The 144,179-nt window shown below is 43.9% G+C and overlaps 1 long non-coding RNA gene across 2 annotated transcripts; it reads right to left on the minus strand.

The window, feature by feature from the left end:
- Positions 1-34,383: 34,383 nt before the first annotated feature.
- On the minus strand, positions 34,384-114,889 carry LOC123851584 (uncharacterized). Of its 2 annotated transcripts, XR_006792648.3 has the most exons (5): positions 114,722-114,889; positions 86,940-87,578; positions 84,148-84,277; positions 38,879-38,983; positions 34,384-37,994 (listed from the first exon to the last, which is right to left on the minus strand). It is a non-coding gene; the product is annotated as an uncharacterized LOC123851584 (long non-coding RNA). The 2 variants fall into 2 exon arrangements; XR_006792647.3 differs by lacking the exon at positions 86,940-87,578.
- Between the last annotated feature and the right edge of the window lie 29,290 nt (positions 114,890-144,179).

The following is a 144,179-nucleotide window of genomic DNA, read 5'->3' on the forward strand; positions in this document are numbered from 1 at the left end:
CTTGAAGGTCCCATCACCCTGCCACTGCACTAACACCAAATAGCTATCTATACAGTATTGTTTAATTCATCAAATAGTTATGGAGCACTCACACCGGATAAAGTGATGTGGTGGGTACTGCATAGCATAGACCCTTCCCCTCGCTCTTTCCTCTCTGCTTCACATTTCATGCTCACATCAACCTTAGTCTGCTATTCTCTTCTCCTTCTTGTCATCCACCTCCTTCCACCCCCATCATTTACAGATGAGGATATTTTTGACCTGGGACATTCCACAATCCAGAAGCAAGGCCACAAGTAGGTAGTAGACTTCTAGGCTGTTACCTGGAATTGTCCTAGTTAGGAGCATCCCTCTGAGCTAAACCAGAGCAACGAGGAAAAGATTCCTTTTCCAACGAGGAAAAGAGTAGCAAAATACTCATGTTCTCCAAAAAGGAATGACCTTTTCCTCTAGCCAACACATGGTAGCACAGGGAAGTAGACTTCGCTAATGGGTTATTCTTATTGCTTTTGAAGTAAAGATTCTTTAAGGGCATGAGACAGCAGACAGATGAATTTCAAAAAGAACAATGAAATAAAACAAAATGATGACATGATCTAAGTGGAAGTAACCACAACTATTCTGAGCCTATAGAAGGTGATCAGTAAAAGTTAACTAAAACCAGTGGTTCACTTTCAGAGTCCAGGCAATGGTCAATGTCCTGGAAGGCAGAGAGCGTGGGTAGTGGGGTAGGCAGGAAAAGTAAGTGACTAGAGGCAATGATACACGGTGGATCGTCTCAGGGATTTGCTTTCTTGCTAGAATGAACTGGACATTTCCCAAGGATGGCAGATGTGAGCATCGCACAGAGGAGTGTGGCGGAACTGGGTGCCCACTCTGGAGAGTGCCAGGACTGCTTCCCCCCTCTTTAGTCTGGACATGTCAGTCTCACTTGGTGGCCACATTGTCCTCGGGTTGCACTGAAGCCTATGTTTGAGGAACTTATGGCCCTGGGAAACAAAGTTTACCCACCATTTCGTGAGGGACAGTCAAGAAGCTACTAAAGAGTATTCTGTCTAGAGGCACCCATAGACCCCACTGTGGTCTCAGTAGGTCTCCTATGTTGGTTGGTAAGAGGCAGCCATCAGGGTCTGATCAGAGAAACAAAGCTGATCCCTTCCCATGCTTGCTCACATGAGGTTGAAGTTGTGAGTCTATTACTTAGACCCCTTTCCAGATGTCTTCCAAGCATCACAGCATCACAGCCCTTCATAGAGAAGAAAAGCAGGATCCACATGAGAACAGAATGAGAAAACCCAACTTCTGGTTCCAGACATTCCGTCATCTGGCTGTGACACATTCTCTAAATGTCAGCATCCTCCTCAACAACAAGGGATGATTGCTATCCCACCCACCTCTCAGGCTTTGGAGGAGGACAAAATGAGACAACTGATATGAAAACACCTGCAAAGGTTAGGCATTTTCCAATTTTTAAAAAAGATTTCATTTATTTATTTGACAGAGAGAGAGAGAGAGCACAAGCAGGGGGAGCGGCAGGCAGAGGGAGAGGGAGAAGTAGGCTCCTTGTGGAGCAGGGAGCCTGATGTGGGGCTCGGTCCCAGGACACTGGGATCATGACCTGAGCTAAAGGCAGACGCTTAACCGACTGAGCCACTCAGGCGCCTCTCCAATTTTTTTTTAAAAGGACAAATTACTTGAACAGACCTTTCACAAAAGAAAATATGAATGCCCATGGGGCGCCTGGGTGGCTCAGTCGGTTAAGCATCTGACTCTTGGTTTTGGCTCAGGTCATGGTATCAGGGTTGTGAGATCCAGCCCCACATCAGGCTCTGTGCTCAGCTCAGAGTCTGCTTAGGATTCTCTCTCTCCCTCTCCCTTTGTCCCTCCTCCTGCTCTCTCTATATCCCCCAAATAAATAAATAAAATCTTCTTAAAAAATAAAATATGAGTCCCCAAAAAGCAAATGCAAAGACGCACAACATAACAAGTTATCAAGAAAATGCAAATTAATGGCAAAAATACCACCTCACTCTCACCAGAATATCTAAAATCAAGAACTGATAATGCCTAGTGTTGGTGAGGATGCAAAGCAGCTAGAACTCTCATCTGTTGCTGGTGGGAACGTTAGATGGTGCAGCCACTTTGGAGATTATCTGCAGTTCCCTAAACAGGTCAGCATACACTTAGGATCCAGGAACTCAATGAAGGAGAAATAAAGGTTGATGTCCACAAAAACACTTGTACAAGAATGCTTGTAGCAGCTTCATTCTCGATAGTCACAAACTGGAAACGACCCAAATGTCCATCAACAAGAGAATTGATAGCCACACTGTGGTCCAATCACCCAGTGGAATATTAGACAGCACTAAAAAATACTGAACTTCTGACACAATCTGGATATATCTCCAAACATTATGCTGAGAAGAAGAACTGATACAACAGAGTATGTACTGTATGATTCTATTTATTTGGAATTCAAGAACATACAAAACCAACGGATGGTGTTAAAAATCACAATAGAGCTGGCTCTGGGGTGAGATAGACTAGAAATGTGCAAAGGGAAATTTTGGGGTAACAGAAGTGTTCTACACCATTAAAAATTTGGGGGGTTTGCTTTTTTTAATTAAGGTGTGCTTGACATATAACATTATATTAGTTTCAGATGTACAGCGTAATAATTCGATATTTTTATATATTATGAAATGATCACCACTATTGGTCTAGTTAATATTCATCACCATAAATAGTTACAAAAAAGCTTTTTATTGTGATGAAAATTTTTAAGATCTACTCTCTTTGCAACTTACAAATATGTAATACTATTAACTAGAGTCACCATGACATTTATTTTATGGAAGTGTCCTACATCTTGATTTGGGTATTGGTTACAGGGGTGTATACATTTGTCAGAACTCATCAAACTGTATACATCTGGCATTTTAAATATGTAAATTATATACTTTAATATTTTTAAGTTTGTGGAGTTGTGTGTGTATGCGTATCATAGAACCAAGGGACATTTTAAATATTCTTAAAGTATAGAAAGAGATGTCATTATATTACAAATGACATTATATTACAGAAATCACAAAGAAGGTAAAACATCTTCCAGAGTCAATGAACGTTCATTGTTTTGATTTATGTCCTTCCAGTATTTTTTCCTTCATGTATATTCTTTGCTTTGCTGAGTCAGACTTCTGGAGGTAACCATGCAATTCTTCCATTTATAGAGGAAGATACTGAAGCCCAGGTGGAAAGAAACAAATCAAGGTAGGTCCTGATCAAACCCAGTGAGACTCAAGTCCAGTTCCCCCAGCACTTTATCTGTGGTATTATAAAGGATGTATCTGGTCTTAAGCTTTAAAAACTCTTGGAATTCCCTGAGAGGAGTTTCTTTGTTATGCTAATGAGACAATCCAGATAGGTGCCTGAGTGGTTTCAGGATGGTTGCTGGTGACCAGAAAGACCGTGATTAGAGGGTTGGGACTTTTCAGTCACTTGACCTCTGGGGAGGGGAAAGCTGCTGGGGATGGAGTTCAGTCACATGGCCAATGGGTTAATCAGTTGTGCCTGTGTAATGAAGCCCTAATAGAATCTCTGGACGCTGAGGCTTGGTGAGGCTTCCTTGTTGGTGAACATGGTGATGGGAGGGTGATGCACCATGACCCCACAAGGGATGGGCACGAAAGCTCTGCATCCAAGACCCTTCCAGACCTTGCCCTATGTGTACTCTTTATAACAAAAGTGCAATAATAAATACAACCCTTTCAGTGAGTTCCCTTCCTATTTCTGGCTTCTCAGTGGACTTGGCGCCCATCCCAATGCCCTTCCCTTGTCTCACCCCCGAAGTGTCCTCTTCTGAGTGTTTGGACCTCTGCTCTCCCCTCTTGATTTATGCCAACGACTTACTAAGCTTTTACTCTGTGCCAGGCCTTTACACATCTCTCCCTTATATGCACGCCACACCACGCAGTAGACATTACCACTATCATCCCCGAGGCTCAGACAAGGAAGCCGGGGCTCAGGGAAGATAAATCACTTGCTCAAGGTCACAGAAGGTACTAAGCGGCCAGGCCTCCCGGCTTCACACCTCTGTCCTTCCACGCACATTACCTTCCAAACAGAAATTCTCTTCCTCCTCAGTCATTCCCTATGACATCGTCCCCTCAGCCCCACACAGGAAACGTATCCTCCCACACTCCACCAGACTTTCAATAAATATTTGTTAATTTTTATTTGATGACAAGTGTATTTAAGAACTGGAGGCCCTGAAGAGCAGAGGCAAAGCTGTGACCAAGAAGAGAAACTTTGTTCCTTTCTCCGGAGACTGGAGAATTTGTTACTTTTTCTACTGACCTCGTTAGCGGAGGTTAAATCTTGTTAGCTTTGAAAATTCCATGCTAGCCCCCAAGGGCCAAGGAGATGACCCCAGGCAGCTGGGAGGAATCAGGTCTAATTCTAAGGCAGGAAAACAGCTCCTCATGCTGATTGCTGGTGGTTGTGCTCTCGGCCATTGTTATTTTAATCAATTTCTCTGTGTTCAGAGTCCAGGATAGCAGTCTTCTGAGCAGCGAGGGAAATTAAACACATAAATCATGTACTTGCCTCCCTCCACCCCCTCAAAACACATATGGCGCTATAGAGAATCACGTCAATAATTAGTCCAAGGGGGGTATAGCTGTCTCCATCCACCTGATTCAAAGGCAAACTTCCTACCACTTGCCTCCCATTTTCTACCTCTATTATCAGCTTCCCAGGGTACATGACTACACTCACGAGATTTCCCATTAAAGGGATTTAAATTGCACACTCCTCATCAGGTTTAATTACATTCTTCCGTCTCCTTATACAAGACTCTGTCGTCTTTAAACAATTCACAGCAAAAGTAGATACCTACCTAAATGTTGGAAACCATGTCTTGGGGCAGAAGAGGGAAAATCTGCTTTCTACAAGAGGCCCTTATAATCCTCATTCCACTTCTCTTGATTCCAGAAGAGCCTATTTGACTCTCTCTGAAGGCAAGTTGAAAATGTATTAAATTGCCTTTTTTTTTTTTTTTACATTCAAGTGCGGATCATTCAATTACGTTTTCATTTTGGTAAAATATATATAACAAAAGTTGCCCTTTTAACTGTTTTTAAGTGTATAATTCAGTGGCGTTAATGACGTTGTCAGTGTTTTTGAGAATCACCATCACCACTATTTCCAAAATTTTTCATCATCCTAAGCAGAAACTATAATCATTAAGCAATAATTTCCCATTTCCCCTCCCCTACCTCATAACCACTACTCTTCTTTCTGTCTCTATAAATTTGTGATTCTAGATATTGCTTGTAAGTGGAATCATACAATACTTTCTTTTGTGTCTGGCTTGTTTCACTTAGTATGTTTTCAGGGTTCATCCATGTTATGGTAGGTATTAGAACTTTGTTCCTTTTTATGGCTGAATAATATTCTATTGCATGGAAAGACCAGTATTTGTTTTGTTTTGTTTTTTATCCTTTCATTTGTTGATGACACTGGAGTTGTTTCTACCTTTTGGCTATTGTAAATAAAGCTATTTGCATACATTTGCATACACATATTTGTTTGAGTCCCCATTTCAGTTCTTTTGGATAATTACCTAGGAGTGGAGTTAATACATCATCTTTTTATAAGAGTGTGGGCTTGCTTGGGCCTGCACTTGCTCGCCTGTAAGAGCTTCATGTTCCTGTCACTGCCAAGCCCTCCTCCCTCCCTTTGGCCCACCCCTCCCTACCTTTCTCTGCAGTTGACGTTATTCCTTTTTGGTCCATGTACCTCCAGACATTTTTCCTATTTATTATCTACATTTGCAAAACTGCTGCCTAGAATTCCATAGCATGGATAGACATGGTTTATTTGGACTTTCCCCTATTGGCAGAAATGTAGTTTGGGTTCATGATTGCAACAGAGTTGTAATAAACATTCTAGTATATGCCTCTTTAGACCTCTTGGATTGGTACCAAGAAGTGGAATTGCTAGGTCACAGGACCACCTTGTTTTGAATTTTAAGATTTACAGCTACAAGATCCTCTGCGCTCCCGTAACCAATTCACTTTTCTACCAGTTGCATACAGGAGAACCCATTTAGCCCATTCTCACCCAATATTCTCTCTCAACTGACGTTGCCTGGTGGCAGAGGTAGGCAGCCATCCACTGGTGAGTCCTGCTCTCATTCTATCCTCCAGAGTTGTTGCCGAGAAGGAGTCACTCAGCCAGCAAAGAACTGCATTTCCTAGCTGCTCTTGCCTTTGCCTTTAGGAGAGGCCATGTCACTGGTTCTGGTCAAAGAAAATTGAGTAGAAGTGATAAGCTGACCTGTAAAAACCTCTGGTACAATCCTTCCTCTGAAGCGAGGCAGAGGATCTCTTGCAGAGCTCCATGGCCCGTAGTGGGAAACACTCACAAAAGGGTAACAGCCTGAATCCATGGATGACTTGCTGGAACAAAGCATCCCTCCCTATCACTGCTGATAGTCTTGTGCTGGAAAAAAAAACCAAAAAAACCTCTATTTTATTAAGTTATTGAGATTTGGGGGTTTATTTATTAACAGCAGCTAGAATTACCTTATGAACATATTATCTCACTTTAGTATTTCCACCAATCTGATGGGTAAAAATTGTTATCTTGTTTTGATTTGCATTTCCCTGCATGCTAGTGAGATGGGGCATGTTTTCATATATTTTTGGTCACAAGCTCTTTTTATACAACCTCCTTCAGTTTACAATAGTCTAATAAATTAGTTATTAAAATAACTATCTGAAGATAAAAAACTATCCTGAGTCCCATTACTAGTAAGTGATGAAGGCAGAATCTAAACCCAGGTTTGTTTGGTTCCAAAGCCATTTGGGGTGGGTGATGGGCAGGGCTTTGGACAAAGCCAACATTATATTCAATAGGGTGTTAGTTTTCTGACTTTTGTTTTTAGTCATTGAATCCTGTTTCCAAAGGAAATTTTATGTGGAGGCCTAAGAGCCCTGGGGGTAATGGTGACAATGACCACAATGATGATGATGGGGATGAAGAAGAAGATGATGAGCATCAGAGCTCAGGTCCTAGGCTGGAGAAAAACCAAGTTGTCTCATAAAGAGGATCCTTATTATATTTTACCTTCACATTCGTTTATTCATTCACTCAAAAAATATTTATTGAGCACGTCTTACGTTCCAGGTACTGTCCTGGGCACTTGGGACACAATGGTGAACAAGACCAAATGTTGACCCCTATGCAGGGCTACTGCATTGCACAATTCCAGGTGGTATAACACTTTGTGTTATACATGAATGGTAGCCCCCGGACTTCCCAATATGGTGGTGCCAACCCATGGACCTTACCCTCTGGTGGAAAATACAGGTAACAAACAGGTAGACCACTCAGTATAGATTAAGTCCAGAATTTCGTATCAGGTACTCTATCAGTGCTATAAAAAGAAAAAAACCAGAGTGGCACAGGATCTTCCTTTTTATCCTGAATATCAAAACCCAGTGAAAGGCAAAGGCATGAAGGACCATGGAAGGTGAGCAAAGGTGGTTTTCTAAGAGAGCCTCCCAACGTTTGCTGGACAAAGGCTCCTTGGGGCTCCCACAGCAGTAATTATAATTAGAGCAATAGTTCTTGGCTGTAACTGGAATCACCTGGGGAGTTTTTAAAAATGCTGATACCTAGGTTTCACCCCAAGGATTCTGATTTAATTGATCTGGGGTGTTGCCCGGGGGCTTTGGGATTTTGTAAAATCTTCCCCTCTCCTCTTCTGAAAGATCTTGGCATTAGTGAAAAGGAGCTGGATGTAGGCTCATCTTTGATTCGGGGCATCCTCTTGGGCTTTCCTGCTCCTCACCTTCAAACATGAGCAGAATCAGGGAACAGTTTGCAGAAAGGTTGATGCGGTGCTGCTGTGACATCTGGTTTTGTGGTGACCCACTGTGTTGGGTCACTAGTCACTTGACAAGCTGCTGTGGGAACAGAAGCCTGTAGAATCTCTGTTTGCAGGTGGCGGTGTCTCCTCTCCCTGTCTAACTAGCATCCCCACCATCTGCTTACATGTAAGATTGACTTGTTTTTCTCTTCTGTGCTGTGACAATGGCTTTTTCCAAATCAGAAAATATTAAAGAGTTGGTTGCAGTCATCCCTTTTTTGAAATCATGTCCTAGCTCTGCCACTTACTAGATGTATGGTCTTGAGAAAGTTATGGAATCCCTCTGCCCTTTACTCCCTCATCCATAAAGTGGGAATAATAATGTCTCCCTGGAATCATACCCACAGGGTTAAACAAAGGATGAAATGTAAAGCATGTAGCAGAGTGCCTGGCACATAGGCTTCACAAACACTAGTCCTCTTTTTGCACACTACCCCTAAAACAACTGCTAGGAGTTGTGCATAGAATTCTCTAAAAATTCCCAATGAGAAAGGCCTGTGACTTTTGTCCCTGCATTTCTAATCCCATTTTGTCCCTGCATTTTCTAATCCCATCCAAAGTCCTCCCACTGAGGACTTTGGATGGGATTTCTACTCTGTTTTCTACTCTGATTTCCCCTCCTAGTTTACCCAGGACTGGCTTGTATAAGCCCCTTAGAACAGGGGCTAGCAGGGTAGTTATTGCTAGAATGTCATCTTGGTGTAGATGGTTTGAAGGTGGTGGGAGCAGTGGGGCAGCCAGGTGAATACACTGAATCTAAGTCTTCACCCACCGAATCTATTCACTTCTCTGCCCAGAGCAAGTTATGTCTGTGTCTGTGTTGGGGTATGGGTGTGGGGTGGTTGGCTCCTCCAAGATTTCAGCCACCATCCCCCAACTTTGATGGGTGGGTGGCTATAGCAAGAAGTCATAGTGGCACAAGGTTGGTGGCTAACAGGTCTTTGTCATGGGCCAGCTCTTTTTACCTCTGTATCTGGACTCTGGTCAGAGATCCAAAGCTGAATCCCGAGCTTCTGTCTTCCTGTCTTCTCTCTAACAGACTCTCCTACACGATGGAAAGGGGGGGTAGGATTTTTTTAAAAAGGAGATAAATATCTAGTTCATCCTTCAGCATCCCCTCCACATCCTTGCTCTTTTGTTTGTACAAGTGGTCCCCAAGCCCATGTAGCAAAGACCATGGGTCCCCAAAGCGAAGCCATTACCGCAGTGCCCACTTTTGCAAGTTGAGTACCACCCACAGGGCCCTGGAGAACCCTCTCCTTTCCCTGTGAATATGTCACCCTTCTCAAGACTCAGGGAATCCTGCTTTCAACTGTAACATCTCTCTTTGATGTGGTCCAGATAGCCCTACATCCGTCAGTTGCCCAGAATCTGTGGAATGGGACTGTGGCTATTCTGTAGTCTCCTTGTATGTGGAATTTCCTTTACTGATTTTGGTTGTTTTTGTTCATTTCAATCGGCTTCAGGAAGTGGAGTTTGGCCAATGTGTACTCACACAGCCACCCTTCCCTAGGCTGCTTTGAAAAAACAAGCAAAGCCCCCAATTTGTACACAAGATTTCATCTCAAACATCATAGATTTTTGATCGTATAATTATATCAGATCTTAATATAATTTTTTTTAAAGATTTTATTTATTTATTTGACAGAGAAAGACACAGCGAGAGAGGGAACACAAGCAGGGGGAGTGGGAGAGGGAGAAGCAGACTCCTGGCTGAGCAGGGAGCCCGATGCGGGGCTCGATCCCAGGACTCTGGGATCATGACCTGAGCCGAAGGCAGATAGTTAACGACTGAGCCACCCAGGCGCCCCTGGATCTTAATATAATTTTATTTCTGTAGTATTTAGGGCTCCTGTGGTTGCAAGTAACAGAAACCCTCTGCATCTAGATAGAGTAGAAACAGGGTTTCAACCTCAGGGCCACACAGGTGTGTAGGGAACCGAAGGGCAGGGGGACAGCTGTGGCTCAGGCAAGGCCATGAGCAGAAGCTGGAATGCTGTGGGGAGCTAGAAAGTCTTTTTACCAGCCTCACATCCCGGCTTCTGACTGTTGTTTCCCTTGACAGGCTGGTTTTCTCTGCCTGGATACAGGGGAGAAAATGGCGGCTGCCAACAGCGCCGAAGTTTACATCTTGGTTTAAGAGAGCAGCTATCCCAAAGTGGAGTCTATTTGGGAATGACTCTCATAGGCCCTACTTGAGTCAATTGTATCGCTCTGGTCCAATCAATTGTAACAATTAGGGTGTGAGCATGGCTGTTCCTATGGTAAGTGTGAGGAAGGGGTTTCAGTTTCCATGAAGGGAGTTGAAAGATTTATTATAATTATGATGGCCTTTCTTCCTTAATACCTGCAAGAAGAAGAATGTTCTCCTCTCAGTCTGACGGCTTGAATTGCTGTGACATGGTTGTAGCAGATTACCTTTTCCAAAGGTGGTCACCGTAATATATCCCATTCCTTATGTACTTCTATGATGTGATATTAAGTGATGGGGGTCCATGTTCTCTTCCCTTGAACCTGAGTGGACTTTTGTGACTACCCAACCAGGACAGCAGAAGTGAAGTTTTATGACTTCAGACGGTAGATCACAAAAACTCTGTGCAGTACTGCCTGTTCTCTCGGGACACTCATACTTGAAACCCAGCCCAAAAATCCCTGTGGAGAGGACACATGTAGGTGTTCTGATCTCCAGGTGAGGTCCCAGCCAACAGCCAATGTCAACTGTTAGATGTGTGGGTGAAATGAGTCTTCAGATGATTATAAGCCCCCAGCTGCTGAGCCATCCCAACCTTCAAGCCACTTCATCAGATGCTGCGTGGAGCAGAGATGAGCCCCATCCAAATTACAGACTAACGAGCAAAATAAAGGATTGTTGTTACTTTAAGGCACTACATTTTGCAGTGAATTATTACCCAACAGCAGATGATGGATGCGACAGTCCTTTCATTATTCCAGTATTTGGTTATCTAAGGACGGAGCCACACTGATGCTGGTTGAATGAGGTTCTGCTTGAAGGGAAGACCTCCACCTGAAATGCAAGTATGTGTCTCAGAAGAGGACTTAAAATCTGGAGTCCGAACTTTAGGGAGGAACATTCAGCGAATATTCGCTGCCTTTCCTGCCCACTGGGGAAGGAGTGTACTTTCCCTGCCCCTCCCTGACTGTGGACCGGCTGGCTATGGATCGATGGCAGACAGATGGAAGTGACACTGTGTCTGTTCTGAGCTTATATTTTAAGCAACGCTGCAAGTTTCCACTTGTCCTCTTTAGCACCCGCCATCCACCATCAGAAGAACTTGGCCCAAGTATTCAGGGCTCCTTAGGCTTCAGAATGCAGACACATAAAGACCTTGATCAGACGTGAAGCCTGAGGCCATCTAAACTCAGCTGAGCCCAAGCAGCCCACAGTCAATCCACACACCCATGAGTGAGAAACCGATGTTGCCGTGAGCCACTGAGATCCCAGTGTTTGCTTTTGCCATGGTGGCTAACTGATTCAGAAGGCCACCAGAGGGAATGCTTATCTCAAAGAGCCCATCATAAGGATGAGCAGTGTTTAATAATCACACTCAACTACTTCGAGTCCTGGGTTTGCTACTAGTCAACTGTGTGACTTCGGGAGATTTACTTAACATCTCTGGGCCTCAATTTTCTCTTCTTAGACCACAGAGGATAAAATTAAGCATTAAGTGAGATGATGTCTACAAGCTAAATACCCAACACATGGCAGGCAAAGATGAAAGATTTATTCCCTCTTCTTCACTTTTTTCCCACTGGGATTCCAATGGGTCTAAAAGTCAAAGAACAATTTCTAGGAAAGGGATTAAAAGATGACATCCATCAAATCCAGGATGTGTGACAGAACCTAAGATTCCCTAAAATCAAGTTAGCTCTGGTGGAATCCCAGCTATTTTTGGAAATTTTCTTGTTTTGATTCTGTGAGTATTCTGCCAATTTCCCTTAGGATTTAGCATTTTTCATGCTTCCGGCTCTCTTAGCTATGAAGAGAGGACTAGGAGGAGGGAGTTTTGTTCCCAAGTGGGCCAGGCTGTGACAGGGGAACATCCCAGGGCTGGGGGCAGCGGGCGGACAGCATGAGAGACTCCAAAGGGAAAACTGAAACTCAATTTTCCCATCAGAAAACTCTCCTCATGTTCTATATGACAAATATACACATACATATGCACACGCACACATATGCACACACATACACACATGCATATACAATACATGTACACATATTACATGTACACATACACTTACACATACATATACACATACATATAATATATGGATATGTGACATCAGTTAGCATCCTGTCAGGGCAGCAGAACCACTATGAGTGTGATGAAATAAGGGATTTTTGTGGGAATCAAACCTACACAAAGGTAGGAAGGACTTGGGAGGTAAAGGTCCAGGAAGGGGACCTGGAAAACAAGAGAGAAGTCTTTCACCAGCCCTCCTGGAGCACTGGAGTGGGAGGACAGGTTGGAGTTTGCAGGGGACGTGGGGAAGCCAGGCAGGCACCCCACCTGCCCTTGTGGGGTTGCAAAGGGGAGGTGGTAAGACTATGCAAAGCTACCACCTCTCACAGCTACCACCTCTGAGATTGTAGCCAAGAGGGGGAATCCAGAGGCGGATCCCAGAGGATGGTCCAGGGCTGCTGTTGGTAACCAGAGGAGGACCAGAGGAGAATTGTGGGATGCTGGGTAGGGGAGACAATGTAGAACCTGCCCCTTCCTTTTTGTCTTCACTATATCCAACCACAGCAGATTTCAGAAAATAAAGGTTGCTGATGTATTTCTTCTTTCCTCATCTCCTGCAAACTTCTCTTTCAGCCAGCTCTAACCCAGAATCACCCAGAATCACCCAGAATCTCACCCAGGTGAGAAGGGGAATCTGGGAAGAAGATCCAGTGTAGACAGGTCCACGTAAGCACAAAACTGCTGTACACGTGTGTGTTTAATTACAAAATTCACATATGTACCTATGCTTGCTGAAGCAAATTCAAATGAAATTATATGATATAAAAGAAAAGAAAAAAGTTATCCTTCCATTTTCATTTTGGGGTAACTACTTATAAGTCTTTGTTTTTTCTGCACATACATACAATATATATATGGGCATTCGTTGTTATACATGTACAAATTATGCATATTTACATACTTTTTATATATTAAAAAAACAATATCAGGCTATGAATATTCTTTTGCAACTTGTCTGTTTGACGAATGTCTCGTGGACTCCTTTCCATGTCATTGTTGTATTGACTACATAGCATGGTATTTGTTTATATGGGTTAGAGAGTGAGTGTTTCCTGTCTCCTTATTGCAAATATGTATGTGTGTGTGTGTGTGTGTGTGTGTTTACACGTTTCTCAGCTTGTGTGCAATTTCTATAAACCATATTTCTGGAGGTAAAATGTCATTTAAAATTTTACACTTTAATGTCTCTAAATAAACTGTTACCCCAAAAGCTTATGCTAATCTACATGCTCATCTGTAGGATATACTTATTTCTGTTAATCTTCCATTCCTTGTAGATTATGTCCATTTTTCTAATGTACTATTTGTCTGTTTATGTTGATTTGTTGACTGTTACATACAGTGTGAATGTATTCTCTAATTCAATTATCTTTTCATTTGTCTGTGGTGTCTTTAGTTCAGAAGTTTTCTGTTTTAAGCAGAACTTCTCCACTCCAAGATGATAAAACTTTCACTTATATTTTATTCTGGTTCTTTAACTTGTTCTGTATTTAGATCTTCAAGCCACCTGCAATTTGTTGTTACATGTATGTGTGTAGTAAAGAATTTAACTTTGCCTCCCAAGGGGTCTGGACTTTAATCTCAGATTCCGGGAACTAACCCCTAAGTCCTTGAAATGTCATGCCTGATAGGAGTGCCTGGGTTTGCCTGGGAGCCTGATGTCAGACTGGATAGTCTAACTGTATGATCTATGGTAGGGGCTGAGCAATCTTAAGAGTAAGGGCTGGCCATGCCAGAAAAACAAACAATATGATTTAGGGTAAGGGCTCTGGGTCATGTGGTATCAATCAATCAATTAATCTTGCCTATGTTATGGCGCCCCAATAAAAATTCTAGCATCAAGGCTTGAGTGACTTCCCTGGTTGGCCATAGTCTGTGCGTATTGTCTACACATCGATACCAGGGAAGTAATGCATCCTGACTCCCAGGGGTGAGACCAAGAGATACTCTGCATTTGCTACACCCCCAGATCCCACCTATGGGCTTCTTCCCATAGCTGATTTTAATCTGTTCCCTTTCCTTGGAATAAACTGTAACCATAGGTATAATAGTTTTCAATGAGTTCTTGGCAAACGATAAAGTGAGGATGATTGGGGGAACCACCCACATCCACGATTGCTGTCAGAAGGGAGGGTGATCTTGTGTAGACTATTCCCCTAATTTTACAATTGGCAAAACTCTGGCAGTGAGATAAGGTAGGAATCCAAAACTTCTCTTTCTCTCTTCTAAATGAACAACCAATGTTAGCAACTCTTCTTCCCTATCACAAACTTAGAAGAAGAGCCCTATCATATACTAAACTCAGGAAGTTGTTTAGAAATAAAATATTGATCTGTTTAAGGAAGTTTGTGACTGGGTTGAGATTGATCGGAGATGGAGTTGGGGTACTTCTTGGGACCATGCTGAAATCAGCGTTGTTCTGAAGGAATGAATAAGGATCCAAGGGACACTGTTTCCATACCTGTGTCTCTCTCAAGCCCTGTTGCCCACGGCTGTAGCCATAGGTCTCATGCACAGCTCCCACTGCCGTCACCAGCTGTCGCACAAATACATCCTCAGCAGGTACTAATTAAACGCCTCTGGATGACACCATGGAACCATCACAACATGGGGGACCCATCTGAGAGTCATTATTTCATTCCATGCGTCAGTTTCTTTTCCTCATCTCCTACTCCTACATGTGTCCCTTCCTGGGGTATTTACTGAGTGATAGGAATTGTTTCCACAGCCCCCCCTCTCCCCCCATCCGATAGGGTCTTTGCATGGGACTTCCGGCCATGTCTTCATTGGAGACATAAGTCCAGGAACCCTAGAATTCACCTCAGGCAGTGACCAAGTTTTTCTGCAATTCCATTGTTTTGTTTTGATACTTAATCAAAAGCACATTATGCATAATTGCACAAGAATCATCTTGAAGCTAGGGGGGTCACTTCTTTTAGAGTAGAAAGTCATGGGAGAGAACAGCGTTTCTGACCCGTCCTGTTTTGATGGGCTTTGTCTAGCTCCTCTGATTGCCCTTGCTCTTCACCTGTCCCTTTCCTCTCCTCTGGCTATAGGGATAACACACTTAGGAACGCCTCCTAACTCCTTATTCAAAAGGCCAACACTTTTTTCTTTCTGTAAAGGACACACGCCAATGAGGACAGACTCCAAAAATCTGGAAATATTTCTTTCAGCTTCTCTCTTCCCTCTGTACCAGGAGTGCAACTACCTTGGCCTACAGGCACCCACATGCGTGGTCCCAGCTTTTCCCGTGCTGAGGTGTAGCCTCTCAGGCTGGCTGCCCCCTAAGAGACTGTTCCATACACCCTGCATTCCTGAGCCCTTACCACAGGGGGAGAGGAACACAGCCAAGCACATCAAGCAGCTTAAGTGGACACGGGAAAACCTGATGAATGAGACAGAACAAAATACAGTTTCGTTGAGAAAGCAAGACTCGGGAACTATGTTGTCCAATGTGGTAGCCACTAGCTAAGCATGGGCATTAAAATGTAAATTAATTGAAACTATATAAAGGTTCATCATTTCGTTTCTCAGCGGCATGGGCCACATTAAAAGTGCTCAATGGCCACACGTGGCTAATAGCTGCCCTCTGTTGAGCAGTGTGGGCAGAGAACACTTCCAGTCACTGCAGAAAGTTCTAGGGAACAGTACTTCTCTACAATAAGCACTTCTTGGTTGGCCTGGAGACCTGTCTCTCACCTCTACAGGTCATCTTGGGGAAACACTGGCTCCTTTTTGTAACTACCACTGTCCCTATGTCCCCAGGGTTTTGTCCTTTCTATGGCTATCCGTGCTGTTTTCTCAGATGTGTTCCAAGTCCTCATTCACAATTCCCAACGGGAATGATTCCCAGTAGATCTGCTGAAATGGGAATGAGTACCATCAGCTGCAAGCATTGACAATCCAGGAGGCTTAAATACACATGAACGTGTGATGGAAGAGTGGAGATAGTCTCCTCCAAGGAACATATTTACTTTCCTATTTGGTAGTTACCATGTGAATAGAGAGGAGGCTTAGAAGATAAATGTTTTAGCGCTAAATCTGTTTATTAGCAGGGGCTGTTGTACATGTCTTTACACTTGCCGTCGGTGCCGGGACAAACATGTGTGGGTGATGACAGCAGGCTGTCACTGTTGCAAGCCTTCCCTAGTGAGTCTCTCATCTGCACTCCCTCACCCTGCCCGTTTTGGTAGGCCATCCATACAGTGGGATGACATTTTTATTTTGCTGCCCAGTGGTTCCCAGATGTTCTTGTTCTTGGGCCTCCTCCCCTGGGGTGTGAGTGGTGTCAGAGCTGAGGCACCCAGAGCCTAGCGTTCCCCCCGCATCCTTCTATCACCAGCGCCAGGCACACTCCTGCTTTTCACTCCTTTGGAGTCTTACTAGCATCTCTTGAAAATGCACCAGAGCAAACCATTGCCCAAGGAGCTGGCATAAGAACAAGTGGAAACAAAAGAAGTGCCTCCTGAAGACAAGCAAGGTCTTTCACCATATGTTTGTTTAACTCCTGAAGCTGTTATCTCAGCCAGTCACCTTCTAGCCATGACCCTGCTGTGTGAGGATCTGCTGTCCAAACCGGTGGAGGAAAGGACGCCATCGCCTCCTGGGAATGGCTCAGCTGGATGCCGTGGACCCCTGCAGGCTGCCCTTGGAATAGGGTGGCCCAGGATGCGTCCGGATCAGCAGGTGCAGCCTGGGGGAGGCAGCTCAGAGGGCAGAAGGAACCCAGGGTGAGGAGCTGGGAGAAGCGGGGGCCACTTCTGGACAGGCTGGGCACAGCCTTACTCTCTCCCAGCCTCGGGAGGAAATGCAGATCACTCTCAGAACCCTGGCACCCTCATGGAATCCCCATGCTGAATTGTGGCGCTCAGAATTGTGCTTCTCAGATCGCAGACGTCTCTTATTGGGTATGTGCTGTGGAGAAACACTACTCTTTCCCCTCCCGTTCCCCGGATGGGTCTGAGGGACACATGGGAACCCCACACCTAGCAGAATGTTCCTCCTACAGTGTCTATTTCACAGTTACCCCAATTAAACCCAGCTCTGCAGTCTCCATGCCCACACAGTATTTTTTTTTAAAGATTTTATTTATTTATTTATTTATTTGAGAGAGAGAGAGAGAGAGAAACAGCATGAGAGGGGGGAGGGTCAGAGGGAGAAGCAGGCTCCCCGCTGAGCTGGGAGCCCGATGCGGGACTCGATCCCAGGACTCCGGGACCATGACCTGAGCTGAAGGCAGTCACTTAACCAACTGAGCCACCCAGGCACCCGCCCACACAGTATTTACACATTAACCATTATCTCTAGTTGTAGACTGAAGGCTCTGTTTAATCTTTAACAATGGGGGGAGGGGTCAGAGTTGGCAAGGGTGGGTGGGCATATTGCCCCTGATAATGTAATTCATTCATGGCTCCAATTCTTTTTTTTTTTTAAAGATTTTATTTATTTATTTGAGACAGAGAGAATGAGAGACAGAGAGCATGAGAGGGAGGAGGGTCAGAGGGAGAAGCAGACTCCCTGCCGAGCAGGGAGCCCGATGCGGGACTCGATCCCGGGACTCCAGGATCATGACCTGAGCCGAAGGCAGTCGCTCAACCAACTGAGCCACCCAGGCGCCCCCACGGCCCCAATTCTTCACCTCTCTCCCATGGCTACGCTTTTTGCCAATAACTTTTCAGTTTCTCTCACTAAACAGGTGGAGTCTATTTCCTCACCATTTGGATATGGACTCAACCACGTGGCTTACCTTGGCCACCGGAGAGTTGCCACAGTGACCGTGTGACCATTTTGAGCCTAGACCTCGAAAAGCCCCGCACGGGGCAGAGATACTGGGCCCAGTCGTCCTAGCCGAGGCCAGCCTTTACCAGCCGACAGTCAGCCAGCCCCAGATCACGAGGGAGGCCTGTCCAGACCAGCAGAGTGCCGAGCTGGCCCCAAACACAGAGGTGGTAAAAGCTTCCTGTGTAATACCACTGACATTGTGTGGCTGTTTTTGTTTTTTTTTTTTAATGCAGCATTATTATGGCAACAGATAACTGATACCCCTGTAAAGTGAAGGATGACCCCTTCTTAATATTGGGGAGAAAGTGAGTCTCTCGGAGGGAAATGGGATTTTCTAGAAAGACACGGAGGCTTTAGAGTTGTAATTTCTTTGTGTCACTCTAAGTTTTTCATTCTCATAGGTGAGCCCATTGACTCAACCTTAGGCCCAGCCTTGCTCAGACCCCCCGGGGCCAGTCCTTTTTCCCATTCTTTTTTTTTTTTTTAAAGATTTTATTTATTTATTTGAGACAGAGAGAATGAGAGAGACAGAGAACACATGAGAGGGGGGAGGGTCAGAGGGAGGAGCAGTCCCGATGCGGGACTCGATCCCGGGACTCCAGGATCATGACCTGAGCCGAAGGCAGTCGCTTAACCAACTGAGCCACCCAGGCGCCCTCCTTTTCCCATTCTAATAGGACTTAGAGAGCCCTACAGAACTAGCTCAGTGATTCAGAAGTTCAACCTCAGGCAATTTCGCTACAGGGTCTATTCTCTTCTCATCTTCTTCCCGTGACTAAGTCCTGTTCTGTTCTCAGATTCACACAGCTGTGACCTTCTGGGTTCTCAGGGTCCACACGTTCTCCACTCCTTTGAGTTACTGGAGCCCTACTGCTGGCGTATGTTTTCCAATTTGGGAGCACCACATACTGCCTATTGCCATAGTTACAGGTCTAGGGTGTAAGTGATAAACAACAGCAATGGACTACCTCTCCTCTATAAATTATTCTCTGCTTTCACAACTGGATTCTGTCTCCTCCAGGCCCTGAAGGCGTCCTCCACTCTGGAGGAGTGCTTTTCCTGTCTTGGGTCTCATCCCACCACCAGCCCAAACCTTTTCAGGACAGAAAATGAAGATATGGGGAGTCTGGCCATGGGAGACAGCTACTGGGACACTAGTGGATGGATTCCAGGGAAAGATGGAGTCCAGGTCCAGGCCACATGGCTCTCCTGATTAATATGAGCTTAGAATAAAAGATTAAGAGACCTCTGGTTTCATCAGCAGCTAGAAACCGCCTTAGCAGCTGGATAGTGATTCAATTTTAACCAAACCTAATTAAAAAGAGAGAAATTAGGGCAGAATTTCCCCAAGTGTAATATTGGGGATATTAGATATTGCAGAAAAAAAGGGGAGTCCATTGCCATAAATTATGAGAAACACTGGCTGACCCTTAAACATACTTCTTGGTTGTAGTTCTTAGAAATTTTTACAAGTGATTATTTATTGTCAGTCTCTAAAAGGGAAGTTTTTAAAATGCATTTACCTCAGATCACAGAGTCTCTCCAGGGACATTGTGGAACACGGATGTAGCGAAGAAGTGTGACATCCAACATCCCAGCAAGGACAAAGAGGGCCCACGTGATGGTCTATGCAGAGCAATCTGAACCCAGCAGAGAACTCAGGCTCTGGAGGTGCCAGGGAAGAGGCGGAGCCCAGCTGACACGCAACTCAGTCTGGAGACACTTGGGAGAATCGGGACACCTCCCTGTAGAGAGAACTGGCAGCATCTTTGTGCTCTAAGGATCTAATCAAAACTGGAAGATGGTTCTAGAAAGGCTAAGACTTTTGCTTGCTGGGGAGTAGATCTGACTCAGATCTCTCTCAAACCAAAAGCTGGAGTGTCAGCATCAGGAACCATCCCAGGAAGGAAGAGGTTGTACCTCCACTCCCTCCTACCACCACCAGGATCTGCCTCAAAAATCCAGTCAGTTTTTGTTAACTGCTAAAAGCCCGGATCAGAAGTCTGTATCCTACTTTGGAATTGTATGGTCCACCAAGTCTTATCACTCTTGCTTTGATCTTTTTGTTTCCTCAACTTAGAAATTTTTATGATGGAGAATTCTTTTATATCTTAATTCTTTTTTTTTTTTTAACTTCCTGGAGGATATTTAGGGATAGGGATATTGGCGATCCTTTATGAAAATTAAGGACATAGATTTCCTTTCCTCTATAGATAGGTCCATATGTAATTTCCTGTTCAAACAAATTTGCTTTGGAGACAAAAAGGCGGCACCGTTCATAACTATCTTGGGAGGAACTGTCCCAGGCAAACTGCAGTGTGTGGTCACCCTGCTCATAGGTGTATAAACATCTGTGCACATGGAATTTTGATAACAGATGTCAGATATTGATAAAGCTTTAGAGATGAGGGGCCAGGGAGAAAAGATGGGTGAGTGGCCCAGAAGGACTATGGGAGTGGCTGGTGCCAGGAATCCAGAGAAAGGAAATGACTCTGGTTATCATGGTGCATGTAGACTATTACAGTCGTGGGCACGTTGACTTTGGAGGACATTGGAGATAATATTAAAATGCAGAGAAAAAACCCGGCTTCTGCAAGTTTGGGAGAAATGTTATGTCTTTGAATTAGGCTCAAGTTGTAGCATAGCCTGTTCTGAGGCTGATAAATCTCCTGATCTTTGTATGTCAGGGGGGCTCTGGCTTCCCTGCATTAGCTTAGCACACTGATGGATCTTTGCCACAAGGGACTACGGGATGCCCAGGGAGTTGACCTTGTAATTCTATGACGCTTTAATACCATTAAAATACATGCTGATTTTCAACCATGGGATATTAGAAACCAAGAGGTATTAGGATTTGTAAATTATATTTCATAGAATCACTATTATTCATAAATCACATCATATAATGACAATTTAAATAAACTGCAGTAGTTATCAATTAGAGGTGTAGTATATGTCCAGGATTAGAAAACAGAAAATTTTCTAAGTGGGAGAAACTTAAGACTAATTTCATTTACATTGGTTTTTTTTTTTTTAAATATATATATATTTAAAGATTTTATTTATTTGAGACAGAATGAGAGAGAGAGAGAGCACACGAGAGGGGGGAGGGTCAGAGGGAGAAGCAGGCTCCCTGCCGAGCAGGGAGCCCAATGCGGGACTCGATCCAGGGACTCCAGGATCATGACCTGAGCCAAAGGCAGTCGCCTAACCAACTGAGCCACCCAGGCGCCCCTATATTGGTTTTTTTTTTTTAATTTTGTGTGTGCATTTCTCCTTTTCCTCCTCTTCCCCCTCCTCCCCATTATTATTATTATTAGTAGTAGTAGTAGTGGTAATATTGTTTGCTAATGTTAATGAACAGAGCTAGGCACTGTGCTGAGTGTTATTGATCCTGATACCATCACTAATGAAGTCCCCATTTTATAGATGAGAAAGCTGAGGTTTAGGGATATTACATGATTTGTCTAAGATCAGAACACTAGTAAATAGGTTTAACATCCAGGTCTATAATCCAAAATCTGTGCCATTATTAGCCTCCTCAACTTATCAGTTAAGCTAACCTGCCTAGGATGATCTGGCACAGAAAATTTGGTCAGCATTTCCCATTTTCTAAGTTTAAAAAATCAGAGCCTGTTTTTTCTTTGATTCTTTGCACTGAGGCATGCTAGTGGCTTTCAGTTTAAATGGTAAAAAAAAACAAGAGGACATGAGTCCCTGACATGGGGGCAGTTATATACACAGAATACTTGACATCCCCAACAGATTATTTTTCAAACCCTCTCCTCTGTGCAACAAAATTATTTTCAATAATAATTAGTACTGATCAGTGATAACCATTATTTTCTTGATCTGCTATTTAGTTTTAAAAAAACAAATCATTAAAAAAAGACTACATTTCAATTTTAAAGACGTTATTGAATTTTGGTAAAATATTTCATGTGTGAACTGAAATTGGCACTTATTAAAAATAGTACACTTCAAAGTTGGCATACTAATTTTACAATTTCAACGCAAATATGACTCCTCATGGTCACATGAAATGACAGAATTGAACTAACTCAAGTTTGTTTGTATTCCCTGTGTGATCATTGTTACTTTGAATCTACTGGTTAAGGGCAAGAATATGGAGAAGCCGGGTGATGGAGACACACAGCACCGGAAGGTTATAAACCAACTTTCAAAATGAATGTAGGAGGCCTTCTGTCAGGGCTAACTACAACTGGGAGAGCTTCAGATTACCTTCTATGTAGAATATAGTGTTTAGGAAGGCTACATAACAAACATGTACTAATATGAAGTTCCATATACATTATCAAAACCCCACAGTACTCATCCTAATTGTTTAGAATGCAGTCTAACAAAAGATTTTTGGGGAAAGAACAATTTTATTACATGGTTTAGAATGGGTGGCTCACATGATAATAAAAAGCAGACCAGGGCGCCTGGATGGCTCAGTTGGTTAAGCGACTGCCTTCAGCTCGGGTCAAGATCCCAGGGTCCTGGGATCGAGTCCCACATTGGGCTCCCGGCTCAGCGGGGAGCCTGCTTCTCCCTCTGACCCTCTCCTCTCTCATGCTGTTTCTCTCTCTCTCGCTCTCTAATAAATAAATAAATAAAATCTTAAAAAAAACAACTTTTACTCATTTTTAATACTCATTTGAAATTCCCAATAGCCCATGCCCCCCTTTACTGCCTATACCCGAGCAGAGCACTCCCACCACCCACCGATGGTATCCCGCTGCTTTGGGGGACCCCAATCCGGTTCAGGGGGCTTGTGCTTCCTGTAGGGAATGCCTCCACTGTTGGGGAGCTTTACGAAGTTCCCACTTCAGTAGAAAAATGACTCTTTGGGGGAGTTCTCAATAATAGAGGGGAGAGGGGGCTCACGTGTTTAGAGAGGGTTGAAGTTGGGAGAACAGGGTTGTGTCCTTGAGTGCCTACCTACCTGAGTCTGAGTGGTTTGGAAGAGCTCATGTTCAGAAATGCGGCTAGGAACCAAGGGCGGCTACCACCAAGGAAATGCCTCTGGTTACTGCGGCACGTCACTTGTCACAGTCGTGGAGAGGCTGATACGGGAGGACACTGAAGACAATATTAAAATGCAGAGAGAGGGCTCTGCTTTTGTATGTTGTGAGGAAGTTTATGTCTCAGAATTAGGCTCAAGTTTACCATCAACCGGAGCTTGCCTTTTATTTTCTAATTCTTTTTATTTTTTAAAGATTTTATTTATTTGAGAGAGAGAGTGCCCGCACAAGTGGGAGAGGAGCAGAGGGAGAGGGAGAGGGACAAGCGACTCCGCACTGTGTGTGGAGCCGGTTGGGAGGCTCGATTCCATGACCTTGAGATCATGACCTGAGCTGAAATCAAGGGTGGGACGCTTAACTGACTGAGCCCCCCAGGAGCCCCAGGAACTTGCCTTTTAAAGCAGGTAGACAGCAGTACGCTGACTGATTCCTAGATGCATGCTAGGGCTCCCCAAGGGCCAGTGGCAGGCGATGAATGATGGGGCTTATCGTCAAACCACCCTTAGCAGCCTGCCAGAGCTGAGGGGGATGGATGCGAATAGAGTGCAGAAGGCAGGTTCTGCCGTCCATAGGCTGGCACATAGTCCTCGGAGCCTGCCAGAGATCTTAGCAGGCAACATTTTTTTTAATCTGAATGAATTATGAAGAAAGACAGCTTGTGAAAACTTATGTGAAATTTGGAAAGACTGGAAGCCTTACTGTTCTCAGCCATAAACTGCGCTCTTAAATTAAAACGCCCAAGTTGCTGGTGCCAAGTAAAGGTCTTGCCAGATGTACTTTAATGAATGAAAAAGAGTAACTTGTGATTATGATGTGTGTGTTGTGTTCAATTAGGTCCTGTGTGGTTTAAAGAGAGTTTTCAGTGACATTTTTTCTGATTATAAAAATAATGAAATCATTGTAGAAATCACAAGAAAATATTAAAAGAGTAGTCACCCACAATTTTAACTCCCAGAGTGTGTATAGATTGTTAAATCTTGTCCTTTTTACTTCAGAGTGCACTGAAACATTTTCCTCTGCAGGTAATCATTCTGTGGCAATACTTTTAATAGATGCATATTACTTCACTGTATGAATATGCTCTAATTTATTCACTCTATCTCCTATCACTGGACTTTAATATTTTTTCTTTTTTTTTCATATAATAAATAACACTGTGATGAACACCCTTGCCAATAAATCTCTGTATATAATTCTGAATGCTTCCTTATCATAGATTCCAAATCATGGAGTTATTAAGGAAAGGGGTAAACATTTTAAGACTCTTGGTGTGTATTGCCAGGTTGCTTCCCTTATAAAGGTTTCTACCAACTTACTATCTCCCACCAGCAGTGTTCTAAATTCTCCCAATTTTAAGGGAACAAAATAACATTATCTCACTCAATTGTTTTAAATGGTGATTGTGGTGTAGTAAAGGATATATCTGGTCTTTATTTCTGATCCCTGGCACAGAAATTCAAAAACCCTTGGGATTTCCTGAGTGATAGGCATGTCTTTGTTAGGTTAATGAGATGACTCAGGAAGGGTCCCTTGATAGCATCAGAATGGGGGCTGGTCACCAGAAAGACCCACCTGTGTAATGAAAGGGTTGGAACTCTGGGTCAGCTGGACCTCTGGGGAGGGATGGGGCTGGAGTTGAATGAAGTAACATTAATTTAATCATCAAAGCCTACCTAGGGAAAGCCCAGTAAAAACTCTGGCATGGGTTAGTGCAGTGCACCCGGTATGGGTGAAACAAATGATTATTCATCGCCTGCCCTTGGCCCTTGGGGAGCCCTAGCATGCATCTAGGAATCAGTCAGCATGCTGCTGTCTACCTGCCTTAAAAGGCAAGTTCCTGGGGCACCTGGGTGGTTCAGTCAGTTAAGCGTCCCACTGTTGATTTCAGCTCAGGTCATGATCTCAGTGTTGTGAGATCGAGCCCTTCCTCAGCCTCCTGAAGGGTATGGAGTCTGCTTAAGTTTCTCTCTCTCCCTCTCTCTGCCCACCCTCTCTCTCAAAAAAAAAAAAAAAGCAAGCTCTTGTTGATGGTAAGCATGACCCTACTTCTAAGACACAAACTTTCTTACAAACTTCAGAAGCACAGCCCTCTCTCTGCATTTTAATATTATCTCTAATGTCTCCATGACTGCCCCAAGTGACCTCGTTAAACTTTTTTCAGGGTTACATTCGACAGATAGTTATTGTACACCCTCTATGTGCCAGGAAAGGTGGTAGATGCTGGGAATTCCATTAGGAACAAAACTGGAAACAATTCCAATCACCCATCATGTAAAATTGTACAATGGGGAGGTGTAGGTGTTATGAGACATGCAATAGGGAGGTTTGACTTAGAGAGGTCAGAGAAAGCTTTCTTGAGCAGGTCAATGAACTGACCTCTGAAGAAAGAGAAAGAATTAACTAGGAGGAGAGGAGTGTGTGGAAGGGAGGAAGCACTCCAGGTGGAGAGTGCAGCCCATGCAGAGGCCAGAGCGTGGGTGTGCAGGGGCTTGGAGAGTGAGGCATAGAGCTGCCAGGCTTGATGTCTAATGCACGATGGCTGTCCGACTTAGGATGACTTCAAGTGCTGGAAGGAACAGTTTCGGGCTAGCTTAAGGAATTAGGAAAACAAAGGAGGCAGTGGTGAGGGAAAGGGTTATAAACTATCCACTGGGGTGGGAAGCACTGGACCAGCTACTCAAAGAGCTGGAGGTGTTCGCGTAGGAGCCTCACAGACCTGGGATGTACTCAGGAGACTACAGGGGGAAGAGAATGGGACAGCTGACATCTAGGAATCCCAAAGATGACAGTGCTGATGAAAAAGAATAAACCTTCAGAGTTAAAGACAGCCAAGGCCACTATTGGGGGTTGGAAATCTATCCTCAGAGTGTATTTGTTGAACAAAATAAGACAATGAATGTGATGAGCATGCGCAACTGTTCTCAAGGCCAAGCCTTGCCCCTGGGACAATGTCCCAGGGTCCACCAGCAGGTCACCCACGTGCCTTTACTTGTGGGGAATTTACCTTCACAGGGCTAGCCTGTGCCCCCTCCTGCGCAAGTCTTGGGAAATGTGCATGCCGGGATTATGATAATTAATTATCAGAAAGGTAGCCACATTTCTCGGTCTCCCATAAAATACTCTGGAAACTTAGAGAATTTTAAAAACTTGACAGCTTTCATTTTAATTTAAAGGAAATCAGTTTTACCAAACGCTCTTACGAAAAGGTAATTTGTTCTGATATTTAAAATTGGAGAAACATCTGACAAGGGAGAATGAAAAGCCCTGTCTGCATTCACACGTGCTCCAGAGAAAACAAGAGCAGCTGTGAGGTCCGTACTCTCAGGATGGCTCAAGAAGGCACCCAGCCCAGGGCCTATGTGGCTCAATGAATAAATAATAACAATTGATTCTGAATGTGAATATAAAAATTAGTTCTTGTTCTATTGAGATTTATACTGAATTTAGAATCCAATTAGGTCAGGGACATGATGTTTACAAAACTGATCTAGGAGGTAGAAATTTCCACCAATATTTTGTAATATAGATTAAATTGGGGAGATAAGAAAGGAAGGATATAACTGTCCCTACTACCCCCAAACCCCTCTCCCCTCACAAAGAAACCTCTGTCGTTTAAAGCAGAGACAGCCTTCCCATGCTAATTAATCACGACACTCCTTCCTGCCCAGGGAAATAGTCTCAATCTTTCTCAACACCATACTCTGGGCAACCATTACCAATTAGTTGAGCAGAGCTGGCATACCTGGTGAAAGGCATTTGCAATCCCTTGCCTCAAGGTATTCAGATCATCCAATTAAAATGGATATTATAAATGAATTGTCAATGAATAAATAATAATTATCTTCATGTGCCAATAAAAAAAAAATCCAGCACTGCACTGTCCCAAGTTACTGGATATCCACACCAACATGCCATCATTAGGAATAGCTATAGTTTTTGTTTCCGTTTTAAGTAGTTAAGAGTTATGGTTGCTAATTGGGTACAAATGAACGGACTCAAAGAGTCTGAATGTGAGTGTTCTATCCACTTTCTCCTAGAGGCACAAGCTCAGGCCCGCAGACACATGTGAACATCAAGGTCAGGGTTGGTGGAGATAATGCAGTGAGGACATGATAGAGATAGAAGGGGGTTCAGGGCCCAGAATTTTCCTAAAGGAAGCTGCAGGGTCATCAATGACCACATGCTTGCCTAAGACTTCAGAAAGAAGGCGGGGCCACAAGACTTATTAGCATTAATAGCCGTCATTTATGGAGCGGTCTGCATGAGTCAGAATCTCACTGTACTATCACGGCTACTATAAAACAAAATTCGATTGAGTACATTTGAAGATCTAATTGGCTTTATTAAGCGATTCATGAACCGGGCAGCATCCCATCTAGCAAGTAGAGAGACAATCCAAGGAGTTGTACGAAATGAAAGTCTTTTGTAAGAAGGAGGGTGGGGCAAGGAAATTAGCAAAAGAAAAGAAAGGATTGTCTCAGACCAGGACATCTCCTTTTGGGGGAAAGGGACCTGCAGGGTTGCTAATCATGCAGATGACCTCAGTAGTGTTGGTCAGGAAATTTCCCATGGACTTAAAATGTCACGTTCCTGAATATGTCGAAACTGTAATTGAGTCTTGGTTTGCTGTTGTGGGCGGGGAGGGGTAAGTGACTCCATTTTAGGATTGTTTTTCTCTCTCTCTCTTTTTTACACAGCCAGTCATCATGTAGGGTACGTTTCCTTCTCCTCCTTTGGCTCATGAACAAGCTAAGGCTCAGGAAACTGAACGATGTGCTCAGGGTCACACAGCCCGTAAGTTTAACACTTGAATTTGATCCAGTGACAGCAGCTCCAAAGAAAGCTCTGTAAATGACCACACGAGGCTCTTCAGATGTGGCAGGCATGTGGCACCGCGTAGATATTGGGAGAGTTACACCCAGGGAAATACATGTCAAGAAAGACCAGAGATTGGGCAATGGGGGCGGCGGGGGGTGGGAACTGTCGGCAGAAAGAGTGAGAGGGGGCGCCTGGGTGGCTCAGTCGGTTAAGCGACTGCCTTCGGCTCAGGTCATGATCCTGGAGTCCCGGGATCGAGTCCCGCATCGGGCTCCCTGCTCGGCAGGGAGTCTGCTTCTCCCTCTGACCTTCCTCCCTCTCATGCTCTCTGTCTCTCATTCTCTCGCAAATAAATAAATAAAATCTTTAAAAAAAAAAAAGAAAGAGTGAGAGGTCCTTAAAAAAGACAGGCAGAGTTGTCTTGATTTGAGCAAAGTTCCCGGCCATCTTGTGAAAGAACGTAAGAACAAACTGCTCCTATCAGGCCAGCAGGTAATCTAATCATATCAGGGACCATAAAACTCCCAGCGCTGATTCAAAATTGAAGACTGACCTGATGCCCATTGAGTTATCTTTATAGGATCTAAACCCCCTTGAATACTGAAACCAGACCAACTGGAGCCAGAGGACTGAAGTGGACCCTTTGCCCCAATTCCATGCCACATTCCCCACTGCACAAGCCCCTTCACAAATACACACGCATCCTTAGCTGAAAACTTGTCCAACACTGCTTTGGGAAAGTTTCCCGGTATTCTTCTTTACTTGTTGCCAGTAAAACCCTCTCTTTTCTTATTCTTTGGCTTGGTTGTGTCTTTTGGCTCGACACCCACCAAGAGGCAAACCCAGTTTCGGGTCACAGGATGAGATGTTGGATAACCCTGCCGCTTCAGGTTTACTTGTTGATTTACCCAATATTATGAAAATAACAGGATGCATTAGTTAACTGCTTCATTTAGAGCTGGCTAGCTATAGGGCTGCAAGACCTAAGAGGGTGTAAAAGAAATAGAGGATCTGAGTATAATTACCGTCCACGTGCCCGGGTGGGGCCCCAGGCTCGCTTCTCCCAGGGTCACCTCTGGACCTGCAGCTGGCCTTGCCTGGGTCCTCATTAGACAGAGAGAGTCTCAGCCGCCACCGTGGACCTACCGAATCAGAATCTGCTTTCTTAAAAGATCCTTAGGTGGTTCCTGTGCACATCGAGGTTGGAGAAGCACTGAGCTAAGGGTACAAACCAGAAGGAAAGAGCAGATGTAAAATATCAAAAGAACCAGCTAGCTATACTCAGAAAAAAAAAAAAGAAAGGCAAAAAAGGTAGTTGTTGATGTTGTTTTCTCAGGAAAAAAAAAATAACTCAATTTCAAGTTTAACTCAGGGAGGTGATTTTTTTTTTCCTGGTAAAATGATAAGCAGGATGGGTTCATGTAAAACAGGATAAAAAAGACTAGCGGCCTAGGACAGCTGCTGTCCATCTGGTGGGCATGAAATCAGAATGGCTGAATAATGTAGTCTTGCTATTCCTTTGTTTATGAGCTAGACCTGGTGTCTTCAGGGTCGTCTTCTTCCTTGGTGACATCCCAAACCCAAGGAGAGGCATGTTGCTAGAAATTATAAAATGCCCATGGTATCTTGCAGAGGGGGTGGGAGAGTTGGAGGGATGGGGCCGGAGGGAAGAGAGACCACTGACCCAGGCCAGAGAAACAGGGAAAACGCTGGAACTGGGGCAGGGCTGCAGAAGCTGCCTCAAGCTGGAGGATCTCAGACTTCTGCTTGGTGATGTGAAATTTCAGCTGTCTCTAGACACAACTCTCAGGAAAATAAAGAATAACTTTGTTGGCCAGGAAACCGACATCTATTTTTTTCCCAAATGGACATAGCTTTATGGTTTTCTTTCCTGATGACAAAATTAATACTTATTGCAAAGCAATTAAGAGTGAAGAAAAAATGTGAAATAGAAAATGAAAATCACTTCAAACCCCAGAGAGAACTATATATTGATGTTATACACACACACACACACACACACGCAGTTTTACACATCTGGTATCACATAAGACATGTTCTCAATGTCAGGCTTGGAGAATGTAGTGCTTTGTGCTCCTAAAAGCCAAAGGATGAATGGTTCAGATGATCCTCTCTAGTTTGAGGGCTAGAAGTAGACACAAATAATTAATATTAATCTTGTAAAAAGTTTTAAGCCATTTTATTAAGTCTGATGCTAAGACAACAGTATTCCTCCTATGAAATTCACATAGAGCAGGGTGAATTTATACGGCTAAAAAAACCCAAAACAACCCAGCAAGTTAACCTACCCTCCTTTAACTAGAATCTATAAGCATCTTTCATTTGCGGTAATCTACAGAGAACAATAGGAAAGGGGGAGGAGGGTTGTGAGAGAGATGGTGTCAGCATGCCTTCAAGGGAAGTTGTTCCCTGTGTGTCCTGGCCAAAGCACTGAGCTGGGGAGGGTGCAAGCCTTTGTTGAACAGACTAGTCCACCTAAACTGACCCTCAGGGGGGCCCCAGGGTCTTCTCAGAAACCCCAGGGTTGAAGCAGCTCCCTCCCAACTCTGGGGCACAGCTGGGTACCCCACCCTGCAGCCTGAAAGCAACCCCTTGAATTACAGATTGAAGGTGAACAAATGCTTGCTTTGAACCCCCAATGCAGGTCACATGTGCCAGAATGGCTTTGGCACTGCTCAGACCCCAGACTTCTCCCCTGGTCTGGCCCCTGTGAGCCTCCCCACTCAGAGCTCCCACCTCTGGGCTTCTCTCTTGTTAACCTTAAGAAGAAAACGGTCAGTTCTTTTACACGCAAAAGATGGAGTTATTTGGGAACAGCAGAGAATTGCAATCTGGGACAAGCAAACTAGAGCAAAACCATAGGTAAGTCTGACGAACAAAGGAGAGGAACATTACTTTATGGAGAAGAAGGATGAAGTTGGGAGGGGGTGTTTTGAACAATGGTCCCTTCGTTGGAGAGAAAGCAAGAGTTTTCACTGGCTGAGTTGCGGGGGTGGTCAGTTTCCTGTAGGGGCTGCACTGCCCATCTTTTCCTGTTGGGGCCTGTCACTGATGATTCCTTCCTGTTGAGAGTCTTCTGTTGGGATCTGTAATTCACAGTTCTTCCTGTAACTGACATTTAGTGCTATAGTTCCCCCTACCTCCCCATCTAGCACCCCGAGTCCACTTTAGTCAGGTTTCCCTTTATTCATTTTCACACTCTCAGCCTCTGGACCCAAACAAAACCAACCACCTTGATCTTGCCTGGTGCTTGCAATCCCTTCCCTCTTCAGGCCTGATACTTGTGCTCCTGACCCTGCTCTGGGCATTTGCTTTGTCACTACACTGCTTTCTTCCCTTGAGATTTGGCATCGGTGCCCTGACCTTGGTCAGTCCCAGGGTCAAGTGTCCTGTGACTGGGAGAGCTTTCAGCTATGGCTCCTCCTTCCCCTACCAACCTTTGCATTTCAGGTTAAGTTTTTGTGGGCCAAGTCCTTGACCACCTCCCCACTCATCCACCCCCTTTTTATTTGTAAAACCCATACATCTGCATCAGGGAAGGTGGTGATTCAAGGGCATAAGAGAAAAGTTAAGGTAGTTTCCATTACACCAAGAGGGGCAGAGAAAGGGGGCAAATTCCTCCACTGGCAATCCCACAACCATGAAAGTAGATGAGGAGGTGGCATTTTTTTATGCCTTGCTCATCAGAGGATAAAATCAGCATCATTTCCCTGTGCTGTGAGAACTAGGTTGGAAGTGCCCCTTTAGGAAAAGGTTGTTGGTTTTTTTTTTAATATAGAGTTCTTGGTCGCTTTCCCAGATTCTTTTTAAAAAACAAACTCTAACCCAAAGGGGCACACACGGAGGCAGGCTAACACACACACACACACACACAGAGGTACACACTCTTAATTTGCATTGATTCTAACCATTCCAGATACTTTGCCCTTGAGGCCAGTGCCCTTGGGGCCAGAATGAGGACCTGGCTTCCACCTGCCTCTTCTTAGGCAAAGGATGATCATGCTGAATATCACAGCTGAGAATTGACAAGTAGGGGCCAAGTCACAGGGCTTACTGGCACAGGAGAGATTCCTTGGCAAACTATGGGTATCAAGAAGGGAAAAGACAATAATTGAGCTCTGGGTATTATTTATAGATGTCTGGGGCTGGTTTGATGTGAACTCCAAACAAGTAGTTGATCTGGTTGGAAACTCAAAGGAGCCATCTTGTGTCATGTTGTTACAAGTACCCTTGGGTATGAGGGAATCTTTACTTCTTCCTTTGGCTGATTTGGTAGGGTTCGTATGGTCACCTTCTTCCTGTTTCTTCTTGTGGATCCTCAGGTCCAAAGGTCAACCTGAATTCACCCTCACCTTCTTCTACTGAGTGATGATGGCTTTAGTAATGCCTTCAATGTAGATTTTGCTTGCTCTTCAGAACGGTGCTTTGAAGAATCCAATTGGGAAGATGGTGACATGGGAAGTGAGGTGAGGTGCCCAAAGCCACCAGGAGGGGTTGAGGAGCTGGAACTGCCCTTCATAGTCATCTGGCCTTGTTGGCCTTGCTATGCAGACTTGCTGTGACTCTATCGTGTGTCCTCCATGATCATGGCCATGCTTGAATAACTGATTGGATATCCTGCCCCAAGCCCTGGTTCTCATGCTATCCAAGCAATCTTGACTATTGATAAATCACCTTAATTTCTTGTGTCATGTGGTTTTGTTCTTAGCATTCCTGGGTTAAGCTTAACTTGTGGGAATTGGGTTTGAACTTGTGCTTTGGAAGAATAATACTGAACATTCATTCATTCATTTGTTCAACAAATACTTACGGAAACTAGTCTGTTGAACTGGGAGATGAGGACTGTGCCAGGCACAGGGATCTAACAGTGTTCAGCATCTCTCTCTCCCAGCTGCCCCAGAGAATACCGACACCTCACAGATAAGTCTGCAATTAGAAACCAAGGTGAACACAGAGAAGGAAAGAAACAGGGTTCTGTGAGGGCACGTGATAGAAGAATCAGGAAGGCTTCCCTGCAGGGTAGCATGTGAGCTGAGGTCTGGAATATGAGAGGGATTAAACAGACCGGGGAGGGGTGGCAGCAAGTGCGCTCTGGGCAAAGGCCCTGTGGCAGAGGGTGCCCGAGGTGCTCACGGAATGGAAAGCAGGCCCCGTGGCAGCAGCTTGGCGAGAGTGTGAACGGCTGGACTGGGTCACCCTGAGATCTCTTCCAGGGCCACAACAAAGGCAGCCCCCCAATATGTCAGGGGCTCAGCTGAGCTGGGGGACAGCAGATTGAGCTGCCAGCTCTCAGAGAAGCCTGTGAAAGCCAAAGCCATAATGAGAGTGAATGCGATGGTGTGAGAGCCTTAAACCCGAGAAAGCTCTGAGTCCCCACGTTCCTTTCCCTCCTGGACTGGATGCTGGTTGAGCGTCAGGTGGATCAGCACAGAGGTGGGGAGAGCCCTGAATAGAAGGCTCCAGCACAAGCTTGTCATGGACCCTGGAGAGGGGAGGAGAAGGGGAGGGAAAGTACTGGGGACTGAGAGTGGGGACCGTGTCTTCAGGGCTTCCCCCCCCTTTCCCTGAGGAGGCTCAGCAAGGCTCCCGAAGAAGGTCTGCCCAAGGCCCAGATAAAGAGACTCAGGAACCAAGGTGCCTGCACTAGGAATACAAGCGTGTGACCGAACACGGCTGACTTGGGGGGTGGGGGTGCCTGAGACCCTGACTACAGCGCTCCTCAGAGACCACCCCCACCTCCAGGCGGGTGCAGGAGGCCAGTCAGGTAAGCCTGGGTAATAGCCTATGGTCAGGTCCGAAAAATCACACCGAGCAGAGATCCGGTAGAGAATAGGAATCAGCCCAGAGAGATCAGAGGGAATGATGTCTCAGCCGAGGAAACAGCAAGTACGGAGACCATGGGGAGGGGTTTGTGCTTCATCCTGACCAAGAGGGGCATATGACCAAATGTGAAAGGCTTGGGGGAGAAGGGGAGGGAGAGGGGAGAGGAAAGGGGATAAGAGGAAAAGGAGTAAGAACAAGACAGGAAGGAATGGATAGCCTCAGGGTAGGGGGGCGCGGACACTGGACATGCAGAGCTTGCTGGAGTTGCCAGCCCCTGATGAGTCAGCTTGTTCATCCTCTGAGCTGGAAGTCATTAGTCCTCACCCAGGGCAGCAAAGTGGGCTCTAGGCAGCTGAAGGTTCAGAGACAGGCAGAGGCCTCATGTCCCTGCCCCCAGGGTGGCCAAGATGGGATGCTCCCCACCCTGTACAAAATCCCACAAATTCCCACCCAGGCCCTGGGTTTGCGGATTGAAGGAGACCCCACTCCTTCAGAGTCTGAGCTCAGAGGCTAGTTAATTGTCACTTAGTATCATTAGCATCATAACTACAGATTTCATCCTACAACAATTATAATCCCTTATTTTACAGTAAGGGATAAGGACTTGCTTAAAAGCTGTTATGAAAAACTATCCAAAACTTGCAAATAAGGCAAAAGAATGTGCACCCTCTCAATGTCCCAGAGGGAGCACTGTCCAGCGGTCCCTCCCAGGACGTGTAAGGTGATGCCCCTTTGCTGGACTTGACTATTGCTCGTGGCCAACCCGGTGAAGGACAGCGCCTGTCCTGGAGTGCGGTTCTCTGTCCTCCCGTCCCACAGTCTAGCATCTCACTGCCACTTATCACCATTAGCTCAGTGAGTTTAACCTTCCACTAAATCTCTCTGAAGAATTTTTGCCCTTTTGTATTAGACCGTATTTCTGTTCAAATGCTTGATGTCAACTTTAATTACCGTTCAGACTAGTTGCTCAGCTAAAAGGATCTGTTTCTTGCCCAAAAGGTAATTATGAGAATAAAATCGGTCCGCCAAGGACATGTATTTACTTGAATTTCTTTATAAGGCCGCCACAGGGATACAAGGACAGGAGGGTAACTCGTTCTGCGGGCACAAGAAAAAGTGGAAAGACACAGGAAACACACATTGCCGAATTCACAGCTCTCCTCAGACTCCGTCTGTCGGGACGGTTCCTTCAAGCAGCCACTGGGGGTGGAGAAGAACAGAAGAGAACAATACTTTCCCCAGGCATGCGCAGGGATGGGAGGTGAAATTTAATTTGAGATAGCTTTACTCTCATCACACTGATTGATTTGAAGAATGAATTGAGCAAATTGGCCTTGGCTTGGGGCTTTTGGAGATAAACCTCATCTTCAGCTATGATTCTGAGACTTCTGGTGGCGCATCAATGTGGTGAACTCTGTCCAAAATCCAGCCAGTCAGCCAGCCAGGATGTTTTGGTGTCATTGTTGCGGTTTGATTAGATCATTGCCTGAATTCAGAGAATCTTTTGGCGTAGCCCACCGATGTTGCTAGTTGAAAATGGCCATTTTTAGCTGCACCCCCCCCCGTAATCGAACCGACAAGATATTTGGGTGTGGTATCAAAACGACAGCCATGGTCATAACCTCTCTCGATCTGGTTGCTTCACTAGTAAACTGGGACTAAAAATACCCTCCTTGCTTCCTGCACGTGGATGTTGACAAATCACCTGAGAAAAGAACAACACTTGACATTACACCTGGTATATGGTGTATCGAACGCCGTTAAGTACAATGAAAGTTCCCAGAAAGGAGGGAAACATCCAGTAGTCGTCAGCCCGTAGTAAGGCTGGGCCTCTGCTAGGCAGACCTTTGTGAAGACTCTGTGCTCTGGAGGTGCTGAGAGCTCCTTAGTTGGCCATTTTTCTCTGAGGCCCCATCTCTGGTGGGCACAGAAGACGCTGCAGCTCTTGGCGGGGAGCATCACTTGCACTGAACTCATCCTACTCTTGCAACTTTGAGGCCTCTGTGTAGATTTCCAATCACAGGCTTGTGGGTCAGGCTCATTGTCTGACAATTCCTTCAAGAGCACGGCAGGCTTCTCTTCAATTTGCTTCTAGGCAGTTGTAGGTGCCAGAAACAACATCTTCTATTATTTTTCCCCAAACATATTCCCCAAGTCTGCTTAATTTCTTTGCTTCCCAACCTATACTTTCCTATTTCTCAAAGTAATGTACCTATATTGAGACCCATGGAATCAATGGGCTTGAGAAGGCAACATTCTCAATGTGACCTTTGCCACAGGTCTAAGCCCCATTGGTTTACTGGAGAGTCCTAATGAGATTGTGCTGTACAGAACGTTTTTTGGTCTTGTCGCTTACTATTTAGGGTCCAGAAGCAGTAGGTCTTTCTAACACCTCAAAGCCCTTCATCTCTGAACTTTATAGCTTTCACTCTCTGCTTGTAAACCAGACACACTTGAGCTCATCTCTCTTTTATAGTACTGTAATACCTTCTAAGCCCTGCAACAGCCAATACACACTGTCACTCTGGATTGTTCTAGTAAGTTCTTTAGAGTCAGAGACTCAGCAAGCGTGTGGTCTGCCTCCACATCACACCCACACGAATCTCCATCTTTCCTCCTGCTACACGTGTTACCCCACCACTGTTGCCTGATTCAGCCAATGCTGCACAATTTTAGTCTTTTTTTTTTTAAAGATTTTATTTATTTATTTGAGAGAGAGAGTGAGAGAGCATAAGAGCAGAATGAGGGGCAGAGGGAGAAGCAAGCTCCTTACCGAGCAGGGAGTCCGATGTGGGGACTCGATCCAGGGAGTCCAGGATTATGACCTGAGCTGAAGGCAGACACTTAACCAACTAAGCCACCCAGGCACCCCCAATTTTAGTCTTTTGAAAATGGCCGCATCCCACTTCACGGTACAAATTTTTGTGCTAGGTTGGCTAGGGTAGACTGTGGGAACAGACTCAAATGGGTAATAGCTTAACACTTGGACATTTATTTCAGATTCACAGAATAGTTCAGGAAGATTCCAGATCAGCAGGGAGATTGTACGTGTGTGTGTTTCTGCTCCACACAAGTCATTTTAGAGACTGGCGTTTCCCATGTGGCTTTGATGGCACCATCCCATCATCCCATCAGCTGGAAGGGAAGAGAGATGTGTGAGGTTTTTATGGGCCAGGACTGGCAGGTGGCTCACGTCACCTCAGCTCATCTTGCATTGACTAGAACTCAGTCACGTGACCACAGCTAACTTCACGAGAGGCTGGCAGATGCAGTCTAGCTGTGTGCCCAAGGAGAAGAAAGGCATCTCTGTAAATAGCACCAGTGTTTGCCATAGTGCTCAGACACCTCATCCAGAACATGTGAAGGAAGGCTGGCCTCCCAGGTCCACGAGGAAGAGAAGGTGAGGGTGTTGTGGGCCAGCACCTTGAAATGCTAAGACATGGGTGAAACATCTTGGGGGTGACTAATAAAACACCAGGTAAAATATAATCAAACAGAGAAACTGTCTCCACATGGACTACATTAGTAATTTTTTCCCTTTACTCTAGACTATTCCTTTATGGAAAAGGATGCCTCTCCATCAACAGAAAGAACCTCCAGTTATATGTTTGTATGCATCCAGGCACCATACATCGAGCACATAATTCTCTGCTGTCTTTCATAAACTGTCATTGAGGAAGAATGTGGCAGTCTTTTACACAAGAGCTTTGACAATAATGTGATGCCTGAGCCATTTCTAGATACTTTGTCTACAGTAAAAAAAAAAAATGAGCTAGACAAACGAACTGTCACTTTTGCATGGCTATGTACACATGCCTCACATCTATGCCAACTTGAGCCATCTCTCTCTCTGTCTCTCTAACTGACGGATAGTTTACATACAGTGTTGCGTTAGTTGTAGGCATACAATCTAGTAGACAGCTCTAAACATTGTACTATGCTCACCACAAGCTTTGTTACTATCTGTCACTATACAAGGCTATTAGAATGCCATTGACCATATTCCCTATGCTGTACCTTTCATCCCTGTGACTTATCCTTTCCACAACTGGAAGCCTGGACCTCCCACTGCCCTTCACCCATTTGGGGCCATGTCTCCTGATAAAGAGCCTGGTGGTGGAACCCAACCCTGTGGGGAAATATTTTCAGAGTGAATACTGGGAAGCATGTGCATCTCAGTGCTCTTTGATCTCACGAAGCGTCCAAGGGGATGCAGAGCTGGAAGGAAGTCTTCTGGTGGCTTCCAGGTTGAGAGAAGGAGGCAACCCTTGTCTCTGGAAATACCGGAGGAGTTAGAAAAGTCTGGTGGTGGTGGAGTGGTTTCTGGGAAGAAAATCCAAGTCATTAAATGGCAGGCAGACAAGCATTTGATTAAGTCTCCGCATTTGAGGGATAAAAAGAGACTTTTGTGACATGCAAGGTCATTGTAAAAGGCAGATCTCATTTTATTCTTTTGATTACAAAACAATGTTTTCACTAAGACCCCTCTTCTGTCTTCTTGGGCCATATTAGCACAAAAATTGAAAGGTCTTGGCTACCTTCCCAGAACAAAATGAGGTATCAGTGTGTGTGTGTGTTTCTAAATCATCTAAAATCCCCATCTTTCTACTCCTCAAGGTCATCTAGGAGTATAAGCAATTAGTGACTGTTTTTTTTTTTTAAGTCAAAGTGGAGTATATAAGTTTAGTCTTATACTACATTTCTTTGTCTAAATATGTGCAAAATGTGTGTGTATAGGAAGTAATTCTCATACAAGAAAATAAAATTAAAAAGTAAATGGATCAGATCAGTATTCAAGGAGATGTGATTGCCTGTGTTAGTATTAGCATTACCAGTGATATTAAGAGTGTTATTATCACTATTTAAAAGTCTTTTTTCTTGAGATATAATTGACATTGCTATTAATTCCTGAAATATAAGTATTAGTGTTAGACAGATGGAGTGAATGATCTCTGAAGAATAGACCAACCCTAAGATTTATGATTTTGTATTATTCATATTGAATTACTACTTAGTATAATATATCACATGCTCAACACACTTTGTTTACATTGATGCCCATTCATTCCCATTTGTACGCATACCCAGAAGGGGAAACAAGCATTTTAGGCAGAAGGAACAGCCTCTGCAAAGGCCTGGAGGTAGAAATGGGTCTGTGATGGCCAGGGGACACCTGTGAGATTTGGTTCCTCCAGGTACTTTCTTACCTTGGTTCCTGGTCAAGACCAGGATGGGGGAGAACAGCCCAGCAGTGCCCTTTGTGGATCTTCTTTGGGGCCTGAGTCTGGAAATGGTTCAGTCAATGTAGGAATCTGCAGGAGAGGGTGGGGTGTCATTGGGGCCAAACCTGAGGCTATGGAGGGTTATGCTCAGAAGCCTGCAGCCCAGGAAAGCTCTAGCACACGAACATCCTTGCCCTCTTTATGAATGACCCCCAAAGCCAGGCTTACCTTGGTGAATGCAGTTAGTGCTGTCAGTCAAACTATGTTTGAGATAGTTTCCTTCCTCCCAACTCAGTCATTCCATGAGCAGCTCAGAACTCCGGCTCAAGAAATGCTAGACAGACAGCTAGGAATGGGTGCCTCACTCTCGGAGTTGAAAGCCTACTTCCAGGTCTCTAAGCCAGTTTCTACACCTGGGCTTCCAGCTGCAGAATCTCATGGACTTGTCCACGTGCACATGTCCCCCCAGGTGAGAGTTCTCAGCTTTAATAAGATTCTCAAAGGGGTCCCTGATCCTAGAAAGTTAAGGAGCATGGGTTTGGTACAGTGGCCGGACATGAACAGTTCAATCTTTGATTATAGCATGCTTGTCCCCGCATAAAAATGGGCCACCCAGCTGCTTCTCGCATGCCCTCCCTATGAGGGCTACAGATCTTGTCTTCCACGCTGGCTAGGATCACACAGCACACTGCTTCCTTCCTTTTCTCCCCACTTCTCCAATCTCAAAAGCCCTCATGCCTGATCTTCGCCTTGATTCACCAGCATGGCTATGGTCACAAAGCTACATTCACAGGGACCAAACCAACCCTTCCCACTGCTTTAGACTGCTCCTCTCTCTATGTTCCTTAAACTGTTTGCTCTGTCAATAATATATTGACATTTCGTGCTATCCTGGAATTTAATAGATACCAAGCCTGGCCCGCTTCTGTGTGCCCCACGGTGGTCTCCCAGTAACACTTTTCCAAATGTCACCATCCTCATTACCATTAACAACCAGCATTCGTAATTATAACCATAATACCATTGCCATAAAATGCAGTTTGGTTTCTATACACTCCCAGATATGCTTTCTCCTGCGAGCCTTACAATATTGTAAGAGGCGAGCAAGAGGGGTGCTCCTCGTTGTTTCAGAGATGAGATAACAGGGTACAGCCTAGAGTTTAGTGACTGGTGCGCAGTCCCCAGTAAGTTAGAGGCATAACAAAGAATGGGACAGAGATCAAAATCCCCCTTCCTGCTTCGGGCCATGCTACACCTTTGTGTACATTTTTCTTTTCTTTTCTTTTCTTTTTTTTTTTTTTTTTGGACAAGGAGTCAGATTTTATTTTAAGCCTCTCTGAGGCCCCTAACTGGCATCTTGTTTTTTTGTTGTTGTTTTTTTTTGTTAATCCCCATACATTACATCATTAGTTTTAGATGAAGTGTTCCATGATTCATTGTTTGTGCATAACACCCAGTGCTCCATGCAGAATGTGTGGCATCTTGTTTTAATTATGCCACTTGCTTACTGAATTTATTATGGTTGCCAGGCGAAGATTTGACCACTTAAGTCACTCTGGAGGAAAGCACTGGAACGGGGCTTTTAATTGGGTTGGCTAAAGATAAATCAAGCATAACCACACGTGAATTTTTAAAATGATTCTATTAGGCAGATAGAGCCAGTTTTTACCCCTGCACATTATAGTTACTAATCATCTCCTTTTCCTGATATTTTTTATATTCTGTCTTTTCCTTTTTGTTTGCCTGCTCTGCTGGAGAAATTCAGTGCTTTGCGGCGTGGAAACGGATTATTGCATTGACCTTATTATGTGAAAATGCTGAATTTACTGCATTTAGTACATAGGAGCAAGGTCTTGGCATCTCTGTATCCTCTCCTCTTTCCTACTCCCTCCACAGTGAACCAAACTGGGACCCTAGGCAAACCTTTAGCCGGTCTGGAATTGGATTAAGAGCGGTGTGCATAGCCCGGCATTCCCAGAGGGAGGATGAGAAATAATCCCCACTGTTCGGAAGTCCAAACTCTGAAATGTCCACAACTCTACAAAGTTCTTGGATTGAGGGAGGTGACAAAGCCCCCTTCTCCATGTAATTATTGGCAAACAATCCTTACCTAATTGACCACCTTCTGCTGCTTATAAGCCTCCCCGGTATAGCATCAAGGAGGGGCTAAATAAGGTAGGTAATTGGGAATAGTGTAGACTGTCCTGTGGATAACTAATACTAATTAACCTTGTGGACAACCAGACCGGGGCTCCTGCATCTCTGATGTCTCTATTAACACCAGCCCCCTTGCGCCAGGGCAAACCAATGGAGCCATGAACTGTGATTTGACTATCCAGATCCTTTGATCCTCTGATATAAGTAGGAAAAATTCCAAGAGTCATAGGTGATCTTTCAGGTACAGTTGAAAAGGAAAGCTCTATGCACGTATGAGTGGGATTATCTCTTGATTACACTCGAAGACCTATTTTGAAATTTCTCATAAACTCAAACAACAAAAAGTATTTTGTCAAGCCAGGGAAGAAGCTCAAGTAGCTAAGCTGAGGCTGCTCGTTTGGGTGTAAGATGCCTCCAAAGCTTTAATGAAATGAGCAAATATGTTCTGCATTCTTTAAGTCAATTCAGGAACTATTAACTCTTTGCTCTGTCCAGAGTGTGGCATTGTGTGAAAAGAATTTCAGCAAAACTCTGTAGTAGGGGATGTAAGGCAGAGCGAGCCCAAATACAGGATTGGTCTCTTCGCATTTGTGGAAGTTTCTTTTTAGCCTGACAAATCAAGGAGAAGTTGGAATTTGACACCTAAAGATGAAAACATGTGGAAACCTACCATGACATTCTCTGCAGCCCTTGTTCCCAAAATTCAGCAGCCATGATGGAACACATTACACTCCAACCCAGCTTCTCCTGGTCCTAAGATACTTCTTAGCTATTACCACATTGGAAAGATGCATTAATTTCTTCAGTAGCCAAAAATCAAGTGCCCCCCCCCACAAAAGACTGCATACTGGTGGTGATTGGGAATGTTCAACGGGGAGGGGCTTAGACAGCAAAGGAATTAAATATTGCAACGTTTTCCATTCAGCAAACAGACAGTGAAGAGACCAAAGATTTGCTTCATGATGGAAAGAGAATTTACCTGCTAGATAATTTCAGCAATATGGAAGCATACCCAGTATTTCTCAGTAGTGATTGCCCCCCCAGACACAAATATAAAGTTGATGAAATTTGCCTTTAGGGACTTCTGCTCTGTCCTCTGCTCCATCCCTTCCTCCCAGATGCCCTGCATTCCAGGCTACAGCATGCTGCCTTTGGATACTTGTCTGTCAAAAGCTGCACTTTAATCTGGAGTGATTCTTTTGCAACCCCCTGCAGCCAGTTTCTCCGATGACTTTTCTCCACCTTCCACTCCAAATCCAATCCAGTGGCTGAATGTTTTCCAGCTTAATTCTCCTCTGCTAAGAGGCTTAGAGAACATTCTTTAAAGATATTGGTACTGTGAATTTTGTTGAAAATTGCTTTACATCCCAACACATAGTCAATTCTGATAAATGTTCTGTGTGCCCTTGAAAAGAAGGTGCATTCTGCCATTGTTGAAAGCAGTATTGTGCTCAAATCTCCACTGTAATTATGAATTAGTCTATTTCTTTTCAGCGCTCTCAGTATTTGCTTTAGTTTTGTTTTTGTTTTTTGGTTTTTGGTTTTTTTGCTTTAGAAACTTTGAAGCTATGTTATTGGGTACATAAAAGTTTAAAGTTGTTTTGGATTCGTGATGATGCATTTGCAATCATTATGCAATATTCCTCTTTATTGCCGGTAATGCTCTTGTCTTAAAGTCTACTTTGTGCAATAATCATACACAGACATCCTCTGTCTTCTGTTTAAGTTATGCCTCATTATAGTTCATTCTCGTTTTACTTTCAAACTTTCTGCATCTTTATACTTAAAAGTGTGTTTCTTGTAAGCAATAAATAGTTTTGTTTTGAAAATCTAATTTCATAATCATTGTCTTTTAGTTGGAAGATTATCTATATATTTATATTTAATGTTGTATTTGAATTTAAGTTGGTTATCCCACAATTTATTTTTTTATTTAGCTCACCTCTATTTGTTTCTTTTTTATCCCTCGCTTGCCTTCTTTTTGACCAATCAAGTATTTTTATTAATCCATTTCTCCATTAGTTATACTATATTCCATTTTTTAGTGTTACCCTCAAAATCACTGCATTTATTCTTTACTTAGAATCTAATATACATTAATATTTTACCACTCCCTGGATGATTCAGAGACCTTAGAACACTTTAACTCCATTTATCGCCTTCTGTGTTCTGTTTTATAAACCAGGTCTTCAAAAATATTTAGACATCTGTTTCTCAGATTTTTATTACTCATCTTTCTATGACATTACATTCTTTTATTGTGATTACATTTGCTTCATCTTTCTGATATTTGGCGTACAATTGAAAGTAATTTTTTAAGGATTTCTGACCAGTGTGTTTTCTGAACCTCTCAAGGTCTACAATTAGCTTTCTCTCTTTTTTCTTTTTTAAGATTTTATTTATTTATATGAGAGAGAGAGTGAGCAAGAGAGAGAGCACAGCTGGGGGAAGAGGCAGAGGGAGAGGGAGAAGCAGACTTCCCACTGAGCAGGGAGCCTAATGTGGGATTCGATCCCAGGACCCTGGGATAATGACCTGAGCCGAAGGCAGACACTTAACGGATTGAGCCACCCAGGTGCCCCTACAATTGGCTTTCTCTTGCTTTCCCACATGAATGACAACTTTTCTGAAAATGTGGCATTTATAAACTTTAACTCTTATTGATAATATGACTTTATTTTTAATCAAGAGACTTAAAGAGGTTCTTCTTTATTATAGTTCAAATATTTGCCAGTTTTTGTCTAGGTGCAGGTCTTTCCCCATTGATTTTACCTGTTACAGTTTTCTATTTATTTGTTTATGCCTTTTAAGAGACAAGCTCTATGCCAATGATACAACACTGAAAGTTAAAATCTCTGCTTTCAAGGAGTATAAAAGAGTGTCCTTGGGGATAGATAAATAAAATACTCATTATAATTTAAAGGATTAAGAACCATGATGTGGGAGGGGCGCCTGGGTGGCTCAGTCATTAAGCGTCTGCCTTCGGCTCAGGTCATGATCCCGGGGTCCTGGGATCGAGCCCCGCATCGGGCTCCCTGCTCCGCGGGAAGCCTGCTTCTCCCTCCCCCACTCCCTCTGCTTGTGTTCCCTCTGTCGCTGTGTCTCTCTCTGTCAAATAAATAAATAAAATCTTTAAAAAAAAAAAAAAGAACCATGATGTGGGAAATATAAGGCAGTGTGGGATCACAGAAGAGGAGCACAAAGCCCAGACGAGGGGAGGGGGGGGGGGGCGCTCAGGTAATGTTTCTTGGAGGAAATCTGAGATCTTTTTCTGAACCACAATAATCTCTGGATGTTATTGTTACTATTATTATTACCTATAAATCTAGACTCCACCTCTCTGATAGAAACCTTGATTGTCATTGTAACAAACACACCTTTGTGCCCATGGCTGGGACTCATGACCAGTTGCCCTGAGGGGGCCTGTCTTCTCAACCAATTAACCCAGGTGGAGGATCTCTAAGTTATACCTGCAGGAGGAGTTATAATTCAATATTATATGTGGCAAATAGTGACTGAAAGATTGTTCATTGGTTTCAGTACATCCAGCTGAGGATAGAGTCAGGGCTTTTGAACTATGCAGTATCCCCTCCATGCTCCAAAGATTTGCTGAAACATGTTTTTCTGGCCTGATCAAGCAGAATGTGATAAACGACTTGTATGACATCTTCAAATACTTCTGGAGGCATACAAGTGTGACTTCTTAGCTTGCACATTTCTCACCTTCCTCCCCCAGCAATGCTTGTTTACAAAGATTGATGAGGCTAAATGAATCATAAAAATTACCGTTTGTCTTAATTTGGGTATTCCCAGAAAAAGACAAGGTTTCAAGTGCAAGTAGCAGACTTGGAATGTGTGGAGAACACCAGCAGGGGAGCAGGGCAGTGATACAGGAAAGGGAAGGCAGCCAATAAGGGGCAGAGGAGCCCCAGGGGAGAAAGCCCTCACATAGAAGGATTCGAGTACTGAGAGCTGACAGTGGGCTGGGGTTCTCTGAGGTGGGGAGCCCGAGGGATGGCGACGCAGTCAGTGTTGCTCCTGGTACTTCGTGCTCTTTACCCAACATACACCAGTCCTCACAGAATAGTTTCTTAAAAATGAAAACCCATCCAGCCTTTTAGATCCTTGAGGAATAAAGACCATGTTTGAAGAGCTCAAGCTACACCATCTCTTCCTGAACTACACAGCAACTCATGAGGAGTTCACGATGGTCCCTGGGGCCATCCTTATTTACCCAGTCTGCCTCTCACCCCTGAGCTAACTTTACTGCCTTTGACATGGCCCATTTTCAACCTAACAGTCTGGGGGGAAAATCTATTCTTTCATGGAGGAAACAAATTTGAGCAGTTCCTCTATGCCAGGCACTAAATAGAGCTCCCAACAGGGCAGTCAAACCCAGCACATTCCACTGCTTTGTGTTCCTTCACCATTCACAAGTGGCCTCCTCTCTCCTGCAGGTTCCTACTGCAGCAGATCCATGGCCACAGGCACTCAACCCCCTACTGGTATGCCTAACGGTGGATCCTTACCCCAGGATTTCCCAAAAGCAATTCTTCAAACTGTCATATATGCGCCATAAAATATGACATTATAGCACAAATGATTGGAACAATATAATTAGTAAGGTAGAATTCATGACCATTTCAAGTTTTGTCTTACAAAGTTATCATTTCTTTTATAAAATATATTGTATAGGTATTGTAAAATGTGCCTTCTTCCTAAATGCCCTCAGAATTTTTTTTTAATTTAAAAATCTACAGTAGTCAGTCCCAAGAAACTAACAAAGGCATAAGTTAGAAAGATGAATATATGCAAACCATGTTCTCAAAAGTAGAGCAGAACTAGAAACAAATAATAAAAGGTAAGACAAGTTTTATGCATGCTCTTTTAAATAGTTATTGGATTAAGGAGGAAATCAAAGGAATGAAGACAGCTAATTGAAGAATAATGAGAATCAGGATAATTCATATTAAAAATTATGGGATATGCGTAAAGTTGTTCTCAAGCAATCTGTAGTAATAAATATATTTTTAAAAGCAAAAGCAAGAAAGCACATTGTTTCAACTTCAAAAAATGAATAAAAGATAAAAGTAGCCAAGGAAGCAAAAAGAAAGAAATTAAAGTCATAAAACCAAAAATAAATAAATAAACCAGGAGAGAAAAATGATGATATGAATAGATAATGAATCTCAATTAAATGTCTTTGAAAAGAATCAGTAAAACGGACCAGATGCTGGAAAATCTAATTTAAAGAAAATCTTATATTCAAAATGAAAAAAGAAAAAAAGGATAAAATTTATATAGAAATTTGGGCGCTTGGGTGGCTCAGATGGTTAAGCGTCTGCCTTCGGCTCAGGTCATGATCCCGGGGTCCTGGGATCGAGTCCCACATCGGGCTCCCGGCTCAGCGGGGAGCCTGCTTCTCCCTCTGACCCTCTCCCCTCTCATGCTGTTTCTCTCTCGCTCGCTCTCTAAAAAATAAATAAAATCTTTAAAAAAAAATTTATATAGAAATTTAAAACTTTTTGGTATAACAAAATGCATACTTGATTTCTAATAAATTTGAAAGTCATTGAAATGGAATTTTTATTAAGATGGCTAGAATTAATGAACTCAGTAGGAATCATCTGGTTAAATCATTTAAGGAAGACATGAAGAAAATTGTTAAAGAATTATCCTCTAGGGGCACCTGAGTGGCTCAGTCATTAAGCATCTGCCTTCGGCTCAGGTCATGATCCCAGGGTCCTGGGATCGAGCCCCGCATCGGGCTCCCTGCTCCGCGGGAAGCCAGCTTCTCCCTCTCCCACTCCCCCTGCTTGTGTTCCCTCTCTCGCTGTCTCTCTCTCTCTGTCAAATAAATAAATAAAATCTTAAAAAAAAAAAAAAAAGAATTATCCTATGAACCCGACAAGCTAACTATATATCAAACCATTACAAAGCAATAGTAAACACAACAGTCTGGTCCTGGGGAAGGAATAGACATTGTGTCAGCTTTGACAGCAAATAACAGGAAAACCTGCTTCAAATGGACCAAAATATTAAGGAAATTTATTGCTTCTTATAACCAGAAGTCCACAAGCAGTAGCTTCAAAGAGAACATAATCAGTGCTTCATGTCATCAAGGAGTCAGTTTTTTTGTGTTTTTTTTTTAAGATTTTATTTATTTATTTGAGAGAGAGGAAGAGAGAGAGAGCATGCACGAGCACTGGGAGGGGACAGAGGCAGAGGGAGAAGCAGTCTCTCCTCTGAGCGGGGAGCCCGACTCGGGACTTGATCCCAGACTCTGGGATCATGATCTGAGCTGAAGGCAGAGGCTTAATCAACTGAGCCACCCCGGCATCTCTAGGAGCCAGTTCTTACCAGATCTTACCCAGGCATCCTGGTTGTCCTGGCTTTGCACTTAGCCTGGCTCTGGTATGGTTGCAAAGTAACGTCAGCAATTTCAAGCATCCTATCCAGACATGACAAAATCTAGAGAAAGGAAGAGACTGCGTCTTCCCTAGATTTTTTTTTTAAAGATTCAGATACTTTTGCCCATTCCAGCAGATACTGTCTAACGTCTCAATGGCCAGCATTGGGTCACACTCCATTCCAAAAATGGCCAGCAAGGGAGTGTGTTGACCATAATTAGACATCATAGACAGCAGGTAGTCAATTATTCAAACTAGTAGTTTCTTAGAATAGAGAACCCATGTCTATTTGTGGCATTTCAAGGAGGATTTTAAACTTGTCCTCGTAGGAGTTTTACATATTTTTTGTTAAATTTATATTGAGATATTTATATTTTCTCTTTCTACCATAAGCAAAATCATCTGTCATTACATTGTTTAACTTACTGGTGTTATATATGAAAGCTGTGGATTTCTACATACTAATTTTCATAGCTTATTTATTTACTGTATTCTCTTTCTTGTTCAAAGAAGTTTTCGGTTGATTCTCCTGGATTTTCCAGGTAAAAGTCATACCATCTACAAAGAGTGATAATTTAACCTTTTCTTTTCCAATGTTTCCACCTGAAGTACTTTTCTTCCATCCAGTCGGAGAGGATCTTACACAACGTTAAAAGGAAGTGGGCATCCTAATTGTGTTCCTAATTTTAGTGTTTATTAATTTCCTTTTTGAAAGTCTTTTTAATAGAGTAAAAGTCTTTTAAATTTAAGAATGGGTCAAATGCCATTTCAGCATCAATATGTTAAAAAAATGTTCTCCTAAAATTTATTGATATATTTTTTTAAAGATTTTATTTATTGGGGCACCTGGGTGGCTCAGTCATTAAGCGTCTGCCTTCGGCTCAGGTCACGATCCCAGGGTCCTGGGATCAAGCCCCATATCGGGCTCCCTGCTCCACGGGAAGCCTGCTTCTCCCTCTCCCACTCCCCCTGTTTGTGTTCCCTCTCTCTCTCTTTCTCTGGCAAATAAATAAAAAAAATTTTTTTAAAGAGACTCACTAGAGTTCTTTAGAGATTCACTAGAATTCTTATGTGAAATTATCTGGGCCTGCATGTATGTTCTTTGAGCTCATGGGAGGCTTATTCTTTTTTTTAAGATTTTTTTTTTATTTGACAGAGAGAGAGACAGTGAGAGAGGGAACACAAGCAGGGGGAGTGGGAGAGGGAGAAGCAGGCTCCCCGCCGAGCAGGGAGCCCAATGCGGGGCTCAATCCCAGGACCCCGGGATCATGACCTGAGCCTAAGGCAGACGCTTAACGACTGAGCCACTCAGGTGCCCCATGGAGGCTTATTCTTTAAAAACTTTATCTATTTCTTTTCTCTCTCTCTCTCTCTTTCTTTTTTTTTACAGATTTATTTATTTATTTGAGAGAGATAGTGCACTCGTTTGTGTGAGCCGGGGGAGGGGCAGATGGGGAGAAAAAGAATCTCAAGCAGACTCCCCACTGAGCCCAGAACTGCCACAGGTTCACAACCCTGAGATCATGACCTGAGTAGAAATCAAGAGTCCGACACTCAACCAACTAAGCCACCCAGTGCCTCCTCCCCTCTAACTTTCTGAGTTGGATATGTGATGCATTGATTTTCTTTGTTTTACTTTTCTCAATATAAATATTTAAGGCTAAAATCTTTCTCTGAGCTCTGCTCTGTTTTTGACCCATAGTTCTGGCATTTCTTTTAATGATCATTGTTTTCTGGAAACAATGGATGCCTTAGCTCAGTTGCCATAACAAAATATAAATTGAGTGGCTTGTCCACCACAAAAATGTATTTTTCACTTTTCTGGAGGGAAGAAGTCTGAGATCATGGTGCCGGCATAGTGGGGTTAGTGAGAGCCCTCTTCCGGTTTGCAGATGGCTGACTTCTTGTATCCTCACGTGGCAGAAAGAGGATGAGTTAGCTCTCTGGCCTCTTCTTAGGGCACTAATCCCATTCATGAGGGTTCCACCCTCAGGAACTAATTAACTCTCAAAGGCTCCACATCCGAATACCATCACTCTGGGGATTAGATTTTAACATGAATTTTGAGGGGACACAAATTTTGAGGGGACACAGTCCATAGCAATAGATAAACATGAATGTACTTGCAGATCCCTTAGGTATTTTGTAAAATGCAGATGCTGACTTAGTAGGTCTGGGATTCTGCATTTCTAACAAGCCCAGAGGAATGCAGATACTTCTGTCTACAGACTACGATTTGAGTAGCAAGAATTCAAAATAAGGTTATTGTTCTTTTTTAAAATTTTCTGATTAGTTTTTTCTGATGTTATTATTTTCTAGTTTTATTGTAATGTGATCAGAGAATGTTATCTGTATTATTTCTGCTTTTGGGAATTTATTGAGCTTTTCTTGGGGGCTAATATGAGGTCGGTTATCATGAATGATCACATGCACTTGTCAAGAAGATGTACACACTCTTTCTTTTTTTTTTAAGATTTTATTTATCTGATGGAGAGAGAGAGAAAGCACAAGCAGGCAGAGCAGTAGGCAGAGGGAGAGGGAGAAGCAGACTCCCCACTGAGCAGAGAGCTTATGTGGGGCTCGATCCCAGGACCCTGGGATCATGACCTGAGCCAAAGGTGGATGTCTAACCCACTAAGCCACCCAGGCACCCTAAGATGTACTCACTCTTAATAGGGTATAGAGTTTCAGCTACATCTGCCTTATTGGTTATCTTGTTATGTTTTTATATCCTTAGTTAATTTTTGTCCACTTAATCATTCTTGGACCAAGAACACTGAATTAATCTCCTATTGTTAGTGTATTTCTCTTAATATAATATTAGTACTTGGGTCTAAATAATATTCTGTGTTCACATTGTTATGCTTATATAAACATAGCTGAGCACTGTAGCATTCTACAATGACATCTCTTTTCTTACTTTTTGCTTTTCCTGAAGTTAATAATTGCCTTGCTTTTAACTTGCTTAGACTCCTTTTTATCTTTTCGTAACTCTCTCCACATTTTCTAATAGTTTCTCGGTATGATTTTTTTTTAAGATTTTATTTTATTTTATTTATTTATTTGACAGAGAGAGACACAGCAAGAGAGGGAACACAAGCAGGGGGAGTGGGAGAAGGAGAAGCAGGCTTCCCATGGAGCAGGGAGCCCGATGTGGGGCTCGATTCCAGGACCCTGGGATCATGACCTGAGCCGAAGGCAGACGCTTAACAACTGAGCCACCCAGGCGCCCGTCAGTATGATTTTCTAAAAGATCAATCACATCAAGCAATCTATAGTTTCTATTTTTTTTTCTTGGATACATGCCCTCTGGGAACCTCTATTCTCCTTCTCTCTGAATTAGTAATACATTAGGCCTGATGATATTGAGACTTCTCTTTATTGTCATTTTGAAATTCCCTTTGTATATCTCCTGGGTCTCAGATCTCATCTCTTCCTCTGTTTTGGTTTATTCTTTCAATTTGTTAGAGCACAAGGTGGGAGCTTGAAGAGGAAGGCAAGCATAGACTCTGAGTTCTAGTACTTGGAACTTGGCCTGGGAGCTCTGTACAAATAAAATCATATCATTTTACCACATAATAAAAGATTTGTCTACAAGAGGGAGAGAGTATAATATGAGTAGAATATTTGGATCAGGTTATACAAAAAAACAAAAACATTTGGAAAAATATGTTGTCCTTGAAGATGTCTTTCATCTAAGGCTTTGTCACCTCCAGAGTCACCTCTGTCTGTCAACTTTTGGTGTGTTTAGTCCAAGCACTAGCCATCTGGTAGCCACAGTCGAACTGCTTGGCTTGTGTGCTAGCTTGTCAGATCGCTGTGCTGTAAAGGCTCTTGCAGAATCCATGACTGCTTGATTAGGATGATTCCTGAGTAGAGATAGCCTTGCTCTCCTGTTAAATTCCTCAATTGTCTCTGAGTGCACCTGCAGGTAGGCAGACAGCCTTATTCTCTTTGGAAACTGCCACAAGGCATGAATGCTCTCATCAGATGACACCAAAATTCCACACCCTTTCCCCAAGCAAACAATCCTGGGTGATTGTTTAGACATTTAGTTTGAGCTTCCAATATTGTCCCCAGAGTTAAAAGAAATGGAGTCATCATCCTTAGAAAGCTGATTCATTCCCTGTATCTGACTTGGACAAACTGGGCCCCCAGAAAGGAAGTATCAATATCAGTGAAATGAAGAAAGTGTCAGAACAGGGGAAGCACTCTACCAGTGTGGAACAAGAGATGAAGATGATGAGAAAACACAACAATTCCATGAAATATCAAGGAGTTGCTTAATAAGTCAAAGTCAGATATTTTTGCAATAAATACTCATGTTGAAATAAAGTGTGGGCTGGTCCTGCTTTCTGAAGTGCCCTTGGAATGTGGGGTGGCTTGATCCTGCTAAAAGAATTCACCTACAGGCATTTGGAATGTGACCCATGGCCTCTGTTCTAGAAGCACTCGCTGGAGGATCAGGGACCAAAGGGTATAGTTCCTCCCCTTAAAGCCTTAGAAAGCCAGGAAGAAAAACAGATGAGTCAGCAAGTAAGACTGATCAAAACCAGTGCTACAAGAAAAGAACAACAAGAAATTTCTTTTAACTGGGAGATCTGGGGAAGGCTTCACAGCAGAGGTTGCACCTAAACAGAGCCTTGAGGACAGACTAGAATTAGTGGGAAAATGTGTCAAGAGGCATTCACAGCTGAAGAAAACATTTGCCCAATAACTGAAGCGTGTAAGAGTCTATCCCATTTGGTGAATGGGCTAATGGCCTGATGTACCTGGAGTTGGGAGGGTGGGAAGGGCTGAGAAAAAAGTTTGGGACAAGGTAAAGAGGACCATCCTCAGAAAACCCTGAATTCCCTTTTCTGGACCTTAGATTTTAGTATAGAGGACATGTGGAGTCTCTGATTGTTTATGGAGGAGGTTGCCACATGATTAGATTTGTGTTTTGGAAAAAGCCTTCTGTTGGAAGTTTAAAGAAGGGAAATTAGGATGCAAGAAGGCCACCTAGGAAGGCAAGGCCGTGGAAGAGGTATGTTCCCAACAAGCTCCCAAGAGATGTTGAGGCCTTTGGTCTTTGGACTGTACTGGGTGGGGTAATGAGCTATGGATTGTAACCAAATAACCAAGGATCACTGAAAAGGTGCCTCAGGGGAAAGGTAGAGGGGCAAGTCGCTGTGCAATTTTATGCTAAATTAGAATGCCATTCCCAAAGAAACATAAGAAAGGCAAAGGCCTAGGATAGGGGTTCTCAAATTTGGCTACACAAATTTGGAATTATTTGGGAAGCTCTAACAACTAATGGTAACTGGGCCCCATCCCAAGAGATTCTGGTGTAACAAGTCTTGGGTGCCACTAGGAAGTGTACAAGCTCTCAGGATGATTCTAATACACAGCCAGGGGTTGAGAACCATGGGTTAGTTGTTACCAGGTGTGAATTACTGATGCAGAAACACAGGGCTCGAAGATCATTATAGTGCCAGGTATCCACAAGCTACTAGGGCAAATTTTAACTTTCACCAGTGTTTTGGAAGATAAGACATCATTTAAAAATTTTTACTAATTGTTAGTGTTTTGGAATAATTGTTTAAATTATATTTTCCCAACAACTCTGAGTCAAGAATATCAATTGGCAACTTTTTATTCTCTCAACCTTAGATCAAACCTTCATTTTCTTTTTTCTCCCTTTTCTTTGTTAATGTAATCTGGGATTTTATATCTAAACTATAGTTACTATACTATTTTTAACATTAGAACACTTTCATTTCAAGCATATTTTTGGCTTTTCCCTTCAATTCTAGAAACAGATGTACAGTTTTCAGGCTTTTACTTTAACTGGTTTCTGTGTCTTTTTACCATGGTTTTCTCAACTTTATGTTTTGTATTTGGAAGATACCTTCAAGACATTTGTTTTAAAGAAGGCTGACATATTTTGCAAATCCTTGTATGATGGTTAATCTACATGTCAACTTGACTAGGCTATAATGCCCAGTTGTTTGGTCAAATACTAATCTAGATGTTGTTGTGAAGGTATTTTGTAGATGTGGTTAATATTTGCAATCAGCTGATGTTAAGCAAGGCAGATTATCCTCCATAATGTGGGTGGGCCTCATCTAATCAGTTGAAGGCCTGAAGAGCAAAAACTGAAGTTTCTTCAAGAGGAAGGAATTCTGCCTTAAAACTATAACATACAAATCTTACGTGAGTTTCCAGCATGCCAGCCTGCCAAGCCCCCCAATTGTATGGGGGCAATTTCTTAAAATAAATCTCTCTCTTTTTTTCTATGTCCTATCAGTTCTGTTTCACTAAAGAACCCTGACTGATACACCTTGAATATCCCAGCAATATCTTTTTATAGCTATTAAATATGGACAACTTGGCTGAATAAAAAAATCCTAGGCCACAACTTTCAACCTCTGTGAGCTTCCAATCTTTGTTGTTCAAGAGCAGGATTAAAGCAGCCCAGCATTTGCTCTTTTGTAGGTAATCTGATATTTAGGCTTGGAAGCTTATAGGATTTTTTCTCTAAGAGTTTTTGCCAAGAAGTTTTTAATTTGGGGTATTTTCCATTCATATTCCTTGGAACTCAAGTAAGCCTTTTCCATCTGCATTACTTGGATCTTTCTTTAGCTAAGGACATTCTTTTTTCATTAGCACAGTTTTTTGATTCTAAGATGACATCAGTTGAAAAGGTACTATTGACGACTTTGGGGGAGTGGAAATGGCAGGTAAATGATAAGATATAAGATGCATCTTAATTTCAGAAAGATCAAAATGGGGAGGGAGTATAACTGAGGAAATGTAAAGGATTGATTTTACTCTACTGGTTTTGGCCTTTCCTGGGATTTCTCACGTTTGGATTTTCTGTTCTCCATCCCGTTTCTATTGTATTCCCTCTGGCTGTTTCCCCCTGTCTTTTCTGTATTCTCAGATTTGCTCAGTGTGTCACTTACTCTGTCGCAGCATCATTGGGTAAGCTCTTTACTACCTTCAAATGTGATTTTAAGTTCAGCATTTGTAGTTACTTAAATCCTTTAAAGAATTTAAATCCTTCCTGATCTTGTACTTTCTGCTGTTCTCATCCAGGTGGCTTTGCATAATCACCTGTAATCTCCTCATGATTCTTGTCCCCCGACACTGGGAAGCCCTGTCTTTATGCATGCTTCTGAGAATACCATGCAGTTTCTGGAAATTTTCTTCAGGATACTGCCGGTGATCATTTTCAGAGCCATGCTTATCCCCTGGATATGCTGCTCCCTTTGCTTAGTTCTGCTCAACTTTTTCCATACGTCCTCTCTTTCCCCCTTTCCCGGCTGGCTGGATTCCGTCACTTCCACAGGCAAGTCTGCATGTGTCTACCTCCTCATTTCTTTGGTGGCTAAGACCTCTCTCAGAATCACAGCCAGAGGTAAGGGTGCTATGGGGGCACCTGGTCAAAGTCCCATCCCCAGTAGCCTCTCACCACCCTCTCCACAGCTGCTCACCCTCCAGCTTCCACCTTCTGGTCTCTGGATCTCTGAGGCAATACCTACATGCAGCCCACAGGCCCCAGAACGCACTGTTCTCAGGGCACCTCCTCATTTTGTCAGGAGGGCCCCCCTCTATCGTCTCCAAGTGATTCTCCATAAAGTAAAAAATGGCCCTGACAGCTGGTAGCTAGCAGCTAACAGCTAGGCTGAAGCAAAGTGTTCCCAAATGAACATAAACAATTTTCACAGAACATAAACACTAATCAGGCAAGGCCACTCTGAATCCGGGCCTGAAACAAGGCAGAGACCGGGCCATACCACAACCACAAAAATAAACATTTTTCTTGTCTTTACTTGCTGATAGGAGTGACTACGGCGTCTTTACCAGGGACCACTTGCTAGCACTGCTTCAATCCTCCCACCTACTGGATCAAAATTATTATACACCCAGTCACCAGATTGCTGGCACTTTCTACCCACCCCCACCCCCAGCTTTATTGAGATATAATGGACATATAACATTGTGTCAGTTAAGGTGTTGAGCTGATACACATGTATTGCAAAAGGATTACCGCCCTAGCATTAGCTGTTGTCATTCTGCTACAGAATTACCATGTTTTTGTGGTGGGAACATTTGAGATCTACTCTCTCAGCAATTTTCTGACAGAAGTGGCCCCCCAGAGCGGGCTGCCACTTCCTGACATACCCCATCCAAACCCAACTCCTAACTTCCCTCAGCCCTCCTAAGAATCACTCAGCACAAGCCCAAAACCTATCAAAAAAACCTCTTAAAGCCATCCCTTGGGTCCCGCCATGTGCTCTCTCCCGTGCTACAGTGAGCTAAATAAACCCAACTTTGTTTGACCACAGGTACAGTCCTGGTGGTCTTTGGCTGGTGAGGTTCCATATCCTGAAAGACAAGTCTTCTGTTATCACAAGCAGCCAAGGTGCACAGTTTCAAATATTTCAATGTAGGGCCCCTGGGTGGCTCAGTTGGTTAAGCGACTGCCTTCGGCTCAGGTCATGATCCTGACATCCCGGGATCGAGTCCCGCATCAGGCTCCCTGCTCAGCGGGGAGTCTGCTTCTCCCTCTGACCCTCCTCCCTCTCACGTGCTCTCTCTCATTCTCTCTCTCTCAAATAAATAAATAAAATCTTAAAAAAAAAAAACAAAAACAAATATTTCAATGTATTCATAAGGGATAATTGCCTATAATCAACCTACTAGTAATTTGGCATGTGACAAGAGTGTCCTGAGGACGGGGAGGTGATGTTCTCTGAGGTTCTCTGAAATATGGCTCAGACACAGGTAATTGCAGAGTTCTGCCCTGTGTGCATCAGAAGCCGTCTTGGTCATCTGCATATCATCGGTGATGGAAGTGACTCAGCTAGGTGGCTCTGCGTCACAGTTGGCTGGGCTGCCTGCTGGCTGGGGAGGCCGCAGCTCTCCTGTAGCTCCTTCACCCACCAGTTGGTTAGCCCAGACTTTTTCTCGCCTCCTCTCTTGCCTATTGGCCAAAGCAATTCACAGGACTAGCCCTGTATCCACAATGGGTGGAGAAAACAAAGTCACAGGGTGAAGGGTAGCCATTAATTAAAGCCATCAATTAAAGCAGGGTGGCCATTAATTAAAGCCATCAATTAAAGCAGGGTGGCCATTAATTAAAGCCATCAATACTATTATTTAACCTCTACAGCTGTGTCTTGTCTGTAAAATGGAGAAAATAAAACATCACAGAGTTTTACTGTGAAATATATATATAAATATATAATATATTGGCACCCCGTGGGCATTATATGAACATTTTCTTATTACTGTGTTGAGTTGATTATAGTTTCATATTAAGGGCTTCATGCTTTGCAGTTACACATTTTCCTTGGTTGTATTGAATCATCTATTTGTTTTTGTGGTTGCCTGGTTAACAGTTGACAGTGGTGCATATTTTCATCAATAGAATTGTTGGCTGTTTCTATAATCAGAGCTTAAGACATATAGGCATTTGGGCTTGTATAAAACCACCCATTTTCTTATTGCTAAAGAATATATTGTAAAGATATTGTATTGATATTATATAGCCTATGTTGTAAAGATAGATTGTAATTTCCTTTAAATTGTCTTGCTCAGTGTCACTTTATTAGATGTGCTTCCCGTGAACTTGTATTATTTGAATAACTTCCAATAATATCTCAAGGTATGTGTAATAAAATCATTGGGTTATTTTTAAGTGCCTAGAGCATAGTTTCATAACATAAAATCTGATCTAAGCTTCACTTGCAAATTTGAGGGTTTTTTCCCTTCCAATGCTTGGTAGAGTTCTCTTCTCCACTGGCAAGTGGGATGGGAGGGATAGATTGTCCAAGAGGTCTGTGAAAGGCATCCCTTGGAATTGTCATAGTCCTCAACCTGTCTGACCATACACAACTGCTCTGGGACTGTCACTCAATGGAAATGAGCTTGGGTCAAAAAATTTGAAGAACCACCCATCAAGAGCAACCCTTAATGTAATTCTCACTGTGCTATTTTCCCAAGTTCATTTTATTGGTTTGTCTCTGTTGTTTGTCAAAAATCCAGGCAAATACTGCCAACACAGACTTTTAGGGTAAGCCAGCATCATATAGAGACTGAAGCGCACCTTTTATTTATTTTTTTAAGATTTATTTATTTATTTGACAGAGAGAGAGAGAGAGCACAAGCGGGGGGAGCAGCAGAGGGAGAGGGAGAAGTAGGCTCTCTGCTGAGCAGGGAGCCCAATGCGGGGCTCAATCCCAGGATCCTGGGATCATGACCTGAGCTGAAGGCAGACACTTAACCAACTGATCCACCCAGGCACCCCCAAAGGTTCTTTCTAAAGACAGAAGAACTGTTTGGGGATGGGTGGGATGCAAATATTAAACCTCCCAAAACAAACCACTCAGAGTTACTGTCTTGTAAGAAGAAGGCTTCTAAATTGGTTTTCAAATAGAATGTTTTCATTCATCCTTTATAACTGTGAAAATGACTGAACACTTTGGACTACACATTTTTTTTAATCTTTCCCAAATGAAATCACCTTTGGTAGCGAACCAAGCATGGAAAATTTCAGCTAAAAAAAATGACTCTGTAAAATCATGGAGCAATTTAGAAAAAGTGATGGAAAGAAAACTTGTGTTTAGCCAGAGGTAGTAATGCTGGTTGGTCCAAAGTGGTTGAGAATAGATGGTTTTGAATAAATAAATTTCTATATAACTGAAGCACAACCTGTTATTGTTTTGCATGGAAATCCATTGGTGCTTCTCACTGTTAACTGTTTAAAATAATGCAGTGCCAATATTTTTAAAAGAATCGTTAAACGAATTGTGAAACCACAATTCACATTTAAGATCTTTGTCATACAAAAGGAAAAGAGGGGCACCAGGGTGGCTCAGTCGGTTAGGTGTCCTACTAAGGATCTCAACACAGGTCATGATCTCAGGGTTGTGGGACCAAGCCCCAGGTTGGGCTCCACGGGGAGTCTGCTGAGATTCTCTCTCTCCCTCTGCCCCTCCCTCCGGCACTCCCCCTACCCCTCAAATAAATAAATAAATAAATCCTTTTTAAAAAATTGAAAAGAAATATGGGTGGTAGAATTCCAGAGATTTGGAATGTTTTTTAAAAAATCTTTCAATAAATATGGACAAAAAAGTTTAGGTCTACTTTATACTTCCTAAAATAACTAGCCGAAGTTTTGAAAATAGGGTTTCTTCTCAGAAAAAAATAAAAAATACTGAAAAAAAAAGAGAAAATAAAAGCCACCTATGGCCAACGACCAGAGATAGCCAGTATTACCATTTGTTTTTATCTTTAGCATTTCTGTGTGTGTGTGTACAAATTTAACTTTAGCTATTCTTACAAAAATGGGATTATGCCCCACAAATTATTTCATAACTTTCTTTGCACTTAATAACATACTGTGTAATGTAAGACTTTGGCATTGTTTCCAAATGAATCCAGTCCCCAAACCATGTATTTTTCTCCATAACTGTAGATATCACTTTTTATGCTCTTTGATGAGCTCATTTGATCATTTTGTTTTGCTACATTGACTGTTTATCATCCCACCAGGAGCAAAGCATTTAAATTACTAAATTTTTATGTTATTTTAATTTTTAAGATATATGAAATTCTCATAAGTCTTATTGTTTTGGCTATTCTTTTTCCTTTTAGAGAGAGAGAGAGCGTGCACAAGCTGGGGGAAGGGCAGAGGGAGAGAGAGAATCTTAAGCAGGTTCCACGCCCAGCACAGAGACAGACTCCCGGCTCTATCCCACCACCCTGAGATCATGACCTGAGCCAAAATCAAGAGTCGGTCACTTAACCAACTGAGCCACTCAGGCACTCCTTGGCTCTTCTTTTCTAATGTACTTTTTAAAGGACTTCTAGATAATTTTGTTGAGATCTAACGAAAATTTTGTTGATTGGAGAAATGTTAAATTTATAGGTTAATTTGGGGGAGAATCCTTACAACATTATCTGCCCATTTCAGAATATTATACTTAGAGATTCCATCCTTTATTAAGTTCTTTTTTTTTTTATACTTTGGTAAAATTTTGTAGATATATTTATGTGTTGATGCTGCCTATTTGTGGTGCATTTGCTCTGGAGTATTTACCATTTTGCTTCTTTTAAAAATGGAATGTGTTTACTATATTTTCTTTGATTTTTTTAAAAGATTTTATTTTTTTATTTGACAGGGAGAACAAGCACAAGCAGAGGGAGGGGCAGAGGGAGAAGCAGACTCCCCAGTGAGCAGGGAGTCCAACACGGGGGCTTGATCCCAGTACCCTGGGATCATGACCTGAACCAAGGCACACGCTTAACTGACTGAGCCATCCGGGCGCCTCTATTTTCTTTGATTTTAAAGTGACACATGCACATATTTTTAGAGGAATATAGGAGAGCTTAGTTGTTTCACCTCACCTTCAGTCCCACTCCCAAGGAGCAAAAACTTTTAAGTTTGTTTGCCATTTTCATGGTGCTAAATTCTATAAATCAAAATAATAAATTCTTGATATACTAACTTTGAACTATGTTTATTAATCGACACTGCCATCTTCATACCCTTAGCTCTTTTATCCACTCAACATTTGATATATTACTTTAGTTTATGGGCCATGTTAGTTTCCTCTTCTGTGAAATGCCCTTTATTGCTTCTTGCCCAGCCCTGCTTTTCTTATTGAGCTGTACGTTACATTCTTATTGATGGCAGGAATTCTGTATACATTCTAGATACTAATCCTTTGTTACAAATGAGTTACAACATCTTATCCCAGCTTGGGGCTGCTTTATCACTCTATAGTGCTTCTTAATGGAAAGAAGTTCTTAGTTTTAACATAGATGAATTCATCTTTCATGTTATTTAGTGTTTGCTTTCTGTGATTTCTATTTAAGAAATTCTTTTCCACTCCCAGATCATAGTTTTTTTTTCCTATATTGTTTATAAAACTTGTATAGCTTACCACTCACATTTAAGGTTTATTCTACTTGAGACTGATCTTTGTGCATGGTGTGGGAGTGGAAATCCAGTTTCACATTTTCCACATGGAAAGGCCAAGGAATACTCAGGAATTCCAGCTTTCCCCACATCTCTGCCGTGCTCACTGTGGCGTGAATGGGACTTCGTGGGACCACAGGTCTGCATCTCAGTTCTTTGTTCTGAACTTCTGATCAACTTGTCCATCCCCAAGCTGACATCAGCCTGCCTTTATTACTACCACACTGGAATAAATCTTTTTTTTTTTTTTTAATAAGTCTTGATACCTAGACTGTGTTCTTCTTCAGGAGAATATAGGCTATTTCTTGCCCTTTGTTTTTGCACATAAATTTTAGAATGGTCTTTTCAAATTCCATGAATTAAAATTGCATCGAATCTATAGAAGAATTTGGGGAGAATTTTGGTCTTCGTGACATTAAGTCCTTTCATCTGTAAACACGACATACTCTCCATTTATTTAGGTTAATGTCCTAATATCTTTCTATTAACTCTTATACTTCCCCATGCTTTTGCACATTGTTTGTTAGATCTATTTCAAATTGGTGTTGCTTTCAAATTGGCCTCTTTGGTATTTTGACTTCATATTCAGAACCTTTCCAAATACTCTCACTATTTCTAATAATCTGTTATCTGAAGACTCTTTTACTTTTTCATCATAGACGATGTTTAATACAATATTTTGGGCTTTTCCATTCCAGTTATTATGCATTTTATTTCTTTTTCTTGAGTTACTTCACTGCCTAAGATTTCCAGTATAGTATTGAACAGAAGGGGAGAGACAAGACATCCTCACTTTTCCATTTTATAGATGCTTTTTATCAGTTTATAGTAGTTCCTTCTGTTCTTAATTTAGCTAGAGCTTTTAACATTGAATAGATTTATAGTTCTACCAATTGCCTTTCCTGCATCTATTGAGGTGATCCCATGGTCTTTATCCTTTAATTTGTTAAGGGCTTTTCCTATGTTAAACTTCCTTGTATTTCTGGAACAAAACCAACTTTTTTATGATGATATTTCTCTGAATTTGACTTGATAATTTTTTGTTTAAGATTTTACGAATAAATTCATGGGTGAGATTAGTCAATCATTTTCCTTTCTTTAGCTGTCTTTGCCTGGTTTTGGTATCAAAATTATAGTAGCATCATGAAAGTAACTGGGAAGTCTTCTCTCTTTTTCTGTTATCTGAGTTTGCATAGATTGGAATTATCTATCACTTGAATGCTTGATAAAACTTAACTTTAAAATCATCAGAGTCTCGTACATTCTTGAAGGAAAATTTAAACTACTAGTTCAATTTCTTCAAAGGTTAGTTATAAAATACCAGTGTTTATTTCCTCTCTAGTCTCTAGTTTTGTTAAGGGGTATTTTTAAAGGAATTTATCCATTTCATATGTGTTTCTAATTTATTGTTTAATAAATTACTCTTAAATAACACTTCCTATGTTTTTAATTTTTCTCTATCTGTAGTTTTGCCTCTTTTTCTCATATTTATTATTTTTAAGATTTTATTTATTTGACAGAGAGAGAGCACAAGCAGGGGGAGCAGCAAGGCAGAAGGAGAGAGAGAGAAGTAGGCTCCCCGCTGAGCAGGGAGCCCAATGCGGGGCTTGATCCCAGGACCCCGGGATCATGACCTGAGCCGAGGGCAGACAGTTAGCAAACTGAGCCACCTAGGTGCCCCTTCTTCTCTAATATTTAATTTTGCTTTTTGCCTTTTTTATTGATTAATCTCACCAGAGGTGTGACTACTAATATATTCAAAGAACCAATGTTTAGCTTTGTTAATGCTCTCAATTGTATATTTCCTAGATAATGAATTTCTGCTTTTATCTTATTTCCTTCTTTCTTCTTCTTAGGATTTATTTTACCGGTCTTTTTATAGCTTCTTAAGTTACGCGCTAAGTAAGTGAGTTCTAGCTTTCTCCTTTTCTAATATAAGCATTTAAAATATTAACTTTCATTAAGTGTACCTCTTTAACTACAAGTATAACCACAAGTGTTAGTATGTGATTTGTTTTTGTTTTAGTTCCATTTTAAAAAAACTCTTCTAATTGCCATTATGGTTTTTTCTTTGCTCTATGAATTGTTTAGAATATTTCATTTAAAAGCATATTTTAAAATATGCAAACTCAGGGGAATAAAACAGAGAGGCAGATACAGTTCCAAGATCTAGGCGTGTTTCCTTTGTCAGAACAACAGACATGGGGGCGCCTGGGTGGCTCAGTCAGTTAAGTGTCCGACTCTTGGTTTTGGCTCAGGTCATGATCTCAGGGTCTTGGGATTGAGCCCTGTGTTGGTCTGCATGCTCAGTGGGGAGTCTGCTTGAGATTCTTTCCCTCTCTCTCTGCCCCTCCCCCTGCTCTCTCTCTCTCTTTCTCAAATAAATAAATAAAATCTTAAAAAAAAAAAAAGAACAATATACATGGCATGATGCTGCCAGCAAGTGCCTAGACTGAGGAACATAGAGGCCCTGAGGGAGGAGGAAGGACAGAAACAGAAGATTGAGGTTTAAAATATGACAATTAAGTTTGATGCCAATTCTGCCAGTGAATAGCTGAGCCCTATCCCCTTACTTATAAAGGAAAATAATGATGACAGTTGCCAAATGCTTTTCAAATGTATCCCTTCAGTGACCACGATGTCCCTGAGCAGTGGGAATTTGTACTCTCTTTTTTACAGGTGAGGAAAAACTATGCTTTAAGACATATTGTTGTGTGCAATAAACAATTTAACCTTGCTCAAAGAGAGGTCTAGACTTCGCTACACGTTGGAGCAAAGATGGTCTTTTCAACAAATGGCGCTGGAACGACTGGACATCCGTACACAAAAAAGGAATCTAGGCACAGACCTTATACCCTTCACAAAATAGCCCCAAGGACATCACAGACCAAAATGGAAACTGCAAAATATACAACTCCTAGAAAATAATATGGGAGAAAATCTGGATGACCTTGGATTTGGTGATGACTTGTTTTTTTAGATTTTTCAAATTTATTTATTTTCCAGAGAGAAGGAGAGAGAGAGAGCACGAGCAGGAGGAGGGGCAGAGGGAGAAGGAGACTCCCTGCCAAGCAGAGAGCTGGATGAGGGACTCGATCCCAGGACCCTGGGTTCATGACCTGAGCTAAAGGCTGACACTTAACCAACTGAGCCACCCAGGCGCCCTGGTGATGACTTTTTAGATACAACCCCAAAGACATGATCCATGAAAGAAAGCATTGATAAACTGAATTGTGTTGAATTAAAATTGTGTTAAAATTAAAAACTTCTGTTCAGCAAAAGACATGGTTGAGAGAATGAGAAGATAAGCCACAGGCTAGGAGAAAGTATTTGCAAACAAAGATCTGATAAAAGATTTTTACCCAAAATATACAAAGAACTTTTAAAACTCAACGATATGAAAACAAGCAACGTGATTTAAAAATGGGCTGGGCCTAAGACATTAACAGACACTTCACCTTAGGGCTCCTGGCTGGCTCAGCAGGTGGAGCATGTGGCTCTGGATCTCAGGGTTGTGAGTTTGAGCCCCACATTGGGTGTAGAGATTACTTTAAAATCTTAAAAAAACAAAACAAAAATAGACACTTCACCTAAGAAGATATACAGATGGTAAGTAAGCATATGAAAAGATGCTCCGTATCACGGGTCATCAGGGAAATGCAAATGAAAACAATGAGACACTACTACACCCCTATCAGAGGGGCCCAAATCCAAAAACAACACCAGTTCCTGGTGAGGATATGGAGCAACAAGAACGCTTATTCACTACTGGTGTGAATGCAAAATGGTACAGCCACTTTGGAAGACTGTTTGTCAGTTTCTTACAAAATTAAATATCCTTCCCATATGATCTAGCAATTGTGTTCTTTGGTATTTACCCAAAGAAGGTAAAGAAAATGTAAGTCCACACAAAAACCTGCACACAGATGTTTATAACAGCCTTATTCATAATTGCCCAAACTTGGAAGCAACCAAGATGTCCTTCAGTAGGTAAATGGATAAATAAACTGGTACATCCAAACAATGGAATATTATTCAGCGCTGAAAAGCAATGAGCTATCAAGCCATGAAAAGACATGGAGGAAACTTCAACACATATTACTGAGGGATAGAAGCCTATCTGAAAAGACCACATACTATATAATTCCAACTATATGATTTTCTGGGAAAAGCAAAACTATGGAGACAGTAAAAGGATCAGTGGTTGCAAGGGATTGTGGGGGGTGGGGGAGAGGGAAGAATAGCAGAGCACAGAGGATTTTTAAGGCAGTGAAACTACTCTATGCTGCCCTGATGGTAGATGCATGTCATTATACCTTTGTCAAGACTCATAGAACGTGCAATACCAAGGGTAAATTCTAATGTAAACTAAGGACATTGAGTGACAATGACGTATCCATGTAGGTTCATCATCAATGTAGGTAATATGAAGGCACGTTTCTGGTACAGGATTTTCATGGTGGGTGGAGGCTGTCTGTGGGGGAAGGAGGTATATGGGAAATCTCTGTACTTTCTACTCGATTGTGCTGTGAAGCTAAAACTGCTCTAAAAAAATCAAGCCTCTTTAAAAACAAAACAGAAGACTACTGGACAGAGTCCTGTTGAAGTCTGCCTCCCAGAGGCCATCTTACCTGACACCCCACAAGAGGCAATCCTTAAACCTAAGCAAAGAAGTCTGGGTCCCTCTGGCTGGATCCCTGCGGACAACAGCACAAAATTCTTTCCCTGCCCCTTCGATGATCACCAAACCCCTGCAAGTGATAGTATCTCCTACACTACAGAAGTTCTGCTGAGATGCAGAGACCCCTCTGGGTGAAGGAGTTTGTCAGAGTCTCTTCTGAGAGCAGGGAGCAGAGAGACACACACAAAACACCCTGATAGGGGTTTCAGACCCTCAGTAGACAGGACACAGTGCGGTCAACCTGTGACTCATCAAGACCAGTTTTCTAGATCTGGGCTCACCACTGCTCCCCAATAAAGCACTAAACTCCAGATTTCCGACCTGCACGTTTACACTGGCTTTCTGAGGAAATGCTTCATTCGGGGGGGGGGGGGGGGGGGGGGCGGGGTGGATTGCAGGCAGCACGCCAATCGGAACAAGGCCAAGTTTGGGGGAATGCACAGCCTTTCTTGTGATTTTAAGAGAGACCAGGGGTTGCCATTAGCAGTGAGAGGGATGGGAAAAGTTATCAAAGCCATTGGAGGTAAGAAGGGGTCGGGAGTAAGGGAGAAAAAAGACAAATAAGAAAGGAAGTCGGTCTTCCCTGCTGTAAGTCCCCCTGGAAAAGATGTGAGGACCAAATCCAGAATCCCATGGAGCTCACTCCCAAGTGCATTTCGGTGGGACCAGCTGCCATCCCCAGCCCTCCACCTGAGTTGGCCTTGCACTTGTTTGTTCTGGCCCAGAACCCTCAGCCCATTTTGTCAGCTGCCCCCAAGTCTGAACTTGCAGAGGAGAGCGTGGGCACGAGTTCTATCTTTGGAAGTTCTTCCTCTCTCTCACCACTAAAAATAAACCATCCCAGCTGTCCAATGTGGTTTGCAACAGACCCTCCCAGTGACCCCACTCCTAACAACCAAGGAAAACAGAGATGATGTATTGAGTGTGACATGGCCTCCCCAGTCACTGCCTCATTCTCTCCTCCCTTCAGCCTGCTTCTCTCCATCCAAGACTTCTTGGAAACACTTGATCCAGGAAAAAATCATAAGGTTATTAAACCATGTGCAGTGTGAAATGAGAAAGATGGCCCTTGGTGCAACCTAGGATTTGGGGTTCAAAAATATAAGGGACCGGGGGTGGGAATACAAAGCTAGAATCGGTGGGAAATACCAGTGTAGTGTTTTCTGTAGGAACAAGAAACGGAGCTATTATGACTGGGATAGAAACAAACAAACAAAAAATCGTGAATTGTAACCTTGAATTGTGCTCATTTCTTTCGGTGGTCAACTTTTCTAAGCAAGAACTACATGAGTGCGTGTGATTCATTTTTGCAAATTTGTTCAAACCTGAGCTTTTAATTTTAGACCAGGGATCCAAGTTAAATATTTCATGTGAATAGACCAAGAATAGAAGATGAGAAAAAAAAGAAAGGAAGAAAGAAAACCCTTCATTAGACAAATTGCAATGCATATTCAATCAACATCCGTGGAGTGTCAATGATAAATCGGGCACTATGCTCCAGATACTTCCACATCCACTAAGAGCCCTCACCTCATCATGCTATTTAAACTCATGCCATCTGGGGTTCCATTTCCTCCTCAAGGAGACTACTTGTCCAATTATTCATGCAAAGTTGTCCTGAGTGGAGTTAGTTCCCCTAAAAGGTCTTTTGGTCCTGCCACACTTAACTCCAAAGGGAAGAATTTCTCCAAGTGAAAAAGCCCTGTTTGGGCTGGGTAGGAGAGGTATCTGGGATAACCATCTACTTGTGGCTATCTGAAAGTCCTCCTGAGGAACAGCTGGGTGGCCTATTTCAGCCCATTTCACGGCGGGGGGGGGGGGGGGGGGGCGCGGAGGTGGGGACGCTTGTCTAAGATCTTATCTCCCAGGATCTGATAGTATTCTCTTCTTCTGTCTTGTCTACTACAGACAAGGCAGTAAGGGGGCTCTCAGTTCTGAACCATCATCTCTTCTTATCCCACTCCTGACTCTCAGAGCAGCCCAAGGTGTGGTTTGGGAAGCTGTGGACACCCATGGAGTAGGCATGGACCCCATATTGCCCTTTTCCAAACCTCCTGTTTCCAGGATCTCCCTGGGGGAGTGACAACTCCCCCCTATTTCTCCATGTTGCGGAGAGAAAGACCTGGAATCTGGCTTCCTAGAGTCTGCTTCCAGCACCAGAGCCCTGTCCCTAAACTGCTGATACTTGATAAATGAGCTCTATTTTTCTTCTCATAAGACTTTCTACCATTTTACATCATGGACTTAAAATTTCACTCTTCATTCAGCCTCATTGGATCTCAGTGAGCTTTCAGCGTTGGGCATTGTGTTGGGCCAACAGCCTCCATGGAAGGAAAACCCCTCACTTCTCCTTTGTCTGCCCAGGGACAAGAAGACCAAGTGCTGGAAAATACCATTCCAACCCCTGGCACCAGATTACTTCCTATCCTAAAAGGCTCCACTGGAATCAGCCCCAGGGCATTGCTGGAGCTAGGCCCCTGCAAATTGATGAATGTTTCCTAGGCCAGACAGGTTGCTTTGCAACTATTTTTACCTGCTCACTCACTCAGGGTTTTAGACAAATCCCATGCTCAGGCCAATCCTTTTGCAGCCTACCACCTGCAGCCTATAAATCCCACCACGGAGGGGTGCCTGGGTGGCTCAGATGGTTAAGCGTCTGCCTTCGGCTCGGGTCATGATCCCAGGGTCCTGGGATCGAGCCCCGCATCGGGCTCCCTGCTCCTTGGGAGCCTGCTTCTCCCTCTGCCTCTCTCTCTCTCTCTGTCTCTCATGAATAAATAAATAAAATCTTAAAAAAAAAAAAAAAAAATCCCACCACGGAAATTCAGGTTTTATTTATACTGTGAGCTCAATTCTGTAAAGTGCAATTGCTCATTAAAGCCACATGGATCTCCCCATGCCTGAGTGAGGCCAGTGAGCCTGACACACCAAGGGCAGAAATAGTTTGGTTGGAAGGCATCGACTGCAGACTCTTCCTCCCTTCCTTCTGGGTGGGCAGACACGGGAACTGAGACCTTTTGGCAATAAGCCAGGGAAACATTCAGGTGGCTGCTCAGGGACTCATGGGCAAGTTTAGCAAGGAAAGGGCACAAGGGAAGAGACTCACTATGTGCTAGGAATTATACATGCATTATGCTATCTCGGAAAACAGCCCCATTTTATATATATGAGAAAAGTCAGTCTGAAAGTGCCAAGAATTTGCCCATGGATCCAGACGGTGAAGCCAGGTTTAAGGACAAGTCAGACCCCACCCGGGGGGTTGTTCCGTGTGCTGTGTTGGGATGTCTAGGATGAGTGAGCTCATGGTGAAGTCTCAGCAAAGTTGTGGGCACACCCAGCTTTGTCTCCAAGGCTCCAGACTTCTCTTTCCTTCATCTTGGGCATTAACTAGGCATCGAAATTACACAGACTCGTGGGCATTATCCCTGAATGGTTCGAGCCACCAGGGTACTATGAACATCACAACACTGTGAGAGGAAACACGTGGGAGAACATTTTGAACCCATGACAAGGGAGGAAAGTCAGAGCCTCCATGATCTCTCTGCACATTGGGAACCCCACCACTGCTCTGAGCATGTGGGGAGGCCCTTGCCCCTTCTGAGGCTAAACCACCTGTTGTCAGGGCCTTTAGGGACAACTAGAACTGAAATGGCTTGTGCCTCAGGCAATGCTTTTGAGGGTCTTCCAATCAGGTCTCTCATCTCCATAAAGCTTGGAGTCCTTAAAAGGCAATTGTCTCCCTGACCCAGTCTGGGCTCCTTCATTCTCTCTGAACTTTCTTGATCCTCCTGAATCCCCCCATCCCAACCCTCCATACGGCCTCTCTGGAACTTTCCTTCCATTGTAAGCAGGCTCCCATAGGTCCTAAACCACTTGCAGGGACCCTTCCTGGGGACCCCAATTCCTCCCCAGTCCCCTTCAGTGACAGCTTCTTTTTTTCCTACACCCACACATCACTGGATCATTCTTCAGACCTCCTCCCCTGATATTTCCACCCCCCTGTGGCTCATCCCTGAGCCCTTAATATTCCCAACTCTATACATTTAGTCTCTGACCCCAGTCTATCCATTTGACTTCCTCAAATCCCTTCTACTAAACAGTAGCATGAAGGCACTTAAACATTTATGGGATTTTCAAGTACAGCACAGTTATCTCTCTAGTAAACTAAATGAGTCCCATATCCCCAACCAGAAAGAGTGCAAAATAATGCTTTTCAAGATGAAATTAATATGGTTTCTTTCTAAATGTAGAGAAAAGTTCACACCGATAGAGACAATATTCAAAATTGCATCCTTGATACAAAAAAAGGTCACACAATTACCAAGAAGCTGATAAAACCAGCTGCAAGGTTATTCACAAAGACGATGCTCAGAAAGGGAGTAGAATGAAGTTTTACCAAGTGTCACTTTGAGTATCACTTTGGGATATAATGTGAAAGGTGAGTTCCTCTCATCTGTGTGTGTGCTAGCTGACATTTTCTGTTGGGACATAACCAACTGACGGTGCACACACAGAGCATGAATGTTCTCAAAAGGCACGTGACATCTATATATGAGGGAGATGGTTTAAGTAACATTGCATTCTCTGAATAAACCCAAGAAAACTCAGGCTATAAGAGAAGAGATTTTGCATATAGTAAATGATTATTTGAAAGCCACGACATAGACTAGAAGCAGTCAAGTGTTCAGGAAGAAAGGGTGTGGCCACACAAAGAATGTCCTTGGATGGTTGGCCTTGACTGAGTATTGGGTTAGGGTCTCTTGTCTGTACCCTCCATGAGCCCTGTGCATATCTCCATCACTGCCCTCATTGCGCCAAATTAGAATTCTGTGTGGCTGTTCCTTTATTAGATGGTGAGCTCTTGGAAGTTAGTTCATTGACTGGCACATAGTAGGTGCTCAGTAATGATTGCTGAATGAATGAACAAGGAAGTCAATCAGGATTCAGGGAATTGAAAGTGAGGTGGGTTATTTCTTCATAAACTGAAAACTAGAGGCATTTTTCACCCTTCCCTGGGCATGCCATGTCCTTAGGCTTCCAAAGAGGATTTAAATCACAAGACGCTGGGGAAGAAAGCTGATGATCAAAGTGGGTGGACCCTGGTCTGGATGCAAATAATTCACAAGAGGCAGAACTCTGGCAGGCAGCTCCCATCCTGAATAAGGCAGGAGTGAAAAGTGCAGGCAGGTCCTTGAGGAAGTTTCTCTCCCTCAGCTCCTGAACCTGCTTCTGAGCAGAGTTCTAGATCAAAAGAGAGATGAATGCCGTCCACGTTCTATGTTATTACCAGCATTACACCAAACACTGCAAGTTCCACCCATGCCTCTGAAGCCACCTCTTCAGGAAGTGATTTTCCTTACCTCCCCTCTCCCTACTCACTCTTCTTTCCCATTACATTAAGGGTGCTCTGTGCATGCCCCATCACAGGCGTTCAGTAATACAGATGGGGTGTACCCGGGCCACAAGATTTACCACTTGTTTCTGTCTAAGAAATATTTTTCATAATAAGGTCTTGTGTGTGGGTCCTCCCTCTAAGGATAGTTGCACTGAAGAAAGGGGTTTTCTTTTCTTCCCATTGTGTCTAGCATGGAGCAGGTAGCCTAGCATGGGATTGAGTTCTCCAGAAGTGTTTTCCTACGACGGCAATATGTGAGCAAGCATCTTATTAAGGAAGCAGTCCCTGGAGAGACCAGTAAGATAATGGGGGAAGCAGAAAAGGGAAGGTGAAGAAGCCAAGTATGTGCTCTTGACCTTGGCCTGATCTGGGCTGCAAATCATACCTGAGTTGGTCCTACCTCAAGGCAAAGGGTTTTCAGATTCCTGCCCCTGCAGTCTTTGGCTACAGGCACTTTAGGCTCTCACCAATTCTGGGCAAAGTGGTTCTGGGGTTGAAGGATGTTGTGAGTTCAGTCCATTGGGAATGAGGCATATGCGACCTGGGGGATGGTGCACAAACCTGTAACACAATCCACTGAGGGGATTCAATTAGAGCAACAATAGCGTCTACAACAGTGGACACATACAGTGCCTAGGCTGCATGTTATACCACTGATTTTAATATTTTTTTAATTTTTAATCTATTTTTTATTTTATTTAAATTCAATTAGTCAACATATAGTAAGTACATCATTAGTTTCAGATGTAGTGTTCAATGATTCATCAGTTGAGTATAACACCCAGTGCTCATCACATCACATGCCCTCCTTAATGTCCATCACCCAGTTACCCCATCTCCCTGCCCACCTCCATTCCAGCAACCCTCAGTTTTTTTCCTGTAGTTAAGAGTCTCATGGTTTGTCCCCTCTCAGTTTTCCCCTCCCTTCTCCTATAATCCTTTGCACTATTTCTTATATCCCATGTATGAGTGAAGCCATATAATTGTCTTTCTCTGACTGACTTATTTCACTTAGCATAATACCCTCCAGTTCCATTCATGTTGATGTAAATCGTAGGTATTCATCCTTTTTGCTGGCTGAGTAATATTCCATTGTACATATAAACCACATCTTCTTTATCTATTCATCTGTTGAAGGGCATCTTGGCTCCTTCCACAGTTTGGCTATTGTGAACATTGTTGCTATGAACACTGGGATGCAGGTGTCCCTTTGTTTCACTACATCTGTATCTTTAGGGTAAATACCCAGTAGTGCAATTGCTGGGTCATAGGGTAGCTCTATTTTTAACTTCTTGAGGCCTCCATACTGTTTTCCAGAGTGGCTGCACCAGCTTGCATTCCCACCAACAGTGTAGGAGGGTTCCCCTTTCTCCGCATCCTCGCCAACATTCGTTGGTTCCTGTCTTGTTAATTTTAGCCATTCTAACTGGTGTAAGGTGGTTTAAATTTCTGGATGGTTATATAAACTTTAGCTTTTTGAAATGGTTTGGCATTTTGTAGTCAGTGTCTGAGTCCTGGAGGCCTTATGAGGATTGAGTATCAGCAAAAGCAGGTCTCAGGGAGATGGACCCACCTTCTTTTGGTTTTAAGGAGTAAAGTCAATATCTGTCTCTGAGCTCTCCCCTTGTTTCCCGGTAAGCTCTGACCCATGTCACCAGTGGGGGTTACCTGGAGGCATCCAGGCTCCATCACCCCAGCTCCTATGCTAGGTTCGGGTAGGATTTCAGCCAGCTTATTGCCAATTGGAAACTAGCCTGAAATAAGTGGGCAGGAAGTGCAAAGAGTGATAAGAGGTAAACACCTACCCTCTCTTCTCCCTAGGGTCATTGGGACTTCTGATTCTGAGGGAAATTTCTCACTGGATCAGGAGAAACACAGCATATGAGGACTGAAGGCAGAAGCGTCCCCCAACTTTCATGCAGGGTTAGTCTACACATGAGAGATGGCCTGGTCCCCCAAGAATAACCCCCCCTCCACTGATGACCACCATCACTGCCCACAGCCAGGACCCTTGGGCTAAGTGATGACTCAACATCGTTTCCTTGCCAACACAACAGATTTTATTCTCTTAGGAGTTATATCTCTTCCCATAATCAGATGCGAGGGTTCCAGAAGAGAAGGTGATTGTGGTCTGAGAAGAACGTGAAACTAACTGAACTCAAAAACATGTCAAACTCACCCCTGACCACACAGAATTTTTCTTTTCTTTTCTTTTTTTTCAAATGATGAGTTTGGAAAAAACCCTGCTTGCATTTTGCCCCAGCCTCTGGCTTGTTTGTTTTAGAAAGTCCATGAGGCTTTGAAGGGAAATATAATCCATATGTTTGAATTCCTGTTAATTTAACTCATCTTCAGCTTCTTTATGGGAGAGATTTATTGTCTATGAAAATTTTATAGATCTCTTAGATAAAATTCTCTCCCTCATATACAGACCTGATGTGCTTTTCAAGGAGCAGATTTATGCTCTGTGTATACACTGTTGGTTTCATCCCAACAGAAAAAGAGAATGTCAGCTCGTGCACCCACACGTGAGAGAAATTCACCTTGCACATCGCATCCCAAAGTGATACCCAAGGTGGTACTTGCTCTACTCCATTTAAGAGTATCATCTTTGTGAATAACTTTGCAGCTGGTTTCCTCAACTTCTTGGTACATAGGAGCAGTACATATCCTGCAAGAATACATTTACTCAAAACATACACACCTAGCACAACAGAAAGGATATATGTGGTGTGGACAAAGGCCTGAGGAGGGGACAGAAAAGGGAGTGTGCTCATAGAAAGTAAATAATGGAACAAGATGTCAGGTTTTAAAAAGGAAGGTAAAATCCCTACGAATCAATTTGTCTCTCATTTTACAGATGAGGAATCTCATTTTATAGATGAGGATGCTGAGGCCTGAAGTCACACAGTGACAGATCCCACGTCAGAACTTGGCTCTAGGAACTGCCATGTTAGTGCTCTTCACAGAATCCCAGGCTTTCTCAGGAGGGTTCATTTTCCTTGATGTTCTCACTGGGTCACCCGAGCTAGACCCCAAGGCTGCTCAGGGGCTGAGCTGCACCTTCTCCCTTTGAGCCCTGTCTTTGAGTCACTGCCCCACCCTGAGTAGCCTTGTAATCTGAATAGACCTACGGTCTCTCAAAGCCCACACAGTCTCAGACTAGAGTTTGCTCATTTGCTTCTAGAGCATGTGCCTGGGAGTCATCACTTCCTCTATCAACTGATATTTAGAGCCAGAAAGAGCCCAGGAGATCACACTGTGGACCTGCCCCTTCATTTTATGAGTAATGAACATTTGGATAAGGTCACTTCCACACTCGGACATTTTGATGTGGTTTAGAGTGAACCATCAAACTCCCATCTTAAGAAAAATCTGCCCATTCTCACAAACCACCACAGATACCCTCATGAACCCCTAGAGCAAGTCAAGGACAGGAGGAGACGGACTCAAGGAAAAGGGACAAGGTTCAGGGAGGTCTTCAGTGACCGTGCACAGAAGTTTTCCACATTGATGGGTCATTTTCTTTAAGAAGCTTCTTAGCTTTAGCTTTTACATTTTTGATCTATGATTCATCTTGTATTAACTGTTATATATGGTGGAGGTAGGAGTTAATGTTTTGTGGGGGTTTTTTCCATACACCTATCCCACCGTTCCAGGACTATTTCTTGAAGACTTTCCATTTTCCATTGGATTGTTTTCATGTCTTTGTTGAAAATTAAATGACTATAGGGGCACCTGGTTAGCTCAGTCAGTTAAGCGTCTGACTCTCGATTTCAGCTCAGGTCATGACCTCAGGGTCACGAGGTCAAGCCCTGTGTCGGACTCTCTGCTAGGTGTGGAGCCTGTTTGAGATTCTCTCTCTCCCCTCCTCCACTCACGCTCACTCTCTTCCTCTAAAAAAAAAAGAAAGAAAGAAAATTAAATGACTATATAAGTGAGGGTCTATTTCTGAGCCCTTTCTTCTCTTTCATAGATCTCTCAATTGATTCTTACGCTGGTTGATTATTGTAGCTTCATAGCTAGTCTTGAAGTCACGTAGTGTTAAGTCCTCCACTTTGTTCTTTCCCTTTCAAGACTGTTTTAATATTCTAGGTTCTTTGCACCTCCATATACATTTCAGAATCAGCTTGTGAATTTCTGGAAGGGAAAAAAAAACCCCTACTGAAATTATGACCAAATTTATGCAGCATTTTTGTGAGCATGTCAAAACTCCTGCTTCAAATACCATATGATTTCACTTATATGTAGAATCTAAAAAAACAAAACAAACAAACAAACAAAAAACAGAAACAGACCCATACATACAGAGAACAAACTGATGGTTGCCAGAGGGGATTGGGTGGGGGGATGGACAAAATGGGTGAAGGGGAGTGGGAGATACAGGCTTAAAGTTCTGGAATGAGTAAGTCATGCGGATAAGAGATAAAGCACAGGGAATATAGTCGATGGACTGTAGTAGCCTTGTGTGGTGACTGATGGCAGCTACACTTGGGGTGAGCACAGCAGAACAGACTGACTCGTCGAATCACTGTGTTGTACGCCTGAAACTTGCATAACATTGTGTGTCAATTATATTTCAATTAAAACAAAAACCCCTCCTGCTCTAAATTTTCAGCTGTGCATTTAATTAATGGTGAAACTGAGACCTAAAGGCAATCATGAGACTTGCCTGAGGTCACGACTTATATGGGGCCCACAGCAATTCCGGGTCTTTCAACCCCCAGCCTGTTTACTTGATTCCTCATAGCACTGTGTCCAAAATACACTCAGCATCATCCTACACGTGGGTCAACACCCACAGGGATAAAGGACTATAGCTGACAAAAGCCTCAGTCACGGCCACCTTCTTTAGCCACTGAATGGTTTTCCCATAGGGAAAAAAAAATGCCATTAGTTTTCAAAGTGACAAAGTCTTATCTTGTCACCATGGCAACCCAACTTCTTCCAGCATCCTGACTGGCCTCTTTCTTGAAATAGCTTTTCTTTCAAGCTTCCCAGGCCTAAAAAGCAGAGCCTGACCACTCATTCTGATGTCCACTGGAGGAGGCCAGCACAGGATAGAACAAGCAGGGATGTCTTAAGACTTCACCCACACGGGGACCTATCTGGGAGAGGAGAGTGTCTTGGATCCTGCAAGGAAGCTGTGGACAGCAGGGGCCAACTTCTCAGAATTTTGAATGAGGGCTGGATGCTGATGTGCTTTGGCTCAAAACCATAATTCTTGGCTTCAAGGACATTTTGTCTACTTGAATAATCAGGACAAAAGCAAAGCAAGCCAACTTTTCAAATGGAGACATGTCCCTTCCTAGAGGAAATCTCAGAGACTTTGATAGGTAACTCTACCTGTGGCTTCCGAGAAGGAACACAGCATGTAGAATTTTCCAATTCATCATGTGGTTATAATTTATTATTTGACCATATAGCTGATCTAACAGAATGTCATCACTCTTATTATTCTCTCTCCAGAGAAACCCCTAATGTCAAATAGCCATCCCCTTTGATAAATTCCATAGGCTGAACACTTGCTTATTCATGAAATACTCTTTATTAATACTTCCTGTAAGAACAGGTCACAATATTACTTTCCTTAGTGCTACCTCAAAGGCCCACAATGACCCTTAAATGGTATGGATTTTGGTGATATGGTCTTACAGGCCCACATTCCCTAAAATCAAACATTTATTTGAACTCATACAATAAAAGCATATCAAAGATGTCCTAGGTGCTTAGACTTATGCCTTATATCCTGGCTAGAACTAGTCTAGGCTAGAACAGAAACTGGAATGTGAAGGATGAGAGAAGCCCCTGCCAAAGGTCCCATGTGGTAGTGTTTTTGGAGGGATGCGTGGGCATCCGTTGAGGGACATCTAAGTTAGAGTGACATCAAAGCTGAGCCGGGAGAAAATTTCCTATATCATGTGGTCTAGCAGCTAGAAGGAGGGTCCCTTTCTTAAACTTGTCCTGGGTCTTGAGTGTCCCCACCATTGGATTTTGAAGAAAGTGCTGTTGGGTCCCCATTTAGGTCAAGAGGTAGAAAATCTTAACCTGACAAGAACAATTGATCCACTTAGAATGTTAACTGAAGCCTAAAAGGAACCAAAAGCAAACTTGTTGGGTTAGAAACACCTGCAGAGGACGTTGAATTTCCCTGAATCCACACATGTCCACCCCAGCAGCCTTGCTGGTAACTGTCTACCAATCTGCTCTCCTGGCCCTGCTCTGGCCCCTGGGCCATCCCTCTGGTGCCAGAACATTCCTTATATGTAGTAGTTCTAGAGGAGAGAGCAAGTCGAACCCAAACTCTCTAATTCCATTGATAACCAGTCAGGATATTCAGGTCTTTATTTGGACACTGCCCCTGGCCCAAAAAGGTGCCATGATCTTTTAACTCTTCCTGGGGCCAGGATACCCAGTCTGGGCTCTGTACCTGAGAAACCCGAACAACAGGAAAGAAGCTGGGTTATACACTAGGCACTTGCATTAGAGGCACATACATTCTATTATAGTCACTCAGCCAACGTGACTTCCATCTGAAGAGAATAGTTTTGCGTGTCTGAGTGGCTAGCCCAGAGACTGAGAACTCCCTTTGCTGAGGACACCCCCTCCAGAGAGCCCTCCCTGATTATCCCTGCCCACAGCATTCCCATCTCAAAACCCCTGCAAAATGTACCAGGCCCAGTTGTGTCTTGGCCTTAGACCTTTACCCCAACTCTTCACCCTTAGCATGGACAGGTAAGGAGGAGAATCAATTCACTCTAGAGTAGGAATGACATATATATGGCACTGTTACCCCCCTCCCATCCTTGCCTGTGACAGACACTATTAATCAATCACTTGTTCTTTTCTTCTGAGCCCAGATGTGTCCTCAAAATCTTTCTGCACAGTAATTGATAGGAGCTAGAATCTAAGATGAAGCACATTTTTCATTCCTGTTCTAGAGATTATAGTGTGCTGGGGCACCTGGGTGACTCAGTAGGTTGAGCACCTGACTCTTGGTTTCAGCTCAGGTCATGACCTCATGGGTAGTGGGATCAAGCCTGCATCGGGCTCCGTGCTCAGCTGGAAGTCTGCTTGAAGATTCCTTCCCTCTGCCCCTCCCCCCATTCTTGCATGCACTTGCTCTCTCTCTCTCTCTCTCTCTCTCTCTAATAAATAAATAAATCTTTGGAGATTATAGTGTGCTATTAAGAATAGCACAAAAGAGGTACAGGTTACAATAGTTCTGAGGAAGGAAAGATTGTTTCATTCATTTATTTATCAGATATTTATTGAGCATTTACTCTATGCCAGGCTCTGTGCTCAGCAGAGAAATGTCGAAAATGCCATCAAAGTACAGAATAGGGGTAATCAACTGACAGCGGCAGCGGGCCGGGGCGGGGGGGTCAGAGGAGGCTTCATAGGAATGGAAATTTGTAAGGAAGTAAAGAAACCAGATAAATTTGGAAGCAGGGTAAGGGAAAGGATAGCAGACGGTAAGAACAATTTTTATCAAGACACAGGTGCACAACAGCTGCGGAGAAGTTTTGATGACTAAAGTAAAGGATATCAACTAGAAATGACAGGAAATGAGTTTTTATGTGTATTTCTCAGAACCGTGCAACAGAGAGTGTGGCTTGTGGACCAGCAGCATCAGCATCACCTGGGAGCTTGTTAAAAATGCAGGTTTTCAGGCCCCATCCCAGACCCACTGAATCAGACACTCTAAGGAAGAAGCCAAGGGATATAGGATTTAATATACCTTCCAGGGGATTCTGATGGACGCGGAAGATCCAGAAGCACTGCTCCAAAATAGAGATCGATGCTACTACAAATCATTGAGTTCACCTCTGTGTCCGTGGGGACAGTCACCATCCCCACGGGGCCCAGCATTTCCCCCATGGCACTCAGCATCACTTCCTCCCACTTTACCCGACTCCATGGAAGCTGGTGCCACCTGGGGTTTCAGACTCTACATTTCAGTATGACTTCGATCCCCTCCCCCACACCATCTGACACATCCCATCTGCCCTCATGTCCTGGAAGCTTGTTAGTCTGACTAATAACCTGAATCCACTCAATATGGATAAAACGAGACGAGATGACAGTGGGCACTGTGAAGGAGGTCATGTCAATCTCTTCAACCAGATGGACCTTTTTTCCTCAACCCCCCACTGGGCAAGGATGGAGGGCCTGGGCTCTAAGCTGGCCTGCCCAGGCTCACATGCTGACTTCTCCCTTCTCTTTCTTGCTGTGTGACTTTGAGTGGGCTGTTTAAGATCTCTGTGCCTCAGTTCCCTCAGCTGTAAAATAGAGATAATAATGGTATTTATCTCATAGGACTGTTGTGGGGATGAATGAGTTTATACAGGTAAAGTACTTTCAACAGGGCCTAACTCAATTTTATAATAATAATTATTATTAAATTATTAAAATTATAATAAAAATTATTAAATCGTCTAAAATTATTAAAAGGAATAATAAAAGTTAATAAAATTAAAGATTGTTTTAAAATATTATTTAAAATTAAAATCATTGAAATAATATTTTTAAATATGAAAAGTATTATTAGTAGTAGTAGTATAGACATTACATTATTCACCTATTGCCACAGTCTCCCGTCCTCTAGTCTCGCTTCCCTGCTCTTGGTCTTGCAACCTGGCCCACTGGACATGGTGAACTGGCAGCCTTGTTTTGAACAGGTCATTCCCTTCCTCAAAAGTCTGCAGAGGCTCCCCTTGCCCATTATCATCAATGATTTTGATATCTTCCCCTTTTATGGTAAACTAATGGAACCCTTTGCTTCTAATGGACTCTTACAGATAATAGTGGACCTGCTTTAATTGAAGTCAGGGGGTTGGAATGTCCTTCCAGCTTCTCCCTTTGTCCTTCGTTGCCCCCCCAGGAGACATCCTCATGGAACTCTGGGATTCGAGGAGGGCAGCACAGAAACATTTGGCTTATGAAATGCAGGCAACAATCAGGTGGTCCATTTGCTTCAGAATGACAGTCTCCTTCCCAGAAAGGCAAACCACCAACATGTACAATGGCACCTTGCAGCTTTGCTCCAGCTGTCCACCTGGTCAACCCATCAGGACCATCAGGCCTAGATTCCCCGCCTAAGTCTGGTCTCACTCAGCTGTGTGTCTTCCCAGTCAACCCAGTCCCCAAGGGACTGATTCTTCCTCTTGACCCTGGTCTCCCTTGTGCTTGTCAGACACCCTCCGCAGGCAGGGAACAACAGACCCTGGGGAGCTCTGAGAACAGAGGCGCCTAGGAGGAGCTATTTCCAACCCAGAATGTTCTGGCCAGCTGCCCAGGCTTTGTTCCGATTTCTGATGTTCTTTAGAATCTTCTCATTACATCACTGAGAGAAGCACAACTAAGTGGTACTCTCTTTCTTTTTAATAACTTTTATGGTGTTTTCTGATTATAAATGTAACATATGGCCAATATGTTGGAAGAAATTGGTAAAATACAAAAAAAAATTTTAACGAAAAGAAAGATAAAATTTAATAGGTAGTTTTGAGAAGCAGTTTTTTTTTTTAGGAAGAATTACTGCATGTTGGGGAGAGGAGGGATGGTAGGTGGAATGATGAGCCCGAGAAGATTCCATACCCTAATCCCTGGGGCTGTGAATATACTGAGATCCCACGCTAGTGACTACGTTACCCTACATGCGTGGCCAAAGGGATTTGGCAGATGTCATTATAATTGTATTCACTTCCTAGGGCCATGTAACAAAGTATCACAAATTGGGTCACATAAGACAACAGAAAAGACCTAAATTAAGGTGTTGGCAGGGCCGTGCACTCTCTCTCTTAGCTGCCGGTTGTTACCAGCGGTTCTTGGCATCCCTTGGCTCGAAGTTCCATCACTCCTGTCTCTGCCTCTGTCATCACCTGGCTGTATTTCCTCTGTGTTCACACGGCATTCTCCTCTCTAGGTTTCATTGTCCCTGTCTCTTTTTATTAGGACACCAGTCATATTGGATTAAGGGTCCACCCTACTCCTCATCTGACCTCATCTTCAGTACACCTGCCAAGACCCTACTTCCAAGTAAGGTCATATTCACAGGTACCCAGGGTTAGAGCTTTAACACATCTTTGGGGGAGATACAGTTCAACCCACAACAGCATTACTGGTGAGTTGATCTTAAAATAGGGAGATCGTTCTGGATTATCCCAATACAATCACATGCACCCTTATAGGCAGAGAACTTTCTCGTGCCAGAATCAGCGAGCTGCAGCACCAGGGGAAGACAGAAAGATCCCAAGCTTGAGAAGGGTTCCCCATGCCATCGCTTGTTCTGAGATTTAGGGAGCCACGTGCAAGGAGCAAAGAGAGGCCTCCAGGAGCTGAGGATGGTGCCTGGCTGACATCAGAGAGGAAATGGGTACCTCGTTCCTACAACCACGAGAAACTGGACTCATGCAACAACCTAAGTGGGCTTGGAAGTATATGGTCTCCCAGAGCCTCCAGAAGGGAACTGCCAACACCTTGACTTCAGCCTTGGGAGACCTGGAGCAGAGGAATCAGCTGAGCTCTACTGTGCCTAGTTTATGATCCATGGAAACTGAGAGATGATAAATGGGGTTAAGACTAAATTTATGGTAATTTGTTAAGCAGCAATAAGAAAGGAGAATATAAAGAATAACTAGGTTTCTGTCTTGAGCACTTGGTGGGTGCAATGGTCTTTACCTTGGTGAGGAAAATCTGAGAGAAGCAGGTGAGGTGGGGCAGAGCGCCAAGGACGGCAATATTTGCGAGACCTAGGAGAAAGCTCTGTGAGGACAGCAGGTTCACAGCTGGACTCATGAGCCCGGGGTTTAGCCCAGGTTGGGGGTAGTTACAAAGGTGGGAGCCATGGCCCAGAGACAGTGTTCTCAGTGTTCACTGTGATCACCCAGAAGGGAAGACAGCCCAGACTGAGCCTGGAAAACTTCCCACCCTGGCTGAGGGGAGGGGCGAGGGGAAGAAGGGAAACCAATAAGGAAACTGGATGACATGGCCTCGCAGAAAGGAGAGGTCGATGTGGTACCCGCTGTGAGACGTCTAGTAAAATGCGGCCTCAGAAAAACCCATTTCAGTTTCTTATACAATAAACATACACCCACCATACGACCCAGCAACCCCATTCTACCCAGAGAAATGAAAACCTATGTTCATTGAGACACGTGTCTACAAATGTTTACAGTGACTTTCTTTGTAATCACCCAAACCTGGAAACAACCCAAATGTCTTTCAATGGGTGAATGAAAAAACCATGGTCCATCCATACAATGGAACACTACTCAGTCCTAAAGAGGAATGGGCTGTGGATACACACAATAGCCTGGATCCAAAGGCTGTATGCTGTAGGATTCCATTTATGTGACATCCTCAAAAAGACAAACTGCAGGTGCAGAAAGCAGATCAGTTGTCACCAGGGGCCGAGAAAAAGAATGATTACAAAGGCGTACCATGAAGGAATTGTGGGGGGTGGTGGTGGATCCGCATTTTATATCTTGATTGTTGCGGTGATGGTTACAGGACTCCACACATGTGTCCAAACTGAGCTGAACATGTCAAAGTGTGAATTAATTTAACCTTAATTTTTTGGGTGAAGGGAAATATTAGTTAAAAAATACCCTATGAATCTAGCCATGTGGAAGTCAGCAGTGGCTTTCAGAAGAGCTGTTTGGGGAGACAACAGGCCTAGAAAGCAGCCAGAGGAGGCCCATGAGGGCCTTGTGGGGAGGGGAGTGAAGAAGCAGAGACACAGAGCACAGACACCCGTTTATCAAAGGGAGGAAAGGCAGAAGATGGCAGGAGACCAAGGCTGAGGGTTGAGTTGACCATAGCCCTCGGTTCATGACCCACTTCCATCTTCAGTTTGTGCCAGGCCCGTCCCTGTCATTTCCCTTTAGTCCCTGACGCCCACAGGCTCCCATGCTAATGTGTCTGATTCATGCTTGAATATGTATGTATGCATCTGTAAAATATGAAATATTCCCCCACTCGCATTTGTGCTTTTCATTTACATAAATGGCGTTATGCAACTGGCCTCATTCTCTTTCTCCTCTTTCACTCATCACATTTTTTTAAAAGATCTGTTCTTTCTCATGGTTCTGCAGCACTGGCTCATTGCTCTGGGAGGTAGGTAGTATTGGCTCATTGCTCTGGGAGGTAGGTAGTATTGGCTCATTGCTCTGGGAGGTAGGTAGTATTCCTCAGTGAATGTCCACTGCACTGTGCCCTCCATTCTCCCAGTGATGGACTTGAGGTTGCCTCCAGCTGCTCTCATGGACATCTCTGTGCACGTCCCCATGGCACCATGGGATAATTTATTTGTAGTACGTCCCCAAGAGTGAGATGGCTGGGTCAGAGTGTACTAAGCCTCAGTCCTAACTACCAGACTCCTTCCCTGATGATTCCGCCCATCTACATGGCCACCAACAGTGGAGGGACACAAGACAGGGACCAGGTTTTCCACACGGGATCGTGGGTAGATGGAATCATTTCTTCCTCAACTCCTCAAGTTCCCACAGAGAGGCAATTTCTACTCCTCTCCCCACGAGAGAAATGCACTTACGACTGCTTCTCCTCGCTCTGCCTTCCATTCCCAGGAAGAGTGGCTTGTGGGGTTGTGAGCATACAGAGCATCTGTGTGAGGCCTGCAGGTCCTGAGTGTTTTCTCTTTGGGGTCCCCACCCAGGAGATGGGTCTCTGGGACCCCTCTCCTCCACATGGTTTACTTACAAGAGTCAGCTCCGCCCCAGGCAGTGGGAGGCCTACAGCTCTGCTATCAAGGGAATGAAGTATTAGAAAGCCCAGTGGAGGCCTGCAGGTCCTGAGTGTTTTCTTTTTGGGGTCCCCACCCAGGAGATGGGTCTCTGGGAACCCTCTCCTCCACATGGTTTACTTACAAGAGTCAGCTCCGCCCCAGGCAGTGGGAGGCCTACAGCTCTGCTATCAAGGGAATGAAGTATTAGAAAGCCCAGTGGAGGCCTGCAGGTCCTGAGTGTTTTCTTTTTGGGGTCCCCACCCAGGAGATGGGTCTCTGGGACTCCTCTCCTCCACATGGTTTACTTACAAGAGTCAGCTCCGCCCCAGGCAGTGGGAGGCCTACAGCTCTGCTATCAAGGGAATGAAGTATTAGAAAGCCCAGTGGGTCAAATTTTCATCCTCAAGTGTAACTGCAATAATTAAGCAGATATTTTGATTTCTCTTCGTTTGAATCCTGCAGCCATCTCCCAATCGGTATCAAACTCAGGGATATATGGTGGAAAGGTTATGATTTCCTATTACCTTAAATCCCTAACCCATTGAGAAATGGGTGCAGGGTCAAGCATTTGGGGCTTCAGTGATTGAGGCTCAGGCTCATCATAAGACAAGGTCTCATAATCCTTAAACTCTAGCAGACATAGTAAAAAATATGGGATAGATATATCCCATAACTATGGCATTCATTACTGACTCTGCTCTCCTCTCCCACTCTGGGGGACTCGGCCTGACAGAATCAACACAAGTATTAGGTAAACCTGAGTCTGAAAAAGACAGGAGCAGGGGGGGAATTGAGGAAGAAGGCACTCATGTCCACCAAACACTGCTCACCCTATATATGGAGTAGAAGGACAGGGATCCAGTTAAGAAACAGGTCAAAATGCGAAAACTTACCGAAGACCGTCTGACAAAAGGCAGAGGGAGACGAATCCTGGAGAGTCACGTGAATGCTGCAGCATGGTGGAGAGCCAAGTGGCAGGAGAGAGATTTGTAGCTGCCACCCACGTGGCACACATTCAAGGCTCTGGGGAAAATCAGACAACAGCGTTGGTCCCTACAATGTCCCTGGTAGCTCAGGACTCAAAGTACCTCCTGCAGCTCCAGGTATGGAATCTCAGAGAGAGCTACTCCAGCTGAGGCACACATGGGGACAAGGGGGCATCCATCCCTTGAGATGGATTTCATGGGCTTGAGACATTTAATATGGCTGCTCACGAGAGGTGGTGGAGGCTCTGTCTCTGAACAGAGTCCTTACTGAGTTCATCTTTAAATGTCAGGATTAGAAAATTAGGAGGGGATGTAGAAACAAAGACATCCTCTACCTACAAAATGTTAAAAAGAGGAATACCTCAAATGACACCAGGTGACAGGCTATGTCCATTCCATATATTTAAAACTTTTGCTGAAAAATCAAAGCAACTGAGAAGCCTCCCCATGATGTAGAAGAGAGTCCATACAATGGACTTTTCCCCACCGATCTGAGGTTGGGGGACCCAGAAGCAGAGCCTGAGGCAAGGATTTTTGTGAGGGTAGTTTGTTTGGAAGATGATCCCAGGAAACACCAGTGGGAGATGAAAAAGTGGAGTGGGGAAGGGAAGAAAGTCAACAGAGGGGCACTGCTATGGGCACCTGAGACTCAGTCCCACTGGGAACCCTCTGAGGGACTGGTCGTGTCCACTTGGGCAGTGAGGAAGCTGCAGTACTTACCCACCAACCCCTCCTGCACATCATCTCATTAAGGGCACTACTTCTGGGGGTTCAGCTCACTAGCACTTCTGGACAGCCTCACACATGGTCCAAGCACACTCCCACAACCAGAGACAGCCCTTGGCCGTGGAGTTGCAGGGCCTTGCAAGAGGAAGCCAGCCACATGACAGGCACCGTGAGTGTGAGGAGGATGCAGAAGGGGCACCAATTACATCTGGAAAACAGTGTGCTCCAGTCAGCCTCTAGAAGTTAGACAATTTCTCCCAGCAGAGTGTCATTCTCACGACACCAGACAACGTGTAGCCGGAGGCTGGCATCACGATGAAGAGTTTTTTCCCTCTACCCTCCCTCAGACACTGCTGAATCGATGCTCTTTCAGTAGGTGGTCATGTGTATTTGGATTCATGGAAATAATGGGCTCTGCTTGTGATAACTGCATTTGGGGCTTTTCCCCTTCGTGTTTCTGAATCTTATGCCTGTGAGTCCATGCTGTGATGGTCCCGTGTGTCCTCTTCAGTCTCTTTGCCATAAAATGTGAACGCTAGACTTTAGGTTGCATGAATCAAGCTTGGGTGTCCTGAAGGAATCTCAGTGAAAGACACCCAAACGATGGCAGGAGCGGGACTTAGACTCCATCCAGGCGCGTGACTGAGACCTTCCAGTTAAGGCCACGGAGTTGACATTGACAAGGGTGATTTGGGATATAAATTTTTGTGAAGTTTTTAACAAGTTTTATTTCCAGTATCTTAGGTTTCTATTTACAAGCAGGTGTTGGAGTACTGGAAGTTTGAATTGAATGCTATTATTCAAGTTTAGGAGAGTTCTCTATCACGGCCATTATAATAACAGAGCTTTTAAAATCTATCATTTGAGCTCATTTCCTGACCTCGGCTGAGCCCTTGGTACAATAGGCATCACCTGAGCTGGGAACACAGAGGGAGCGGACTGTCAGCAGAGGATGTAGGTCTCAGAGTTGATTTGGTTAATGTACAGTGCTGACGCATTTCAGAGCCTTTAGGGAAAGAGCTAAATTGCCCACCCTTGTGTTCTAGAAGATTTAAGGATTCTTTTGATGTCAGGACACAACACAATGACACTCAGAGGGATGAAAGGCAGAAGTCTTTGTCGCTTACAGCTCTGAATGAAAGAAGGCTGCCAAGGAGAGCCACACACACAGAAGCTTCCCCCAAGCTGAGGTAACAACCCACTTGAGCGGAGGGGGCAGCTTGTGTCCCGCAAGCAGTGGGGGGTTAGCTCCGTTACTGGGGCTCTGGTGGATTGGCGAATGTGAATAATGTCCTATAGGCACCGTTGTCGCTCCTGGTCTGGGACCTGGCCCCAGGGCACTTGGGGCTGGTACATCTGGCCTAGAGCATGAAAGCCTGCTCAAGGAAGAGGTTGGGAGTGTGGGCTTAACCCGCTGCTCAAAACAGGGGAACAGACCAGTCTCCAGCCAGGGCTTCAAGACTGGGTCAGAACAGCATACACAAACAAACAAACAATCTCTATTACTCTTGGTCTCAGGATGATGAAAAAAATAGTGGTTGGTGCTGGGGAGTGGCCACAGGACTGTGGCATCAGTGCGCCCGGATAGACTGCCCATCTCCTCCCGAGGAGAGACCACACCCCTGGGGAGACCGTAAGTTTAGACCCAGGGTCAGTGGACAAAACTTGGGTATGTCAGAGAGCACCATTCTCCCCCTGCTTTTCTGCCTTTACACCAGGACCGGTCCTCAAGCCTGTGAAGAGACCAGCACATTCTTGCGAAGGGTGAGGGCTAGGGTTACAGATAGGATGGAGCCCTCATGATGGGAATAGTGCCCTTAGAGGAAAAGAAAGGAAAGAGCTTTCTCCCTCTGTCTCTGTCTCTCTATCTCTCTGTATCTCTGTCTCTGTCTCGTCTTTCTCTCTCTTTCTTTCTCTCTCTCTCTCATGTAACAAAAAGCCAGCTATCAGCAAGCCAGGAAGTGGGCTCTCACCTGACACTGGATCTGTTAGCTCCTTGATCATGGACTTCTCAGCTTCCAGAACTGGAGACGTAAATGTTCGTTGGTTAAGCCGCTCAGTCTCTGGCATTTTCATTATAGCAGGGCTGAAGTGCCAATGGGTGGCACCATGAAATTCCCTTTGAATGCTCACTCCATCTCAACCACATCGGTTTCTTTGAAGCGGTTCATTCTCCAGCCCTGCTCATGCCCCCGCCCTCACCGCAGCACTAGAAGCTCCGTCCTCAGTGCTCTGACTGCTAACCGCACTGTGCATGTCTGTCCATCTCAATACCTCATCGATCTTCAGGGAGAGAATGTTGTCTGTATTCTCCTTGGATCTCCAGGGCCTGGCATTGTGAGTGACTCCTATTAGGTGGTCAGTAAATGAGGGAGCGGATACTCTGCCAGCGAGAGGAAGCCAAGGGTGAACTTGACTCGCAGGTGTTGGAAGAGATGCATTTACTTGGCGTGCCCAATGTAATTACAGGTCTCAGGTGATTTAAAGGCTGTTTCTGCAGGAGCCAATAAATCTTTTAGGGCTTGTTGTCCAGCATAATCGCCCAGCTTGTCTTTGGCTTTTTAAATGCAGCAGGTTATACATCTGAGACTCTGGGAGTCCAACCAGTGAACCTGCACAGCAGAGAACAGTCGGGCATGAGGTTAGAGGGGACAAGAGCCACTGTGGCGCCTTGGCAAAGGCTCTCATGGGAGAGAGGGTCCACGTGGCTGAGGAAAACTCAGGGACCAGAGAGTGGGGAGTGTGGCAAATTGCATTACTTGCCCCAATTCTTACCCTTCCCTGTGTCCACATCATTTACCATGTGACTTCGTGTATTTTCCCCCTCTAGATTTTGTATTTGGCCAGGGGACCTTCCTTGGCCAGTAGAAAGATGAATGAGTAGAGTCTAGTCCTCCAGCGGCCTTACCTATTTCTTTTTGTTCTCTGGTACCTTTGCCATCACCGGGAGAATGAGATTCCCAGGCTGGACCCCTGCTCCCAGGAAGAAGATGAGGAGATGCATGAGTACTTCCTGTGGAATGTCACTGAGGTTTTGTGATTTGGTGGCTCTGGCTTAGGCCATTACCCAGAGCCGCCAGAAGCACAATGGGGACAGAGGGCAAAGGCAGAAGGATGTCAAAGAGGGTTGACAAGTGCTGTCATTGAGAAGCCACGTGCATGCTCAGACCAGGTGCACTGGGGGTGGAGAAGCCAGGGGAGAGGGCATGCACCAGTGGAGCACCCTCCAGGGCAGGAGACAGGAGCAGAAGTCTGAGGAATTTTCCCTTGAGCAGCTCGTGCTGTCTGTCTGGAGCTTGTTCTGATCAGTGCCTGAAAGTAGAAGGCTGGGCATCATCCATCCACACTCCCATCAGGTACAACATTCAGGCTCTGGTAGCTGCTTGCTAGGGGGCGGGAGAGCTGGGTCCTAGCTGCAGATTTGCGGCAAGGCCTCTGGGTGCTCCAAGGCAGTCACTGCTCCTGTCTAAACTTCCGTGTCCCCAACAACAAGCAGGGCATTGAGGTTTATTCATGTTGTCCTCACTGAGGACCGAGGGTGACAGAGCAGTCACTGAGGCAGAGGAAAAAGGACAGGTAAGGCACACACTGGTTCTTATAGTCTGTGCCTGGAAGGGACAAGCTTCCACTGACTTTTCATGGGCCAAGGCATGTCCATGACCAATTTAATTTCAACGGGCAGGGAAATGCAATTTTACCCTGTATCTGGAGGGAAAAAGACACGGAACAATTGCAAACAGCCCTGATGATTACTATGCTTCCCATATAGCTGGATACTTTTAATGTTTTAAAATATTAAACGTATCCTTCTTCTAGCCACAATCATCATTATTGTCCCTTCGTCTACTTCTCCTATAATATAGTTTCTCAATTATGTGTTTATAATCCAGATATCGACTAGGGTCACCTGTCTTTGAGATTTAAATTAAACTGGCTGGGGGCGCCTGGGTGGCTCAGTCGGGTAAGCCTCCAACTCTTGATTTCGGCTCAGGTCATGATCTCAGGGTTGTGGGGTCGAGCACGGCATCTGGCTCCGTGCTCAGCAGGGAGACTGCTTGTCCCTCTCCCTCTCCCTGCTTGCTCACTCTCTCTGTCTTTCTCTCTTTCTCATTCTCAAATAAATAAATAAATAAAATCTTTTTAAAAAATGTAACTGGCTGAATCCCCATCTCTCTTCCTTTGGGAAGTCCAATGTTGTGTTCCAAGCATCCTGTGAATTCCTGGGGTCATCACCAGGGCCACCTCCAGCAAGTCTTGTCCCCACTTGTCTGTCACCTGCAGTAGCTTTTTTCTCCTCCCTGGTCCATTCTGACATGAAAAAAAATTAAAAAGCCCCCTTTTCCTTGATTTCTCTTGAATTTATTCACACAAAGCGTCTTTGTGCAGAGCAGACTTTGCTGAAGGTTTGCACAGGGAGAAAGATTACATCTCAGACATATACAACCTAAAACTGAATATCAGGCATTCCTGTTCTCCTGAGTCTTTGGGTCACCTGGCCACTGGGAGGTTCTCTCTGTCCTTTGCTCTGCAGGTGAAACTTTGCCATTGGGTATACCTGCCTCTCTTGCTAGCTTCTACCACTCTTTATTATGGACAGTAATATAGTTCGCTATTTGGCCTCTACTTGGCCCCAGGGATATGTTACATACAGACACTCAGTGTCTGCTAAACAAAGTACATCTACTGTGGGTCCTGGGCAGCTCAGAAGCCTGGCAGAGGCTCTGAAATTCCAGTCCCCACCCGCACCCCTGGTCCCCTCCATAAGTAGAAGGGAGCAGTATAGAGATTTATGTGCCCATAGACACAGGCTTTGCTGCTTCCCCTCGCTCCATCCCTTAAAAGGCAGAAGTTGCTAAAGTCAGTTTTGGTTTTAAATAACTCTCTCTCTCTCTCTCTCTGTTAAATCTAGTCTCGCTTGTCTTTGTGAAGCAGTCGTATGTGAATGCCAGGTCATGCACCCCGCCACCCGCCCACGGGGATGGTACTAGGCTTCTCTTCATTTTACAGATGAGAAAACTGAGACTCAGGAGGACCAGCCGTTGCCCAGGTCTCCCACTGGAATGCAAACCCGGACTGTAGAACAAATCTCCCTTTCTGCTCAGTCAAACTGCCATCTCTCTTGACCTCACACCCTTTACAAGAAAGGTCTCTGCTTAAAAGAATTCAAGAGAAGCCATAAAAATTACCTGAAGGAGTGTTTCCTGCCATCGTTTGACTTTTATCTTCATCTTGAAATGCACTTTTAAGCCAACAAGGGGGATGGACGCCCCCAAGTCTGCACCGGGGTTGGGGGGAGCAGAGAAATGGAAAAGGGCTTGTATCTGAGCCTGCGGAGGGTACCGCTGTGCCCGGAGAAGCAGGGCTTCTGGACGCCCATGGGCCCGTGGAGGCCCCCCGGGGCCCCCTGGGACCCCTGGGGAGTGTCAGGGGAGAGGTGAGTGGGGGCTGAGGGCGGGGTGTGCAGTGAATTATTCATAGTCGCTTCAAGGAGAGCTTATCAAGTTTCAGCCATCCCTACCGGGCAGTTCATAAACATTCCCTTACATTTCCCTCTCGTTCCCCAAGAGACTTCTGCCACATCCTACTGCAAAGTGTGATGGCTTCTCAGTTCAGGCGTGTGAGGGGCAATTCAATGGCCTGACTGTGTAGTAGGGATGATCCCTTCCACTGGACTTTACACCTTGAGAAATGCTCAAATATCCCCATTTCACAGATGGGGAAATGGAATCCCCAGGAAGTAAAGAACTCACCTAGGATCTTGCAACTCCTTGGTAACAATGGTGAGACTGGGCCCCACATCACCTGCCCTCCAGTCCTGAAACACTCTGGGACCCCAAGCCTGCCAGGATGTGGCAGCCAACAGCAACTCCAGGAGACATCACTGTCAGAACCAGGCACCTGGTGGCCCGATGCCTTCGACAGGGTCTCATTAACGTGGGTAGGACTGTGTTTCCCTCTAGGGGTATCTGGGACTGGCAACAATTTTACCACAAAATGATGTTACTCTCTACTTCTTTGGGAGGGCATAACCCTTCATACGGTGAACCTGTGGTGTGGTTGTTTCCGAAGAATTGCTTTGCAGATAATTTATATAGGGAAAATTCCTGGTCTGGGGTTGTATCCACGCTACAAGGACGCCCTAATAAATTACATTGGATCTGAAAATACCGTGTGTTTTCCTTACCACATTTACTTTCCAAGTTCTGCATTTTCTTTTTCTTTTTTTTAAGATTTTATTTATTTGACAGAGAGAGACACAGCGAGAGAGGGAACACAAGCAGGGGGAGTGGGAGAGGGAGAAGCAGGCTCCCCGCCGAGCAGGGAGCCCGATACGGGGCTTGATCCCAGGACCCCAGGACCATGACCCGAGCCGAAGGCAGACGCTCAACGACTGAGCCACCCAGGCGCCCCCCAAGTTCTGCATTTTTTAAGAACATAAAAGAATGTACTTCTGAAAAAGCTGGATACTAAAGAAAGGGAAAATGCTCCAAGATGATAACACTCCTGCAGTTTCAAAGGGGCTGGTGCTAGTGGTGACCACTGAGAAGTGGCTTTAAACACTCTTGTTTTCAAAGTATCTCCTTCCCGGTCAGCTCTCGTCCAGCCTCCCTGCTGTGCGGGAAGCAGAAAGTTCAAGATTTCCAACTGTGCTGTGAATGGGAAAGCAAATCCACGGTGGTGGGTGGTGCAGCAACTCACTGCGGGGGTTCTGCTTCCCAGGCTTTTCGAGGTCACCACAAGAGAGCTCTAGCCAACCCTCCTCCCTCTGTTTTCCTTGCCACAGGCATTACCAGGCTGCAGTATAATGGGAAAGGCTCTGAAGATCTGGGTTCAAATCTTGCCTCTCTCACCAACTGCTGAGGTATCTGGGGCACTTTGCTCACCTTTGAGGCTCAACTTCCTCATCTATACAATGAAGACAATGGAACCAAGGCCAGGAATAGAGGAGAAAAATATGGGTCCATCTTCATAATGAGAACATTTAATCATCTGTGAACTACTTCTGAAGGATTTGTCTCTAAAGGTGGAGTCAGGGCTGCCATTTTGCCTGCCCCAAGTCCACCCAAAGGAAGGGTGGGAGGCAGCCCTACTTCCTGCTGTGGAAATTGGGGAAATGTTTCTTTTTCCATGTCTCCTGACAGCTAAATATGGGTTCAAGGCCTAAACATGACCAATCAGGTCTTCAAGCCCAGGATTTTGAATCTGAAGAGAATGACACAAAAGGGTAGGGTCTGTTGGAGGTTTTTCCATGTGACTGGGTGGAAGAGAGAGGATGCCAGACATGGTAACATGTGGGCTGTGGTGGGGGTGCCCGCTGGGGCAGGGATCGAGTGTCTAGCAACTGGGGTCTCATGGGCAGACTCTTCCTGTTGGCTCTTTGTCTTCCCACATCTTCTGTGAGCTGCCCAAAGCCCTTCTGATAAACTCAATTCAGGCATAAATTAAGGGGAAGCAGTTTCTGTTGCTTCTAGCCAATAGTTCGGACTCACAGATTCTCTCAAATGCTACAGTCAGAGAATGGAACAAACCTGATCCTTAAAACGTGAATTGTTTCTCAGTTGTAGGAAATGGACAGTTTGGTTCTTCAGAGGCTGACTTTGCCATGATTCCTAGGTCTGTTTTTTCCAAGAGTCTCACTCAGAAGAGTTTTTCCTGGTTATTTGCCACCGAGTGGTTAGCATTCATTACTAATCAATTCCCATTCGTCGAGCCCTACTGTGTGCAAGAGATTCAGATCTGAATTAAGACTCAAGGAGTACCCAGGTAAAGTCATTCTTTCTTTCATTCACTGGAGCTTTCCGGTTACCTCCCAAGTTCAGCTCCTAATGGAAAGGCAGGATAACTGCTGACTTCTTCCCCGTTAATTACCAATTTTCAAAACAGCTATTTCAAATGGTGATGAATTCGGGATTTTTTTGTTTTTCCTGTTCTCTTTTTTTGAAGATAAACCAGCTTTCAGTGACACAATTGGGTCATTTGGGAAAGTTTGAATATGGTCTGGATATCGATGATACAAAAATGTACTAGAATAGAAAGTGCAGATGGTAACCTGAAAAAAGGACATTAACAAAACACCGTGATTTCATTTATTACATATATGTGTAACACATACACAAGGAAAGATCTGGAAGGGTATGCACCTGTGTGCTGCAATGGAACCGTTGGTGGTGAAGAATGTCTTAATTTTTAAATGCTTGCTTATCCGTACTTTCTGATTTTGTATAATTTACCTGTACTGCTTTGGTACTAACAAAAGGCTATTTTTAAAAAGAAAAGAAAAGTGAAATAAACCATCTAGCACAATACCCAGCAAAAGCTGGGTGCTCCAGAAATAGAAGCTATTAAGAAAGTTCTCTTCACTAAGACAACTACATATAAATATTTGGTAGTTACCAATTACTTAGAAAAAGATGATACACTATCTAGAGCAAATCTGGAGACAATAAATATTTGGATACAACCAGATAGCTTAACTGTCCCAACCACCACGTAGTCTAACTTTGTTTTGCTGCCTGTGATTTATAACCAGTTACTTTTTCTTCACAGTATTTTCTGGCTGTCTTTCAATAAATAGAAATATACAGCCTCATACTTAATAGATAAAAAGTTTTTCATTCCATGAATGTGCCATCATTTATGTCAAGGTTTCTCAGCCTCAAAACTATTGATACTTGGGGTGGAGAGTTGTCTGTAGTCCTGGCATTCTGGAATGTTCAGCAGCATCCCTGACCTCTATCCCTACAGTGCCAATAGCACTCCTTTCTCCCCCAGGGTATCAATCAAAAATGTCTCCAGACATTGCCAAACATCCCTTGGTGGGAAAAACCACATACACATCCATGCTTGACAAACACCACTTTAACCATTTCCCTACTGATGGATACATAGGTTGTTACACATTTTCCCTACCACAAATAACATAATGCTAAACCTACCTTGTATAGATACATCTTTGTCCATTTGTCTGATTATTTTCTTAGGCTATGTTTCTAGAAATCAGTCATCTGGATGAAATATACTGACACAATCAGCCCTCCCTGTGGGTTGAATAGATACTCCCACCTATAGGCCTATAGGCACCACGCCCATGCCACCTTTGAGTATTTTATTCTTGCCAGTATTTGCCAACCCAAACGTTTAATAATAGTCTATAGATATTATTTTCCATACAAAGCATAGCATTTTTGTGTTATTAGTTATCTATATGTCTTCTTTGCTCAATTGTTTATGGTTTTTACCCATTTTTCTCATAAAGCACTCATCTAGATATTTAAATATTAGTGATGCTAATTAACCCTTTGTTTATTACCCACACTGCAAGAGCATTTCTTTTTTTGAGAGAGAGCACCGTGCACACACGCACGAGTTGCGGGGGAGGGACAGAGGAAGAAGGAGAGGGAGAATCCCAAGCAGACTCTCCACTGAGCGGGGAGCCCAATGCAGGGCTCGTGAGATCATGACCTGAGCCGAAATCAAGAGGCAGACGCTTAATCGACTGAGCCACCCAGGTGCCCCTGCAGGAACATTCCTAGTTTACTAATTATATTTTAAGTCTATGATTTTTGTCACTCTACTGGAAATGTTATTTTTAATTCATCAAATCTTACCAGTTTTCCACTTTGGGTTTCTGGATGTGGTATCTGCTTAGAAGAGCTCTTTCCTACCCAAAGATTATTAAATAGTCAGCCATTTGTGTCTACACAATATTTTGTCTAATGATTTAAAATACCAACATTTATTATATACTAAATTCTGTGTCTGGATGTCCTAATCTATTTCATTGATCTATCTATTTTGTCCTACCACATTCTTATCAATAACCTGGCTTTAAAATATCTTTTAATATCTGACAGGGCAAGTCTTTTTATATCAATTTACTCTTAAAAATTGGATGTTCTCAGGGCGCCTGGGCGGCTCAGTCAGTTAAGCGTCTGACTCCTGATCTCAGCTCAGGTCTTCATCTCAGGGTCGTGAGGTCAAACCCTGTGCAAAAGCCTACTTAAAAAAAAAAAAAATGGATGTTCTCGTATAGTGGTTATCATGAACACTTTTTCAGAATAATATTTTACCGGTATTTTTCCCTTTAAAAAAATGGTACATGTTTTTTAAGGTTTCAATAATAGCGAAAATATTCAGGGGATAACAGCTTGAGAACTTGTGCTAGCCTCACCTTTCTTTGCAAAATCTTTAGAAATGAGAGAAAAGATATTTTTGAAAGAATAAATCCATGGAAATACCAGGGAACAAGAAGTGCCAGGTGGACCAGAAATTATGAGGCATACCTGAATGATATAAAAGACAGATGGAATTGGATTGAAAGAGGAAGCCACAGTCCAAAGTGTGTTCAGAGAAACTTGCTCCAAAAGGTAGGAGTACCCTAGAGATACGCCAAGCTAAGAGTCAATACATGAAATGAGCAGATCGAAGACACATCAAAAGGAAAATTCTATTGGGATCACCTCCATATTCTTCCTGTCCCTCTCCCTCTCCATGGTATTGTGGTACTGAGTACCCAGTGCTTTGATCTGCAAAGTTGGTGATTCCCAAAAGGAGCCGGGAGCCACCAAGCCCAGGGAATAGCTCATCACGACTAGTAGCATATCCATCCCTGCTCCCACTGGAAGCAAGCCACAGATGATAAATGTACCCTTTACAAAAACAATAAATTGGATAATAGAAAGGTCATAGCCAAAGAGCACATTAGTGAACTGGGAGAAAGAGCCAATGTACCTTCTAGTAAAGATGTCAGACTACAAGCAAGAATCACCTGTCCTACTTGAATACACAGACATGCTATGGACGAAGTGTGATGTTTAAACACATATCACTGATCTCAAAGGTTAAAATGGGAAAATGTCCAGGTATCAAAAATGAAGAGAGAACCTATGGTGACAGCAATGAGTGAAATTTGATCCACGCTCTCCATCGAATTGAGGAGAGGGAATAAGATGGGGATTTTGATCACATGGGTTTGGGATTTGAGCCTGAGGTCCTGTGCATCACACAGAGCCAGGAAAATGATGATCTGTTCCATGAATGAGGACAGAAAATCCTTGCCTGTTTATCATTCCCAAGCCATATAATGAAATAGAAATAGTTACTAGTGAGTGACCAGAACATGGATTTGTGCCAAGTTTGGGCATAAGCTTGATTCCCATGCTCCTGGCCATACAGGGAAGCATTTTTATGATGGCAAATACCAGACGATTCTAAGCATCTGTAACATTTCAGGGTTGGGATCTGTCAATTGACTTTTCTCATTCAGTTTGAGATATTCTCAGTTCCTAATATGATACACATTATTTTTTATTGATCCTGGACATTTTGGGTACTATTTTTTGAGACTAGATCTTATTTAAATCTCATGTTTTAGCAGGTCGCTGATGACGCAGCTCTGGTGGGTGAATGGGGTGCCATCTCCTTACTTCCAGTTGGGTTTAGAAATCCAGACTCTCCAGTCATCCTCCAGTGACACCCAGGTGGGAAGACATGCCTCATTAATACATGGTGAGGGTGGTAGTCTAGGCTGTCCAAATGGTCCCCGCAGACTTTGGTGGAGGGAGAGGGATCTTCATTACTGCTGAGCAGTGGTGAAAGTCTGGACTTCCTACTATATCTCCCTTGACACCTCACTAGTGGGGAGGGACATGGGTGCCTCAATATTGCCAGGTACAGAGGGTCCCCACATGATATTGATTGGCAATGTGAAGGGCAGGGGTTGCTAAACTAAAGTCTAGGTTCCCTATTTGACCTTCTCCAAAACTACATGGTAATCAAAACAGCTAGAGCATCTCATAACAACCTTCCAAGGGTACAAGTGTAGGGACTTTTCTGGCAATGGTGGAGATGGGGATATAGTTTTTTCTGTGGGGTTTGGCAGGAGTAAGGTTGTCATTGTCTAAAAGTTTTCTGTTGGGCGCCTGGGTGGCTCAGTCGTTAAGCGTCTGCCTTTGGCTCAGGTCATGATCCCGGGGTCCTGGGATCAAGCCCCGCATCGGGCTCCCTGCTCAGCGGGAAGCCTGCTTCTCCCTCTCCCACTCCCCCTGCTTGTATTCCCTCTCTTGCTATCTCTCCCTCTCACTATCAAAAAATAAATAAAATATTTTTAAAAAATAAAAAAATAAAAGTTTTCTGTCTTCCTAGACTGCCTCTTTGGCTAGAGAAAGCAAGCTTTTCTTGGGGCTTCATTGGTCCCCATTGGTGTTTCCAGGTACCAGCTTCTCCATTATCCAGTCTGGGATACACTTAGGCAAAATGAAAACATGGAGAACTCAACACCAGGTCATCCCCTGGGTCCTCCAGTCCCTACTTGGTCTGCCTTCTTAGTCTTATGTTTGTTTCATACATAATGTTCAGGGATTTTAGTTGTACTTAGGGGTAGAGAATGGGGAAAAATATATCTATTCCATCTTCCCAGAAGTACAAGTCTCTAGGTTAAATTTTAGCAAGCAAAATCTTGTTACATGCTATCTAAAAGATATACCCAAAACAAAAAGTCACTTAAAGGTTAAACATAAAGAGATTTAGAAATGTATAGTAGTTACTCAAAACAAAAAGTTACCTAAAGGTTAAACATAAAGAGATTTAGAAATGTATAGTAGTAGCCAAAATAATCAATATCAAATAAAATACAATTTATAGTGGAAATCATTAATAGATACAGATAATGTTATATAATGATAACAAGGGAAATTCCATCTAAAAAGTACAATAATAATGGGACACCTGGGTGACTCAGAAGGTTAAGCATCCAACTCTTTATTTCGGCTCAGGTTATGATCCCAGGGTCATGGCATCGAGCCCTGTGTCGGGCTCTGCACTCAGCTTGGGGTCTGCTTGTCCCTCTCCCACGAGCATGCTCCTCCCCTGCATGCACTCTTCCTCTCTCTCTCAAATAAAAATAAATAATAAATAAATAAATAAATAAAATCTTTAAAGAAGTATAATAACTGCAAATATTTAATGATATCGACTAGAAAAACAGAAAAGTTGACAGAATTTCACAACAAAAACTGAAAATCCACATTCAGAGATGCCACTAATAAACACTTTGTTCTCAAAAACTGATAGATGGAGCTTGACAAAAAAAATTTAGAATAATTAGTCGACACAATGAAAACACTTGATGGGTATTTAGAATGCTGCATCCAAATTTAGTGCTTTCCCTTCCTTTTAATCACACATGGAACATGTGCTTAGGAAGCAATCATTGCCCACGTGACCAGGAATCTCAGCCAGTTTTAAAGAGTGGGTAGTAGACATCAATTTATCTGATCAAAATACAATGAAAATAGCAATCAGCAACCAAAACACCCTTCAAAAAAAAGAAAAGAAATCCTTTATATTTAGACACTAGAAGGCACAGTTCTTTTTTTTTTTTTTACATGTTTAAATCACCTTTATCTACTCTTCCCTCTCTCTTTTTTATTAACACATAATGTATTATTTGTTTCAGGGGTATAGGTCTGTGATTCATCAGTCTTACACAATTCACAGCGCTCACCACAACACATACCCTCCCCAATGTCCATCACCCAGCCACCCCATCCCTCCCACCCGCCTCCACTCCAGCAACCCTCAGTTTGTTTCCTGAGATTAAGGGTCTCTTATGGTTTGTCTCCCCTCTGTTTTCATCTTGTTTCATTTTTCCCTCCCTTCCCCTATGATCCTCTGTCTTGTTTCTCAAATTCCTCATATCAGTGAGATCATATGATAATTGTCTTTCTCTGATTGACTTATTTCGCTTAGCATAATACCCTCTAGTTCCATCCACATCATTGTAAATGGCAAGATTTAAATTTTTTGATGGCTGGTTTGTATTCCATTGTATATCTATATACCACATATTCTTTATCCATTCATCTGGTGATGAGTATCTAGGCTCTTTCCATAGTTTGGCTATTGTGGACATTGTTGCTATAAATATTGGGATGCACATGCCCCTTCAGATCACTACTTTTGTATCTTTGGGGTAAATACCCAGTAGTGCAATTACTGGGTCAAAAGGTAGCTCTATTTTCAACTTTTTGAGGAACCTCCATACTGTTTTCCAGAGTGGCTGCACCAGCTTGCATTCCCACCAACAGTGTAGGAGGGTTCCCCTTTCTCCGCATCCTCGCCAACATCTGTCGTTTCCTGACTTGTTAATTTTAGCCATTCTGACTGGTGTGAGGTGGTATCTCACTGAGGTTTTGATTTGGATTTCCCTGATGCCGAGCGATGTTGAGCACTTTTTCATGTGTCTGTTGGCCATTTGGATGTCTTCTTTGGAAAAATGTCTGTTCATGTCTTCTGCCCATTTCTTGATTGGATTTTTTGTTCTTTGGGTGTTGAGTTTGATGAGTTCTTTATAGATTTTGGATACTAGCCCGTTATCTGACATGTCATTTGCAAATATCTTCTCCCATTCTGTCAGTTGTCTTTTGGTTTTGTTGACTGTTTCCTTTGCTGTGCAAAAGCTTTTTTTTTTTTAGTCATGAAATGTTTATTTGTATGAACAAAATAGAATTTATTTATTTATTTTTTATTCTTATGTTAATCCCCATACATTACATCATTAGTTTTAGATGAAGTGTTCCATGATTCATTGTTTGTGCACAACACCCAGTGCTCCATGCAGAATGTACCCTCCTCAATACCCACCACCAGGCTAACCCATCCTCCCACCCCCCTCCCCTCTAGAACCCTGTTTGTTTTTCAGAGTCCATCGTCTCTCATGGTCCATCTACCCCTCTGATTTCCCCCGCTTCATTCTTCCCCTCCCACTACCTTCTTCTTCTTCTTCTTCTTCTTTTTTTTCTTAACATATATTGCATTATTTGTTTCAGAGGTACAGATCTGAGATTCAACAGTCTTGCACAATTCACAGCGCTTACCAGAGCACATACCCTCCCCAGTGTCTATCACCCAGTCACCCCATCCCTCCCACCCCACCCCCCACTCCAACAACACTCAGTTTGTTTCCTGCGATTAAGAATGCCTCATATCAGTGAGATCATATGATACATGTCTTTCTCTTTTTGACTTATTTCACTCAACATGATACCCTCCAGTTCCATCCACGTCGTTGCAAATGGCAAGATCTCATTCCTTTTGATGGCTGCATAATATTCCATTGTATATATATACCACATCTTCTTTATCCATTCATCTGTCGATGGACATCTTGGCTCTTTCCACAGTTTGGCTATTGTGGACATTGCTGCTATAAACATCGGGGTGCACATAGCCCTTCGGATCCCTACATTTGTATCTTTGGGGTAAATACCCAGTAGTGCAATTGCTGGATCATATGGTAGCTCTATTTTCAACTTTTTTTTTTTTTAAAGATTTTATTTATTTATTTATTTGAGAGAGAGAATGAGAGAGAGCACATGAGAGGGGGGAGGGTCAGAGGGAGAAGCAGACTCCCTGCCGAGCAGGGAGCCCGATGCGGGACTCGATCCCGGGACTCCAGGATCATGACCTGAGCTGAAGGCAGTCGCTTAACCAACTGAGCCACCCAGGCGCCCTCTATTTTCAACTTTTTGAGGAACCTCCATACAGTTTTCCAGAGTGGCTGCACCCCCAATTGCATTCCCACCAATAGTGTAGCTTGCCTTCCCACCAATAGTGTAGCTTGCCTTCCCACCCCTTTCTCCGCATCCCCGCCAACATCTGTCGTTTCCTGACTTGTTAATATTAGCCATTCTGACTGGTGTGAGGTGGTATCTCATTGAGGTTTTGATTTGGATTTCCCTGATGCTGAGCGATATTGAGCACTTTTTCATGTGTCTGTTGGCCATTTGGATGTCTTCTTTGGAAAAATATCTGTTCATGTCTTCTTTGCTGTGCAAAAGCTTTTTATCTTGATGAAGTCCCAACAGTTCATTTTTGCCCTTGCTTGCCTTGCCTTTGGCGATGTTTCTAGGAAGAAGTTGCTGCAGCTGAGGTCGAAGAGGTTGCTGCCTGTGTTCCCCTCAAGGATTTTGATGGATTCCTGTCTCACATTTAGGTCTTTCATCCATTTTTAGTCTATTTTTGTGTATGGTGTATGGAAATGGTCGTTTCATTCTTCTGCATGTGGCTGTCCAATTTTCCCAACACCATTTGTTGAAGAGACTGTCTTTTTTCCGTTGGATATTCCTGCTTTGTCGAAGATTAGTTGACCATAGAGTTGAGGATCCATTTCTGGGCTTTCTATTCTGTTCCATTGATCGATGTGTCTGTTTTTGTGCCAGTACCATACTGTCTTGATGATGACAGCTTTATAATAGAGCTTGAAGTCTGGAATTGTGATGCCACCAGCTTTGCTTTTCTTTTTCAACATTCCTCTGGCTATTCGGGATCTTTTCTGGTTCCATACAAATTTTAGGATTATTTGTTCCATTTCTTTGAAAAAAGTTGATGGTATTTTGATAGGGATTGCTTTAAATGTGTAGATTGCTCTAGGTAGCATTGACATCTTCACAATATTTGTTCTTCTAATCCATGAGCATGGAATGTTTTTCCATTTTTTTGTGTCTTCCTGAATTTCTTTCATGAGTATTCTATAGTTTTCTGAGTACAGATTCTTTGTCTCTTTGGTTAGATTTATTCCTAGGTATCTTATGGTTTTGGGTGCAATTGTAAGTGGGATCGACTCCTTAATTTCTCTTTCTTCTCTCTTGTTGTTGGTGTATAGAAATGCAACTGATTTCTGTGCATTGATTTTATATCCTGCCACTTTACTGAATTCTTGAATGGGTTTTAGCAGTTTTGGGGTGGAGTCTTTTGGGTTTTCCACATAAAGTATTATATCATCTAGAAGGCACAGTTCTAAATGACTCATTGCTTAAGAGAAAAGCACCATGACAATCATACAATATTTAGGAGTGAATGACAGAGGAAGAAAGCAAATCTGTGGGGAGGAGCAATGGAACTCCTGGTTTAATTCTCTGTGGTGCTTAACTGTTCTTTTTATCAGAGGGTGAGGCAATATGTCTTCTGTCTCTCTATTCTGGGAAATTTCCAGACATGATCTTCAAGTTTCAACTATTACATTTTTTTGTTTGTATTTTACCAATCACAAATTTAACTTCCAGAAATCCTTTTGTTGTTGTTGTTCCCTAATTGTTCCATTTATTTTTTTTTTAAGATTTTATTTTATTTATTTGACAGAGAGAGAGAGCGAGAGCAGGAACACAAGCAGGGGGAGTGGGAGAGGGAGAAGCAGGCCTCCCGCCGAGCAGGGAGCCCGATGCGGGACTCGATCCCAGGACCCTGGGATCATGACCTGAGCCGAAGGCAGACGCTTAACGACTGAGCCACCCAGGCGCCCTAATTGTTCCATTTAAATAGCAGCTTGTTCTCATTTTATAGCTGCAACATCTTGTTAAATGAATCTGTTAATATAAATTTAAGTGTTGTGGGGGTCATGGTGTTTTACATTGTTTCATTTGCTGAATTACTTGTTTCCCCAGGAGTCTGTTATGTTTGCTTTCCTGGGTTTCTGCTTTCATACTGTTAGTTTTCTTCATATGTGTCTTAGCGATCTCTAAAAGCAGATCTTGAGACAAGGACTGAGTGCAAGTAGTCCATTTGTTAACTGAGCTGATTCCAGTTTTTAGCTATCACAAATAAAGCTGTGACAAACATGTGTATAGAGGATTTTGTGAGAATATAAATTTTCATTCTTAGGGATACATTCCCGAGTGCAATTGCTGAGTTATATAGTAATTGTATGTTTAATTCTATAAAGAACTGTCACATGGTTTTGGAAGTGGCTAAACCATTTTATAGTCCCGCCAACAATGCATGAGCAATCCAATTTTTTGCATCCTCACCAGCATTTGGTGTTGGCACTTTTTTTTATTTTAGCCACTCTGATAGATATGTACTGACAGCAGTGCTGGTTTTAACTTGCATTTCCCTGACAGGTAATGATGTTGAACATCTTTTCATGTGCTTGTTTCCATCCATACATCCTCTTTAGAGAATTTGTTTTTTGTGTTTGCTGTCCATTTTCTAATTGAACTGTTTGCTTTTTACTCTTAAGTTGTGCTAGTTTTTCTCCCCATATATTCTGCATAGCTCTTCCTGGGTCTTGAGACTTAGCCTCCATAATTGTCTGATCTGATGCCTATAAATAAACATGTAAATGTGTACGTATATAATTTATATGTATATATAATGATCTATATGTGTATATATTTATTATAAAGAATACACTTGATGTATTATCAAGAATCATATGATTATAGTGGCTGAGAAGTTTCAAGATCTGCAGTCAGAGAACCAAGAGAGCTGATGGTGTAACTTCCAGTCTGAAATATACAGAGATATATAGATATCCTCTTGGTTCTGCTTCTCTGAAAAACCCTGGCTAATATACCATCTGAAGCCATCTCACTCAATTTGGAACATTCTAAGTGCTCCAGAGAAACAGGGCACAATAACCCTGTGGTCCTCCTGCCTTTCCCTAGCAGGCCTGGGAACTGAGAATGAGGGGACAAGGATGATATTCCACTTAAAAGGCTACCAGGAAGATCTTTAGGGCTCCCCTACTCCCCAACAGCCCATGAGGTCTGTGAGGCTAGGGTCCTGTCTGCATGATGCAGGGTGCTCAGGAATATCTCCCAGAGGGAGCTGGAGGCCTCTAACAAGCAGGATATTTGGAACTCATTGCTCCATTGAGTGAAGGCTGTTTCAGTGACTGCCTCCAAATCACCAGCGATAAGAACATAAGCTTCTGGGGCCCCTGGGGGGCTCAGTCGGTCAAGCGCCTAACTCTTGATTTCAGCTCAGGTCATGATCTCGGTGTCGTGAGAGTGCCCTGTGTCGGGCTCCACGTGGAGCCTGCTTAGGATTCTCTTTCTCCTCTCTCTGCCCCTCTACCTCCCCCATGTGCACCACGTGCTCTCTCTCACATAAATAAATAAATCTTTTTTTTAAAAAAAAGCACATAAGCTTCCTTCCATCATGACTTGATGTAAATACACATCCATAAGTGGAGATACACTTCGGTCTACCTCCTCTTCCCACCTAGGTTGAGTTAAGACAGCCTCTGGCAAACCTCCAGCATCCTGCCTTTTACAGATTACTTCCTATATTATTTGTTTAGAAACTGTTTTCTCAAATAACTCAAATCCTTTTGCCCCATAATAGTCTATAGCACCATTTAGATTAAGTTTTCAGAGAGTTAAAGTGGTCTCATAGCAACATTACAAAATTATCTCTCAGACTGTCTGATAATTGTCATTTTGGTCCAAGGGAAACCAGGGACATTGCCCAGAGACATGGAGGGTAGGGTGGCAAGAAGAGAATCTTCAAGGCCTAATTCCTGGCTCACAGTTCTGAATTTGAAACACCTGACCTGGCTACATTATTTCAGACAAGCTTAGTTCACACTTTCTCGAATGGCTTTTGCATCCCTTGGTTTAAAAACAAAACAAACAAAAAAAAAACTAACATTCTTCAGAAGGAGCCCTTGAAACACAAAGCTTCTCAATTCTCCCTTGGTGGGCAGTTATTTTTCCTATTCAGTTTGTGCTATGTGAGGAAAAATCATCACAATTCCAGAAATTACCATTTTTAAGAGCCAGTACCATGCTGGGTATTAACTGAGGCCCTCTGGACAATGGTAACACCTGGATGATGGTGGGCGAGGCAAGGACAGCAGTTCTCATAGTCCTGCTCTCAGGCCCCACTCTGCTGGAAAGAGCATGTCCAAGGAGCTTGGCACTAGGAGGCTATGGGGAATGTGTTCCCAACCTCCCTCAATTTTTTATGTTAAAACCATTAGGTACACAAGACTCTGCATGCTCTCAAAACACTTAGGGAAACCTAAGTATAAATTAGTGTCTTTCCTTTTACTTCACAGATGATACAACAAACTTCTAAAAGCTAATTTTCTTACTATTAAGAAAATAGACTTACACGGAACACAGAGTCATTGACTCCAGTGACCTTGGGGTCTAGAGAAATGCTATAACGATACGACCAGGTGTCAGATAGTGGGTCAGTCCTTAGATGTGTGACCAATAAGCTCAGGTCAGTTGTCACCTATGACCAGTACCTTGAGATTTGAACATCTTGAGTTTAAAGTAGCTTGCACCACCATCATGATTACCAACCACCCCAGTTTCTAGAATCCCTGCCATTTACATTATGTCTGAACATTCTCTTCCAAAGCTTTTCCTTGAGGAGGGAAAAGGGGAAACAAAAGGTAGAAGTAGATGGTGTGTTGAAAGGGGTAAGAAAGGTGCATTTTCACAGAGACCGACTGGCAGCCCACACTTTGGCTCTAATGGAGGGATTTTAGGCACGGGTAGTAGATGCTGTGGGAAGTAGATGACTTCTGCATAGACGGGAGAGTGGAGGGGAGCGTATTTAGCTGCTCCCTAAATTCTCTGAATGATCGCCAGTTGCCCACTCTGCTTACGCTAGCTCCAAAGTGTGGTTGGGAGGAAAGAGGTTTTACAGTTTTTCTCAAACATAAGCATGCACAGAAATCAGTAGGAGGGCTTGTGAAAACATAGATTCCTGGTCTTCACCTGCAAGAGTCTGTGATTCAGCAGGACTGGGGAGGGATCTATGATTTGAAGTTCTACTGGGTTCACTGATGATGCTGGTTCATAGACTGCCCTCTGAGGAGCCCCGGAATAGGGGACGTGGGCCATTGCTTACCACTAAATAACTGAGGGCCATCTCTTTAGCGGACTTATCATGTTCTCCCTCTTTCCTCCTTCTTCTGCCCTCCCCTGGCTAGAATCTCATATATTTGACTCTAGGCAATTGGAGAAGAGAGAGGAAGGGAGGGTAGGAGGAGGGGGGGCCGGAAGGCAGGGAGGGAGAAGACACCACCACACTCCATTCTGGAATGCTGCAACTCATTAGCAGCTTTCACTTCAGGGAGGAGATGGCCAGCTGAGGCCTCTCTACAAAACAACTGAGGTCAGGGGTCATTTCTTTATGGGAAGCTTGTTACTACCAGTGACTTCCTCCAGAAAGATTAGGTTCTTCGTGTTCAAAAATATTTTAAGCCCTCTTTTTTAAAAAATCAGAACTGTTGGCAAGACAGAGAAAAGGCAGGGTGTTGTCTTGTTTTTAAGAAGTTACCATGTTTTCATATTGACTAGAAAGCTGGAAAAGAGGAAACATCCTTCTAGGAAAGTCCTGCAAACAACCAAATAACAAATTGTAGTGTCCCAGGCCTGGGCTGTGAGGAGACTCAGGTCCTGCCCCAGAGAGTGGGTATCAGTAAGGAGAGAGAATGACCGCCCAATGAAGAGTGAGTGACTGCAAGATGCACAGGGCCTGAGTCAGCCATAAGGAGGTGCAGCAGAGTTGGGACGTGTTGTCCAGAGACACTTGCTCCCTCAGCTGCCAAGAATGTTGACTCTCTCTCCTCCGTGGGATGGGGCTACCTCCCCAAAGGTTACATCCCTTCTTGGGGGCAGCCATTTCTATGGACTGACCAATGCGGGGCCTCAAAGACTGGATCCCTGTGGTAGTAAATTTTATGTGTCGAATTGGCTGGGCCATGATGCCCAGATATTGGGTCAAACATTAATCTGAATGTTTCTGTGAAGGTGGAGTTTTTTGGGGGGGTGGGCGGAAGGGGGATGAGATTAACATTTAAATTGGTGGACTCCCAATTTGAGTAAAGCACATTGCCCTCCATAATGTGGGTGGGCCTCATCTAATCAGTTGAAAGCTTACTAGAACAATGACTGACTTTCCCCAAGCAAGAAGGAATTCTGCCAGCAGATTACCTTTAGACTCGAACTGCAACAATTTCCTGAGCCTCCAACCTGCTGGCCTACCCCATCTGATTTTGGACATGCCAGTTTCCATAATGGGGCAAGTCAATTCCTTAAAATCAATCTCCTTCCCTCTCATATGTATATATATTTATATTTATATTTATATTTATATTTATATTTATATTTATATTTATATTTATATTTATATTTATATTTATATTTATCTCCAGCCTGAGGGACATATTCCACGCCCTATTCTGGGATTCTGAAGTTAGAGTGATGCCCAAGGGGCCACACCCCTGGTAGGAGTCACTTCATGCTAAAGCTACATTCCTTCTTCCTGCTGGCAAAGAAAGCTCCAGGTGATCTTTCCACCTCCTCACAGTGCATCTCAGAGATCGCAGAGACCCTTTGTCTCTCACAACCCACATCAACCCCAGCAAGGATCCCTGATTGGCTGGGTTATATGAACAGTGTTCTGATTGGCCAGCTTCAGTATGTGTTCCCACCCCTTGGCTGGCAAGGCTCTCCAGAAGCATCTGGCAAGGAGGAGGGGCAGTTTCCCAAAGAGAGGACCTGGAGACAGAATAAGAATATATAAGCCTTTGTGACCAAAGAAACTGGCCTGTTTTGGAGCAACGGAGCAATTATTTTCTGCCTAATTAGCTCTAGAGTGTGGGATATGGAAGGCTACGCTGGCCCGTCTCCCACAGTTGTTCTTTCTCTAGTTTTCTGGCAACAGGTCTGAGGCTGGCTGGGTGAGAGAGCTAAGGACTTTTTGGGCACAGGTCCCAAGGTCTAGATTTGGAGAAAAGAGTGGGAAGGTCCTACTTTGGCTTCAAATCTCATCCAGCTTCTCCAATCTGTCTGATACCAGAGAGTTCTGAATTTGGTGGACTATCCGGTATTTCCCAGCCATTGATGACATCTTGGTTTTCATGTGTCTCATGACCCTCTATCATCAGAACCCAGAATGGAGAGGGGGTGATTCTTGGGCCCACACCCCCAAATGTTATTAGCTGTTATCATCTGTCTTTACCACTTCCCTCAGAACAGGGCCATCTGACTTAGCTACCACTCTACCCCCAGCATCTAGAACAGAGGAGGTGCTCAATATATACAGGTTACCTAATGAATAAGTTTGGCCAGAAATGCGTCCTTCGATTTTGTTTCCCTTCTTAATGGTGACACGTTGACAAACATTGGAAGCAAAGCATTTAGCCCACTGGAAATAAAAGGCATACCTTGCTGCTGCCAGAAATTCTTTGCAAAGTTTCCCTTGCCAGAGAGCCCTGTGTGGGAGTTTTCTGCAAAGCAATAAATAATAACTTACATCCACCCTCCACAGGCACATTTCATTTTATTGGCTAAATATAAACGGGTAACTGCAGGCCTCTTCAGGGAGGCCCACGCTGTATGTCTCCACCTTCCCTAGATGGGGCTGTGTCCCTAGGCCACCTGCCTCCTCCCTCCCCAGAAACAGCCCCCATGGGACCAACCCCCAGACTCCTGGGGCCGAAGGAGGACTGGTACTCTCAACTGCCAACATGCTGTCCCTTTATCTCATCCTGTAGATAACATCATTCCTTAACACAGAAGAAGGGCTTCATCTCACAAGATCCTTCAGGGATGACTCAAATTCCAAGTCCCCAGAAATGAGGCAGAGCCAAAAATGAGCATTTCCCATAGAGACAGCACTGCTCCTCAATGAAGGGAAAATTCCTCTGGCTTTGGTGGCCACTCTTCTATCACATCCCGAAAAGCACCTCTTTCATCTCTTTAGCTTCAGCTTTCCATATTTATTCTAGGGGATGTTCCCTGTCACCACCCCTTTCCTCCTGTGGAATAGCTCCTGGGTGCCCGTAGGCTCATGACTTTGGCACATGATCCTTGGAATTGGTGGAACGTGTGATTCCCCCACCAGACTTTGAGAACATCGTGAATAGAAACCATGTCATGTTTATCTTTAAATCCCCGGAGCCTAAAACATAGCAGACCCTCCATAAACATGCTCTAAATGAATGGCGGATGCATACATGCGTGCGTGCCTAAATGAATGAATACTCTGCCTAATGTTCTTTATATCCATTATATTGTGGACTCATCATATCAAGTCCACAATAGGAATGCTTATCCGTGTCCTGTCCCCATGATTTAGAAGGAAGAATTGAGATCAAAGATAATTAAACTACTTGTGTAAGTTCACCTAGTGAGTGAATGGCAGAATCAGGATTTGAACCCTGGGGAGTCTGGTTTCAAAACCGATCCCTCTTCCCATCCCTCAAGACATCTTCTAGCCAATTGAAAGTTTTATGGCCCCAAATCCTACCCAGAGTATTGTCTTTCTACAGGCTCCCCTCAACATCTGCGGGCAAGACTTGAAAGAAGGGAGAAGTGAAGACGATGGGGAGGGGTAACGGATGGGTGAGAAGCGGACTAAGTCCTCTCAGCTCTTGTCAGCCTGCTTTAAAATGCAAATCTTGAATGAAGCTGAAGAGAGGTGATTATTGAACCACATGCAGCCACTATTACCAGTTCTTTCATTCCCTTCAGTAGTCAGGAGAGAGGCCAGTCTTCTAGAGAAGTGAAAACACTGATGGAGGAATGTGGGAATGAAACAGATGCCAAACACTCTCTTTGATCCAAAAGGCACATGCTATAAGAGAAAGAGGATGGAGTAAGAAGCAAAGATGTCTCCATTTTAAAACCACTTAGCTTGGACCCTGCTCACTCTTTAGTCTACACCACTGCCACCTCCATTTAAAAAAAAAAAAGTTTTTAATTGACATTCGAGACTTTTTTAAAGTATATTTTACTCTACTTGACAGATTAGCTAATCTTTTCAACATAAAATTAATCGTTTGGGGGTTCCTTTGCATTCTTTGCAAATTAAAATCTCAAGAGCATGAGCCAAAATTTGGAAGATTCACAAAACTAGTGTAGACAGAACAGGTTTAACACTCTACTTCCACTTCTTCCTCCTATACGCACGGTACACATCTCTAACCGATCACAGCACTGAACTCACATGAGGCCCCAGAACAATGCTTCACACGTTGCTGTAGGAGGACTCTAATAATCTGCTAGAACATCACACGGACAATCATCCTGCCATTCCTGGCAGTGGGACACATGTCGACTTAGGAACTAGGGTGCCCGTATTCTAGCTGCAACTTTCATCTAATGGTTATAGGACTAGAAACGCGTAATTGACCCTATTGGCATCATTGTTTTCATACATAAAATAGAGTTCATAAAAGCTGTACCAAAATTGGTTTAGGGAAATAGATGGCCCCAAACTGCAAGAATGACAGAAGTTTATATTCAATGTGGGAATGAGTCTATCACATCCTGGAAAATGAGCCTGAGGTCACTTGATTAAAAATATTGACTAGAAAGTTGATGGTAGCGAATCTGTGAAGGAAAGAAGATTGTAAGCAACATCAAATAAAAACACAGGCAGAGAATAAACTCCAGGGAAAGGTAAGTGTTAGAGAGCTCAGAGCGAAAAATTAATCGGCCCAAAGAATGAGCTGGGGTTCTCAAGTGTTTGCCAGTGTGATTATTTGGGGAAGAGGGTGTTTTAGCTTCCTAGGGCTTCCGTTACGTACAACAAATTAGATGACTTAAGCCACAGAAATTTTTTTTGCCTCACGGATCTGGAGGCTAGAAGTTCAAGATCAAAGTATCAGCAAGGTTGGTTCCTTCTGAGATCTGTGAGGTAGAATCTATTCCATGCCTCTGCCCCAGCTTCTGGTAGTTGACTGGCAATCTTGTCCATTGACTTGCAGAAATATCACCCTGATCTCTGCCTATGTTCTCCCTGTGTGCAAGTGTGTGTCCAAACTTCCCCTTTTTATAAGGACACTAGTCCTATTGGATTAGGGCCCACCCTAACGACCTTGTTGTAACTAATTACATCTGCAATGACCCTATTTCCAAGTAAGGTCACATCCTGAGGTACTGGAGGTTTGAGCTCCAACATATTAATTCTGGATGGACACAATTCAACCCGTAACAGGGAAATGTCATCAGGGCCACTCAGTAACTCCCACCCCCCCCACCCCCCCGCCCCCGGTCTGCGGAATGTAGCAACAGCCAGGCACCTATTCCTGCACCAGATCAGGACACAGGACAGCCAGCAGCCAGAGGAAGCACAGAGTCACAGGTGGTTACTTACCCCTCAGACAGAGGGGGGAACCCCCCGCCCACGAAACAATCTTTTAGCAGAACCCACCCAGGAGTGAGTCCTGTCTTCCCTTTTACACAATCACCAGTGGAAGCCTATTAATCACAGGAAGAATTTTAGAAAATAAAAACCAGCCATCTAATTATAACAGTAATAAGGGACGGAGACAAGCAGGGTTTATTCCAAGCATGCAATGATGTTTCAACAATTTGACATTTACTAACATAAGTACATAACATCCAAGGGTGGGAGACAGAGTCTATAAATATCTCAATAGATGCATGTAATCAATTGTGTTCCTCTTCCCAGTTTTCTATCCTTTCCTGTATCCACACTTTCTGCCATGTGACTTTGAGTTCCTTCGTCCAGAGGCAGAGCATACCTCCCCCACCTTCACACTGTTGTTGGGCTTTGCCATGTGACTTGGTTTCACCAATGAGAATGGGGTGGAAGTGGGTGTGTCTCAAGCCTAGCTCTTTTGTGGTATCCTTTGTTTCTGCTCATCTCCTCTTCTACTTCTGCATCGTCATAGAACCTTCCCTGGTGGATCACTAGTCCAAGAAGGATAAGAGATGTTTGTAACAGCCAATCCTAGTCAACCCACAAATGTGTAAGTACTAATTATTGTACTAATCTACTGCGTATGGGGTGATTGTTACATAATTGTTATTGTGGCAATCGTGGACTGATACAATGCAGAAAGGCCGTTAGTAAAATTCAACACTGGTCTCTGATCTAAAACAAACTCCCACACACATAATCACACAACTGTTTGCAAACTGCATTCAGCTAATAGTAGGAAAAAAATTTTTTTAAGAAAATTTTTTAAAATTTTTTCTGCAGAAAACTTGAAACAAGCTGAATGGTAAAACATTAGAAATAGTCACATGAAAGTCAGGAACAATACAGAGATGCTAGCCTTCAGGGATGTTTTGCAATAATAGGTCCTAGACAAAGAATAAAACAAGAAAAAAAATTAGACGTATAACTATTGGAAGAAAAGTGAGAAATATGTCCTTATTTACAATAATACAGCTGTTCATCTAACAAATATAAATCCACCAAAACCTTTTAGAACTAACACCAGAGTTCAGTAAATAATCAGACACAAGATCAGTAGATGACATTCAAAAGTTTTCTTCTATACGAACAAAAACCAAATAGAAAATTAGAAAAAATAATGGTAAAAAAAAAATCTCATGTATGACAGTAACCAAAAAGAAAAAAAAAAAGCAGTGGTTACTTTTTTCCACAGGGTTCATAGATGTGTAAAGACTCAGTATTGATGGCAATGCCTTCCCAGATTGATCACTACATTGGGTTTACTCCCAACCATGGCCCCAGTATATTTCCTTTTTAGAGGACCTGACAAGCCGATTCCAAAACAATTAAAAACAACTTGTATGCAAAATGCCAAAGTAATGAATATACTGAGGAGGGGGGAAAAGGAATCATAGATATTCCAAAACATATTTAAGAAAAAAATTTTTTAAAGATTTATTTTATTTATTTTAGAGAGAAATAGAGAGAGAACACAAGCAGGAGGGGCAGAGGGAGAGGGAGAGAGAATCTCAAGCCGACTCCATGCTGAGCACGGGGTCTGATGCAGGACTCGATCTCACAACCTGAGCTGAAACCAAGAGTTGGATGCTTAACTGACTACAATACCCAGGTGCCCCTAAGATAATTTTTAATTATATTGCTACAATAAAAAAAAATGAAGGCAAAATTAAAATATTCAGGTAAAAATAAGCTTAGAGCATGTACTACATACAGATCCTTCTTAAAGGAAGTTCTCAAGGACATGCTTCCAGTAGAAAGACCATGATCCCTGGAGGAAGGTCTGAGATGCAAGAAGGAATGGAGCACAAGTAAAGCAAGAAAAATATGTGAGCAAATCTAAGCAGAAACTGATTCAGAAAACAATAATCATATTAATGCCTGAGTTGTGTGCCAAAGTACTAAATACAGAACTAAAATCTGGATATAAATTACAAGTAAGTAGAGAGGTAGGTATCAAAATTAAAGTGCTCAAAGATTACCATAGGGCCCAGAAGGAGGGTAAAATTCTTGATTGGGAAGTCATTGAGTTAAATGTGCATGTTAAAATTTCAGTAACAAAGATAAAATAATGGAATAAAGCATATAACTTCAAAACCAAGATGCAAAAATTTCAATAAGGAGAAATAAAAACCTCTCCCAACCCAAAAGTTGACAAGGAAGAGAAAAAACAAAAAACAAACAAAAAAACAAAAACAAAAACAAAACAGAAAAAGTGGAATAAATAAAATGTCCAAAATAAAATGGTCGAAAAACGCAGTTATACCAAGAATAACAATAAAAGAATATAAAGTAAAAATCTCTTATTAAAAAACAAAGCTGGATTCTTTTCCACTCCAACTACATTTTATTTACACTCAATGTATGAGGCACAGAAAGACTGGAAGGAAAGGGATAGAAGTAGATACCAGGCAAACAGCAACTAAAGAAAGTTAGTGTTGCTTTATTAATACCAAACACAATAGAGTTCAATACAGATAATCTTCCTGGAAATATACAGGCTTAGGGTGTATTAATGCAAGAAGAGAAAAATATTCTAAATTTGTATGCCTCTACACCAAAGCTTCAAAATGGGCGTGCTGGTGGTGCATTTTTATGCCATTAACCGAAAGAGCAACCTTAATAACACAACTCAGTGGGACTTTTCCTCCTTAACACCCCCCTTCCCCCACCCTTCTCCCCAAGTCCGGCTTCCGAGGAACATCTCCAAAATAAGCCACCTGCACCAGCGTATTCAGGTTCTGCTGCAGGGAAGCAGGGCAGGCAGAATCAGCATGGGTGAGTGTTTCAGGAAATGTTCCTGAGGAGGTAGGACACAGCCCAGAGAAGTTTGGACAGGGTCTGGGAAGGGGAACGAAGAGGATCAGAGCAGGCACCAGAGCCTCAGCCCTGGGAACAGGCCTCAGGCAGCTGGGGAAACAGAGGTGGAGGATGTTTGGGGAAAAGGCAGGGGTGGGGGCTGCCCAGAAAAGGAGAAGGGCCACAGAGACTGCCCTTGGCATTCTCCCCTCCTGTCAACTCTGGTCTCCCTGAGGCCCTGGCAGAAATTGCACCCTGCTCTCTCTCTCTGGCTCCCACCCCCAATCTCACATTTCAGCAAAAGCTCGGTCTGGTGCAGAAATGCAACCCTCGCTTTTGGGCCCAGGTATCGCAAAATCAGAGACCTCTTCCAAAAACCTGCCATTGTGTTTCAATTTGTTGACAAAGATCACTGGAGTCCCTGAGCGGCCAACACACACGAACAGCAAGCTGTCCCAGGCGGAAGCCCCAGCCCCCAGTCTCTGTGGTTCTCAAGCAGCCTCCGAGTGAGGAAGGTCTTGGGCCCAGGGGCGTGGGTTCCGGGCCCAGCTGCAGATGACCTCCTGGCTTGGCGACCTCGGGATTGTCACTGACCCCCTCTTGGCCACGATTTCCCAGCTGTGTACTGGGACTAGGAGGACTCAGTCCTCTCCCTATGCCACAGGGTTTGCTTGTGTGAAAGCAGGCGAGGCTGGCGTTTGAAGTGAAAGCAAAATGCTCTGTCGGGAACCTCAATTTGTATCCTGAGGTTCCTTTTTCCCTTCAAAAACCATTGATAGATGCTCACTTGATGTCTCATTGTATGCTCGGCATGGTGGGAAATTCCAAATGCCACGGCCACCCAGCCAAGAGCCTGTAGATGCCCCTCTTGTCACCTTAACAATTAGCTGGATGCTTGCCCCACGTCTTCCTTCCATCCTTTCCTCAAGCTCTCATGTGAAACCTTGACTCCACCGTGCCCCTCCCCCAGGATGTGACTTACCTTTCTTCCTGTCAGGGTCTCCATCTGTACTGCCTCTTCCCTCTCCTTCCCTCCATGCCCTCCTGTTTTTCTTATTCTAAAGAAATGTCTGTCTTTACTGTTTCTTTGTCACATCTGTCCGCAGCATTGTCAACCAAGCTATACTCTCAGCCCTCAGCTCAGTCCAGACTGGGAGACTGCAAGCTCATTCTGCCAAGGGTCAGAGAGTAAATATTTTAGGCTTTGCAAGCCATGTGGTCTCTGTCACAACTACCCAACTCTGGCATTGTCACGCACAGGCGGCCATGGACGATAACATCAACATGGAGGCATGTCTGTGTCCCAATAAAACTTTGTTTATAAAGACAGGTTGGACTTGGCCCCCAGGCTGTAGTTTGTGGACTCCTGATCTTCTTAGCTGTTAATGTTCACATGAATCACCTGGGCATCTTGTTAAAATGCAGCCTCGGATTCAGGAGGTGGCGGGGGGGGGGGGGGAGGGCGGGCGGTCTGCATTTCTTGCGAGCTCCCAGGTGAGGCTGATGAAGTTGGTCTCAGGAGCAAGGCTCTTGATGACTTCTGTGACAGGTACAGCTGACCAGCTGCCATCCCAAGCCCCTTCTCCCTTGTTGCCTTCCAAGAGAGGGGATGGAAAAGCCAAATAAGCATTTTCATCTTCCCTTGCAGCCGGGGTGTCCATGTGGACCAGCTCTGACCAACATGAGGAGAGCAAAAATGTGGAGGTCTTCCAAGAGGCTCATGAATCACACCCTTCTCCCTGTCCTGAGTTCTCAATAACTTGAGAATTAGGACAAAGGGTGGCATGTGAAGGCTTGAACTATCACCCTTATTACTTAGAAAGGCTGTTATTGTGGAAAGCACGGTTTACTGTAAAATGGGCCTGATATCTGAATTGCAGAAAAAAGCAGACTTACCTAGCCCGCATGGACTGGGACCGACCTCCCCATCTGGGTGGAAGGATGGGGGTAAGACTTATGGCCCAAAGGAGCAGAAGAGAACTGGTACCTGCAGACAGGCTCCCTCCCTAGCAGAACACTGGAGTTTACTCTTCCCAAATTTAGCCACCAGCCACATTCCACTTCCCCTGGGATAGGGTAAATAAAGGGCAGAGGGAACCTGGAAGCCGATCACAAGGAATGAAACCATTTCAAGTGAAACAACCCCACCACTCCCTCTCCAGTGATTGTGACCCTTTTGTTCTGTTAAGATATTGGGCTTAACTATTAAATGTTTAGTCAGGAGGAGGTGCGTAGTCTAATAGGGAAACCCCACACCCACCTTTGCAAGACTGTACCAACCTCTTTTCGCATGAGACTATAACAACCACTTCTCTGCCTTGGTATTTTCTTGTGAACACCAGTGGGGAATTTCCATTTTCCCCCACAAGGGTCTGAAATGTGTCAGCAGACTACATTAATTAAACTCTAAGTTTATTCTGGACACAGGGCCCCAAATTCATCCTGATTTCTATTTATTGCCCTAATTGTATCCAGTCATGTTGTCCACATAACTAATCAGAGTTCGTGAATTCATTCATCCAATAAATATTTAATGAGCACTTTGTTCTAGGCTGTGTTCTAAGTGCTAAAGATGCAACAGTGAACAAAGAGGAACATGCCTGTCCTCATGCAGCTCAGGTTCCGGCAAGGGGTATAGACAAGAAATAATCAGCATGTAAATAAGTTTTATTACATGTTTGATGGTGGAAAGCATCATGGAAAAAAGAAAAAGCAGAGCAGGGAAGGGGGACCAGGAAAGCTGGGAATGCTATAGTATGAAAGATAGGGTATATACTGGAATTAAAATTAAATTAAATTAAAAAAATTTTTAAAGGTAGCCAGCATGGGTCTCCTCAGGAAGATTACATTGAGCAATTACTTGGCGTGAGGAATTAATAATGTAGATAATTAGAGAAATGCATCCTGTACAGAGGGACAGTCGTCGCAAAGGCCCTGGGGTACAAGTAGGTTTGGCCTGTTCAGCGAGGAGCAGATTGGCTGGGGTGGAGTGACCAGAAGAAAGAGGAGATGAGAGAGATAATACAGGGTCACATCATTGGGAAATAACCCCACAGAGGAGGCTCTTGTAGGATGAGAGAAGATGATGGCTTGGACCAGGATGATAGCAGTCAAGGAGGGGAGAAGAGGTTGAATCCTGGATAAATTTTTAAGGTAGAACCAGTAGGATTTCTTGGCAGGCTGGGTATGTGAAAGAAGAAGCAAGAACTCCATGGTCATTCTTGCACTGAGATTAGATGATAATATTAAGATACATCAGAAATAGCAGAGTGAGGAGCCTGGCCGACTCTCTTCACAGAAAAACAATGATTTGAGTGGCAAAAAAATATTTAAAAAAAAATATTTCCAGTCTTTAGAATCATCTTAAAGGCATAAAGCAAGTGGAGAAACATTCATTGAAGAATATCTATGAAATCTCAGAAGGACAGCAAGAGTCTGTGGTATTTGAGCCATGACCTGCTCCCTCTTCCTCCCCCAGTTCTGTGTGATGGAAACTCTCCCACAGGTGAGTATGGCCAAGGAGACAGGGTCTCCCTTTTCCCTCAGTTCCCAGCCTCGGGCTACAGTTTCACTCTGAGAAGGGCAAGGCTCCCGTATTCCTCCAGCCCCCTGTTGCAGAACCTCTAATCTGGGTGGGTGTAGATGAAGGAGCTGAGGCCCCCTTTCCCCCCACCCAGTCTGTTTGTGTGGTGGAAGCTCTTTTCCAAGTAGGGCAGGCTGAACATCGGGAGGCCCCAACCGTCCCTGCCCCAGCTAGTTCACCGGGAGGTTCCATGCTGATCGGGGAAAGGTAAGAAGAGAGAAGCTACCACCCCTCCCCTGGTCAGCTTGCAGAGCAAGAGTGTCACTCCTGGGGAAGCGAGCCATTGTCTTCCCTGGGGAAGAGACAGGCCGGAAGGAGGAAGAGCTCCAGGATACTGCCTGGAGGGGGCTGACTTTATTTGGAAGAGAATGTGGAGAATTCCTTGCTTACGGCTGTTGTTGAAAACCAGGAGATCTTGGTGAAGGGAGATTGAGCTCCATAATACTGGTAGCAGTGAAGTGGCAGAGGGACTGAAAGTTGAACAAAAAGAAACAGGGTAAAAGCTAAGAAGAACACTCCTGGGGTCACAGCTGACCCGGGAGTCTGCACATACCTGGGAGCATTGGAAGCTGGGCATGGGGTCAGATGTGCAAGCGTGCCCCACGTCACACACAGATTAATCAACAAGGGGCCGAAGCCTCCCGGCACAGGAGTTCAAGCACAGCCTCTGATGAAACACTGGGGAAACAATGAGCTCCTTGAACCCTGGGGAACTCTCCGGAAGCCAGGAGTAAAAAGAAAGCCATACGCATCCCTGGAAGTCTTGATAAATGCGTGCAGGGCACGGGAGTGGTGGAGGAGGACTTCCAAGTTAGCCCCTGGCTGAAGGTGGGCCCAAAACATAAAGTCCCTGAGCTGGGATGGCTAAGTGCGGGCGCGCGCGCACACACACACACACACACACACACAATCTAACTGGCTAAGGAAGCCTGAGCCCAACCTTTGACCACTGAGTAGCTTCTGTGGATTCAAGGATGACCCCTAGGTAGCCAGAAGAACAAATCTGAGCAGGGACATCCGAGGCTGCCCAATGCCAGGGAAATAGACTTCACAGAATTAGTTCAGCCAAGTCACTAAACAAATAAACAAACATCAAGCAAACAAGAGTAATAACCACAGAGGAGGGGGGGGGGGCGGGTAGTCAGTAGCCAGAATTGCTACAATGTTATTACCTAAAATGTACTGAAGCAAGTGACACTAAATCGTAATTCAAATCCATACTGAAAAATAAAAAGTACCAGTAAAAATAATTGTGGAGATAAACTATAAAAGATGGCATAATGACATATTTCTTCTCCTGTCTTTAGCGGATATAAAGAGTGATTGTATAAAACAATATGTATACAATTATGTTATCGGAACTGTGAAGTATAGAATGTAATGTATTTGAGGGGCGCCTGGGTGGCTCAGTCTGTTAAGCATCTGCCTTCAGCTCAGGTCATGATCCCGGGGTCCTGGGATGGAGCCCCACATCGGGCTCCCTGCTCAGCGGGGAGCATGCTTCCCCCTCCCCCTCCTCTCCCTCTGCCCCACCCCACTCCTGCATTCTCTCTTTCTCTCTCTCTCAAATAAACAAAAAGTCTTAAAAAACAAAAAACAGAAATGTAATGTATTTGACAGTAACAGCAAAAAGAAGGCAGATGGGAGCAAAGACACACTGAAGTAAAGAAATTAATCAAACCAGATGGTAACTGGCATCCATAGGAATGAATGAAGAAAACTGGAAACGGAAAATAAGATTAATTTAATAAACTTAGCTTCTATAAAAGACATGCAGTTTTGTAAATTAATAATTATAGCAATGTGTTTTGGGTTTGTAACATATATAGGTGTAATATTTGTAGCAATAATAGAATAAAAGGGGGAAGGGTATGGAGTTATACAGGAGAAAAGTTTTGGAATTCATTGGAATTATGCTGGTAAAATCTGAAGTAAAGCTGATAAGGAAGCTGTATATTGTAAGCCTTAGAGTCATCACTGTGATAATAACTTTAAAAATAGAACATGGGGCACCTGGGTGACTCTGTCAGTTAAGCATATGACTCTTGATTTTGGCTCAGGTCATGATCAGGTCATGAGATTGAGCCCTGTGATGGTCAAGCTCCATGCTGGGCATAGAGAATGCTTGAGATTCTCTCTCTCCCTCTCCTTCTGTCCCTTCCTGCCCCCCCACCCCATTCCCCCACTTGCATACTCCCTTTCTGAAAGAAAGAAAGAAAGAAAGAAAGAAAGAAAGAAAGAAAGAAAGAAAGAAAATAGAGTTAAAGAGTCATTAAAAGAATTAAAATACTTTTCTAGAAAATATCCACTTAATACAGAAGAAGACAGTAAAGGAGGAACAGAAGGGGACAAAAGAGAATGAGGCATAGAAAACAAAAGCTAAGTTGCAGTTGTAAATATAAGCTTGTCAGTAAGAGCACCAAATATAAGTGAATTAAACTATCCAATCAAAAGGAAGAGATTGTGGAAAAAAGCCAGATCCAACTATGTACTGACTCCAAGAGACACACTTTATTTTTTTAACTGCCTTTGTTTACATTTTATACACATAACAAAATGTTATCATTTTAATGACTTTGAGGTGTACAATTCAGTGGCATTAAATATATTTATATTATTGGGCAGTCATCCATCTCCAAAATACTCTCATCATTTCAAACACAAACTCTAAACCTATTAAATAATAACTCTCCATTCCTCCCTCTCCCCAACCCCTGGCAACCACCACTCTACTTTCTGTCTCTGTGGATTTGACTCCTCTAGGTCCCTCATATAAGGGAAATCATACAGTATTTGTCCTTTGGTCTGGCTTATTTCACTAAGCATAATATTTTCAAGGTTCATCCATGTTGTAGCAAATATCAGCATTGCACTCCATTTTACAGCTAAATAATATTCCATTCCTTGGGGGGAGAGTGGTACTTAGCTGTTGATTTACTTATCCCACTTTATTGAGGTACAATGGACAAATAAAATGGTATATATCTAAAATGCACAACATGACAATTTGAATTATGTATACTTTATGAAATTATTACCATAATCTTGTTAATTAACACATCCATTACCAACTAAAACATTCTTATGCTTTGTTTTTGTTTTTGTTTTGTGTATATGTTGGTGAGAATCCTTAAGGTCTTCTCTCAGCAAATTTCAAGCACACAACACAGTGTTATTAACCATAGTCATCATGTTGTACATTAGATCCCCAGAGCTTATTCCTCTTATAACAGAAAGCTTATTCCTTTTAGCCAGCATCTCCCCATCTCCCCCATCCCCTAGCCCCTGGTAACCACCTTTCTACTTTCTGTTTCTGATTTCAACCTTTTTTTTTTTTTTTTTTGAGATTTTACGTATAAATGAGATCATACAGTATTTGTCTTTGTCAGGGTACTTTCACCATGGGGAAAGAATAGGCCTTTTAACAAATGGTACTGAGATCATTAGAATCCACATGGAGAAAAATGTATTACACAAAAATTAACTTGAATCTAAGTGGTCGTAGCCCTACATGTAAGAGCTGAAGTTGTAAAAATCTTAGAAGAAATCATAGTTGTAAACCTCATGATCTCAGGCTATGATTTTGTAGATATGATGCCAAAAACACAAGTAATGACAAAAAAAATACCTAAATTGGACTACATCAATTTTGTGCTGCAAATAGATACTGCTGCCAAATAAGTGAAAAGATAACCCATAGGATGGGGAAAAATATTAGCAAATCATATATCTCAAAAGAAATATATCGAGAATATATAAGAAAACAACTCAATACCAAAAAGACAACCCAATTTAAAAATGGGTGGAGGGGGCGCCTGGGTGGCTCAGATGGTTAAGCATCTGCCTTCAGCTCAGGTCATGATCCCAGGGTCCTGGGATCGAGTCCCGCATCGGGCTCCTTGCACAGCAGGGAGTCTACTTCTCCCTCTCCCTCTGCCTCTCCCCCTGCTTGTTCTCTGTCTCTCTCGCAAATGAATAAATAAAATCTTTAAAAAAAATAAAAATAAAAAATAAAATTAAAATAAAAATGGGTGGAGGATTTGAAGATCTATGTCTCCAAAGAAGATATACAAAAGGCCAATAAGCGCTTGAAAAGATGTTCATTAGTCGTTAGAGAAATGCAAATCAAAACTACAGTGAGACACCACTTCATACCCACCAAGGTGGCTACAATCAAAAAGACAGGCAATAACAAGTGTTCGCAAAGATGTGGAGAATTTGGAACCCTTGTGCCTCGTTGATGGGAATTCTAAATGGGTCAGTCAATTTGGAAACAGTTTGTCCCTCAAAATGTTGAACAGAGAGTTATCATATCCCCCAGTAATTCCACTCCAGGTTTATAATCAAGAGAAATGAAAACATACATCCACACAAAAACTTGTACGTGAATGTTCACAGCAGCATTATTCAGAATAGTCAAAAAGTGGAAACAACCCAGGGCGCCTGGGTGGCTCAGTCATTAAGCGTCTGCCTTCAGCTCAGGTCATGATTCCAGGGTCCTGGGATCGAGCCCCACATCAGGCTCTCTGCTCGGTGGAAAACCTGCTTCTCCCTCTCCCACTCCCCCTGCTTGTATCCCTCTCTCGCTGTGTCTCTGTCTCTGACAAATAAATAAATAAAATCTTCAAAAAAAAGATTTAAAAAAGTGGAAACAACCCAACAACCAATGAATAGGAAAACAAAATATAGTATATCCAAACAATGGAATGTTATTCAGCAATTAAAAGAAATTAAATATGATATATATTACAAAAATGGATGAACTTTGAAAACACGCTAAGTGAAAGAAGCCAGTCACAAAATACCACCTATTACATGATTCTATTTATTTAAAATGCCCAGAATAGGAAAATCTATAGAACCAGAAGATAAATTAGTGGTTGCCTTGGGCTGGGAGGAGGGTGTGGGGAATTGGGGAGTGACTGCTAACGGGCATGGAGTGTCTTTCCGAGGTGATGAATACGATCTAAACTGACATTGTATTCGTGATTACACAACCCTGTGAATAAACTAAAATTCATTGAACTGTACACTTTAAGTGGGTGATATCTGTAGTACATGTATTTATATCTCATTAAAGATGTTTTTAAATATTCATATGAAGATGCTCCAATAATTAAATGCATAGACATTCCAATTGTAAAATGCTAACATACAGTGATGCTCTGTATTTGAGAATATTTCTTCAAATACTCATTATATCCAGCCCTGCACCTTACCTGAATTCCAGTCCACATTTCCAACTGCCTGCAGCTCCCGCCTGGATTTCCTCTTGGGCCCTCATGCTCACAAGTTCCCCTCAAATCTAGTCCTCCTCCCAGGCACCCCTCACTGACGAGAGCATTGCCATTTCTGCAGGCTTCTAGACTGAAAACCTCAGTACCACCTTTGACTCCTGCAGCTCCCTCGTTCGTAAGTCCGGGTGATTTCACTTCTGCCCATGTTAACCCATTCCCTGACGCCCCCCATACCAACTGGTGCTGCCTTAGTTCAGGCCCTCAGTTTTGTTCCTGCATTAGTGATGACCTCTAGCTTCTCCCGCCAGCAGGCACCAATGCCTGGTTAACAGTAGCAGGAAGAATCTTTGCTGAACTCCAAAGCTCAGCAGCTCCCAGTGGCTCCCTGTGCTTAGTGAATCAAGCCCAAACTCCTTCTTCTGGAAATTCAGGATTCTCTAGGTGCTTTTTACCCCAAACTGTCTTCATCTGTCCCTGGTGATTCCCTTCACAAATACTCTATATTAAAAACCATCTGCTATCCCCTTTGAGAGTCACTAAACTTCTCCCTCTTCCTTGCCTTTGCCCATGCTGTTCCCCTGCACCTTACACATCACTTCTCCTTGTCTGTGAATGTCCAGATGCCCGGTCAGACTCCTCCAAGAAGCCCCTCCCAAGCTGGTGGCAGGATCCCCTTCTTTTAAAAGGTCCTCACATTCTATCACACGCCAGTCATGCTGCAGTTAACTGTCTATCAGATCCTGTAACTCTCTAGGTGCTTTACCTCTTGCATCGCCATCTCTAACCTTGTTCTTTACCTCCTCTCTTCTCTTCCTTCAATATTGCAACCAGTCTTTGCATAGGATCCTTAAGGGTCATGCTCGACTTACAATTCTCAGAGCTTCTAGCACAGGGCCGGGCACTTAGCAGGGACTCAGTAAGCATCCATGGATGCAAAGCAGGCAGAAAACACAGAAAGTGTACTTCCTGGCTTTGTGGAACTTACGATCTCGCGTGGAAGCTAGACATAAATTATTTTGATGCAAGACAGGATGAGGGAAGTCTATGATCAATGTGTCCCCAAGTGCTGTGGAGCACAAAGGTGACATTTAACACAGAGGAATGAGAAGAGGCTACTGATTGGAGTGAGTGAGATTCTAATAGATGGATTTGGGATGGAGAGCATTAGAGATTAAGGGAAGAGCAGCAACAGATACCCAAGTAGAAAAGTGTAAACACATTTGCAAGAGGTGAACTGGGGAATATGATTGATGAGTAGGCTGCATGTCCAGTTGAAAGGGGAAAGGGTGCTATAGCTGAAGATGAGCCTTGAAAATTACGTTGGAGACAGATCGTAGAGAGTGATGGACTCCAGACTAGAGAGTTTGGACTTTATTCCGCCAGCAGTGAGCAGCCCTGAAGATATTTCATTGAGCAATGAAAGAGCTTGGGGGCTAAAGGGGGCTGAAAGGCCACTTCCTATAAAGCCGACTGTGTCTCAATGAATAATCAGCGGTTGATTTACCTGATCTGTAAATCTGACTGTTCAGCTACGACGCCTTGAAAAAATAGGAGCAGATGGTGATTAATGTTTAAAGGGACAACAAAGAGTTTAGCTCACTTTTTTCTAAAATTTAAAAAAAAAATTGTTAAAACCTCTATTTTCTTAAAGTATATGTAAGTTAACAAAAGACTCCAGGATAAGTTTCTGTTTGGATAATGTTTATTTTGGTACCTTGAAAGCTTGGCAATTGTTTAGAAATTCAATTACAACTCGCCTTTAAACAAAACCACCCTTGGGAACAGTGGGTTTGAGCCGATCTCAATATATTAAGTTGACATTATGAGGCAGTTACTTTGCAGGTTCAGAGGTTGATTAAATCTCAAAATGAGCGCAGAACAGGCGCCGAGAGCACACGCTTTGTTTAATTGGCTCTTTCAATAGGCGAGACAAACGGGAAAAGAAACAGCAATATAAATGGAGGCTATTTTTATTATAGTTTAAAAGGAGACCTCCTCTGTGTCAGATGGGAAATCTAGCATCAGCTCCCATGGCTCCTCTTCAAGACTGAGGACACCAAAATAAAGTACAAATTGACAGGCAGGGCTAGGAGGAAACTGAGGCTCCAAGCTACATGCAAGCCAGCTGGGAGGAGGAAAGGAATTGTAAATACCGACCAAGTGTTCAATCAAAACTCCCATTTGCTCTAGCAATTAATCATTGTGTATGCATATACTCAAATATGTTTTTATACACTTGATCTTAGCCAAAGGCCAAGAAGAAATACATATATATATATTTTTTAACTGAATTCAACAGTTTTAACTCATGGCAGAGATATCTACATATTTATTGTTCACCGATAATATTATCCAATATCTGCTCCTCATCTCCCAGCCTCCCTGTTAGTTATGTGGAGGCCAGGTGACAAGTTCTGGCAAAGGCACTGAGAGCAGAAATGGGTTCTGTCACTAGTGAACTGAGGCATTTAGGAGCCAGTGTCCCCCCTCCATGACTTCTCTTCCCTTGTTACAGTTGACCTGGGTTCTGGGTGAATCAGCTGAGTGATGGTAGAGTGTCTGTTAACCTAGATTCTTGAGCGAGAAGTAAAGCTTAGTTATGTCAAGCCATCGAGGTATTAGGGTTTATTTGAACCACGGCATCGCATAGCCTATTCTGACTAACCCATCCCCAGTATCCATTGTGTCAGATCCCCTAATTTTTTTAGCTGGACACGTGGCTACCCAAAACGAAGACTATATTTCTCGACCTCCCTAGTGGCTAAGAGGAGCGATATGTTTAAAATCCAGCCAATGGAATGCAACCGGCCATATTGTCTCTTCCTTAAGCAGCAGTACTATCCCCTTTTCTCTTCTTCTTTGGCCTGTTCTTTCTCCTGCTACCTGAATGTAGATGCTGCCATCTTGGACAAGATGCTACCATCAAGGGATGCCTGGGTGGCTCAGTCGGTTAAGCGTCTGCCTTCAGCTCAGGTCATGATCCCCGGGTCCTGGGATCGGGTCCCACATCGGGCTCCTTGCTGAGCAAGGAGCCTGCTTCTCCCTCTGCCTGCCTCTGTCTCTCTCTCTCTGATAAATAAATAAAATCTTAAAAAGTATATATATATATATATATATATATATATAAAAAAAAAAAAAGAAGCTGCCATCAAGATCCCAAGTGGAGCATCAACAGTAGAGGAAGCCAGAGTCCCTGAGAGCATGGAGCACCATACCAACTGTGGACAGCCTGCCCACATTTTCATGTGAGTGAGAAATAAATTTAGACCTTCTTCAAGCCATTGCTGTTTCCAGAATCTTCCATATATTTAGATATTTGACTATGTCACCAAATTATCTTTTTCACTTCTGCAAACGTCTTGGAAATAAGGGGCAAAGAAGGCCAGAACCAGCACCAGGACTGCCCAATGCCGTGGATATTTTAGACAGATCACTTAGATTGCCTAGGAGAGCTTGACAACTCTTCAAGCAAAAAGATCTTGGAAGAAGCAGAGGATAATGTGACAATGTATGTATGGTTAGCAACAGAGTCTCCGATTTCCTTACCTAGGAGGTTGAGGCCATAACTGTTAATAACAACTTAGAGTCCATTTCTCTTCCTCTTCTTGACCCTGAGGTAAACTCCTGGCAAGAAAAAAGCCACTTCCTCCCTCTGATTTGACTTTATTTTTATATTCTTAGGTTTCCCACTTGGGAGATGGAATTCTTCCCCCATTTTGAATGAAACTCATTGCTACTTAATTCCCAAGATTTCATCCATTCCTTACTTTGTCCCTTCATAGTATGGTTCTTTCCACATACTGAAGTCTCAACGGGTGTGAACTTTCCTTATTCTTTCTATTTCCCTCCCATAATCTATGGTTTGATACTGAGAGCCCTGTTCTGTTGGAATGGAATAATTCCTCTATCCAGTAAGCATCCACTAGAAGGAAAGTTCCGTGAAGGCAGGGATTTTTATCTGTGTATCTCTAGTACCTAGAAAAGTACCTTGCATATAGTAGGAATTCTATAAATATTTGCTGAATTTAATATCTAATAGTCTACTGTATTTACCTCACTACCACGCCACTATTTGCCTCTGAGTTACATCAGCACATGTGTATTCAATGCACAAAAATATCCTGAGTGACCAACTGCCAGAGTCTAGAAAAATAAATAAATACCAAACTTAAATAAACTAATAGGCATCTTTTTTAGAGGAAATTTTGTATATAGTATTTAAAGCCATGGATAGATTAAAATGTGAGTTTTTGTTTTGTTTTGTTTTGTTTTGTTTTTTTAATTTTTATTTATTTATTTGACAGAGAGAGAGACAGCGAGAGCAGGAACACAAGCAGGGGGAGTGGGAGAGGGAGAAGCAGGCCTCCCGCCGAGCAGGGAGCCCGATGCGGGACTCGATCCCAGGACCCCGGGATCACGACCCGAGCCGAACGAAGGCAGACGCTCAACGACTGAGCCACCCAGGCGCCCTAAAATGTGAGTTTATTGTAAACCATAAAGCCTTGAGAATACATTTCTAGGTATGTAGAAATACATACCTAGAAATTCTACCTAGAATCATGCAGCAATAAAAACCATCTCCCAAATTCAGCGGCATACAGCAAAAAGCACTGAATTCTCATTCCCCCACAGCTGCAAGTCGGCTGATGTAAGGCAGGCTCAGCTGGGCTTGGTTCCAAGCTACAGGCCAGGTCCAGATATGCTCTATGTGTCTCCATATTTTCCATGTCCAGGGAATCCAGGGAATATCCAGGGAATGCTCTTCCCATGACCAAAGGCATGGAGCACAGAAGGCAAGGCCAACTGCTCAGGCGCTCTGCTTGTGCCCTATCTGCTAACATCCCATTGGCCAAAACAAGTCACGTGATCCAGTGGTCAGGGAGTAACTCTGACCACCCTGAAGTGCTAGCAAGGGGGTGAATGCATAAAACAGGAAGTGAAGAATTGAGATCGATGATTCACTCTACCACACTAGGTTTGATAAATATCAAACATGAAATCTGGATATTTCTGATATAAGTACAACTCTGTTAAACACTATAAACTGTCACAAGAAGGGACAGTGGAGCATGAAATCCCCAGAACTTGAAAGTCCCTAAAGCTGACTTGAACTTTTCTGAATGTTTCTGAATGAACAACACATGCTGAGTAAAGGTGGTGAAGATGTACTTTGGGTTCACACCCTCTCCCAAGCTTACCATGTTTCAGATCTCAGTCCTAACTCCATCCTTGTCCAAAGCTTTTAACTCTTCCACTTGGGAAACCCTCCCAGTGGAAGAGTTCTTCAGGCCAATAATAGTAGTAAATGGCAGAAGAAGTTAAATCAAGAAATGTTATTTACTACCTTCTTCCTCATTGGGATGATGGTTCCATGTCCCGTTAAAAACAAAGTACCTTGAATGCCAGGAAGAAGGATTATAGAGCTATGGAGGTAGGAAATATCAGAGACTCACCAGACTCCCATCTATAGTATGGGTCCTTTGACGTCTGACCCAACAAGTGTTCCCCAGCCTTGTTGACTGCTGACTCCAGACTGTGGTCACCATAGGGATCCTTAACCTGGGGTCCTCAGACTGAATGTGGACAGAATTTTGGGGATCCCTGAACTTGGGTGGGAAAAAAGCTAACTGATGTTTAACTAAACTAATATTTAATTAATACAATAATAACATTTAGCACTTCCTTCAGTTATGAATGTAGGTCACAAACCACAGTAGTATTAGCAATACCTGTGTGTTTGTCCCCAAATCACACATTTTTTCTTATCACATGATGCTTGTACATATCTTTTGTAGGTATCTTTAAATAAAGATATTTATGTTTAGCGCTACTTCAAAAATGCAAGAGTTATTAAATCCACTGCTAGATATGGTTCTTTAATGTGTCATACTGTATCACAAATTTGTTTTTCTAATATTTTGATGACTGTGTTTATAATCTGAGTATTTTGTTTCATGAATGTAAAAACCCATTAGCTTCACCAGACTACCACTGAACAAATAAGATTAAGAACTTCTCCCTAAGGTTTCCTTCCAAAGCTGATGTCTTTAGACCCTCAGGAGATGCATCGTGGGTTCACCAGGTGCTTATATGCAACAGCAGGTGCTGTGCCCCAAAATATCTTGAATGTACGGGTTCAGTTCATTCCCTTTTATCCGTATTTCAAACTCTTCCTCTTTTGATCCCTGTGACTGTCCTCTGCAGAAACTCTCCCAACCCCACTCGAGTTGCTTCTTATAGTTTCCAGAAAAATCTGTAAAAATCTCTTCTTTATCATTCTTTTATCATATCTTTAGTCCCCAACTACAAGGCGAGGTCAAGGTGAGTTTAACTTAGCAATATCTCTGTATTTAATTTTTAAATTTTCCTCCTGATCGTGTTACATCTCTTAAGTTGTCAGCAGGGAAGTGAAGTCCACCCCACCCCCTTGTCTAGCAAATCTTACTTTAGAAACTATTGCCTGATACTGATACAAAGTCTTCCTTCCCTTAAGATTGGTTCTGCCTTCTTCCCCAGATCCACTAGGAGACAGTTTCCATGACCCCTCCAGAAAGTCTTTTCTCCTCTATTCCAAGCAGCCATTGACTCCTCAGCCATAGCAAAGAGCTGCTTGGTCTCCAGACTTTTCCTCATCCTTGTCCCTTCTACAGGCCACTGTTGGTGTATGGGGCCCAGATGGGAGAGTGATCCATCAGGCATCTGCCACTTGCCACCCAAGTCAAGCCTTTGCTCATTTCACTGTGGATATGTCATGTGTGTCTGGGCAGTCAAAGATGAGTTTGTTTCATAGATGCTTCACTGATGACCAGTAGGGATGATCCAGTCAACTAACCATTTATTGATTCACTTTACCTTCAGGATCTTGTACAGAATGTCCCTATCTAGCCACATTTTTTTTTATCACTACTTGCTATGGTCTGAATGTTTGTGTAGCCCCCTCCCCAAATTGTATATGTTCAATTCTTAACCCCAAGGTGATGGCTATTAGAGCTGGGGCCCTTGGAAGGTGATTAGGTTCTAAAAGTGGAGTCCAAATGAATAGGATTAGTGCCCTTATAAAAGAGGCCCCAGAAAGATCTCTCACTCCCTTCCACCATGTGAGGACACAATGGGAAATCAGCAGTCACAACCCATAAGAGGGCCTTCACCAGAGCCCTACCATGTTAGCACCCTGATCTTGGACTTCCAGCCTCCAGAACCATGAGAAACAAATTTCTGTTGTTTATAAGCTTCCCAGGCTGTGATAATTTGTTAGAGCAGCCTGAACAAACTAAGATACTACCTGTAATGGACATTACAATGTAACACCAGATTCCCCATCAGAACTTGTTGTCCCAGCTGCTGAGAGCGCTTCTGGCTGATTGCCCTGACCTGTTTTCTCTCCCTGGAAACTACCCTTAGCTGGAGACGGCTACCTCACCCAAGAGGACAGTCACAACCAATGACTGGTCACTGGGAAGCCATAGAGGCTCAGAACTCTCCTTGTGACATTAGACAACTGTGAAGGGCCATTCCAGCTTCAGAGCTCTGCATAGGTCACCTGAGGCCTTTGTTGAGACTGCATTGCAGCTCAGCTTCTCCCAGTACCTGATCCTGCTTCCTTCCTTTTCACAGAGTTTGATCCCCAGAACTCCAATAGATCCATATGCTAACACCTCATCTCAGAGTCTGCTTCTGGGGACCCCAACCTGCAGCACTCCTCCACCCCATTCTAGGGCCCTAACTCCACCAGACCTTCAATATACCACTTTGATCTCCTATTTACTGCCATATCCTCAGTACCCTCTACAGGGCTTGGCACAGAGAAGGAATTTAATAAATGTTTAATAAATTGAATTTAATCTGCTAATTTGACCAGCTTGCCAGCAGTACCCTCCTCCAAGTCTCTAGTAAGAATTTTGGCAGTCAATAAGCTATTTGCCAATGGATCAGACTAAACAACTTGCTACCTAAAGAGCCATCTAGCGATGCTCTCTGAGGGAGTCCTGGCAGCTGTCTCGGGCCACACAGCCAACCACCAGAAGGCCAATGTCAAGAGCCTACTTCCCTGGGGTCCCTGTCACCGCAGATCCCAGGACTCAGTGAGACCAGCTTAGAATAGACAAGTGGGCACCCAGCCCAAAGCACTGCTCTTGTCCTTCACAGAGGGATTTCTCTCTGAGGCTGATTCTTAACCTCTGATTTTGTTTTGCTTTATCATTAAATCTTCTGGGTTTTAACCACATTATTTTTGAGCCATATGAATTTGTTATTGTTGTAAGTTCCACATGATCAAATATTGGTATTTCATATACTCAACCTGAGTATTATCTCAGCCTAATTTTTAATTACAAACATTTATTCTTATTGTATCTAATTTGTCATAAAATTTGCTTTTTTGCATATTAATTTATACCTCTTTTTTACCATTTTACCATTTTGTTCTTTTATTCTTTTTATTTTAGCTCAATTTGCCATTTTATTGATTATCATATCCTTTTAAATTGGCTTCAGATGACAAGGCCATTTTCTGTCACCACCACAAAGAGCTGAGTTCCTACACGATTTTCCTTAGGACCCTTGAAGACTGCTGGGAATGTGACAATTGCCCTCTCCTTTAGGAAAAGATTGTCTCTTCCTCCCGCTTACCCGTGTCAAGTATTGCAATAAGAAAAAATAAAATATTAATCCATGTGCTTGATGCTCTACTTTAGAGCCCTGGTTCTCAACCTTAGCTATACATTAGAACAACGTGAATTTTTTTTTTAATTCCAGTGTACTTAATATACAGTGTTATATTTTTCAGGTGTACAATCTAGTGATTCAACAATTCCGTATATTACTCAGTGTTCATCAAGGTAAGTGTCCTCTTAATCCCCTTCACTTATTTCACCCATCCCCCCCACCCACTTCCCCTCTGGTAACCATCAGTTTGTTCTCTACAGTTAAGAGTCTGTTTCTTGGCTTGTTTCTTTTTTCCCCTTTGTTCACTTGTTTTGTTTCTTAAATTCCACATGTGAGTGAAATCACATGGTATTTGTCTTCTTCTAACTGACTTATTTCACTTAACATTATACTCTCTAGATCCATACACGTTGTTGCAAATGGCAAGATTTCATTTTTTATAGCTGAAAAATATTCCATTGTGTATATATACCACATCTTCTTTGTCCATTATCTATCAATGGACACTTGGGCTTCCATAATTTGGCTGTTGTAAATAATGCTGCAGTAAACATAGGGGTGCCTATATCCTTTTGAATTAGTGTTTTTGTATTCTTTGGGTAAATACCCAGTAGTGCAATTACTAGATCATAAGGTAGTTCTATTTCTAGTTTTTTGAGGAAGCTCCACACCATTTACCACAGTGATTGCACCAGTTTGCATTCCCACCAACAGTGCACGAGGATTCTTTTTCCTCCACATCTTCACCAGCACTCTTTTTGTGTTTTTGATTTTAGCCATCTGGTAAGTTTGAGGTGATACCTCATTGTGGTTTTGATTTGTATTTCCCTGATGATGAGTGATGTTGTACATCTTTTCATGTGTCTGTCGGCCATCTATTATGTCTTCTTTGGGGAAATGTCTATTCATGGCCTTTGCCCATTTTTTTTTTTAAGATTTTATTTATTTATTTATTGGAGAGTGAGTGAGAGAGAAACAGCACGAGAGAGGAGAGGGTCAGAGGGAGAGGCAGGCTCCCCGCTGAGCTGGGATCCCGATGTGGGACTCGATCCCAGGACCCTGGGATCATGACCTGAGCCAAAGGCAGTCGCTTAACCAACTGAGCCACCCAGGCGCCCCTGCCCATTTTTTAATTGGATTGTTTTTTGGGTGTTGAGTTGTGTAAGTTCTTTATATATTTTTGGATACTAACCCTTTATTGGATATGTTACTTGCAAATATCTTCTCCCATTTCAGTAAGTTACCTTTTAGTTTTGTTTATTGTTTCCTTCGCTGGGCAGAAGGTTTTTATTTTGATGTTGTTGTGATAGTTTATTTTTGCTTTTTTTTTTTCCCTTGCTTTAGGGAACTTCTCTAGAAAAAAAGTTGTTACGGCCGATGTCAGAGAAGTTACTGCCTGTGCTCTCTTCTAGGATTGTTATGGTTTCAGGTCCCACATTTAAGTCTTTAATTCATTTTGAGTTTATTTTTGTGTACAGTGTAAGAAAGTGGTCCAGTTTCATTCTTTTTTGTGTAGCTGTCCAGTTTTCCCAATACCGTTTATTGAGGATGAAATTCTTTTTAATACCAATGTTCAGCCACTCTCAGTTACATCACAACCTTGGAGTAGAGTCCAGGCATTAATATTTTTTTAAGCTCCCCCAAGTAATTCCAATAGCAGTAACTTTGAAAAACACTGGTCTCTGACTGCTATTCAAAATGTGGTCCATGGACCTGCAGCACCAGCATCACCTGGGATGCTTATTAAAATACAGAACCCTAGGCCCCACTGCAAACTTGCTGAACTGGAATATGCATTTAGCAAGCTCCCCAGGGGATCTGGGTGCCTACTGAAGCGTGAGAAGCATTGGTTTAAAACACACATTGATGGGGTTTCCATTTTAACGCTTTGTGTTTTGAAAAAAAAAAAATCTTTGATCTGAAGATTTGAGAATTCTGCATCTCAAATATTTGAAGGTTAATCATCTATATTCTCTTCTCGATTTGCCCTATCCCACAGGAGATAGTAATTTGGCTAATTGATGATAAAATGTCTCTTTCCCAGTTTGGCTAAGTTATTTCTAATTAAAGAGATGGAGAAAGTTGAATTTATCAGAAATCCTCTTGGGAAGAGCATCATGTTTCTTTGGAAGGTTTGCCTGGAGAAGCCTATTGGGGTAGAACAGAACAGCCATGGGCAGGACCATCAGCAGGTGCCAAAACCTGAGTGGAGGAAGAGCACTCTGCTAAAAGAAGGACAGAGAGAGAGAGAGAGCATGAAAGAGAAGGAAGGGGGAGAGAGAGACACAGGCAGAGAGGAGAACTTTCAAGATCAGTGGAAGATGGTACGTGATCCCTCAAACCTCCCCCAAGGGTAATATACCTATGGATAGGGCAGTAATTTGGGGGAAAACAGTGAAAGGTCTCAGTGTGCCCAGGTTGTAACATGGGAACAGAGTTGAGATTTGATGTTTGGATACAGAAATTAGGACCAGAAGGACCATGACGAAGGTGGCCCTTTAAGGGCCACAGGAATCACCCAGTGAATGTTTTGTGCCATCAAAGGCCATGACACTAGGGGGTTGAGTCCAGTTTATTTTGATCTATAGAAGTGGGAAGGCCTTAGCTGAGGAATGGGTTCCATGTCTTACTTCCCCCTAGATTGCTGGAGACAGAATAGGTTCCCCCCACTGACAGAGGCTGCCTGGAAACTGTTTTGGAAAAGCAAGCAATTACTGTCTTCTCACAGAAGCTCTTATCCCCGAATGGTATTTCCAAACACATTTCTACTTCCTAGAGGGCCCTGAGGACAGCAAGAGCTCTTCCCCATCTGACTCCAGGCTCCCTAAAAGTAGGTGCCATGTTTACTCTTAAAGCCTTGGCTAAGGGGGGCCAGGGCTTCCAGCTATGGACAGGATGCTGTGCTAGGGAGGATTGCATTCCTTCTTCCAGCTAGGAGGACCCGAGACTGTTTCCTCTCTCAGGGAGAAAGCTGGACCATCTTGGCAACATTGTCCCTCCTCCAGTCTTTCTCACTCAACCAAACTGATCATTCCCTTGCTGCAGGATTTGGTAGGAAGCAAGAGAGCTTTTCCCTTCCTCCCCTACTCAGTGGGACTCAGGACAAGCCTGGCCTTCATACCCAGCATGCTTCTCTCTAGACTGCTCATATACTGGCCAAAACACATCAGCATCAAGCACACCATCCTGGTGCCAAGGGGGTGTTTATAAAAATTGTCCAGATGCTTATTTCTCTCTTTCAGAAATTGCCTTCTGTCTGATCCAGTTTACAGCCTTGTGCCAGAACACTGGGTCTTGAAAAACTGTAAAGAATATTTAACAACGTCCTACCCAGAAGTTTTTCCCTTCAACCATCCACTCTTCAAACCCTCAACAAGTACATTATTCTGAATTGTTGGGGGTGGGGATTTTAATACATAGATATTTCATTTCTTTTCTTTATTTTTCTTTTCTTTTTTTTGAATCTCTTAATTGTGGTAAAAATATACCTAACATAAAATTTACCATTTTTAAGTGTACGATTCCATGGCATTAACACTTTATTTCGATGTGGAATCAATTTGGAATTGTTGGCCATTTTCCAAGAATTGCTGGCTTTGTCACATGCCTCTAATTTCCAGCCTTATTTTTGCTTATAGGACAATGACCAGAATAGTGCTCTCTAATGAAAAGTTTGTCTTCTAATCTGGCTTATGCTCCCTGCTCTGATGTTGGTGTGTCCAGGTGGACAAGGCTGACTGGCAGACCCTCAGGAAATCTGTGCACCTCCGTGAAGTGCTCGTTTGTCTTTGATGTGTTCTCTCTCCCTCTCCTTCTCTCCACCCCACCTTCTTTTGGGTCCTGCCTTCACCTGTGACTCATAATAAGTGAGGACTTAGCGTGGGCTCCTGTGATTTCTGATTTCATCTTGGTAGGCCTCTGAAGGATGTAGTATTGCTTAGGTGGAGAAGGAAGGTAAGGGGTCCCTCGTGGGATGTGGCAGAACACAGAGACGGCTAACTACAAATTTAGTGCTCAGGACACACTGACTGAAATAGGACCTAGAGCTCTGAAACATAAATCTGAAGAGGGAAATTGGAGTTAAGATGAAGGTGCCAGAATAAGAGAAGTAAGTTTTGTCCTGAAGAAAACAGGGAGCCATGAAAGGTGGATGAGCTATCTAAATCCGTCTGGGTAGGGAAGAGCTTGTTCATAAAGAAGACTGGCTACAGTATGAGATGCAGGCCTCCTGGGTCTAGATTCTGCCATTAAAGCTGGAGAGGAGGGACCTAGGGAGTTGGTGGGTGAAACCCAGGAAGGACCAACCCAGAGAAGGGGATTGGTGACTGGCAGTCAGGGAGGAGAAAGGTCTCTAAGGGGAGCAAGACTGAGAGAATAGAGGAGAAAGTCACAGAAAGGGACAGCATGCTGAAGAACTAACTTGAGCAATGGAGCAGATATCTGTCAGTCCTTGCTCATCTCTCTTCCACAGTCACCTCTCCACATTGAAGGGTGCAGCTCAGGAACCCCTGCCACTCATTGGCTGTGGGCTTTTCTGACTGTGGGAGCCCACTCAGCCCACACAGAGGAATGGTCCGAAGTGCCCGGAAGTTAATTACTCCCACAGCAGCCCTCTATCCATAATGGACAGGAGTGGTGGACAAATAACCCAGCTCCCTCATCACTCAGGTGGGAAGACTCCAAAGTGTCCTGTCTCCCGGAATTCTCCAGCAGGACTAAGCCCCAGTTGCTCATTTGGGAACTGACTCAGTGGCTCATCCTTCATTGGCTGTCATCCTTTTCCTGCCAGAGTTTCTTTCACCTCCCAAATAAATTATTCACACCCTCATCCTTGACTCTGGCCTCTTGCCAGGGGAGCCCAACCCAAGGAAAGCTTCCCTCTTCATGTGTAACCAAAGTCTCTAGGTGTCCATTCAAGGTGTGCAACACTGAGCCTTGGGGTCTCCTCTCCCCTCTGCCAGCCCTTTACTGTGGCCTTCCTGGTCTGGTTAACCCAGCCAGGGGAGGAAACGGGCACAGGGGCTCCACCGTGGTGGGGTACACCTTGACACATGCCCCATCTCCAAAACCACGGTCATGGAAGGATGCAAAGCTGGGAAAGGGCTCTGGGGGCCTGGAGCCCCCTTGACCATGCTTCAGGGAAGACAATATTAATGTGGACATCAAGGGGCTCCCACTGGCAGCAGCTGGCAGGGTTCTCTTACTAACTTGTCATGACACTGAGATCGCTTTGTTTCTCTTCAGCAGACTGGAGTCTTGGGGACTCTGCGGGTCACCTGTCCACCACCTCAGCAGTGCTCCCCACTCCCAACTCTAAGGCAGAGAAGAAAGAACTTATTATTTTGATCAGAGAGGAAAAAGAGAGCGATACTGGGACCTCCCATGACAGCACAGGAGCCGACCACTCCCCAGCTGGCCCTTGGGCAACAGATGGCCAGGTTTCGCCCATTAAAATGCCTTGGTGCTGAGGGAAGAACTGACCGGCTCTCAGGCTGCTCTCCATATCAGCCATTGCTGGGAACTGGTGCTGACCCCACTGGCTTACTGGAAATGAGTGTGGGGAGGAGAGGTCATCTGCATGCAAATAAGAGATGCCAGACCAGTGAGTGGGACGCCACTGCTAAGCCCAATCTCAGTCCCTCCCGGGCTGAGGCGGGCCCTGCCACTGGGGGGGCTGAGCGGCCATCTGAGCAGTCATGGGGGCTGCAGACCCTTGGAAGAGGTTCAGCCATTCTCTCAACCTGGCCCCTTACACCGCGCTGCCCACTCCTCAGCTCTTGACTGGGATGATGTCAGGGAGTCCCCTTGCCTGCCATCACAGTGATGCCCTGGCTGGCATGTTGCCTCTCGGTCCCCTCCCTGCCGCTCTCCAGGGGCCACAAGCATGTTCTTGGATCTCCTCCAAGCCCTACAGGGCCCGTGGGAGGCTGGAGTTGGGCTGGACAGGGAAATCTCAGGGCCTTTCAGCACAGCTGAGCCTCACCATTATTTCTGCTTTATCATGACTTCTCCCTGCTGGTGCAGGCCACTCTCCAAAAAGGGTTCTGCCTCCTCTCCCAGGGGGCAGCAACGAACTCCCATCTGCTCTGGAGTTTCCAAACCTGTCCCATCAGGTATATATAGCCCTGACCTCCAGGATTTTGACCAAGAGGGAAATCAGGGAGCAGTTCTGAACTCTTCAGTGCCCCTTTTCCCACCCATAGCTCCTTTCCTGGAGCCCAGAAAGGGTTCTGCCCCTGCCTTCCCCACCGTGTGACGTAACCCACACACCCCACACCATGGCTTCGAGTGGGACACCACTGAGCCTTCCCAGTACTAAATGAGAAACTTTGGGAAATTTAGAAAGCCCTTTCATGTCTCAACAAAACTCAGCTCTGGCAAAAGCACAAATCCATGTCTTCCGTAATTCTTGTCATGAAGAGCCTTCCTCAACAGCTCCTACTGAGTACCAAAAGCTAAACGCTGACTTCTTTGTCTTCCTCTAGGTTCTGTCTTCACCCATGAATCACAACGAGTAGAGGCTCAGGAACCACAAGAACTGTCAGCAACAAGGATTGCATCCTTGCATGTAAAGGGTTAACATCAGATCTGGGCCTGCCTAGAAGTGACCTCGGCCTCCCTCTTCCCACCGCCTTGTTTCCTAGAACTGTGGAATAAATATGAAACATTATGTGTTGGCTTGCAGGCCTTGCGCCTACCCGACTCACACACCGTGAAAAGCTGGTGGGGAGCAAAAGCTGTGGGTTCTGTGTCAAGGTGACCCACGAGCACCTTGGCTCCCGCTGTGGCAGCCGTACACACCCCATGTGATCAAGGAGACCAAAGAAGCTGTGAACTTGGGGAGCTACTGGCTGTCCTGATATGGGGATCTTGGGTAGCCTGTGTCTCCATTCCTCTATCCTTCTATGAAGACAAGTGTATTGGTCAGGGTTGTGCAGAGAAACAGAACCAATGGGATGTGTGTATACGTAATAGAGATTTATTTGAAGGAATTGGCTCATGTGATTGTGGAGGAATGATGAGTCCAAAATCTGATGGGGGAGGCTGACAGGCTGGAGACTCAGGGAAGAGTTATAGTTCAACTCCAAAGACAGCCTGCTAGCAGAATTCCTTCTTGCTCAGCGGAGGTCAGTCTTTGTCCTATTAAGGCCTTCAAGTGATTGGATGAGGCCCACCCACATGGAGGGCAATGTGCTTTCCTCAGATTTCACTGATTTAAATGTTAATCTCATCCAAAAAAACACCTTCACAGAAAGATTCAGAATGTTTGACCAAATATCCGAGCTCCGTGGCCCAGCCAAGTTGACACAAAAATTTGACCATTGTACTAAGTAACCATGGTAAACATAAGGCAATTGATTGCATCCCATGAATTTGACTGTCAACTTCAATTACGACCATCATCGTGACCCGTAACTCCTGTCGAAGAGCTATCACTGCTGGTTCTCTAAGTGCCGTTCTGCTCCAAGGGTCTGTGGGAGGCACACTGGCCCAGGATGGGACTATTTCTTCCCCACCTGACCACTGGCCTCTACAGCCCTGCCTGCAACTCTGCAGGGAGACTTTCCCCTACTCTTTCCTTGGCTCTCGTTTTCCTTGCAGACCACACAAGCAGCCAAGCTTGGGGATGGGCGCCCAGCATCTTGCTGACTGTCCAGGAGTTGCCCCTGGCTGGCCTGGGCCTTGAAAGGCCATAAAAGAAGGTCCACCCCTCCCTGAAAAGACAACAAATCCTCAGCTGTGGTCTTAAAAATGGATACCCCCTCTCATGACACACAGCACTTTACAGTTTGCAAAGCACTTTCGCATCCAGTATCAATTCGAGCCTTCCCAAAGAAGGTGAGAAGAGTCTCTGTTCTGGTCTCTACTGCTGCCTGAGGCAGCCAAAGATGGAGTATTCCAGATGGCCCCCACCCGAACGCACGGCACTTGCTCACGCGGGCATGGCCATGGCCATGTGCGAGATCAGGGTGAGGCTCAGAGATGGCGGCCTTGGAGGCCCCTGCAGTTCCCAGCCCCCAACCCCAAAGAGAGCCCAGACTGCCAGCCCCATCCTCAGGACAGAGAAGCCACCGGTGCCCCGGCACTCATTCAGCCGTTGTGTCCCCAAAGGTCAGGATGTCTGGTCTGGCTCACAGCCTTGAGAAATGAACTTAGCTCCTGTCATCAAGAAAGCCGGCACATGGTCCCTGGAAGCTACAGCAGCTCTTCAGTCCCTCAGCCGGCAAGACAGCATCTCGGAGCCCTGGGTTCTCCATCCGCTAAGCCCCATCTGAGCCAAATGGACAGACAATGGGGTAGCACGACACAGCTGTGGTTGTGTGTGTGTGTATGTGTGAGTGTGTGTGCAGCTATGCAGACGAATGTGTGTATTTGTGAGTGTGAATAAGCATAAGCATGTGTATAAGTATGTGTGGATAAGTAGGTAGCAGGTGTGTGTGTGTGTATGTGTGTGTGCATGCGCGCGCGCCCCATGAGGCCAACTTCAAGCATACCTGAGACTTGAAAACCCAGCTGGAATTACTGCTAAAGAAAGTAGTAAGCCAAGCCCTTGGCAAGACCCGTAGGTCCCAGGGAACCCTGTGGTCCCTGCCCTTGGAGAGCGTCTGCTCCATGGGGCAAGTGGACACACACCAAGTACTCAGATCCTAGGACGCTGTAGGGACTGTTCTAGTTCAGAACCAGAGTCAAGGCAATGAAAGATCTTCCACGGGCAAGACTGTGCATGTGGCCCCAGAGCTGGAGGGACGTGGGAGAGTCTGTCCTGCTGGGTCGGCCCCTGAGACAGCAAACAGAACAGCGATCAGGGGCACCAAAGGGTCCCAACCAGGTGCTCCATGAGAGAGGGAACAAGCTACATGAGGGCTGGAGAAGCGGGGACATGGCTGGCCGTCCACAGGACAGAGAGCTGCTCACTAAGAACCCAGGTGCTCACCACCTCCCCCCTGCTTCCCATCAGTCACAACCTAGCAGGAAACACCACAAGCCCAGAGGCGGGTCTGCCCCCTGACATTTGTGGGGTGGTCAGACAAGAGGACAAAGGGAGGCCCCCAACTTGCGGCCCACGTTCTTCTCACACCAGCCCTGCACCACACAGGGCTGTGCCTGCTCGTGTGTGGACAACTGAGCCTTTAAGTCCAAGCTCTGTCCATAACCCCACCTCCCTGGGGGAGCTTGCCCATGGCCGGGCTAACCTTGGGAGGACAGACCCAGAGAAGATGCCCACACAGGGGACAGCAGGAGGAGGCCGTGTAAATAGAGAATTCCAAAATCCTGCTTACCCTGAGTGTGGCCCGAAAGTAAGGGAGGTGACAGGGTGTCACGAACTCCTGGTGGGCAGCTGTCCTTGGCACAGTGCAGGGGAAGAATGAGAAGGTCCTCTAAAGCAAGACCACTCAAAAGGTCGTCCTCAAGCAGCGCCAGCCCCGAAGCTGCTGGTTCCGGGCCCGTGACAAGGTTAGCACAGAAACTGAGTAAGCATTTAGCAACTTCGTAGCCATCTGACCACCTAATTTTGTCTTTCGAATCTAATTAAACAAAAATTGGTGCTTTGTTTCGTGCATTTTTCTTTTACATTTCGTCTCTCTCGTAATTCGTTTTTATTGTATTTGACAAAAGCTTCGGTCCACAGCAGACTAGGAAATGTAAAATCTGGCCCTTCAGCACAGAGAACTTGAAAAGTTCTGCTTTGCAGCACCGAACAAGGTCAGAGGCCCCAGCTGCTCAGGTCTAAGGACAGCACTTTCCAGAAGCACGTCTGGGGAACAGGCAGCCCAGTCTCCCCGCGGCATCTTCAGAGGTTTGCCCCAGTCAGCCAGTGAAAGCAGCAGGGCCTTCCAGAAAAGAGCGCCAGGAATAAAGGGCTCACAGTTGGGTTTGCAGAAACTGCCGCGGAAGGCATCTATGCTCTACACAGGAGCCCCAGGACGTGAGTCTCTGCAGAGCCACTTGTCCGCTGCGCAACCCTAGCCAAGGCACCTTCCCTCTCGGAGCCTGGTTCCTCATCTGCAAAATGGTCTGAGTATTAAATAGGATAAAGCCTAGGAAGCGTTCAGCCCACCCAGCATCATGAGGTCTTAAGAAGCCATGGACTCAGAAGCAGCTTCTCCTGCTGTGCTCACACCCAAGATGTCAGGATAGATGCTGGATGGGGGAGCAGACATCAATAGGCCAGACCCCGACCCATATGTCCTCTACCTAGGAACCCGATCTCCCATGGCCCTCCGCCCCACCCAGCCTCCTGGATCCCTAAAGTCACAGGGCCTGCTAGCAACTCTGCAGGGAACACCCCCACCTGGTGGGGGGCGCTGAGGCATTGCTCCTGTGAGCCCCCCAGAGAGGCAGGAGGGTTAGCAGGAACCTAGGATCCAGCTATTCTACCCCCCAGATCAATAAGTCATGGACCAAAGAATGCCCGCAGGTGTGGTCATATTCTCCCATGCTTCTTCCACAGGGCAGCTCCCATCAGCCAAGATTAGTCTCCCAGAGAAGATTCCAGGGGTGAGCTCTCAGTAGCCAATGACGACAGCTACTGGGGGTGGGTCCTATGGCCTGGGCCCCAGTAATACCCACTGCAGAGTTGTTGTAGGAATTTGTGAGATGCTTGATATGAGCACAGCAGTGCCTACACACATGTGGCACTCAATATATGTCAGTCACATGGTGTCACAAGATGAGAATCCTACTATTGGCTGTGCGATAGGGTTAATGTTCAATATTGCTAATATTGGCAAACGTACTCTTCCAGTACCTTCACCAATCCTTTTCCCACCCCATCCCCCTTGGCCTAAAGCACCCTATAAGAGGGGTAGGGCCTCATGGTTGTGCTCTAAGTTTCCTTCCAACTCTCAAGTTCAGAATTCAAGGTTCTACGCGCTTCCGGATTGAAGACCCTGTTTTAGGACCTCGTACTCGCCCAGATTTTAGCATACCAAGAAATACAGTGAAAACTTTCTGATAAACACAGATGTAGTGAAAAGAAGGGCCACTGCAATGTTCATAACAGCAATGTCCGCAATAGCCAAACTGTGGGAAGAGCGGAGATGCCCTTCAACAGATGAATGGATAAAGAAGATGTGGTCCATCTATACAATGGAATATTACTCAGCCATCAGAAAGGATGAATACCCAACTTTTACATCAACATGGATGGGACTGGAGGAGATTATGCTAAGTGAAATAAGTCAAGCAGAGAAAGTCAATTATCATATGGTTTCACTTATTTGTGGAACATAAGGAATAACATGGAGGACATTAAGAGAAGGAAGGGAAAAATGGGCAGGGGGAATTGGAGGGAGAGATGAACCATGAGAGACTATGGACTCTGAGAAACAAACAGCATTTTAGAGGGGAGGGGGGAGGGGGGATTGGTTAGCCCGGTGATGGGTATTAAGGAGGGCACGTACAGCATGGAGCACTGGGTGTTATACAAAAACAATGAATCACCACATCAAAAATCAATGATGTATTGTGTGGTGACTAACATAACATAATAAAATAAAATTAAAAAAAAAAAAAAGAAAACTTTCTGATAATACGGGAAGTCTTACAGAATGTCACCCACCCCGACCACCTACTTGCCCCAAATTACCTACATCCTCCCTGGCCACCCATGTTGTGTAATTCCCCAACATTCCAAAGAGTTTCACTCTTTTTGTAAGGCCTGCCCCCTCCATGTTTAGTTATATTTCAAATGCCCTTGAGAGGGGTAGTATATTTAGTATGTGATGGCTCAGTGATTTAAAAAATAAGTTTAAAAAGGTGGGATCAACAGGCCCCTCCACAACTGGAGGGTCCTGGGAACTAGCTGAGAGGGAGTCAAAGACAGATGGAAGGACCGTTGACAGCGGGGCCCAGGACGAGTGTCTGCAGCAGAATATAAGCTGTGGAGCCTTCTCAGCCTGATTCCCACCACTTACACCCAGCCCACAACAGCGCCACTCTGCTGGACCCTGGGCTAGCCTCTGGTCCTTTCCTTCCATCCTTTCCCACACACCAACACTTACCTCTCCCGTGTCCCCTCTCCCAACCACGCAAGGGTCTTTGCTCTCTGCCAGGGACTGGAGGTGAATGGACAGATGGGTTAACTCGGAACATTGCTTGATCAGTGACAGAGGGCAGTAACAAGACCCTGGGCACCGAACTGGGGGTCACGCTCGGACTCTATTCCCTCCCTGTATGTGGCCCGGTGGGCCACTGCACTGTTCGTATCCAGGGTCAGTTGCAGAAATGAATGGAAGTTTCTACCCTCCCTGTACTTACACCCTTACAAAGTGTGCTCCTCCCATCGAGAGGTGAGGTCTTCCTCCACTCCTGGTATCCGAGTTTGGCCATGTGACTTGCTCTGACTAATGAGACAAAGGGGTATGAGGTGGGATTGCTCCTCCTACTGTTCTCAGGGAAACTACAACCGCCACCTTGTAAGCAAGCCTGGGCCAGCCTTCTAGAGGAAGAGAGACCATGGGGTTCGGTTACCCCACCGTCACGCCAGCCAATCACCAGTCACGTGAGCGAGGCCACCTACCCTCAGCTGACTACAGACTCACAAGTAAGTTAAGCCAGATCAACAGAGCGGCCCAGCTGAGCCTGGCCAGAATTAGCAACTCATAGAGACCATGAACTAGGTACATGGGGTTGTTTTAATCCACTCAGTTTTGGGGCAGTTTGTTACATGGCAGTAGCTAACTGACACAGTAGCGAACTTACATGGTCAGTCAGAGAGGCAGAGAAGCATGGGGCTGAGTCCTTGGGCTGGGTAGACATTTCTCTCTTGGTTGTACCACAGTCTTGGATGAGTCATCTCACACACACACACTCACACATACACTGAGGCTCAGTTTCCTCATCTTTAAAATGGAGAGAGGGTAACTGCCCCTCTTAAAGTTGTGTTGACTGTTCTTATGTGGCCCCAGATTATTGCCCATCCTCAGCCTCCCAGGTTTCGTGTGCTCGTCACA

The sequence above is a fragment of the Mirounga angustirostris genome, unplaced genomic scaffold, assembly GCF_029215605.1.
Source record: "Mirounga angustirostris isolate CCGP_5_RB_7025 unplaced genomic scaffold, mMirAng1.0.hap1 SCAF_10, whole genome shotgun sequence".
NCBI classification, from domain to species: domain Eukaryota; kingdom Metazoa; phylum Chordata; class Mammalia; order Carnivora; family Phocidae; genus Mirounga; species Mirounga angustirostris.